General features: G+C 42.2%; 8 protein-coding genes across 14 annotated transcripts in view; 3 read left to right on the top strand and 5 right to left on the bottom strand.

Moving 5' to 3' along the window:
* Positions 1 to 1590: 1590 nt before the first annotated feature.
* Positions 1591 to 4312, bottom strand: LOC139757664 (uncharacterized). The gene is made up of 4 exons (XM_071678405.1): positions 4268 to 4312; positions 3400 to 3636; positions 3099 to 3242; positions 1591 to 2142 (listed from the first exon to the last, which is right to left on the bottom strand). The coding sequence occupies exons 1-4, from the start codon at positions 4277 to 4279 to the stop codon at positions 2083 to 2085; spliced, it is 453 nt and encodes a 150-aa protein (XP_071534506.1). The 5' UTR covers positions 4280 to 4312; the 3' UTR covers positions 1591 to 2082.
* Positions 4313 to 26605: 22293 nt separating this feature from the next.
* LOC139757660 (pancreatic triacylglycerol lipase-like) lies at positions 26606 to 33362 on the bottom strand. 2 transcript variants are annotated; one of them, XM_071678394.1, is made up of 9 exons: positions 33193 to 33362; positions 31963 to 32065; positions 31176 to 31330; positions 30061 to 30158; positions 28834 to 28987; positions 28302 to 28414; positions 27699 to 27810; positions 27083 to 27245; positions 26606 to 26951 (listed from the first exon to the last, which is right to left on the bottom strand). In XM_071678394.1, the coding sequence occupies exons 1-9, from the start codon at positions 33212 to 33214 to the stop codon at positions 26894 to 26896; spliced, it is 978 nt and encodes a 325-aa protein (XP_071534495.1). In that variant the 5' UTR covers positions 33215 to 33362; the 3' UTR covers positions 26606 to 26893. The 2 variants fall into 2 exon arrangements, with proteins under 2 accessions (XP_071534495.1, XP_071534496.1); XM_071678395.1 differs by having other exon boundaries at positions 31963 to 32134; positions 33193 to 33347.
* Positions 33363 to 36220: 2858 nt separating this feature from the next.
* On the top strand, positions 36221 to 64518 carry LOC139757655 (pancreatic triacylglycerol lipase-like). Its single transcript, XM_071678387.1, has 10 exons — positions 36221 to 36342; positions 37799 to 37990; positions 39142 to 39256; positions 43853 to 44007; positions 51721 to 51818; positions 55545 to 55698; positions 57992 to 58104; positions 58845 to 58956; positions 61712 to 61883; positions 64374 to 64518. The coding sequence occupies exons 2-10, from the start codon at positions 37957 to 37959 to the stop codon at positions 64438 to 64440; spliced, it is 1020 nt and encodes a 339-aa protein (XP_071534488.1). The 5' UTR covers positions 36221 to 36342; positions 37799 to 37956; the 3' UTR covers positions 64441 to 64518.
* On the bottom strand, positions 45836 to 49136 carry Polr2J (DNA-directed RNA polymerase II subunit RPB11). The gene is made up of 3 exons (XM_071678392.1): positions 48925 to 49136; positions 46883 to 47032; positions 45836 to 46447 (listed from the first exon to the last, which is right to left on the bottom strand). Exons 1-3 carry the CDS (start codon positions 49000 to 49002, stop codon positions 46319 to 46321), a joined length of 357 nt encoding a protein of 118 aa, XP_071534493.1. The 5' UTR covers positions 49003 to 49136; the 3' UTR covers positions 45836 to 46318.
* An 86-nt stretch (positions 64519 to 64604) lies between the features above and the next one.
* On the bottom strand, positions 64605 to 73034 carry eIF3k (eukaryotic translation initiation factor 3 subunit k). 2 transcript variants are annotated; one of them, XM_071678389.1, is made up of 5 exons: positions 72909 to 73034; positions 71791 to 72010; positions 68827 to 68928; positions 68379 to 68496; positions 64605 to 64819 (listed from the first exon to the last, which is right to left on the bottom strand). In XM_071678389.1, exons 1-5 carry the CDS (start codon positions 72968 to 72970, stop codon positions 64662 to 64664), a joined length of 660 nt encoding a protein of 219 aa, XP_071534490.1. In that variant the 5' UTR covers positions 72971 to 73034; the 3' UTR covers positions 64605 to 64661. The 2 variants fall into 2 exon arrangements, with proteins under 2 accessions (XP_071534490.1, XP_071534491.1); XM_071678390.1 differs by lacking the exon at positions 68827 to 68928 and having other exon boundaries at positions 72909 to 73015.
* Positions 73035 to 73159: 125 nt separating this feature from the next.
* BBS8 (tetratricopeptide repeat protein 8) lies at positions 73160 to 98051 on the top strand. Its single transcript, XM_071678393.1, has 10 exons — positions 73160 to 73768; positions 76031 to 76215; positions 76331 to 76467; positions 76728 to 76885; positions 78928 to 79050; positions 79450 to 79601; positions 85799 to 85948; positions 95343 to 95514; positions 96244 to 96450; positions 97848 to 98051. Exons 1-10 carry the CDS (start codon positions 73667 to 73669, stop codon positions 97962 to 97964), a joined length of 1503 nt encoding a protein of 500 aa, XP_071534494.1. The 5' UTR covers positions 73160 to 73666; the 3' UTR covers positions 97965 to 98051.
* A 504-nt stretch (positions 98052 to 98555) lies between these two features.
* Positions 98556 to 110446, bottom strand: LOC139757656 (proteasome subunit alpha type-6-like). Its single transcript, XM_071678388.1, has 7 exons — positions 110178 to 110446; positions 107040 to 107134; positions 103866 to 103947; positions 102656 to 102811; positions 101634 to 101769; positions 101237 to 101374; positions 98556 to 98841 (listed from the first exon to the last, which is right to left on the bottom strand). Exons 1-7 carry the CDS (start codon positions 110251 to 110253, stop codon positions 98784 to 98786), a joined length of 741 nt encoding a protein of 246 aa, XP_071534489.1. The 5' UTR covers positions 110254 to 110446; the 3' UTR covers positions 98556 to 98783.
* Positions 110447 to 127115: 16669 nt separating this feature from the next.
* Positions 127116 to 140380, top strand: part of LOC139757651 (uncharacterized) — a 200992-nt gene continuing 187727 nt past the window's right edge. For all 5 annotated transcript variants that reach the window (XM_071678375.1, XM_071678377.1, XM_071678374.1 and 2 more), the window contains exon 1: positions 127116 to 127412. In XM_071678375.1, coding sequence (XP_071534476.1) covers positions 127375 to 127412 — 38 coding nt within the window. In that variant the 5' untranslated portion in view covers positions 127116 to 127374. The remainder of the gene's footprint in view (positions 127413 to 140380) is intronic.

Genomic DNA, 140380 nt, shown 5'->3' with positions numbered 1-140380 from the left:
ACATGGCCAGACCTGCAGTCTCACATGGCCAGACCTGCAGTCTCGCATGGCTCGGCGTCCGTCCTGACCTCAGCTGTTGTTCAATCTTCTTCGGCTGATTATGTGTGGCGAATCCAGATCAGGTCAGCTGTTGCTGGCGGTGTTCACACAGCGGGACATGTGTTTGGTCTCGCGTTTGTCTGTCTTTGTGACCGTACGTGCTGATGTCCTCTGGTGCACGAACAATCACATGAGAATTTAGAAACTATACATCATGATGTACTCTGGCATGCACTACTGGACCATCCCTCACGGTAGCATTGTACCCCAGTGCTGCCACCTTGGTAACTGTGTGCTCAAACACGATGTCTGACGTCATGATTAGGTGTGGTGGCAGCGGAAAACACTAAAAGGTAGAGCAGGTTTATAGATCAGTAAGTTCATAATGGGAAACGTTAATAACGGTCGAGGGAATTGTGGGGTTAATCAACGTAGAAGTAGGTGAAGCACCGCAGTAGGTGAAGCACCGCAGTGGGTGAAGTACCGCAGTAGGTGAAGCACCTCAGTGGGTGAAGCACCTCAGTAGGTGAAGCGCCTCAGTAGGTGAAGCACCGCAGTAGGTGAAGCACCGCAGTAGGTGAAGCACCGCAGTAGGTGAAGCACCTCAGAAGGTGAAGTGTCCCTTGGGAGCCGCAGTTGCTGCTGGTATCAGACGTCACTGAATCATGTGCCTGGTCTTGATGTCCAGGTACTGGCAGTCTTCACGCCGACATCTGGTAGTTACTCTTCATTCTTCATTCCTGTCATATAACTTGACACAGTAAAATACTTTCACTCAAGTTAGTACAACGTCTTCCTCCTCTGAGTCATGCTGTTGGTGGCACATCTGTAGCGGGAAGGTGTTACCGTATGTTACGTTAGTGGCACATGTAACATCTACCTTATCCGAGAGTCTGCGCTTCTCTGGAGATCATGTCATATCGACGGATCATTCCTTGTGGGGCTTAAAGACGTAGTTAGTTTTGCTTCTCGTCTTTGAATTTGCTTTCATTTTTCTCGTTTTCAGTCAAGTCCTGGTTTTGTTTGTACATTTATTATTACTCCTTGACGGCCGAGGTGCACCACCTGTAGACCCCATACTGTGGTACTAAACACTCTGGCTAAGGGTTCAAGTTACCGTACGTTGTCCTGAAGGCCGCTTTGAGGCCATCAAAGATCGTCATTTTTTTCTGACCGGCACCAGCTGACCGGGTGCCTCAGCACGAGATGAGGAAGAGTATGAGACCCAGGAAGGGGCTGCGTGTCAGGCATTCCGGCTCTAGACTATTCTGGGAGTAGTTGTGACGTCATGTGATCATGAAGTGTCCGGACCTCCACTGTCAACACAACCAGGAATAAAGAACATCTAACCACAGCTGTGACGTCAGGATCTATGACGGTGGAATACAATGACATCACATCCGGCCATCGCTTATTCTGGCAGCCAAAACAAAATCGTATTCTTGAAGAGAAAACCGTTCTTCATGAAGGCAAAGTGAAATCTATTTCCACAATTTCATCACGAAATTACCAAGTTGATATGAAACGAAGAGTGACAGTGAAAATACCAAGTTGTTGTAAAACTACCAGTTTATTACAAATAATAATAATTTATCTAAGATTTACTTAAAGAAATCCAGTTACAAGAATGTGCATATAAAGAGTGGTGAAGATCTAATGTAAGACATATTCATCAAACAACTTTGTATCACATTTTCATTTACATACGAGTAGGATAAAGCTCACACACGCACACACACACACACACACACACACACACACACACAAGAATAACAGTGGAATAAAACATTATCAACGTGGAACTGACAGATAAGGTGACACTGGAGCCTGCGGGCGAGAGGCGAGTAAGGATGTAAGGGAGGTGTGGCCAGGTGTAGGACGTGGCCAGGTGTAGGACGTGGCCAGGTGGAGGACGTGGGCAGGTGTAGGACGTGGGCAGGTGTAGGACGTGGCCAGGTGTAGGACGTGGGCAGGTGTAGGACGTGGCCAGGTGTAGGGTCGCTCCATCCCTCAGGAGGCCACACCGCACCTCAGCCTGACCCTCTACTTCTCGTAGGAGACCTCGGCGTTGAAACCATTACCGTCGTCGAAGAACTTGACCACCTGTTGGACGAGACATGACCATTAAACCTCTCTCTCTCTCTCTCTCTCTCTCTCTCTCTCTCTCTCTCTCTCTCTCTCTCTCTCTCTCTCTCTCCTTGATTTTTTGAATGATTAATCTTATCTCGTCCTTACCACCACAAACTCCCGGTGTCAACTCGTAGCAGCCTCACTGACCTGTCAATGAGGGTCACGTGTCCTGACCTGCACGCCCCTGGGTCATCTCTAGGTGTCAGCTGGTTAGGTAGGCTCTGCCACAACTTCACTCCAACCAAAGTTGGTACCCATCTACATACCCACCAGAGAAAGGATGAACAGCTGGGTGAGCTGTGCTCCGTCTGCCCGCGCCGGAGATCGATCCCGGATCAGTGGATTATTAGTTGTTCTATATTACTATGATGTAGATCAATACAAACAGGAAAGCTTCCAGTTTATGACTATGCAGGTCATCATCAGGTGTGATCAAGATGATGACACTTGTGTCTCCACGGAAGGTACCAGTCACTGTTACTTCCCTCACCAGGCCAGGACCTGGCGGCCCCACTCACAGGTCAGGCGTAGCTCACGTCATAGTACAGTGATGCCAAAGTTCCCATCATACTCACTGGTGAGTGGGAAAGTTAGGGCTCGTCTTGCAGCAGGACCTGGTACTCACCTGAGTACGACCGTCGGGCAGCAGGACCTGGTACTCACCTGAGTACGACCGTCGGGCAGCAGGACCTGGTACTCACCTGAGTACGACCGTCGGGCAGCAGCACCTGGTACTCACCTGAGTACGACCGTCGGGCAGCAGGACCTGGTACTCACCTGAGTACGACCGTCGGGCAGCAGGACCTGGTACTCACCTGAGTACGACCGTCGGGCAGCAGGACCTGGTACTCACCTGAGTACGACCGTCGGGCAGCAGGACCTGGTACTCACCTGAGTACGACCGTCGGGCAGCAGGACCTGGTACTCACCTGAGTACGACCGTCGGGCAGCAGGACGCGGTACTCGCCCTGGGTGGTACGACCGTCGCTGTTCTCTACGTGGCTGTAGGCGTTGCCGGAGTCCTGGTCCTCCACACCGAACTGGAAGGCGTACGGCATCCCCTCCATCTGTGGCTGTAAACCCACGTCGTGTTAGGTGTGTCTAGTATTGGATTATACCTGTAGACTATCCTGGTATACCGTGTAATGTACAGGTATACCTCCACCATACTGGCTGTACAGGTATACTTCCACCATACTGGCTGTTAAACCTAGACTACGTCAGACTCACGGGCTCAACGATGGCTGGTACCGGCTCCTGCGGCTGGCCCACCAGGTCATTGTCTATGGGCGTCTCGTACAGCTGCACCGGCTCCTGTACCGTCTCGGCCGGCGTCTCGTACAGCTGCACCGGCTCCTGTACCGTCTCGGCCGGCGTCTCGTACAGGGAGGAGGGCTCTGGGGGGGTCTGGTACCCATACTGCGGGGCCCCCAGAGCCAGCCCGATCACCGCTGCCACGAGAGTTGCCTGACAGCAACAACAATAATTTATTATCGGATCTGAGTCAGAAAAGATAAACACATTCATAACAATGGTTCATACGAGTGGACAATCAGGGTTCCTCAACACGTTACAACTGGAGAGCCAGGGTTCCAGGGACAATATAATAGCATTCTACACATTTGAAAATTTTGGAATTACGACCAACGTGAGCAAACCGTTTGTGTGCGAGTGACAAAGAAACATCTTCAATGTAATCACCCCTGAAGTTACCTCACTGTTCTATCTACCCAGCTCCAGCTAGAGTCATTCGTAGTGTGATGATAGCATCTAATTCCAACAGTCAAACAAGCTAATTATACATTTACTATGAGAGGAAGATCCTTTTTAAGATTGTGGCAAGGATCACTATTTACGTTAGCGGTGAAATCTCCAATGGCCCTATCTGTCTTCCTCAGAAATTCTAAGCATCATTTATGACGAAGCAATTCAGCAACCCACATTAAAAAATATCATTTACTGGGGGGAAAAACACACACTGGGTAATTGTTTAAGTTCTTCCTAATTGTTTAAACAATAGAAAACAACCCAGAACTGTTGTTCACTTTTCTCGAGCCTGCGGCAACTGTCCAGTAGGAACGCACACACATACACACACCTTGTAAGCCATGTGGGTAAGCAAGGAGGCTGAAGCCAGACTGATGCCCGCCCAAGGAAGGGACAACCTTATATACCTGGTGATGGTGACAGGAGCCAGCCCTCCAGGGGCGCGGCCCATCCTAACCCTTCCTTCCTACCCACTACCCTCATCCGAGGCCAAGGGGATAATAAGGTCGTGTTTTTCATTACTTAATTATTCAAATCTGACAACATATTTTGCTCTGTGTTTCTTATGTCAGAACGCCATAACGTCATCTCTTTTTTTTAATAAAATTGGAGTGACAGTTGCCATCCCATTAAGCTCAGGTTTGGATCAGTAGCAGAAAAATCTTAAGTTTTCGATATCACGAATTGTGAACTCGAAGTGATCATGTCCGGTCCGCCTCCCATGGATGCATGACTGTAGCAGTCACACGTCTCCCTTCCTGCATGATACGTCTCCCTTCCTGCATGATACGTCTCCCTTCCTGCATGATACGTCTCCCTTCCTGCATGATACGTCTCCTTTCCTGCATGATACGTCTCCCCTCCTGCATGATACGTCTCCCTTCCTGCATGATACGTCTCCCTTCCTGCATGATACGTCTCCCCTCCTGCATGATACGTCTCCCTTCCTGCATGATACGTCTCCCTTCCTGCATGATACGTCTCCCTTCCTGCATGATACGTCTCCCTTCCTGCATGATACGTCTCCCTTCCTGCATGATACGTCTCCCCTCCTGCATGATACGTCTCCCTTCCTGCATGATACGTCTCCCCTCCTGCATGATACGTCTCCCTTCCCGCATGATACGTCTCCCCTCCTGCATGATACGTCTCCCTTCCCGCATGATACGTCTCCCTTCCCGCATGATACGTCTCCCTTCCCGCATGATCCATCATTAAGAATATCCAGTAGCAGGGAGAGGAAGGGTTGCCTAAAACCAGGTAGCTTGCTGTGACGTCATGGCCTGACCCTCCAGACCTTCCCTTCAGCCAATTATTTCCATTCACTTTTCAGCGTTGTCTGCAGCCTGGTCATCCGGGATGTGTGTCTTCTATCAATTTTTCCTTTTTTTTTTTACAGTCGTGTGGAATGTCGTGAGGAATCTCGTTTTCCTTTTTGTGTGTGTTACTGGCGTGTACCATGCTTCCTACGCCGCTGGGAACTTATTCAGTACTTTTAAATAACTGTTGAATGATTCATGTAACATTAAGCTATCGTCACTGTGTGATAATGTTTTGTATGAGTAGCTGTTCAATGTTGACATAAAAGATTTGGGGGACTAACGTTTCATCCTGTACGTCAAGAATCATTTCAATTCATGCTGAAGATCTTGACCACAACAGGCCAATATTTTCCTCATAGTTCCGCTTGTAGACATCACTAATATTGTCATTATGTCTCTAACAGAATCATTAGCCCATCACATCATAGTCTGTGGTCACGCTTACCTAATCTTACAGACGCAATGCAAACTGTCTTCACTTCGTCTCCTGCAGGTAGAGAAAATCATTTCGTCTCCTGCAGGTAGAGAGAATCATTTCGTCTCCTGCAGGTAGAGAGAATCATTTAAATCCTAAACATTCCTACATTTCCTTCCGTTCTTTCTCATTCTCCAGATAAAGTGTGTTTACACCTTGGCGTTCGACTCTATCATTGTCGTCATTCCTCAGATGTAAGGAAGGGTCGACATATACCAGCGACCCCAGACTTGGCCGATCATTTCCGTAGACTGTCTCCAGATGATACAACACACTTGCTCGGTACTTCATGAAGTAACACATGATCAACGGAACCAAGATGGTCCATCAGTGCGATCTTCCTCAACATTTTTCTCTCCAGTTGTCATCCTAAGAACATAAGAACATGATATAGGTAATGATATGTATGCAGAACATCGAAACAACACCCAGACTCTAGATCTCAAAGAGATCAAGGTCAGTAGAAGGGAAGGTTGATGTTCCTGAATGAAATGATACCAAGACTCACCCAAAGAGACATTGCAGTAAAATACCCTCCATAAGAGACCAATAAACTTTCATCCAATTTGCATTTAAGCAAACATTCCAGTCAGCCTACAGCCGAGGTCACCAGTATTCTACTGCAGGTGGGAGTATACATCCCTGGGGATAGGGGAGAAAGAATACTTCCCACGTATTCCCTGCGTGTCGTAGAAGGCGACGAAAAGGGGAGGGAGCGGGGGGCTGGAAATCCTCCCCTGTCGTTTTTACGTTTCCAAATGAAGGAACAGAGAAGGGGGCCAAGGGTGGATTTTTCCCTCTAAGGCTTAACCATCTGTTCTTGAGGCTACTTCGCTGATTCGGGAAATGGGGAATATGCAAAAAATATATCTGTCCTTCTCGTGTTCCTTTCCTTGTGTTCCATTCCTCGTGTTCCTGTCCTTGTGTTCCAGTCCTCGTGTTCCTGTCCTTGTGTTCCATTCCTCGTGTTCCTTTCCTTGTGTTCCAGTCCTCGTGTTCCTGTCCTTGTGTTCCAGTCCTCGTGTTCCTGTCCTTGTGTTCCAGTCCTCGTGTTCCTGTCCTTGTGTTCCAATCCTCGTGTTCCTGTCCTTGTGTTCCAGTCCTCGTGTTCCTGTCCTTGTGTTCCAGTCCTCGTGTTCCTGTCCTTGTGTTCCAGTCCTCGTGTTCCTGTCCTTGTGTTCCAATCCTCGTGTTCCTGTCCTTGTGTTCCAGTCCTCGTGTTCCTGTCCTTGTGTTCCAGTCCTCGTGTTCCTGTCCTTGTGTTCCAGTCCTCGTTCATGGAGGGCGTGTAAATGTTCGCCACGCCCTCCTCCTCGCCCGGGTAATCAAGGTTCTGCTGGTGAAAGTAACCAAGTTAAGGCAGAAGGATATCACAGCTTGTGGCCTGGGGCCTGAGGCAACCTTGTGCTGGAGAGGGAGAGAGAGAGAGAGAGAGAGAGAGAGAGAGAGAGAGAGAGAGAGAGAGAGAGAGAGAGAGAGAGAGAGAGAGAGAGGTACTTTTAGAAGAGATTAACAAGAGGAAAAAATGAAGATAAATGAGACGAGGTAAAGGGAAGAATAATGATGAGGAAGGAAGGAAGGAAGGAAGGAGAGGTTGTGGTGATGGAGGGAGTATTATGGTGGGTATGGTCAGCACGTATGTCTCACGCATCTGGAAGAATGTCACGAACACCACAAGTTAATCTTTTCATCAAACTACAGAAAATTTGTTCACCAAGAACAGATGTAAAATCACATAAGGACCAGATGATGTGCGGACGCTAAATGTCCTTTCTCTTCGAAATATACACGAGTCGTTGACTAACATAACGAAGAAAACGGAGAACGACGCGTTATGAGTGTGAACTGTTCATGAGGATGAGAAGAACACGTCATGTCTTATACATTGTCCAGGTATGAGCGTTGAACAACAACACAAGTGATGTTATTAACCCCACACGACTCCTCCTGATTGCTCTGTTATTAACCTAATATTCTTTTAATCTGTTCTTGTCATATTGTTTCATCTGTTTTCTTAATTCATTCTGTTTATTCTGTGTTGTGCGTGGTCTTGCTGGCGCCCTGACAGATCACCCTGACTGTTCCGCACTGCACCAAGGTCACAAGCAACACCCAGGGAGATACGCAACACGCCAGTGATGGGCAAGTGTCTGGATGTGAGGTAATGTGAGGCCACTTGGTTGAAGCTCCTGCTGAGATAAGAAGACTCGATAACCTAGCGCTCTCCTCCCCCTCCACCATACGTGGATCATTGCCACAAGACAAATATCTCCAACTTTCTATTGGATCTGCATCATGATCCATACTATGTAGGGTGAGACAGCTGGAGCCATGACCCAGTGTCCTGGGCGAGGCAGACACACCACAAGTCTCAAGGTTCTCACATCACTTGATAGTGGCATGTTGACTGGCCCAGTGTGAGGGCGCTTAACTATCTCCGGTGAGAATATGATTTGTATTCATGATCTCTCTCTCTCTCTCTCTCTCTCTCTCTCTCTCTCTCTCTCTCTCTCTCTCTCTCTCTCTCTCTCTCTCTCTCTCTCTCTCTCTCTCTCTCTCAGCATGACCCATGAACAGCCTTGGCCGGATCATAACAACCAGTTGTCTTCCAGTGTTGGAGTCTGTCTTCCTCCCTGTGGACCAGCAGGTCCAGGTCAAGGTTCAGGTCCAGATTTAGGTTCAGGTCCAGTCCAGGTCCAGGACCTGATCTATATCCTCACACTGACACAATCATTTTCCTGTTTGCATCCTCTATATGTTCATGATCATGGATGCCTATATTTCCTCAGATGCCTTGATATATCTATGTATGATTTCATGTATGGATATACAGACAGAAATCCTAGAAATCCATGTTACCGGACTCCGCCTGCACATGGTCACGCCGCGAGAGAGCAGGCAACCTTGCTGAGGATGTATTATCGTCAATGGACGAAAAACAATACAATATCGTCGAGGAGCTTCTCATTCCACCTGAGTCCAGCATTTTCCTGTAGCCTTCAAGCTGCTGCAGCCTAGTTAAACTGGTCATGTAAACAACAGTAAGATATTCCTTCATAAGATTTTCATCTAAGTAATACAGATGTTTTTCCACGTAGCTACATATATACCTGCGTATGTGAGGAACATCTGGTTACCAAGCTGTGATATGTGATCCCGTGAAGCAAGTGTATTGATGGTGGCGGTGATCCACCTCGGTGCTGGAGGTGGCGGTGCTCCACCTCGGTGCTGGAGGTGGCGGTGCCCCACCTCAGTGCTGGAGGTGGCAGTGCTCCACCTCGGTGCTGGAGGTGGCGGTGCTCCACCTCGGTGCTGGAGGTGGCGGTGCCCTACCTCGGTGCTGGAGGTGGCGGTGCCCCACCTCGGTGCTGGAGGTGGCGGTGCTCCACCTCGGTGCTGGAGGTGGCGGTGCCCCACCTCGGTGCTGGAGGTGGCGGTGCCCCACCTCGGTGCTGGAGGTGGCGGTGCTCCATCCATAGAGGAATTATCAGGAAGGATATGAAGGTCAAGGACTCCTGAAGGAGCAGAAGGAATCACCAAGATGGTTTCAGATGGTCGAGAGTTCTGAGAGTGGCACAGGACATCAGGTGGGTGTGAGGAGAGCTATGAGGGCTGACGGTGAGTCAGCGGTGGTGGTGGATGGGTGGGTGACCACAGGTGTGGAGTCGAGAGTCAGTGGTTCTTAGATTAATGATGGAGGTACGGTGATTGTAACAGGGAGCCTAAATAGAGGTCTCCTCCTCTTCTTCCTCTTCCTCCTCCTCCTCCTCTTCTTCTTCTTCTTCTTCTTCTTCTTCTTCTTCTTCTTCTTCTTCTTCTTCTTCTTCTTCTTCCCCTTCCTTCTTCTTCTTCTTCTTCTTCTTCTTCTTCTTCTTCTTCTTCTTCTTCTTCTTCATCATCTTCGTCCTTGTCTCCCTGGACCCTGGCTCTCCAAGTGTCCTTCTGGCCTGGGGTAGTGTGAAAGTCCTGTGGTTGTGGTGTCACGTGACGCTGGGAGTTGACTCTACAACACTGAGGAATTTCTGATGAGCAGTATGTGGTATGTTGATGTTGTGACCATAGATCCTCCTACATTGTGGTGGCCGTGGTGGTAGTGTGAGGACTGCAGTGTGGTAGCGCTAGTGTGACACCTTCGTGTGTCACTCTAGTCTGACATCAATATACATGTACCTCAGTACATAGGAGGAGCTTATGCGGTGATACCATTGGTTAATGTGGTAGTGTGGTGTAACCTTAACATAATGTGACCATACCATTGGTTAGTGTGGTAGAACACATCAAACTAATGAAAAATATTCAACACTTCATCATAATGAAATATATTCAACACCACATCATAATGAAAAACATTCAACACCTCATCATCAGTATATCTACGAACTTTCTCCCTGCGCAAGATAAAAGTGTACCACAGGAAAACAGCCACAAATAGCCCTCTTCATAGACTGTGGTGTTGTCTGGGTTTTGTGGTGGATCTGTGGTAGTCATCCGAGACGGATCTGGTCCCCGGTCTCCCACACACACTACCAACGACGACAACCTGGTATCCACATTCATCCACCAGCACCGCCCAGCTCCACCACCACAGGTCGGGTACCGCCTGCTGCAGCCACTGTGGTACACTGGTGTGGATCTGCCCATGTGTGTGTGTGTGTGTGTGTGTGTGTGTGTGTGTGCAGCACCAGGAGGGAGCCATACAGTCGAGGTGTCTATCTCGTGATCCATCAAACATCTCACCATCAGTCAATATGTAAGCTCTTGTCGCCTGCCAACATCCATCACATGGTCACAGTGTCTCCCACCACGGCACACCAACACTTCCCTCCAGACTCACTACCAAACCTCTGTCTTAGTCTCGTGATCTTTCGTCTTGTAGGTTTGTCGAAGCTCACGAAGGACTGATCGACAGCGACAAACCGATCTGGAAACTTGAAGGCCGTGATCAAGCAGCCCTTTTCTTTTCTCTCCTTCATGGTGGGTAAATCAAAGGTCTTCATCCTCCTTCTGTAGCTCTGATCCCCAAATTCAGACATCATTACTGAACCTCTGGATTAGATCTCTGTGCTTCATTAAGATCTGTGACCAGACAAGATAAACACATTCTAATGGTGAACCTTCACTGCTCTCATACAACACTTGAAGTTTCTGCCTCGTGTAAAATGTGAACAGCTTGCTTAATATTTCCTTGTCCATGAGCTTGGATGCATTTCTGATACTTGCCAGGAGACAGTTGATCTGTGCTGCTCCCCTAAGACGAATCTCTGACGACAGGGTACACACGATGTCAACTCCCAAGTCCTTCTGACACACAGATTCCTGCAGTCTGGCTAATACTTGGATGGGTGACTGCTTGGGAACACCAGATGTTCTTGGTTTATGCGGTGAGCGCTACGCGCTCGCCCTGTCTAATGTTAGATTCTCTTCATAATTCCTCTAGCCTTTCCTCTCCTCTCTTACACTTTCTTCCTCCCAGACGCACCACTGTGGCTGCCTCACACATTACGAAAGAAGAGAAAGGACTTGGCAACCTGAGGATCTCGAATGTCACCAGAGCAGCCGAGACCGACGCTCTTATGTAAACTCCTGAGTCTTGATGCAGGAAGCTCTTGTGGTGGTGAGGAGAGGACCTGCCAGGGGTTCGTCCACACCTTGACTTTCCCTCTGCTGTATATCTTAGTTCAGTGGAGGTACGAGTCTCAAGTTCTCTACCACCTACATCTCACCCTATACACTTACGGTCTACACCCGCTACAACACTCCCGACCTACACTCCGTCCACACTTCACGTAGCTATACCCACTACACTCCATCTTCGCTTACCCTCTGCAGTACCCAATCATAATGTACGAGGAGAAAGGCGGGGTAAGTGTTACACTAGTGGGTCCCCGTCTCTTGAACGATCTCTACTATCATACAACCTCTTAACATTATGTGTGCTGTCTGCATTGACCAAGTCCTCAGTTATCTTTGTCCATTTATCTACCACTCATACCACAAACGTGTGTGTGTGTGTGTGTGTGTGTGAGTGAAGGGTTGTAGACTGAAGTATAGAGCATTTACTTCGGGAAATTGAAAGAGACAAAAATATTGAGAGAGAGAGAGAGAGAGAGAGAGAGAGAGAGAGAGAGAGAGAGAGAGAGAGAGAGAGAGAGAGAGAGAGAGAGCAGTTAATCGGAGGGTGTGGAGAGAGGCAGGTGGGCGTGGAGGGAGGCAGGAGGGTGTGGAAGGAGGCCATTTTGGGTGTAGAGGGAGGCCATTTGGTGTGGAGGGAGGCAGGGGTGTGGAGGGAGGTCGGTGGGCGTGGAGGGAGGCCGAGTGAAAGTTATGTTCCCGAGGAAGGAGGAGGAAGGTTTGTGGAGAGCCGAGTCGCACCCTGTCAAGGTCGACCCAGGGACTCCCCAGGATAATGGATACTCCCTCCCTCCTTCCCTCCCTCATCACTTCACCTCTCTTCTACAGGAGGTGTAGTGACTCGTCAGGAGCTGAGGACGTGAGGGTGTCAACACGGAGGCAGGGGATGGGCGGAGGTGAGGACATGCAAGAGCTCGCCAGGTCAGCTCTCAAGGTCTCATCGTCTGCTCTCCTGAGGAGGAAACACAAGTGATCAGAGGGTCAAGGAAATGTACGGAGGCTGTGACCAGGAGTGACCGCCGGGATGAAGGAAGACGACATGAGGGAAGCCCTCGACCTGCCCACTTCGGAGGAAATGAAGATGAAGGAAGATATGAAGGTCCAAGAAATCCTTAGCGTCTATCAGGTCAACATACGCCACCTCGCTCAAGACGACATTAATCAAAAGTGTTGGATAACAATGTGAGGTCAAGACATGAAGACGCTGGGATGTAAAACTCTCTCCAGAAAACTCAAATTGATGATCATGACATATAATCACGACGGTAAAAAATATATATATATATAAAAAGCTGAGATTCATCCTCATGTACGGTGCCTCACGACGAGCCAGGTATTCAATGTACCTCAAAAAAAATGTGTAAGTACGGCCGAGTGGTGGCCTATGGCGTCCCATAAACCTTTCCCTGGGTCGGGTCTTACTTTCTCCTTACCCTGTGTTCTCCCTACCTACCACCCATCCCACCTACCTACCTACCACCCCACCTACCTTAGCCTGTGTTCTCCCTACCTACCACCCACCCCACCTACCTTAGCCTGTGTTCTCCCTACCTACCACCCATCCCACCTACCTTCATCGTCTTGCCCATAGCCATTCATTTGACCTTCCGTTATGATGCGTTGCACATCGCAGTTACTGCATTCATCTTATCTTCACATCCCTACAACTGAACCCTTATACGAGCGTTCTCTCTACCCGTCGTGTGGCCGCGTTCACTGCCTCGCCTGTGTCCTTACTGTGGTAAAACACCAGCAGGAAGCAGGCTATCCTAGCGAGCTTGAGGAGGACTCACAGTCCCGTGGGTGATATGGAGGTCGCTTCGTGGTCCTGCCCGGGGCCACAAGAAGATACAGTCGTGGGTGGAAGTGAAATGTTCATACCTGGCTGTAGCCTGGGTCGTCCACACACTGTATCCCAATTATCCCAGGAGGGAGTGACCGTCCCAACATGTTCTTGCGTATTCACAATATGTCTCAAGCAGTGAAATATTGAATGATACTTTCACTGGGGCGAGGAAAGATTAAGTGATACTTTTTCAGCGGCAGTGAATAACTAAGTAACTACTTCACTGAGACAGCGGATAACCAAGCATCGTCTGTACAACTCTTTCTAATACAAAGAAATCTTGAGTAACACTTGCAATGAAACGAGGAAAGACAAGTAACGTTTGTAACGCTCGCACTCCTGCAGGCGGTCATCCTGGGTCTCTGGTGTGTGTCTCGCCTGCAGGAGGAAGAGCAGGGCACGCCGCAGCCGCGGGACGCAGGGCACGCCGCAGCCGCGGGACGCAGGGCACGCCGCAGCCGCGGGACGCATGCTAAATGGTTGGTGAAAGAACACTTGAGTTCCACTGTAATGTTCTCTTAATCTGACGGTGTTGTTTACATTTAATTCCTGCTAATTGAATATTCACGTCTGTCGTGACCTTCTGAACCACACACACACACACACACACACACACACACAACCATACATAAATCTAAGAAGCCGTTGGTTGTAGGTTGTTGAGAAAGCTCACGACATGAGACTGCCCGAGTGCACAACTGCCTCACCGTGCAGTTCAAATAGATCATTACAGATAGGTCGCCCTCCCGTACATGTGGACGTTAGTGAATCGTTTGTAAGGTTTTCTCGTGGGAGAGACGTCCATGTAAACGTACAGAGAACGACACTTCCTGGGAGAGTGAAGGAGAGATGAGAGGGTAAGAGAGACAGTAAATGTTTGTGTTCGGTTAAGAAATAAAACCCAGCTTCCGTTAGCAGATTCTGTTAGCAGTTGTCTCGTAATGAACAGATCTCGATCTTAGCGTCTTGGTGTGGTAACGGGAGGCAGTGTTGCATCGGGTGGCTTCTACACAGGAGATCCATTCCCTACCTCCGGTCGAGGTTCCTCACTGCCAGCCGTACTGTACACTGTATGACCCTCCCAGACCGCCTCGTTATCTGGCTGCCGATTACGCCCTCGTTAAATATGTTTACTAACCAGTTTTAGGTCGTGAAATCCCTCCTGCACCAATGGCAGACACCATGGGAAGATTGTATTAAGTTTTACGGTCGGCTCATCATGTGTCGTTTGTGAGAGCTGACGGTGGGTGAATCTGTATATATGGTGATGGCGGACGTCTGGTTAAGTGGTGTTCAGCCAGGGAATGAAAGGTTATGACACACACACACACACACACACACACACACACACACACACACACACACACACACACAAGAAGTTTTCACAATAAGTCTTTTATCATATCTTGTGGACGATTCTCTCTCGTCTCTCGTCCACCAGATCAGAAGTTCATTATGTCGGTATGTCATGTGATCATGTATGTCATGTGATCATGTATGTCATGTGATCATGTATGTCATGTGATCATGTGTGCATCTGCTGATGATGTGTACACGTGGCGGTGTGTGCGCACGCCTGGCTGGGTTAGAGGTAGAAGTAAGTTCCACAACACGTAACAATAGCAGGAAACAAGACTAAATACGTGAAGCTTTATCACAGAACTTTCTGGTTCGAAAGCAACATGTGAACTTCAAGATTCTATTCACCGTGAAAACAGTTATGTATTTTGAGATATCAGAGTAAATCTATGCACTTATTGAAGAAAATATGGCAAAACGTATAGTGTATAACTGAGACTCCCGGGGAAGCTGGACCATTAGGGATGTTGTTTACTCTCTCTCTCTCTCTCTCTCTCTCTCTCTCTCTCTCTCTCTCTCTCTCTCTCTCTCTCTCTCTCTCTCTCTCTCTCTCTGGAACCACCTTGGAGGGGTCACACAGATGGATGTGAAGTGTCCTAAGTAAACTCCGGGCTGGAGGCTCCCACGCCCTCTGCTGCCACCACACATGCTATGTACCGCCACTACCTCGTAGTAGATAGTCGTCGTAAGAGCTCGTAGGTGGGTAAGTAGGTAGATGGGTGGGGCTGGATGGGTGCGTCGGGAGGTAGGTGGTAGATAGGTGGATGGGTGAGTAGGTAGGGAGGTAGAAAGGTAGATAACTGGGTGGGTGGGTAGGTAGGGAAACAGGTAGATGGATATGTACCTGGTAACCTGGTATGTACCCGGTAACCTGGTATGTACCTGGTAACCTGGTATGTACCTGGTAACCTGGTATGTACCTGGTAACATGGTATGTACCCGGTAACCTGGTATGTACCTGGTAACCTGGTATGTACCTGGTAACCTGGTATGTACCTGGTAACCTGGTATGTACCTGGTAACCTGGTATGTACCTGGTAACCTGGTATGTACCTGGTAACCTGGTATGTACCTGGTAACCTGGTATGTACCTGGTAACCTGGTATGTACCTGGTAACCTGGTATGTACCTGGTAACCTGGTATGTACCTGGTAACCTGGTATGTACCTGGTAACCTGGTATGTACCTGGTAACCTGGTATGTACCTGGTAACCTGGTATGTACCTGGTAACCTGGTATGTACCTGGTAACCTGGTATGTACCTGGTAACCTGGTATGTACCTGGTAACCTGGTATGTACCTGGTAACCTGGTATGTACCTGGTAACCTGGTATGTACCTGGTAACCTGGTATGTACCTGGTAACCTGGTATGTACCTGGTAACCTGGTATGTACCTGGTAACCTGGTATGTACCTGGTAACCTGGTATGTACCTGGTAACCTGGTATGTACCTGGTAACCTGGTATGTACCTGGTAACCTGGTATGTACCTGGTAACCTGGTATGTACCTGGTAACCTGGTATGTACCTGGTAACCTGGTATGTACCTGGTAACCTGGTATGTACCTGGTAACCTGGTATGTACCTGGTAACCTGGTATGTACCTGGTAACCTGGTATGTACCTGGTAACCTGGTATGTACCTGGTAACCTGGTATGTACCTGGTAACCTGGTATGTACCTGGTAACCTGGTATGTACCTGGTAACCTGGTATGTACCTGGTAACCTGGTATGTACCTGGTAACCTGGTATGTACCTGGTAACCTGGTATGTACCTGGTAACCTGGTATGTACCTGGTAACCTGGTATGTACCTGGTAACCTGGTATGTACCTGGTAACCTGGTATGTACCTGGTAACCTGGTATGTACCTGGTAACCTGGTATGTACCTGGTAACCTGGTATGTACCTGGTAACCTGGTATGTACCTGGTAACCTGGTATGTACCTGGTAACCTGGTATGTACCTGGTAACCTGGTATGTACCTGGTAACCTGGTATGTACCTGGTAACCTGGTATGTACCTGGTAACCTGGTATGTACCTGGTAACCTGGTATGTACCTGGTAACCTGGTATGTACCTGGTAACCTGGTATGTACCTGGTAACCTGGTATGTACCTGGTAACCTGGTATGTACCTGGTAACCTGGTATGTACCTGGTAACCTGGTATGTACCTGGTAACCTGGTATGTACCTGGTAACCTGGTATGTACCTGGTAACCTGGTATGTACCTGGTAACCTGGTATGTACCTGGTAACCTGGTATGTACCTGGTAACCTGGTATGTACCTGGTAACCTGGTATGTACCTGGTAACCTGGTATGTACCTGGTAACCTGGTATGTACCTGGTAACCTGGTATGTACCTGGTAACCTGGTATGTACCTGGTAACCTGGTATGTACCTGGTAACCTGGTATGTACCTGGTAACCTGGTATGTACCTGGTAACCTGGTATGTACCTGGTAACCTGGTATGTACCTGGTAACCTGGTATGTACCTGGTAACCTGGTATGTACCTGGTAACCTGGTATGTACCTGGTAACCTGGTATGTACCTGGTAACCTGGTATGTACCTGGTAACCTGGTATGTACCTGGTAACCTGGTATGTACCTGGTAACCTGGTATGTACCTGGTAACCTGGTATGTACCTGGTAACCTGGTATGTACCTGGTAACCTGGTATGTACCTGGTAACCTGGTATGTACCTGGTAACCTGGTATGTACCTGGTAACCTGGTATGTACCTGGTAACCTGGTATGTACCTGGTAACCTGGTATGTACCTGGTAACCTGGTATGTACCTGGTAACCTGGTATGTACCTGGTAACCTGGTATGTACCTGGTAACCTGGTATGTACCTGGTAACCTGGTATGTACCTGGTAACCTGGTATGTACCTGGTAACCTGGTATGTACCTGGTAACCTGGTATGTACCTGGTAACCTGGTATGTACCTGGTAACCTGGTATGTACCTGGTAACCTGGTATGTACCTGGTAACCTGGTATGTACCTGGTAACCTGGTATGTACCTGGTAACCTGGTATGTACCTGGTAACCTGGTATGTACCTGGTAACCTGGTATGTACCTGGTAACCTGGTATGTACCTGGTAACCTGGTATGTACCTGGTAACCTGGTATGTACCTGGTAACCTGGTATGTACCTGGTAACCTGGTATGTACCTGGTAACCTGGTATGTACCTGGTAACCTGGTATGTACCTGGTAACCTGGTATGTACCTGGTAACCTGGTATGTACCTGGTAACCTGGTATGTACCTGGTAACCTGGTATGTACCTGGTAACCTGGTATGTACCTGGTAACCTGGTATGTACCTGGTAACCTGGTATGTACCTGGTAACCTGGTATGTACCTGGTAACCTGGTATGTACCTGGTAACCTGGTATGTACCTGGTAACCTGGTATGTACCTGGTAACCTGGTATGTACCTGGTAACCTGGTATGTACCTGGTAACCTGGTATGTACCTGGTAACCTGGTATGTACCTGGTAACCTGGTATGTACCTGGTAACCTGGTATGTACCTGGTAACCTGGTATGTACCTGGTAACCTGGTATGTACCTGGTAACCTGGTATGTACCTGGTAACCTGGTATGTACCTGGTAACCTGGTATGTACCTGGTAACCTGGTATGTACCTGGTAACCTGGTATGTACCTGGTAACCTGGTATGTACCTGGTAACCTGGTATGTACCTGGTAACCTGGTATGTACCTGGTAACCTGGTATGTACCTGGTAACCTGGTATGTACCTGGTAACCTGGTATGTACCTGGTAACCTGGTATGTACCTGGTAACCTGGTATGTACCTGGTAACCTGGTATGTACCTGGTAACCTGGTATGTACCTGGTAACCTGGTATGTACCTGGTAACCTGGTATGTACCTGGTAACCTGGTATGTACCTGGTAACCTGGTATGTACCTGGTAACCTGGTATGTACCTGGTAACCTGGTATGTACCTGGTAACCTGGTATGTACCTGGTAACCTGGTATGTACCTGGTAACCTGGTATGTACCTGGTAACCTGGTATGTACCTGGTAACCTGGTATGTACCTGGTAACCTGGTATGTACCTGGTAACCTGGTATGTACCTGGTAACCTGGTATGTACCTGGTAACCTGGTATGTACCTGGTAACCTGGTATGTACCTGGTAACCTGGTATGTACCTGGTAACCTGGTATGTACCTGGTGACCTCAGTCAGTCAGAGGCAACATCGTGCCTAGCTTCCTGTGGCATCTTCTTGTCCCACATATTTTTGTGTCTGGTCAGGTCAGGTCAGGTCAGGACGACTCCAGGAGGTGTATGTGTATGGTCATGTTGCAGTAGCAACACTGGAATGTCACGTCACATCGCGATAGAAGAAATTGATTTCGATCAGTAAATGTTGTCATCCTAAATAGTGATGTTGTGAGAGAGTTTCCACAATAGCTTATCTTAATATCAACAAAAGAAAAAGATATCATTTTTCTTCCTCTTGCGAGAAATATTCCACATTGCTATGTTGGAAGTGCATACATCTTTAAGATAAAGGACAATCGTGAAGAGACAAAACCAGTAATTGTATCATCTTTATATCGTCTGTAAAACCAAGGTTTGAAATGTGATGGCCACGTCTGCTCGAGCCAACCAACTTTATAGTGGCATAAAAACACGTTAGCCAGTGTTGGAGCTGGTTTTGTGGTGAGCCTGTCATGACACCACCTGTTTGCCTTCATGTTGCGCCACTGAACAAAATGAAACAATCACTAGACACAGATGATGAGTCCTTAAACTGAGACTTAGATAAGCCATGACCTGGGTTTGTATCACTAGACACAGATCATGAGTCCTTAAACTGAGACTTAGATAAGCCATGACCTGGGTTTGTATCTGTAATGACTGGTCACTACAGATCTGTGTTTGTAATAACTGGTCACTACAGGTGCTGGTGGGGTACTCGAGCGGTATGTTTGTAAACAAACATCTTACGTTAGAGCCGACCAAAACACATCAACACAAACAACATATTCTTGTTATGTTACAACTCCCAACATAACAACATTGAATTTATCTTGGACGTGGAAGAAAATGATACTCTGTCCTGTCTTGATATCAGGATAAGTAAATATAAGAATTCCTTCTCACCATCAGTATATAAACAAGCAGTACTTACTGATCTGCATAAGATTTAGTTTTTTAATTCCGATCAAATATAAACACAACTTGGTGGTAACTCTGGCCATACGAGCATTCTATATATATTCTTTTATCTCAAATTCTCTACCGAAGGAGAATCCATAAAATGTATCTTACTTAAGAACGGTTTCCCTTTAAACTTCATTGATTGTTCATATTGGTAAAACACTAAACAAATGATCATGCTCACCAGTAAACCCTCAACTGGACCTAAAGTTGTAATACATTGTCCAATATTGTAGTAAGAAACTATTTTGATACGTGATTTTTAGCCACAAGTTAACATTAGTTCTTACAACAAGTTAACATTAGAGTAGTTCTTACAACAAGTTAACATTAGAGTAGTTCTTACAACAAGTTAACATTAGAGTAGTTCTTACAACAAGTTAACATTAGAGTAGTTCTTACAACAAGTTAACATTAGAGTAGTTCTTACAACAAGTTAACATTAGAGTAGTTCTTACAACAAGTTAACATTAGAGTAGTTCTTACAACAAGTTAACATTAGAGTAGTTCTTACAACAAGTTAACATTAGAGTAGTTCTTACAACAAGTTAACATTAGAGTAGTTCTTACAACAAGAAATACAATTTAGTCATTTTTCACGTTGAAGGATGTTATTGGTAGGGAGGTACAGTGGTCAAGTGTGTAGCAGTATAAGAGCAACAGCTGTAATGCTTTGTATATTGGCAAGATGAAGTAACACTTCAGCACATACAGTCATGACCACTTTGGGCGGTCACTCAGTACGAACGAACTGCCTAATTACCAAACCGCCCTCCTCACCAATACGGACCAACCACGCTCACGACAATGACTAGCCAAGGTGGGCAGCGAGCTTGCCTGTGCTGGCCAGTAGCTCATCAAACTCCGATCTGTTAATACTGGACTCAACAACACCCACTATAAGTAACTATGAGGTAATGAAAGAGTTATTGTGTTTGTACATAAGTCTTATCAGGTTTGCAGTAGAAATGTCTCGTTGTTTTATATGTATATATTAGTATATCTAATCATGAACTGTAGAATTGTAATCTCGACAAGGAAATAATGTTTATGTTGAGTTTGTCACATTTTCATGTATTTTGGATAAGCTGGCATTGTGAGTCTTGACTGATTTTCTTTATTCTTTCTCGATTATTCATTTCTCGTTGGACTATTATGATATATAATTTTCAAGGAGCATATGAGACTTAATGATCTTAATAGAAACACGTGATATATATATTACATGCATCTTATCCTTCCTGATGATGGTATGTGTAATCACTATACCAATAAAACCAAACAAGTTCATGCAAGGCCTAGTGATTGTTTACGAATTATGACTGCCTCTTCCAAGCAGATCTATTGCTGGTGTGTGTGTGTGTGTGTGTGCCATCACGGTTAACAACTGGTCATGTAATTATGTTTTCTTCATTTAGCGTTGTGTATTACCTTTATGAACCCTACATGTACAGGTGTACGTACTACACCTGTACATGTTGTACAATTATCATACTACTCAAGTGTACAGTGTCGGCAGTGCTGCTCGACCTCTGCCACACAGCACAAGATAGATAGATAATCTATCTTGCATACCGTCATAATCATTGCATAGTTTTCATATTTATTTCTTCTGGTTAATAAAATCTCTTGAGCTGATTGGATGAAAATTTCTTTTATATACTCTCATGTTGCGGTCGCTACATTTGTAGAGAACTCGCTGAACGTGATTATGTGTCAGATATTTTAATATGAATCAATATGTGATGATAGCATAACTGTACGTTTCCACGAAGGTATTAACCAAGACATTTAATTCTTCCACCTGATGTAACTACGTCAGAGATGGCAGCAGTGAATCAGCTACACATGGCTGAGAACAGTAAGGCAGAAGTGCTATCAACATGATCATATCTGATGCGAGAGTTCACCTCTGCCTCAGCGGTGGACGAGGGTCAGGTGTGAACGTACATTACAGGTGAATGTTGCGTCCATCAAGTGTCAGATATCATCGTCTGGTGTTGACCAACAGTTGTGCGATCATCAGGAGAGAAAGATATCGCTCAATACGACCAGGTATGACCCAGAGATGATCATCACTCGTAAACACACTTTACCTGTTCTGAGCAAGTCCACACACACACACACACACACACACACAAGGGGCAGCCACGGGTGCACAACCCCTTCACTGTACGGTACCAGTAGATAATGACAGCCTCACACACAACTCGGATCTTAAGAAGGTTAATGACGGCGCCTGACCCACACGTGCCCCAGCACAGCCAACCTAACTGAAATATTGACCAGAAACTTTGTGACCGGCCGCTGGCAACGCTGCTCCACGTCATGATCAAACAGGAAAGTCCACGACCAGGTACAGTGTGCAGCAGCCACGACCAGGTACAGTGTGCAGCAGCCACGACCAGGTACAGTGTGCAGCAGCCACGACCAGGTACAGAGTGCAGCAGCCACGACCAGGTACAGTGTGCAGCAGCCACGACCAGGTACAGTGTGCAGCAGCCACGACCAGGTACAGTGTGCAGCAGCCACGACCAGGTACAGTGTGCAGCAGCCACGACCAGGTACAGTGTGCAGCAGCCACGACCCACTCCTCCCGTGGGCTATGCTCCTCTGTAGTATCAAGACAAAATCAGAATCTATCATGTCGCCCATGTAAGACGCGAGTGCCTCATGAATTTAGATATATCGAGACCGTAAGTGTTTTATTGATGAGATGATCACTATCGATAATATACATTCATAACTACCGAGATGTATACACACGTCATATACACTCAAGAATACAACACACACACACACACACACACACACACACACACACGTGTTGCTGCGTGGTCCTGACGATCGTGTGTAGCTACACATGAGACGTGCGAACACTAGGTCCGGGCCTGCGCCACCACACGTGGGCCTGCACGGCTGTACAAACCATGAAACAACAACAACAACAACAACAACAACCAGACTCAACATGAGTGTGGGACGCTGTCACGTGGGAGACGTGGGGGTGGGGGGTGATGTGAGGCAGAGAGGGAGGTGGTCCTCACGTCCATCTGAGGTCTCTGCTCCTGGCCGGGAGGAGGAGGAGGAGGAGGCCCACACACAACAGATCACCACCCCAGACCTCTCAGGAGGGCGGGAGGTGACACACAGGAGGGCGGGAGGTGACACACAGGAGGGCGGGAGGTGACACACAGGAGGGCGGGAGGTGACACGTAAGGTTAGGTGCGGGTGGGCAGGACTCAGTGTTATCCTCACACGTCAGCCGGTCATGGTCTCCAACACAATTTATCGACCCGGGTTTGGCGCCTTTTATCTGTAGATACTCAGGACATTTTTATCTAAGTTAACCGTATCCACAGATATCCTAGAAACCTTTGTTCACATGACTATAGCCGATGGTTACTGATGATTACTGATGATTACTGATGATTACTGATGGTTACTGATGATTACTGATGGTTACTGATGATTACTGATGATTATTGATGATTATTGATGATTACTGATGGTTACTGATGATTACTGATGATTATTGATGCTTATTAATGATTACTGATGATTACTGATGGTTACTGATGATTACTGATGGTTACTGATGATTACTGATGATTATTGATGATTACTGATGGTTACTGATGATTACTGATGATTATTGATGCTTATTAATGATTACTGATGATTACTGATGGTTACTGATGGTTTCTGATAATTGCTGATGGTTCTTGATGGTTACTGATGGATCGATGGTTAGCCAGGCATACAGAGCTCATAATGATGATGGTGGAATGTTTGGTTTTTTCTTCCATCGGGTCTGCCCCCCCCCCCCCCGGCAGTAGTAGTGGGGCAGTGAAAGTGTGACCTGCTCTGAGCCTGACCAGCGAACGTCATGTAAAGAACGTGTGGAGTGAGGTGTTGGGAGTCGGGCTGCTGGGTGCAGTGTGGTGGGTGTACTGGGCGGGACACACCAGCACTGCACTGACATACGCAGCATGTGTAAGTCCTGACCATGTAGGCTGGAAGGTAAGCTAATACAGTAGGAGAAGTCATAATGTAAGAAGACTCAACACGAACTCCTCGTGTGTTTATCTGTAGACCCGAGCGAGCGAGTGAGTCCTGCAGGTGAAGATGTGGGAAGCAGCAGCCAGAGCCACCACGGGTCCGGGTCACACAGGCTGGCTAGCTGGCTGGGACGGACGAGAGAGAGACACAGGAACCTCACAGTCCTGTGCACGGCGCGACCTTCTTCCTGCTTAACTAACTAGTCTTGAGGAACATGAAATACGATTGGTCGGTCTCCCCTGAAGATGTAATACACGAAAGTGCATCTGGGTCCTATCGTATATCACTTTTCTTCGAGGTATATATATATATATATATATATATATATATATATATATATATATATATATATATAATTGGGAATACAGACTCATCATAGAAGTGTTCATTTCAAAAGGTTACTCTCGGACTCGATCATTCTTACGAATGAGTAATCAAACGAATATAGTTAGATTGATGAATAGGTTGGAAGTGTATGTTTGATTACCTGTGTACATTGTCTGATCATCTATGTACATTGTATGATTATCTATGTACATTGATCATATGTGTACATTGTTTGACCATCTGTGTAGTATATTGTGAGTTCTCGACTTATCCTGTTTATTCTTTTGACAATCTTTGTTTATCAGTTTACATTTCTTCATCATTTTCCTTGTTGTTGTACGTTTGTTGATTTTCTTTGATACTTAGAGAATTGTTTACTACGTGTCCTCCTTCTTCCGATGATGTACTTGCCTGTGTGTAGCTGGATTGTATGGCTGACTGTTATTTTCTTTGTATTGTCAGGTTTCTGTTTTTTGTTTACGTTTATTAGTTGACTGTCTCTAGCTCTGTGTTAAGATTCCCATGAGAGTGTCTGAGTTTTGATCTATTTGTTTCAAAGTATACGTGCACTCGCTTGCTATACATATTCTACAATATCAGTGATCTCAAGACCCCCTCCAGCCCTTCAGCTTGCTATATAATGATAAATACTTTTATATATACACAGCTCTGCAGGATGTGTCACTCTGGCACTGCAGGGTGTCACTCTAGCACTGCAGGGTATCACTCTGGCTCTGCACGAACCTCACTCTCCCGTGATGGTCAGGCTCTGCACGAACCTCTCTCCCGTGATGGTCACACTGTAGCCATGTCCTCCATTTGACTGCGTCAGTCAGCCCTGTCCTCCTGCACCATATGAAAGGTTTCAAAATTCTGGATATAAAAGGTTAAAGAGGCGAGCATCTTGGGTGGAGGAAGACACAGGTCTCGGTGGAACCCCGAGGCGATGCGAGTGAGAAGCGATCACATGTGGGAGGGTCAGTTCGGGTGTGGACAGTAGCAGAGGCATCAGGACCCACTCGTGCATGCCACTGTTACCTTTACCTCCAGTTTTATCAGTGTGGCCTCTCGTCTGCCTCCCTCGCGTCCTTGACTCACTTCCAGGCGTCCTGGAAGGTTCTTAGTGCAGATCACTTTGCTACGACTCCCACGTATAGACGCCGAGAGTGTGGTCTGACCTTGCACCACCAGAACAGCCGCAGCTCTACTCGCGTTGTGTCTTGAGACGTCTCACTTGTACAAAATTCATCAACACTTCAGCAGGAAGTGTGTCTCGACCAACACACACACACACACACACACACACACACACACACACACACACACACACACAGAAGTAGCCATCATCCCTCAGGTCCCCCGATGTGAGGGGTTGCTGGCGGCTGGTCCCCTCAGGAGGAACTCTATCATACATGAAAAATGAAATCTTTTAGGTTCGTTAAATTTGATTTTCCATTTCGGAACTCATGTTGACAAGTGGTTGTTAGTTTATCATTATCCAGATATTGAACAATCTTGTCATGGATCAGTTTGTTACATCTTGCATGACGTCGGAGGAAGACTGATAGCAAGGTAGTTTGACGAACATTTATATCTGCTGTCAATGAAGGCTATTCATGCGGTGCCCACGTCCAAGTCGGGCAATTTCTCTTTTTGCTGCAATTTTTTAAGACTTTTGCTAGGATGACAGTTCTATGAGGCTCGGTATATTATCCTGTGGTCAGCTGGTAAGCATGACCTCTCAGAGATACAGTTCGTCTTGAACCTTTATGAGATTGTTTACTTATGGATCGCCTCTGAGGTAATTTCATGTGTACCAAACAATGCCTTCGCATGTGTCATAAAGATATTCGTGAACCTACAATACTGGAGCAAACATTTTCATATCTTTTCTTAGTTCATGACTCCTGCTCCATTAACACTGGCTACAGGGGGTGACAATGCTCGAATTGGATTAAGTTTAGTTTCACATCAATTATACTCATTCTCTATGAATACTATTCAGAGAAAACGGTATATTTATGGGATACTTAATTATCATGTTTCCTTCCTTTGGATGATATTTGAATCCTTAGTAATTATGTGTATCTTAAGTAATTATTCACATTAATCATTCCTTTAGTATTACTATGTCTACTTTGGACAAGACGTAAAATGTTAGACCCAGATAACGGTCGTTTGTAACTCCGAACTGCAACTTGGTTAAGAGGAATCTCTGATGGTGGTAAGCGAAGATCAGATGAGCATAAAAAAGGAGACTGATTGTGTGCAGTTTTGACCTTTGTGTGTGTATGTCTGTGTGTGTGTGTGTGTGTGTGTGTGTGTGTTAAGACAAAGATGATGACGTGAATATCATTCAATCATGATGTTTATATTATGTAAGGAAATTGAAGAGTATAAGAGATTACGTTGGTAAACAGGAGCTGTAAAAAAACACTTCCTGTTATTTCAAAATCTGTTGTTTATATTCTGTTTCAGATCTGATTTCTATACAAACTGATACCAAACAGTATTTTCTTTAAGAATTTCTCTTGATCATGAATTTATTGCAGCAGTAAATATCTTGCACTAACACTTCCTGCCCAGGTCGTTAGCATTTTCTGGTCAGGTGTCAATGTGTCTAGATGTCCACGTGTCCATGTGTCCAGATTTCCTCTTGGTCAGATGTCCAAATGTAGGACAGTAAAGTGGAGGGCGCGGATGTGGCCCAGCGTCAGGAAGACCAGGGCTGCTACCCCTGAGCGTAAGGCGACTTGGTGTTGGTTCTCAGGTAATACTTCCCTCGCAAACTGGAAGAAAAACAAACATTCGTCTTATAAGACAACAGATCTATGACCTTTGACATTTGATCCAAAAAGTCGATATTTCTTGACCAGAATTCGTAACAAGTTGTGGAAGTCGTCCTCTGTCGGAGACTTACTTCTGGTCGACATGGAAGCCCATCTGGAGACATCCGTGGCCGCAGCTGTTGCAGTCTCCGGCCTGGAAGGTGGACCAGTCCTGGCAGGGGACGGCTGTGAAGGCTGACTGACCGTTGATGCTCTCCACCCAGTAGTCATGTGACCTGCCGTGGCTGCAGCCTCCTGTTGCAACAGAGGGATCGTCAGGACCTTCCTGAAGCAGACCTGCCCACGCTCTCAGCTACGTAACCATGTGTTTCTTTCGACCATCTCTCAGACGTTTTCGAGAAACTCACATCGAATATATATATATATATATATATATATATATATATATATATATATATATATATATATATATATATATATATATATATATATATATATATTCAACGTTACCAGGGCAGTTTTGTAATCTTGACATTAACCAAACTTTTCACATAACACTGATAAGAATGATAACATAGACTATATCTTAGGAGTTTATGTAAACCACTGTGATAGACGGTTTACGTAAAACAGTCAAGACAGGTGTTCGGTGACTTAATGTTACCAGGGCTGTTTACAAAGTCATCATAATCATCATCATCAGTTTTGCCTGAAGGAATCAACGTGTGTGTGTGTGTGTGTGTGTACCTTGCAGGAGATCGGTCCAGTCCTGTCCTCCTACAGCGCAGCCTGGCTGGTGTTCTCCGCCGTTGGGGTAGACGTCGACGTGGCCCAGCGGGTCCCACAGCCCCACACAACTCTGTACGTACACAGGACAATACAGTGTTACCAACAGCTGTGCTTAGAAAACTCGCCTCAATTTACAGCGGATGACGTTTGTAGCAGTCATCATAACGTAGCCTTACCAGGCCTCGTAGTGTGTGATGTGTGTATACCAGTGAGGAGGCGGAGGGTCCTCCCTAAGGCGTCGCCATGAACCATCGTGTACACGTCATCGGCTGTGGTAACTGTGAGCAACTGTCATCTGCATGACCACATCATCCACGAGGTCTTGTCTTCCTGACATCCACCACACACACCCATCATGTTCTGTGTACACCCACCGCAGAGACAAGTGTTTTCCTTACGTCTATCACACAATGCAGTCTGCTACACACTACATCCTCCACCCACAGATTGCCATATGCCACATCCACCCACCCATTCCCTTTACAGACACTCCTGTGCCTTATCTACCCCACCACAGCCATCAGAAAGAGACTCATCCACCTGACATCCACCAGAGGTCACCTGCATGATGCCGCCACCGTTGGTGTGGATGACCTGGACGAAGTGGGCGTCGGATGGGTCGAGGCGGCCGGAGGCTGGCTTGTAGCGGAACTCTGGTCCTGCTGGGTCCATACCTGAGGGCAGTCAGCAGGGTCACCAGTCAGCAGGGCCACCAGGAGGAGGAAATGATCATCACATGAAAAACGTAAATAAGGTATCTGACGTCACCCACACACTCTGACGTCACCCACACACCCTGATGTCACTCGTACATGAGGACTGGATTAAAACACGAGGATATATTTCACAAGTTGACCATCTCCACAACTGGCATAAGATGTCACTCACAACATCTAACTACTTATAACTATATCATCATCATCATTATCAGCCTTGGCTTCTCCGATGTTCCTGTACACAGAAGTCTGACACACTAGTATAGAAAAAATGAAATTGGTTTGTGTCCGGGGATGGGGGCTGCTTTGTGCTGGTCCATGTGTGGGGGACGGACTTGTGATGTATGGGACCACGTATATGTGGGGTGGGGACGCACCTGTGATATGTGGGAGGCTGAAGCTGACGAGGTTGTTTGCGAGGGCTCCAGCGATGTGCGCCCCCAGGGAGTGGCCGGCCACCACGAGCTGCGACACGTCCAGGCCCCCAGCACTCGCTAGCCACTCCAGGAACTCTGCCGCATGAGCACCGACCTGCCACATACACGAACGAAGAGGCTCATGACACGAAGATAATGGTTGAATTACCTTCAGCACGATGGTACGGCCCTACTGCACAATGGTATGGCCCCCACTGCACGACGGTACGGCCCTTAAACACGGCAATACGACCCTTTGGTATGATGGCGCGGTCTTTGACATTACCCTTAAGGATCAGATCAAACACCTGAGCATGACACAAGGGTCGTACTGTAGTGCTCAAGAGCAGCATGGTCGTGCTCGAGGGTCGTACCACAGTGCTCGGCAGGTCAGGTGGTAGACCTTTGTAAGATGATGTGGGTGTATAGGATTCTGAGTGCGGACCATACCTCACCTAGTGGTCTGGCTGCGGACCATACCTCACCTAGTGGTCTGGCTGCGACCATACCTCACCTAGTGGTCTGGCTGCGGACCATACCTCACCCAGTGGTCTGTCTATTGGGACAATTTTTGTAAATCTTTCGTGATAACATATCATTCTACATAGAATCTTGGACTTTTGTTTTCATTATATCTCTTACAGCGCTATATGATGCTTCTCCTGAAGCATTATATGATACTTCTCTTAAAGCATTATTCATTTATTCTTTATCATCATTTATTTGTTTATCGTTATGTATTTATTAAATCTATTCATTACTGATGTTTTTTCTTAGCAAATCAGACGAGCACACACGTGGGTGATGCAGAAGAACATGACCAGGGACTCACTATACTTATATCCTAAAGAAATTCGACTTGTCTGCCGTCGAGAAACATCGTCCAGTACACAGACTTGTCTACCGTCGAGAAACATCGTCCAGTACACAGACTTGTCTACCGTCGAGAAACATCGTCCAGTACACAGACTTGTCTACCGTCGAGAAACATCGTCCAGTACACAGACTTGTCTACCGTCGAGAAACATCGTCCAGTACACAGACTTGTCTACCGTCGAGAAACATCGTCCAGTACACAGACTAAAGCTGATCATAAGTACAGACTGCCTGGCTGAGGGACACTGACCAAACGTGGGTCATACAGTGAGGAGTCATGGTAACAGCGCAGCCAAGGATATCAAGACTGACCTTTGGCACGCTGGCCACTGCGATGGGGTACCAGGGAGCGGCCGCCAGCTTGGCCCAGTCCACAGAGATGACGTTGTAAGAGCCGAGTCTCAGCAGCTCTGGAGGAGGTAACCGTAGGGTTAGGCAAGGGCCAGCAGGGACCTGCAGGGTCGCTGCTGGTGTGGGCCCGGTGTACAGGAACCTGCAGGGTCGCTGCTGTTGTTACTTGCTAATGATAATGTAAACATATATTACTCACTACACAACCAGGGATGGACGTGCTCACCTCAGCCCTGGGATGCCACAACCATCCTCACACGCGGCCCTCAGCCCTGAGCTGCTACAACTCTGGACACACATCCCCTCAGGTCCCCGGGACATCCCACCCACCAGGGACTTGGTCTGTTTGCATCAATATCTCATCATCCTCTCCCAGCATGCACCAGCACCTCACCATCCTCGGCCAGCATGCACCAGCACCTCACCATCCTCGGCCAGCATGCACCAGCACCTCACCATCCTCGGCCAGCATGCACCAGCATCTCACCATCCTCGGCCAGCATGCACCAGCATCTCACCATCCTCGGCCAGCATGCACCAGCACCTCACCATCCTCGGCCAGCATGCACCAGCACCTCACCATCCTCGGCCAGCATGCACCAGCACCTCACCATCCTCGGCCAGCATGCACCAGCACCTCACCATCCTCGGCCAGCATGCACCAGCACCTCACCATCCTCGGCCAGCATGCACCAGCATCTCACCATCCTCGGCCAGCATGCACCAGCACCTCACCATCCTCGGCCAGCATGCACCAGCATCTCACCATCCTCGGCCAGCATGCACCAGCACCTCACCATCCTCGGCCAGCATGCACCAGCATCTCACCATCCTCGGCCAGCATGCACCAGCACCTCACCATCCTCGGCCAGCATGCACCAGCACCTCACCATCCTCGGCCAGCATGCACCAGCACCTCACCATCCTCGGCCAGCATGCACCAGCATCTCACCATCCTCGGCCAGCATGCACCAGCACCTCACCATCCTCGGCCAGCATGCACCAGCATCTCACCATCCTCTCCCAGCATGCACCAGCACCTCACCATCCTCGGCCAGCATGCACCAGCACCTCACCTTCCTTGGCCTTGATGCACCAGCCACTGTCGCCCTTGACGGCAAATCCATGGATGAGGATGACGGTTGGGTCGTCCCTGTTGAGGGGTGACCTGCTGAGGGTGTTAAGGTTGCCCGTCACCAGCTGGTGGTACTCCTCGGCCCCCGGGTTGCTCCTGACCAGGAGGCAAGGGAGGGTTAGCAATGTGTTTGACGCAGACTGACATGTCCTTCGTCAGACTATGTCGTGTCATACTGACATGTCCTTCATCAGACTATGTCGTGTCATACTGACATGTCCTTCGTCAGACTATGTCGTGTCATATTGACATGTCCTTCATCAGACTATGTCGTGTCATACTGACATGTCCTTCGTCAGACTATGTCGTGTCATACTGACATGTCCTTCGTCAGACTATGTCGTGTCATACTGACATGTCCTTCGTCAGACTATGTCGTGTCATACTGACATGTCCTTCGTCAGACTATGTCGTGTCACTTGACATCAAACATTTATGTCATTTCCCTCACAGTATATTCTTCTACACTTGCTCCAGCCTGTCTGACTGCTGAACACGGTTGATTCTGATTATCTGATTCATTCCTCATAACAGTGATGTTCATCAGTGTAAGTCATAGTGACATGATTCATTAACAAGAGACACGCAAGATCTCATAAAGTATCGTTATGATAACAAAATGTGAACCCCATGAAGAACACAGGTTCTCCTCTGCCAGGTGTTCACAAGGTGCACGTATGCCTGCCATACTTCTGACAAGAGATGAACAGGAAGGAGAGGCGACACACCTGGTCCAGAGGAGGAAGCGGACGTTGTTCACGGAGGCTCGGGGTTCCTGGCCCGGTACAGATGGAGCGGCCAGCGCGGCCCGGGCCACCAACAGCACCGCTCCTGTCATGAACCAGACTCCGGGTCACTCAGGGTCATCCTGGCCACTTGCTTATCTGGATCTTGTCTGTTCTGTGTTGTGGGTGTATCATGTCATTTATGTATATATTCACTCATTAACTGTGTCATGTAACCTGCACCAACACCAGAGTCCGCCATGCACAACCAAGGCCCACAGGTCACTCCGCCGTATATCTTCACCACTTGCTATGCCCTGGTTCAGACAGCACGTCGCTCTCCATACACCGCATCCATCTAATTCATTCTATCCAATATGCGCCTCTCGTCCTCCTTAACGCTCAGCCCTCATCCCTTCCTCCCTCCACTTCGGAGACAAATATCCTCTTCGTCATTCTCTACTCATCCTTCCTGCTGCACGCATACAACATGACAGGACGCCGTGATGAGTGTTCTCCTACGGACCACACCTACCACAACACCTCACTCTCTCCTCTGACACTCAGGCCGTCACATCACGTAACGTCCGGAAACATTCATTTCCAAAATGTCCACCATCTGTCTCTCCTTGTTATTCAAGTCCCAAGATTCGTATCCAAACAACATCGTCGGAACAACTATACCCACGGACCACACCTCACCCTCGCTGACCTCTCCCTCCACACGTTCCTTTATACCCGCGGACCACACCTCACCCTCGCTGACCTCTCCCTCCACACGTTCCTTTATACCCGCGGACCACACCTCACCCTCGCTGACCTCTCCCTCCACACGTTCCTTAGTGCGCCTGACCTTACCCCCCCCCCCCCCATCTACCACCTTTGGTCGTACTTCATCATCTATGGTTCTATCAGCTGTCACGTCCACTCACAAGTATCTAAAATTACAATTAAGATTTCCTGTATCTCCCCCATTGTGCCCCAGCAAACTTTACTTTTCTTTATATGAACTCTATAACTTCTCCTCCCTCAAACGCTGACACCAGTTTATACGGTCACTCTCTGTAGTCTGCCACCAGATCCGCGTCATCTACATACAAACAGCAACTGTACGTGCATTTCTTACTGTAATTTATAGAAAACTTTCAGCTAAAACCAGCAATTACAACGCTATGTTAGCAAAGCCTCAGGAAGACCCCTGGCCCGGGGTATGGTGCATGAAGCCAGACTCACCAAAGGTAACAAACTTCACCATCGTTTTCCCTTCTAACAATAGTTGGTAGAGCTCTGACGTCAGCCACTCCAACTCCACTAGCTCTTCTCAGTCTCTGGAAGTCTCTCGGAGTTTCCTGATGACTCCGCAGTCTCCTCCAGTGATCTGCTGCTGTGTGAGACGCAGCTGCACCCTGCGCGATATATAAGGCTCCCTGGACGTTGCCTGAGCTATGTGGTCGTGAGGGCTGGTGGGTGACCCCCGTGCCAGGTCCCAGGCTCAAGCCTTCCTTTATCTTCGTTTCTCAAACTTGAGAACGTGACCAGATGCTCCAAGGTCACCTTGAAGGTCAGGAACGGGGTAAAGGGTGCAGGAGGGAGAGACAAAGGCAAGATGTGAGGGGGATTTGAAGGAAAATGGAACGTGACAGGGAAGAGGCTCAGGGAATATGTATGTGACGTAGCTCAACACAAGCGGGTAGGAATAATGCAACAGGACGTGACCATCATGGACAACCTCACAACACTTCAAGAGAAACAATACTTCCAAGATGAAACCTCTTCCTCCTCCTCCTCCTCGAATTAAACACGCTTCAGCCCTCCATCATTGTTCTAGATGAGGAAGTAACCTTTTATGGGGACGTGCACGCTGATTCCCAGGTTCAGACACACGACTACAAAGAAAATCGAAGAAAATGATCATGGAAGCGTCAGTAATACCTCTAACTGTAGCCCTGAAACAGTTGCGCATCACTGGCCCCAACCAGAGGACAACACCAACTCTCTACATCCAAAACGCAGTGGAAAATATTTTGATGTTATTGTTTATCATCAGATAAGAAAGATAGACCTTGATAAGTTTGTTTATGAATGACAATGTCATATACATGTATTTATTTGTTTACATTGGAACCCTTACACTCCTTGTTGTAGCCCAGAGCATCCAGCGGCTGAAACTGGATTAGGATGTTGTTCACTCGTGCTTCTCTGTTGAATTAACATCGTCAGCATAATCTCGTGTTCTATGTATGGTGTTCCCTCATAGCTGTTCTCCTGGCAGCTGATGTGCCGGAGGAAGTGTTGAGAGCGTCACTCTCCTGGTTGCAGTATACAGGTTGGGAATCTAGAACACCACCACTATACTCCAGCAGGTAACCCAGTCATACAAGTCTTTGGTTATCTAGTTTTCCCACCTGCTCTCACGTACAACCTGTCGTCCAGTTACTCAACCCGAGACAATCGTAAACACTAGGCCTACTGAAGGCCAAGGATAAGCCAACATCTACGTCGACAGCCGTGGAGACGGACAGTCAGCTGTGGAGACGGACAGTCAGCTGTGGAGACGGACAGTAAGCTGTGGAGACGGACAGTAAGCTGTGGAGACGGACAGTCAGTTGTGGAGACGGACGACAGTTCCCCTCTCTCGCAAAGTGAAGTAACTTTGAGTACTGCGTGTAGTGGTCAGTAGGCGTACCTTATGAGGGTCAGATCTCTCTTGAGGCCGACCTCTGGGGTCATAAGGTAATCACACACCCCGCCAACTAATGGGAGTCCTACAGGTGTTCATATAAGTCACCAGTTGACAGATGTTGACAGTCATTCCAAACCTGGATCCTGGGTGAGGGATGACCAGCCTCTGTGTCCTCTTCGTGTTTACATGACATTTGACGTAGCCTGTGGATGTCGCTGGGACGCGGGAGCCACACAGGTGCTACGTCTTGCACGTTATACAAATTCCAGTAGTTAGGAAAAGGAATATGAATCTGTGCTCATGCTGAGAACTGCCTCTCAAGTGGTTTACACGACCAACTGATAACAGAAATGAGTTTTCCCCACACCCGCTACACATCTAAACTCCTTGCCACCTGATTCTAGACTTATGAATAAGGGTTACCTTAAATGATGTAACTAATGAATAACGGTTACCTTAAATAATGTAACTAGCTTATTTACCCAGGACTCTCGAACTTATATCCCTTGTTCGCTCTAGTATTACATCTGGAGGGTAATACCTGTAACAGAAAAAGTACGCAGTTTGATTCTGGTGTTAGAATTCCGCACGGGACCTCAGGAGCGCCTCCTCCCTCCTGCAGCAGTAAAACAAAACGTCGGCAACGCTTTTACCTCCTACAGAGGTCCTACAGGACCTCGGTAACTTCCCTCTCCCTCCCACTGCAGCATTATGGGACCTCAGCAGTTCCTCCTCCAGCAACAGCACCTCAGGACCCCTGCACCACGCCTGCTGCTACTGTCCAATCAGCTTCACGTCCTCGCCCTTGTACACATTATGTTGTGTTGTCTGTACGTCTGTAACCTCTATGATCTCCCTCCACACATCTCTAATGGTAGATGAACACACAAGTTGCAGGTACAACACGTTACTAGTACACCTTTACCACATCTTGCACCAGTAGTTCAGCCTCGATTTAACAACTTTTTTACATGTTTTACGTGTCATCCAATCTTGTCGAGCACCGTCATGCGCGACACACAGGATCTTCCCATCCTGCATGACAGTTGACGATGCATAATTTGATAATTAACAAGTTCATGGAACGACAATAGAAAATGCGCAGTACTGGTCATAATATATTGCTATGTTATTTCAAAGCCACTACAATACCGTAAGACAGTAACTCGAAAGTGGAAAGGACGTTGAAGAAAATCATAGTTAAAATAATGTTTCCAGCAAATGAATAATATGTAAGTATAAACAGAAAAAAGAAAAAAAAAACTTCCCTGCCTTTCCCTGGGGTCGAGAATGAACTTTTACTACATCACGATGTTTACTTCACCAGTATAGTTACTGTCGTCACTTCTCCTACAGAGAGTATCTCCAAGAACAATATGAAGCTATGTACTCTGAAACGACAGGGTGAGAATTGTACATATTTCCAGCCATCATTATTAGTCACAATGACTCCTCTGACACTGTCTTTATGACGTCATGAAGTAACAACATAAAAACCTGAAAAAGTATCGGATTCCATATTCGCATGATCGAATAGACTTACTTTAAAGGTATTGAGTCTCGTCATTTATTGTCACAGTTTAAAGTCCCTATTTTGTCATGACGATACCCACAGTGGCTCAGGTTAGAACAATAACAAACGTATATCATAGAAATAAGTGCCATGTTTCAAGTTCATCTACGTTCCACCAATATCCCAGGTAAGATTTCAACGACTGTGTTGATTTTGAAGGTAGAGAATAATACATGTTAACCAAATCCGCACTTCCTCTTGTCTTAGTGCCTTATCTGCCTCCTAGTTATTTATTCGCTGAAACGGTTAAAATCAGCTCATATTACCACTAGCTGGTGTGTTTTCTCGCAACTCTGCAAACCTGTAAATGATAGTCAATAGCTACGTTGTTAAATGCAAAAAAAATAATCCACGATTTAAACGCATTGGCATTTAGTGTTCTTGATTGACAAGTTTGGCAGGAAAAATCAAATACAAAGACATGCATTGTGTGTCTGTCAGCCTCACACGAGTCATAAGCAAGCGGCCGTGTCTCCGTCAGCTGACTCAGGTAAACAATAGTGCATAAAAGAAAACGTGTGACGCTATAAACTTAATAGGGGATACTTTATTAAATAGTTTTGTTACCCAGTTTGAATCCACCAAAGAGTTTATGTGCAATATATTACAAACTTTTGTTTTCTGGTCATTCTCATTCTCTTGAATGAAACTTTGATAAATGAATAATGGATTACCTGAGATTTTTAAGATACAGAATGATTACTAGACTGGTAACGTTGCGGGAACAGATCGCCTCCAACGAATTCCAAAGGCTGTCTGTCCAGTCAGAGTTTTTGGATTGATCTGACTCGCGTGCGGAGCACAATTTAAAGATCGTATGTAAGATCAAGTGGATTTGAAGTCACGCTGATATATAACTAACTGATATATAACATGCTGATATATAACTAACATACCCTGCCATGAATCAGCCAAGAAAACTAAATAAAATACAGTATGTCCGTCAGCAAGAGTAGCGAGACGCAAGAACAGTGTCAGTTGAGAGAATTAGTGAAATGTGGCAAGTAAATCAAGTAATTAAGTGACCACATTGATCAGGTGATGTCTGTTTGTATGAGTAGCGACCAGTGACCAGTCTTGATAAATACATGATTGGCATTGCCAATGTATGCTTCTTATTTCCTGACTCAAATTTGCATTTGTTTACCTTTATTTGGTATATCTAATATATCTTTTGTTATAAAAGAAATCTTAAGTAAACATCATCCCTGCCAGGATCAATAAGACCACCATCGAAAAATTTTGAACACTTTCCTCAGGTATTCCAGATAATTATCATACAACTTTTAACTTTTTTTTATGTTGTCAAGGATAAGAAAGTCATAACTCAGGTCATCCCAGTCATCCACAACTCTTACGCTATAAAATTATTTCTTAATATTTTGTTCAGTTTCATGTTGTTGCTTCTTTGCATCTTTCGAGTTTTCATACTGGTGTAAGATCTTACAGGCTGTGATCAGGTCAACTCTAACTCATATTTCTACCGTCATGTGTTGTGGGATGTGTATGTGATATGTGTACTTCTTTTCAAAGAATGATATGTCATAATCATGGCAGACTTATTACTGAACGTCATTATATAGACAGAATATGACGGGCAGCGCCACAAACAGCTACCAACAAGCGTACACATAGGTCCTGCATGGCACTGGGACGTCCTGGCCACGACACCGGCTGATAAGATACGGGTTTGAGTACACGATTGGCAAGGGAGCAACCCACAGTGTCAGCTCAACACATAATGACGTCCATCATCTTGACTACGTTTCTTGCGGGTAAGTTGGTTGTATTTCTCCCATTTTCTGTTCATGTTCGTTGAGTATTGTAAGGACAAGCAGTACGTCCCTTCGCTTCCTTAACATTTATGAATGATTTGCTTCTAATTGATAATGTGAATGTTATGTAAGATTAGCAATCTTATGTTTCGGATGAAAAATGGTTTTATTTGAGAATTATATTGGAGAGTTTTTATTTTGTATATCATCGGATTGAAAATAAGTTGATGACGAACTAACAGTACTTACGTAAACATATGACAAACCAAGACCAGCACACAACCCCATAATGTAAGAAAACAAATTCATTAGAGTAGACTGAATTTTTGTGTCATCGTTCGTTAGGAGGAAACAAAAAATATTACCATGTCGGCAATTCCTTTATACCGAAATTTAACGTAATTTAGGTCTGATTGGGTGGTTGGTTAGTTAAGCTTAGGCCTATATAGTACCAGGGTCATTAACCTTTCAGCTTCACCTCTGAGAATGTCTTAAACGATGCCTTGCCCCGCCATATATAATCATATTCTTTCATGGTGTAGCTGACTCAGGTTTTTCTCCCAATAAACTCCAGGTAAGTTTCTTTGTAAATTGTTAACAATCGGAGTGTGTGAGCTCAAAATAAAGTAGCTAGATAAAAAGTATGATATTGATGATAACTATGGTTGTTGACCATGGCTGCTGTCATCCGGCACAGGAGCTATATATGTTTTTGATGACACCAAATACTGCTTGATTCATTGTATTGCATATTATTGTGGCTTCCAAACTCATCACCACAAAGGTTATCTGTGAAAAGAACAGTTGCTGTAAACCTCTTGATCTAACGTTGTAAAATCATATGCGTCATGACCATCTCGCCAGATTTGTGTGGAAACTATCAGTTAAGACCAAAGTTACTGCAGGGAAGCTTTGTCAACTTAACCACCTCCTGACCCCTTATCCAGGAAGATTATTGACAACTTAACCACCTGATGACCACATAACCAGAAAAGTTCATTCCCCATGTTGTGGGATCCATATACCATGATGAACAGCAATACATTATCCGTCTGTGTTGATGATTGTGTCTGAGGATCTCCAGATGCATGCGTCATGATTACCCCCCCCCCCCCCCCCCGTCTGTCTCATGGTGATGCCCTCATCTGCAGTAGTGGTCTGGGCCAGTGTGTCATGCACAGGAGCCGACGAGTCCATCGACAACCAGGTGGTGCCAGAATCACCCCTGGGTGACCTTGAGGACATCCGCTTCCTTCTGTGGACCAGGTCAGTGTACTGCTTCACGTTAACGTAGGGTCAGCTCATGTAGGCTAGAGTGAAGCTGGGGGAAGGAGATATTAACACCTTAAATCATATTATTTGAAGTCACTTTGGATCATATCACCGTGGACTAGATTATAATGCTTCCAGTTAGGAGAGAGGTCACACAAGGTCAAGTCATTAGTCATTTGTGGCCATTGTGCGTCAGGGTGTAGTCATGTAACTGCAGATCTGGGTTGTATAACTTTAGTCAACATTCATCAGAAATAAGGTCAGTTTATACAGGTCATTGCAAGACCAACCATTGCAAAGAGTAATTAACCCAAGCTATTTAGTCGGCACATCACAGGTCACGTTACTGTGAGTGAGTGTGCTGAATAACTTAACAAGTGCCGGGTGTTGGAATACAGCAAACAGTTAAAAGTTTGTATAACCTTTAAATTGTTCACTTTTTGTAAACATCAGATGCTCAGTTTCTTCTTTTCATTGGCGTTCGTTAATTTTAGAATCACATCTAAGAACTACCATAGTATTAATCTTCATTATTCTTACTAATATAGATATTTTGTGATATAAATGTTTCTTTCTATATAGATGCATCATTGTCTTGTGTAATTTTATGTTGATATATTAAGTGATCCGGATCTGTTTGAAATATCTTTCCTTCTATTTAATGTATTCCAGTTATATATATTAGTAGAGGAAATAGATTTTTTAATAATTGTGAGCCATTTCTCACGATTCTGAGGCTTTGCCAGGAACAGATGAGGAAAGACTGTATTCGTTAACATCCAGTCTTGAGCTTTCATGTGTAATGCACCAAAACCACAGCCCCCTAACTATAACCAGGCCCAAAAGACCTTGTCATGGTTTCCGTCGACCACTTCATATGCCCTGGTTCAGCCCATTGACAGCACTTCTCCCTCTGTATACCACACCGTTCTAATTCACTTATCTTGTGCACGTTTTTTTACCCTTCCTTATGTTCAGGACCCAACCAATCACAACTTTTACACTCCATCCTTCCATCTCCAGTCTGGTCTCCGCCTTTCTTCTTGGCACGTAAATCCTCTTTGTCAACCTCTCCTCATTCCAAAACCTCTTCCACTATCTCAGCCACACTCTTACCTTTGTAATATTTTTTGACAATAATGATCAATAACAATTAAGTCTTCTGGTTTGATTTAATGTTATATAAGTATGTTTTCTTTTTTTTCTTTTTTACGGCTCCAGTCACGGACAAAAGTCCACATCAAGGCCGGGCCTTAATTGAAATATATAAGAGGATTATGAAACGGAAAATACACGGGAAAGTATTTATGAAATTTTGAGAAACTGAAAAATTTGTCTTTGAAATGTGCCAGGTCATATTTATTGGTTAAGACATGAAAAGGTAGAAAGTTCCAAAGCTTCGAAGTGTAGGGAAAGAAGCAGGTTTCAAAACAGCCCCCCCTTGAGTTGCTGACAGCTACACAGTAATCGTGTGACGTCGGAGCTTGCCAGGTATTGTGTGATCTGGCTAGTGGTGTAGGCACACAAGTAGCCAGCTCTCAGGAACATAACCAAAGTAATACCTACAGAAGAGAGAAAGTGAACCAACACTGCTGCTGCGTAAGACAAGAGGGTCAAGTTTGGAAGTTAGCTTGGAACAGTTTATATGTCGGATCGCTTTCGACTCACTCTGTCAAGTAATGATGTAGAGTTAGAACCACCCCAGATGTAAGAGCAGCCCTCCATACAAGGACAAATGAGTCCCTTGTATAAACGGAGCAACTGTTCAGAAGAGAAGTTTCAACATCTAAACAGGACACCGGGTTTCTTAGAGGGAGACTTAGTTATTCCTGTAATGTGAGGTTTCTAAGAAAGAGTGGATGTTACAATAATACCAAGTATGTTCCTTGAGTCAAGAAGTGGTATTACAGAACCGCCAAAGAAGAGACGAGAGTTATGAGGAGTTTTCAATAGAGATGGGCATAAACTGGGTCTTGGAGGTGTTAAACTTACAAGATTTTATGTACCCCACTGAGATATCCTGTCCAAGTCTGACTTTATGGAGGAAGATGGAGGAGAGGAAATCGTTGAAAAAAAGGAGAAAAATTGTAGGGGACTGGACGTTCTAGAACCTTGAAGGACACCACCACTGATGGAGAAAAGGGAGTAGGCCGATCTATGAACAACCACAGAGATAGATCAGCCAGAGATGAAGCTAGATATGAAGAAGCAAAGTGAGGAAGGGAAGTTTAGAGATAAGACCTTAATGCCGCACCCTGTCAAAAGCCTCAGATATGTCAAGAGCATCTACACATGACTCGCCAAAATCTTTCAAGGATAATGACCAGACATTGGTAAGATAGGAAAGAATATCATCAGTGGATCTCACCTAACGGAAGCCAGACTGGTGATCAGAGAGAAGACTGTGATTTTCAGTGTTTAAGGATATGAGAGTTGAGGATGGATTCAAAGACTGGAAATGATAGATGTCAAAGCAATATGAAGATAGAAGGGTCAGAACGGTCACCTTTCTGAGGATGGGATGTATCATGCATGCTTCCAAGATGGAAAAATTTTGATTTTAAACAGAAATGGAACAGAGAAGTAAGTACAGTGCAAGATCAGAGGCACACACTTTTAGTGCATGAAGATGGATGCCATTAGGACCAAAAGGCTTGCTTGTGTCCAAAGAAAAAAGCACTCTTCAGACAGTCCGAAGAGATTATGGGAATAGCCAAAGGATTAGTAAGAGGAGCATCAGTGAGTGAAGGAATGTTAGAGTCATCCAAGGTGGAGTTAGAGGAGAAATGGGAACCAAAGAGAGTTGCTTTGTCTATGAGAGAGACAGCTATAGTACCATCAGAACAGAAAGATGATGGAAAGTAAGAGCGACAGAAGTTGTTGATGCCCTTATCTAAGACCAGAAAGACCTATCAGTGGATGAGGAGGAGAGGTTATTGCACTTCCTTTGGACAAAGGAATGCTTCACCTCAAGGATGATGTGCTTGCAGCGATAAAAGCTGAATGGGAGCTAGAGGAAGGAGAGTTTTTCCAAGGTCAATATTCCTGATCCTATGCCTGAATGGCCTCAGAACAGGAACAGTGTAACCATGGATTGGATGAGAAGGTTGTCTTAGAGGAAGAGAGGATGAATGCTTCCATTCCCATAAGAGTAATCTGTGCTATGCATCTGGCAGAGACAGAAGCATCACCACATAAGAGACAGTAATTTACCCAAGGAAAGTCAGAAAAGAATTTACACAAGTTATTCCAGTCATCTTTGTTGAGGTGCCAGTATTGATGCTTAGAAGGGTCTGCTGGAGGGGGAGGATCCATTAGAATGGATACTTTTATGAGAGTGTGTTCTGATGAACCAATTAGGAGTGAGATTGTGTATTTACAGAGAGATGGACTAGAGTTGAAAAACAAATCCAGAATATTAGGAAAGTGGTCACAGCAGTCAGGAATTTGGGTAGGGTGGGAGATAATGTATATAATCGTGAGTCAGTTTGATATCATGTTTCCCAGTTGATGACATTTAGTATTGGAATGCATGGAACAGAATGATTTGGATGAATGTTGTTTGTTGGGAAAGAAGTGTCAGTGGGCTGTACTAAGGTATATAAGCAATTGGTAAAGCATGCCATACTCTGCAAGGCTTGGTTATGGATGGTAGGCTTTGGTGTTGGCATATTATACTGGACAGATACAATGGATGAGTGCAGATGAGGCCATTGTTTAGTTGGTCCTGATGCCACACTGCTTAGGCATTGAAGTAATTAAGTGGAAAATATGAAATAAATGTTTCTGAATTGTTATTTTTGTGTCTGTGTGCATGGTATTTCTTGAGCTTTGTACAGCTGTCATTTAACTTGAGATGTGAAGGACAGACAAACATTATTCTAACCACTTTACCCATATTTCCCATTTGGCTATCAAACTGGTGAACACTGATCACACCAGGCCCATGCCAAACAAAACTGGATTGGCAACTAAGTAAAAATGGAACCTTTTCAACAAGTCATTGTCTTCACTGTCTTTTTTGGCCCATTAGTTCTGTTTGAATTTTGAAATATCAGTAGAATCCCAAATCAGTGTATGATTAATTTTCATTGTTGTTTTCCAATACCCTCCATCTTTTTCCCACAATTTCCACAATCTGACTTTTCTGCTGGCATCCGTAGCACAATTTTCAAACAGTGCTGTGTGCTTTATACATGCTAGAGTATGTGGAAGATGATATTAGTTATCTGCTTTTTCGATCTTTATAAACTATTGTGCAAACTTCAGTATGCTGATCACAAGGTACAAGGTAACAGTAAGTCTGCTATGGTCTTTTTTTTTCTACATATAATGTACTACTACTACTACTACTTGCATTTTCTATTCATTCTTTTTTGTGGATTTTTTTTCTCAGATTTATTCATTGTTTTTATATAGCTGTATTTATTCTAACTGGGTTATGTTTTTCAATATTCAGTTATGTGCATGTCCCCTCAGTTTTACACATCATCCTCTGTAACATGCTAAATAAATGGCCTGAATTTGTTGTTTTATCAATTAGGTAAATTTTTCTTCCCAATAACAAACAGTTTCTTCCATGTTTGTCAGGTCCAACCCAGGAGACAGGGACTACTACCGCCTATTGCCTGAAGATTTAGACAACCTCAACCATTCTCCCTTAAATACCAGCCTCCCAACCTACATCATATACCATGGCTTTAATGACAATGGAGAGAGTGACTGGATTTTGAATTCCAAGACTGGTGAGTTGCCCTAAGAAATTTGTAAGAATATACTCCTTGCTTTCTCTATACAGTACCATAAATATATAGTGCACTAGCATTACCTTTGTCTACATATTGTTTTAGTGATGTATGCATAGTAAAGGCATGTGCTTTTCTATAAATGCATTGGCCCAGCATTTCTTATTTAGTGGGACATGTACCACTGATGAGATGCAGAGGGCATCTGGGTGGGATGCAATTTCAAAAATAATTATGAAATTACTGAAATAAGGGATTGTCTTGCAAAGTCTTTTGTTTTGTTTTCTAACCAGTCTGACATTGCAAGAATATCATTAAAAAGCATGCAAGATGGGGAGAGTATTAGGAAAGAATATGATATTACAGTTAAAAGAGTCGCTGTGAGAGGAAGACCACCTGTGACAGGGAGAAATAGCATGGAGTACTGGAGGGAGAGAAATGGTGGAAGAATGCATGTAATGGTGTATGCAAGGGAGGCATGTAAGGAGAGGGATAAGTGGAGACTGGGAGTTCCCAGAGAGAACAGGCATCAGAGATATATAGATTGCATACTTTAGATACTTTTTGGCTTAAATTTAGTGATGACACAAAATGAACAACACAGCTAAAGCTGTTAAGAAATATTACACTTTTCTTCCATGTATCTTTGCGAGCAATATTTCCCCTATCATGGCAAATATAGAAATGAAGGAGAAAAACTGCCTTAAACTCAACAGCCCTTTTACTTGCCATTTCAGACATTGCCTCAGTAATTTAGGTAATTAATAGAGTGCAGTCACAGTCTAATCACTGATTAATCATTAAAGCATCACATTTTTGCTATATCAGTTTTTCACAAATATAGCATTAAAATTTACATTCAACAAAATAAATGCATTTTATATTGTATTAAATTTTCCATTGATGGTCAATATAATATCAAAATGCATTTAGCTATGATGATTAATTTTTGTCAGGGTGGGACCAGGAATTTTTCAACACAATGGTTGTAGGACATGTTTCAAAATGTTGAGATATGGTGTAATAGACAACTGTATGAACATGAAAACCATAATTTCATTAATGATTTAGGCCATTGATAGTTTAAGCTTTGCATACATATGCAAATCAGCTTACAGACATAGACAGTGATGTACACACACACACATCCCAATTTTGTTGTATTTAAGATCGAGTGTTCAGGATATGAGTGCATCAAATTCCAAATTTTACAGAAATATCACAGCTTATTTGGATATCAGAAAGAATTGGCACTGATGAACGGTACATATTCCAAAAAAGTTAAAAGAAATAAAACTTGTTACTTAAGGAGGAATAATCCATTCATCATATCAAACATCCTCCAATTTTACAGTACAAAAATTGCACAAAGACATTACCGCTAAGGTATGATACCTTTGAAGCTTTCATTCAGTACTTTGCAAATGGCAATCAGTAAGATTTACAGTTATTGTAAAAGACCACATAGTAAACGTGGGAAATGGCGAATACGTATGAAAAAAAAGTAAGGGTGTCTTGTTAGGTCATCACACAGACCTGGTGTTTTATTTTTGAAAAAGTCTTTGAAATGGTTCACTTATCTCTGCAGTTCTTCTCAAACCTTATCACCCCACCAATAAGAGTTATCATGATAAAGAAGTTTATATGTTATGGAACATACACGAAGCATAGCAAGATTTAAATACTTAAGCCCTAGAAAGTCATGTTTACTGGTATTACAGTCAATTGCTTTCTGTGAAACCATAATGGGAAAAATTCAGAAGAGATAAGTGACAGATAATGTCAAAGGTAACCAACTTAAAAAACAATCAGGTGAAGTAAATAACAGTTTATGAAAATAGTTTTATTCAATATAAAATGAAATTCCAGAATGCAGTACCTCCATTTTGACAAGTAATATTATGTTAAAAGAGAACATTACATAAAATCATGCTAACTTTTACCAGAAGAAATACATTACTACAAAATAATTCTTTTTTCATACTACACGCAATTTTCCCAATTAACAAAGAAAGACAAAAAAAATATTTGGACAATCAAAAAATCAAAGAGTATGCTTCCTAAGATTTCATATGTTTTTCTTTTACATTATATGATATTCTTAACTATAGCATGCAACAATTTTCTTGCAAATATTTTTGAACTAAGTGAACTGCATTGATAATCTTAAACTATAGCATGTGACAATTTCCTTGCAAATATTATTTTTGAACTAAGTGAACTGAATTGATAATCTTAATATCAGATTCTTACAAGAACCTCTCTTACAAATACACAACATCTAATCTTAACAGGAAAAGAAGATTCCACCTTAGTCGAAACCCTCCTTCTTCTCTCTAATAGCTTCTCTGAATCGTTCTTCCAGTAGAGAAAGTTCAGATATCAAATCGGTGATGGCGTTCATAAAGGCATCATGAGGTGTATAACTAGCATCTGAAGTCTGAATTAAAACAAAAACATTATTAAAAATTCAGAAAATTGTTTTATATTCAACTTGTCCCTTCCTGACATTACAATTCTGTATATCTAACCTATCATGAAAATGCAAAGACAATTTACAGTGTTGGCTTAGCTGAAAAAGGATACCACATATGTACAAGAAAATTCCCTCTTAGGAGCAACTTGACAAAATCTCAAGAACTCTGCACAACCCAGATCCCTTTGATAAAGTACTGACGAATACTTCCCTTCCTTTCCATCCTGCCAATTAACCTCATTGACTCGCTAATATACACAATCTCTCTACATATATTCCTTCCTTAATGAGTACCCTAATACCTTTTAAAGATACACAGTATTTAGAATTTAATTTTCTGACACTACACATATTCCCTGATTATGACTGTAAATGAAAATGCAGTAAAAAATGAAGTACCTGCACACGTAGCACAACTTTGTGCTCCAGGGGATGAGGGTTCTTGTAGCCAGCAAACATGACATTAGGATCCTTTAGCAGCTGCATACGGATCATGTTACCTAAAGTATGATCCTCCTTGTTGATGGTGTAGATGGCAGCATTGGGTACCTACAGGGTAAGAAAGTAGAAAAGCTTTTAATCAGCACAGATTTTCAGCTTTAATAATGCCACACTCTTTTTGAAATTTGACAAAATTGGCAATACCATAGGATGATCCTAAGCATATAAAGATGAACAGACTATAACATTCACATATTTTTCACAAAACATCAAGAGTAAGGTAAACTTTAGCTGCTAGATAAAAATTGGGGAAGGCTTGTGTAAAAGCCGTTGCTTTCTACAAGCATTTCACCTAATGTTGAATTGATTATTTATATTATATACTTAGTTAAAGTTAACTTAGGTACATAACTGGACTTAGGCTGACATCTGTGTCCAGTTTGGTGGTTTCTGGTTAGTATGTTTACTCATTCACCTTGACTCTGAAGTCTGTTAACACTAGCTGATTACTTTAAAACTTGTCTAGGCAGCACATATTCCTTGACCTTCACAAATTTCACCTGTATCACATTAGCTAAATAATATTGTAGAATAAAAATCCATAGTAATAATCCAGTTTAGCTATGCACTGATATCAGCTTTGTATAATGCTTGACTTTGTTCTGCAAAGATAATGAAGTATTTTTTTTCATACATATTCGCCATTTCCCACATTAGCAAAGTAGTGTTAAGAACAGAGGACTGAGCCGTAGGAGGAATATTCTCACTTGACCCCCTTCTCTGTTGCTTCTGTTGGAAAAATTAAAAACGGGAGGGGAAGATTTCCAGCCCCCCACTCCCTCCCCTTTTAGTCGCCTTCCACGACATGCAGGGAATATGTGGGAAGTATTCTTTCTCCCCTATCCCCAAGGATACATGTAGTATTTAGAAAATATATTACCAGATGCACAGCATGAATTTAAGCATTATATTGGATAGTATTAGATATGATGATACTAAAGAGAGTCATGTACATTGAGCTTATTGTGAGATTAATTAATGCAAAAGCAAGTAAATCAGTTGAAAAAAATTAACCCATTAAAACCTCTACGAGTAACCAAAACAATTGTAGAAATATACTGTCAGCTGTTTGCTGACATCCAGCACCATAAGCATTAGATAATCATGAGTTGGACTGGTATATTTCAGTTAAATATAAAGTAATATTCTACAATAGCACTGCATCATTGCTTTAACTACCGACTGACTTTTCTGTAACACAAGTGTAGCTGCGATACATAAACTGGGGGCATTATATTCTATCAAAAGTTATCAAATAAAGCAATAAAAGTTATGGACATCAGGGAAAATGGATGGATTATGTAAAAGTAGGTAATAAACTTGCAGAATATTAATAGAACCTATAAATTCCCCACCTAGTAGCCGAAATGACAGGAGAAATATGTCATCATTTATCTCCAATTGGGGATTGCATGGGAACCCACTAGCTTGCATGACATCCAGTGCCTTGTTGGTGTGCATTTCCATGAGTGATTTGTATATTTCATTTAGATTATTCAATGTTGAAATGAATCTTGAAAAACAGGGAGCTTAGGTTCTGCTAATGTTTATCTACGTTTATTACTGTTTTACTTTAAATAACCCTATAATATCCATGATATATAACTATCGCATGATTATTATTCAGTGAGAAATATATGGTGGAACGGCCTTCTGCAGGTATTTCAGTAGCCACAAGATTTTATGAAGCATCTGAATCACAAGTAACCATTTCCCAATGCTACTTTCCAAGCATGGCTAAGACAGACTTTTAACCGAATAATAAAGCTAAATCTTTACTGCTAGGAAGGGTGTGAGGTTTTCGTCATTATTTTATTTTATTTTTACCTTTAAAATTACCAACTGGACTTTATACAGCACTAGGAAAAATAAGGTGTAACAAAGCGCAGTTCCTATTAACTACCTCTAGAATGAAGGTCCCTCGGGATTGGTCACCTTACCTTAGTGTCCACCTGCCTCACGATTTTCTTCTCTCCGTCAAAGAGCAGAAATGACTCGAATGTTGGTGGGGCGTTCATGGTAATTAAAACTTTAACTGAACAAAAGAGGAGATAAGGTTACTTTAGCGGCCTATCCTCTGCTCCAGCTGACGTTTGTTTACAAGTTATGATGAGGAAAAGGTGACGGTCTGGCTGCGCCGGTACACACTGCCTCAGTGTTAGTAATGGGACTTTCTTGTATAATAATCATCACTAACTCTCTTGTAACACATTCTATATTTTTTATAAATACCTACAAACTTTTCAGTCTTGTCGTAGAGACCTCATAATTAACCAATCCCGTCGTAGAAAAATAGAATAATCTATATGATACATTTTCTTAATACTTTTCCTCGTATATATCTACAGTATTTCAGAGGTCTAGGTTAACGATAATGTGAGTCTTTCATATATTTCACAAGTAGTTTTTGTGCTCTACAGCCCCGTGAACTCTGTGTTGACAGTTGAAATATAAAAGGAAAAGAAAGAATGCCGTGAGAGGAGTCAGTGCATCTACACACGACAATTAACCCCATGTTGAGAAAATTAATGTAGAAATCATTTTCACCTTGTTCATCCATAATCTAATACTGATTTCCCATTTCAGAGGGTTGAGGAAATTCATTTTCTGTGTCTGTGAGCTTCCCTATGTGAGTATTATATAATATATGCTTTGACGTTAAGCAATATGGGATGATTATATAATTAATCATATCAGTTTATTGTTTTCCAACATTTTCATCTTTTCTGTACAAAATAATCGAGACGGTGATTCATATGACAATATGCACCTGTTAGGTAGCGCTTTAATAGTACTGGGTCCGTAAACTTATGAAATAGTTGTATCAAAGAATTTAGATAAGTCCTAGCTAGAAGTCTAGTATGACGTGCTCTCACAACAGTGGATGGATTTATAAAGAACGGGGTAAATTGAGGCTACGTTTCATCCATTGTGGGAACTTCCTTCGTGGACGACATATGTCGCTCCTCGTGATATAACCAACTTATAAAGATATGAACTATTGCAGATACTACGTTTCTAAACTTCATTGCATAACGATTATGTAAGATGTGTAGCAAGCTGTTCATATCCTTAGTAAGGCTAAAACTTGAATATGCCTCTCAGGTTTGGTCACCGCACCTAAAGAAGCACAGTGAAATAAAGAAGGTTCAGAGGAGAGCATCAGAGATGGTACAAGAATTGAGAGCTAAGCTAGAAGGGAAGGCTGGAGGCTTTAGGTTTACATACATTGGAAGAGAAAAGACTTGGGGCCGACCTGATCACAACCCAAAGTTTTTAAAAGAGATCGTCGACAGTGTATAGTTCTTTGTGGTATACCGGGAAAGACGCCCTGTCATCGGGATGAGCCAGGGCATTTGAAATCGGGGAATTAGCATTATATATATATATATATATATATATATATATATATATATATATATATATATATATATATGTGTGTGTGTGTGTGTGTGTGTGTGTGTGTGTGTTTGTGTGTGTGTGTACAGAGCATCAGATTGGCAGGGGTGTGTGATGTCTCCATGGTTGTTTAATTTGTTTATGGATGGGGTTGTTAGGGAGGTGAATGCAAGAGTTTTGGAAAGAGGGGCAAGTATGAAGTCTGTTGTGGATGAGAGAGCTTGGGAAGTGAGCCAGTTGTTGTTCGCTGATGATACAACGCTGGTGGCTGATTCATGTGAGAACTGCAGAAGCTGGTGACTGAGTTTGGTAAAGTGTGTGAAAGAAGAAAGCTAAGAGTAAATGTGAATAAGAGCAAGGTTATTAGGTACAGTAGGGTTGAGGGTCAAGTCAATTGGGAGGTAAGTTTGAATGTAGAAAAACTGGAGGAAGTAAAGTGTTTTAGATATCTGGGAGTGGATCTGGCAGCGGATGGAACCATGGAAGCGGAAGTGGATCATAGGGTGGGGGAGGGGGCGAAAATCCTGGGAGCCTTGAAGAATGTGTGGAAGTCGAGAACATTATCTCGGAAAGCAAAAATGGGTATGTTTGAAGGAATAGTGGTTCCAACAATGTTGTATGGTTGCGAGGCGTGGGCTATGGATAGAGTTGTGCGCAGGAGGGTGGATGTGCTGGAAATGAGATGTTTGAAGACAATGTGTGGTGTGAGGTGGTTTGATCGAGTAAGTAACGTAAGGGTAAGAGAGATGTGTGGAAATAAAAAGAGCGTGGTTGAGAGAGCAGAAGAGGGTGTTTTGAAATGGTTTGGGCACATGGAGAGAATGAGTGAGGAAAGATTGACCAAGAGGATATATGTGTCGGAGGTGGAGGGAACGAGAAGTGGGAGACCAAATTGGAGGTGGAAAGATGGAGTGAAAAAGATTTTGTGTGATCGGGGCCTGAACATGCAGGAGGGTGAAAGGAGGGCAAGGAATAGAGTGAATTGGATCGATGTGGTATACCGGGGTTGACGTGCTGTCAGTGGATTGAATCAGGGCATGTGAAGCGTCTTGGGTAAACTATGGAAAGCTGTGTAGGTATGTATATTTGCATGTGTGGACGTGTATGTATATACATGTGTATGGGGGTGGGTTGGGCCATTTCTCTCGTCTGTTTCCTTTCGTTACCTCGCAAACGCGGGAGACAGCGACAAAGCAAATATATATATATATATATATATATATATATATATATATATATATATATATATATATATATATATATATATATATTTTTGTTATTATTGTTCACGCTCGAGTGTATCAGGTGATCAAGTAAACAAACATGGTTGCCAACAGAGGTGTTGGGTCAGTCCTCGGCCAACGTGTTGTCGGTGGACTGGCAGACGCTGGTACCCGCCCCCTGGTACGCCTCAGCTGTCCATAACGTCTACAGGGTATGTATCTACTCACCAGGTGCTTTACATACATACCTGTCTGCTCATCTATCTGGCTACTCTGTGTGGCTATTCATATTCAGTCTTCAGACGGAGCTAAGACGCCATCGGTAAACAAGCGTTACCGAACACCACCATACAGTAACGCTTGTTTACTAGTGTTGTCTTTGTACTCTCTTCCTTGTATATCATCTGACTTTTCTACATCGTCTGTCTCATTCTTGTATCTCCCCTGTGAAACGTCTGGGGTAAACCATGGAAAGGTTTATGGGGCCTGGATGTGGATAGGGAGCTGTGGTTTCGGTGCATTCCACAAGACAGCTAGAGACTGCGTGTGAACGACTGTGGTCCTTTAAGTCTGTTGTCTTGGCGCTACCTCGCTGAAGCAGGGGATAACGTTGCTCTTTTCCTGTGAGGTGGGGTAGCGACAGGAATGGATGAAAGCAAGCAAGTATGAACATTCACATGTGTATGTATGCAATGTCAGCGTAGGTGTATGTATATATTGATATGTATATAAGTGGATGGCCATTCTTCGTCTGTTTCCTGGTGCTACTATATATATATATATATATATATATATATATATATATATATATATATATATATATATATATATATATATATATTATTATTATTATTATTATTATACTTTGTCGCTGTCTCCCGCGTTTGCGAGGTAGCGCAAGGAAACAGACGAAAGAAATGGCCCAACCCAGCCCCCCCCCCATACACATGTATATACATACGTCCATACACGCAAATATACATGCCTACACAGCTTTCCATGGTTTACCCCAGACGCTTCACATGCCTTGCTTCAATCCACTGACAGCACGTCAACCCCGGTATACCACATCGCTCCAATTCACTCTATTCCTTGCCCTCCTTTCACCCTCCTGCATGTTCAGGCCCCGATCACACAAAATCTTTTTCACTCCATCTTTCCACCTCCAATTTGGTCTCCCTCTTCTCCTTGTTCCCTCCACCTCCGACACATATATCCTCTTGGTCAATCTTTCCTCACTCATCCTCTCCATGTGCCCAAACCACTTCAAAACACCCTCTTCTGCTCTCTCAACCACGCTCTTTTTATTTCCACACACATCTCTCTTACCCTTACGTTACTCACTCGATCAAACCACCTCACACCACACATTGTCCTCAAACATCTCATTTCCAGCACATCCATCCTCCTGCGCACAACTCTATCCATAGCCCACGCCTCGCAACCATACAACATTGTTGGAACCACTATTCCTTCAAACATACCCATTTTTGCTTTCCGAGATAATGTTCTCGACTTCCACACATTCTTCAAGGCCCCCAGGATTTTCGCCCCCTCCCCCACCCTATGATCCACTTCCGCTTCCATGGTTCCATCCGCTGCCAGATCCACTCCCAGATATCTAAAACACTTCACTTCCTCCAGTTTTTCTCCATTCAAACTCACCTCCCAATTGACTTGACCCTCAACCCTACTGTACCTAATAACCTTGCTCTTATTCACATTTACTCTTAACTTTCTTCTTCCACACACTTTTCCAAACTCAGTCACCAGCTTCTGCAGTTTCTCACATGAATCAGCCACCAGCGTTGTACCATCAGCGAACAGCAACTGACTCACTTCCCAAGCTCTCTCATCCCCAACAGACTTCATACTTGCCCCTCTTTCCAAAACTCTTGCATTTACCTCCCTAACAACCCCATCCATAAACAAATTAAACAACCATGGAGACATCACACACCCCTGCCGCAAACCTACATTCACTGAGAACCAATCACTTTCCTCTCTTCCTACACGTACACATGCCTTACATCCTCGATAAAAACTTTTCACTGCTTCTAACAACTTTCCTCCCACACCATATATTCTTAATACCTTCCACAAAGCATCTCTATCAACTCTATCATATGCCTTCTCCAGATCCATAAATGCTACATACAAATCCATTTGCTTTTCTAAGTATTTCTCACATACATTCTTCAAAGCAAACACCTGATCCACACATCCTCTACCACTTCTGAAACCACACTGCTCTTCCCCAATCTGATGCTCTGTACATGCCTTCACCCTCTCAATCAATACCCTCCCATATAATTTACCAGGAATACTCAACAAACTTATACCTCTGTAATTTGGGCACTCACTCTTATCCCCTTTGCCTTTGTACAATGGCACTATGCACGCATTCCGCCAATCCTCAGGCACCTCACCATGAGTCATACATACATTAAATAACCTTACCAACCAGTCAACAATACAGTCAACCCCTTTTTTAATAAATTCCACTGCAATACCATCCAAACCTGCTGCCTTGCCGGCTTTCATCTTCCGCAAAGCTTTCACTACCTCTTCTCTGTTTACCAAATCATTTTCCCTAACCCTCTCACTTTGCACACCACCTCGACCAAAACACCCTATATCCGCCACTCTATCATCAAACACATTCAACAAACCTTCAAAATACTCACTCCATCTCCTTCTCACATCACCACTACTTGTTATCACCTCCCCATTTGCGCCCTTCACTGAAGTTCCCATTTGCTCCCTTGTCTTACGCACTTTATTTACCTCCTTCCAGAACATCTTTTTATTCTCCCTAAAATTTAATGATACTCTCTCACCCCAACTCTCATTTGCCCTTTTTTTCACCTCTTGCACCTTTCTCTTGACCTCCTCTCTTTCTTTTATACATCTCCCACTCAATTGCATTTTTTCCCTGCAAAAATCGTCCAAATGCCTCTCTCTTCTCTTTCACTAATACTCTTACTTCTTCATCCCACCACTCACTACCCTTTCTAATCAACCCACCTCCCACTCTTCTCATGCCACAAGCATCTTTTGCGCAATCCATCACTGATTCCCTAAATACATCCCATTCCTCCCCCACTCCCCTTGCTTCCATTGTTCTCACCTTTTTCCATTCTGTACTCAGTCTCTCCTGGTACTTCCTCACACAGGTCTCCTTCTCAAGCTCACTTACTCTCACCACCCTCTTCACCCCAACATTCACTCTTCTTTTCTGAAAACCCATACAAATCTTCACCTTAGCCTCCACAAGATAATGATCAGACATCCCTCCAGTTGCACCTCTCAGCACATTAACATCCAAAAGTCTCTCTTTCGCACGCCTGTCAATTAACACGTAATCTAATAACGCTCTCTGGCCATCTCTCCTACTTACATAAGTATACTTATGTATATCTCGCTTTTTAAACCAGGTATTCCCAATCATCAGTCCTTTTTCAGCACATAAATCTACAAGCTCTTCACCATTTCCATTTACAACACTGAACACCCCATGTATACCAATTATTCCCTCAACTGCCACATTACTCACCTTTGCATTCAAATCACCCATCACTATAACCCGGTCTCGTGCATCAAAACCACTAACACACTCATTCAGCTGCTCCCAAAACACTTGCCTCTCTTGATCTTTCTTCTCATGCCCAGGTGCATATGCACCAATAATCACCCACCTCTCTCCATCAACTTTCAGTTTTACCCATATTAATCGAGAATTTACTTTCTTACACTCTATCACATACTCCCACAACTCCTGTTTCAGGAGTATTCAGGAGTATATATATATATATATATATATATATATATATATATATATATATATATATATATATATATTAATGTTTTATACTTGTTCACTGCTCCATCCTCCTAGCTCTCCATCAGTCAGTTTTCCGTGTCTGTTTCCTCGCCAGACTGCCAACTACTCAGCCAGGCTGCTGGACTGGCTGCACGCAGAGCGGGGGCTTCAGGCGACCAGGATCCACATCATAGGTCACTCCCTGGGCGCCCACACAGCCGGCCTCACCGGCAGGTACCTCACCTCCGGCACCATCGCCAGAATTACCGGTAACTTTTGACCTTTAGTATACGGTGGTGTTGGTATATCTTGTCTTCTGTCTTGATACGGTGTCATGTTTTGTGCTGTTCAACTCATGTAAGGATTTTTAAGACCTTTAAGCGGATGTACTAATGACATTTTGAAAGGCTTGTATTTTTTTCTATATAATTGTCCTACGCTAACGTCTTTCATCAGAGAAAATCTTCAAAGGAAAAATGAGATATAATTCCCACGTAAGCAGGACTAGATTTTTTTTATATTGCACTTGTTAAAAGTATTTCCCCTTGACGGTCTCTTCTCTCGCTACACACCACCTATATTTCTCGTGCCCACGTAGCTACGCACCAGTAGCACTGTTGTCACTTATGCGTTCGATCCAGACTGTTGGAGGTTTCTATGTTTATGTATGTATATAAAATGATCTTACATTTCAATGAATGATATTATCTTTCGAATAAGTTTAACATTTTCAGTTCTCAAGAATGCAGTGCTACATGAAGTCTCATATTGCGTAAAATCAAAGTTGTTAACAAATTAGTTATACAAAACAAAGAGTTACCACTGAAACATTCTCTTTGATCCTTGTTTGATCATAGAAAACAGCATATGACAATGCGTAACTTTACTATATTGAGTTTTTCAAGTGATCTATGTTTATAGTCATTTATTCCTTATAATAAAGTACATCATCCATTTATTTGGTTTCTGGAGAAATCCTCTCAGCGACCTCATCAGTGGCCGCTTTTCTTATTTTCCTTTGGTTTTAGAGATGACGTCTAGGTACGGCAGGTTCGCATCTTGGGCCGCCCGACAGGTGAGGCAAACCGTATCAAAGAGCTTCACCGAGATACAAATAAAGTTGATTTTCTTTCATACTTGTTTGCAGTTCCCAGCGATTAGTGAGGTGGCGCCAAGAGCAAAGAAAAAGACCTCATTCACTTAATTCCATTTTCTGTCATGTGTAATGCAGCGAAATTGATTTTAAAATATCTTTTGATCCTTTGCATCTTATTTCCTAGGTATGTATCGGTAACTGAGAGCATTATGATGTATTAACCATCATTATTTTAAGTATAGAAGTGTTTGAATATTTTATCTTTTAGTTTTGAAACAAAAAGTTTTTGGAGCTAAAAATACCCCCAACTACTCAGGGTCGTGTGTAGGGGAAATATCGCCTATGGCAAGCACTGAAATTGTACCCCTGGCATGATTAAAAATGTACATACAGTGGATGTATATAGAATATATTACAGTGTAATTATAAACTGTTGAAGAGTTAGGCCAAACTTAGATTTATATAAACTCTTAAAGACTTCAAGTTAAAGACATTTGAACAAAATTGTAACGTAGAAGTGGTAATGCAACTGATAGTAGCAAAATATTACTATGTCTGCATAGAGACTGTGTGGTGTTAGAAGTATCTTCACTACCTGAAGAAGGTATTAAGATTTTTTGGTTGGTGGATGCAATAACTTGACGTTGACGTCCTTTATTAATGACTGCCAGTTGATAGGCCAAAAACCCAGCCAACCAACCAACCATCTATATACATAACCACCATTCTAGCCAAGCACCTTCTTCGTTCTCTTACGCCATTGATGTAGTCAGTTATTCTCATGTGTTAGTTAATTATTTTGACGTATCCCACACATGCCACGTTATTGTGCCTTTTATGTCTGTTTCGTATTCACTTAGTTCTATTTGATTCATAACAGTTTCATTAGTTTCCGTCATAACTTCGTTGGTAGTTCACATATTCATAACTGCTTCGTTGGCTTACATGTTTCATAATGATTTCAGTTGTTGATATATTTGTTCTGAACCATCTCAGTGGTTCAGGTGCCCGTTCCAGTTTTGATGATTCGCATGTTGTGGTGCAATCTGCTCTGAACCATCTCGGTGGCACTGGTTCATAAGCCTGCTTCAGTTTCAGTGGATTAGGTCTTGGTACACGTCTATTCTAATGCCTCCCATGTCTGTCTTGATGATCTTCACATAATTCATCAGCATTGCAGTGATCCTCATGTATGTTTCAGTGGACCTGGTAGTTTGTTTCATTGGTTTAAGTTGCATGTGGTTGCTTCAAAGAGGGTAGGTTTTACGAGTTTTAACAGCATCAGTGATTTTCAGACCTGATAAATTCACTGTTTTTGCATATTCCTGTGTTTTAAGCAGTGGTGTTGATTGTACGATTGTACGGTTGACAGTACGTGAAGGGTTTTTAACTTTATTTGAGATTTATTTTAATACAGTTTTGTATCACATGTAGCCATTTTATGAGAGTTTTGTTGTTCCCATCAGGCTTGGATCCTGCTGGACCTTTCTTCTATCACCAGCCATCTGACCGTCGCATCGACCCTTCTGATGCGGCCTTTGTAGACATTGTGCACACCAATAGTGGCTCCATCATCGAGGTAAAGCCCGCTATAAAGCACTACATCTGTCTTACTCAAGGAGTTAACCTAGAGGAAAGCACAAAGTCCAGGGGTTTTTGCAATCCAAGTAAGCCATGTATAGTGAGGGTATGCATCAATTGAAGATTTTAGTAATGAATGATTTTAAATTCAGACTTACCTGTCCAATGCAAGTTTGACATTTGACACATTTCTTTAGTGTTAGGCAAAGAATTAGCTATGCTGGGCTGAACTAAATAAACATTTGTGAAGAAATTCATTTTTTCATTGATTTGGTATCATTAACATATAGACTAAGCCACAAGGATATTGGGTCATGAAGTATATACTTCCTTGGGAACAATGTGCCAGAATAGAAAAATTAAGTTAATGAGAAAGAGTGGAGACAGAAAGGCAAGAACAAGAGTTAATGACATATAGGATTTCTGTGTGTTTAATCACATACTATTTCTTGTCTATTTATATGGCAAAAAATCAAGAATATTTGTAACATAGTGTTTACTCCTATATTGGTCATGTCTCCATTGCAAATACTCATTAATGTGCTTCTTGGTTTAACTTTGAGTGATACTGGCTTATGTTTAACACATCTTTCCTAATATCTTTTTTTTTTATTTAATGTCTTTTAAATTTGATTGATAATGATCCTTCTACCAATCATTTCAGGTGGCTAGTTAGGTCTGTCTTCATATTCCTAGAGTGTGTCTTTATCATTATAACCATTATTCCTTCCCCTGTAGGGTTGCAATGGATTGTTTGAGCCAGTGGGTCATGTCGACTTCTACCCAAATGGTGGCATGCACCAACCAGGCTGCTTTGCCACCCATGACAGTGACTGGAGCATCCTCTTTGGTAATTAATGGTGTAACTGTAATGCTGCCTGATCAGGATGAGCAAATGTGCTCTTCCAACTATTTTGGATGGCATTACCCATATTTCTCTTATTTATGTATTAAGCTGGTGACTGAGTTTGGTAAAGTGTGTGGAAGAAGAAAGTTAAGAGTAAATGTGAATAAGAGCAAGGTTATTAGGTACAGTAGGGTTGAGGGTCAAGTCAATTGGGAGGTGAGTTTGAATGGAGAAAAACTGGAGGAAGTGAAGTGTTTTAGATATCTGGAAGTGGATCTGGCAGCGGATGGAACCATGGAAGCGGAAGTGGATCATAGGGAGGGGGCGAAAATTCTGGGGGCCTTGAAGAATGTGTGGAAGTCAAGAACATTATCTCGGAAAGCAAAAATGGGTATGTTTGAAGGAATAGTGGTTCCAACAATGTTGTATGGTTGCGAGGCATGGGCTATGGATAGAGTTGTGCGCAGGAGGATGGATGTGCTGGAAATGAGATGTTTGAGGACAATGTGTGGTGTGAGGTGGTTTGATCGAGTGAGTAACGTAAGGGTAAGAGAGATGTGTGTGGAAATAAAAAGAGCGTGGTTGAGAGAGCAGAAGAGGGTGTTTTGAAGTGGTTTGGGCACATGGAGAGAATGAGTGAGGAAAGATTGACCAAGAGGATATATGTGTCGGAGGTGGAGGGAACGAGGAGAAGAGGGAGACCAAATTGGAGGTGGAAAGATGGAGTGAAAAAGATTTTGTGTGATCGGGGCCTGAACATGCAGGAGGGTGAAAGGAGGGCAAGGAATAGAGTGAATTGGAACGATGTAGTATACCGGGGTTGATGTGCTGTCAGTGGATTGAATCAAGGCATGTGAAGCGTCTGGGGTAAACCATGGAAAGCTGTGTAGGTATGTATATTTGCGTGTGTGGACGTATGTATATACATGTGTATGGGGGGGGTGGGCCATTTCTTTCGTCTGTTTCCTTGCGCTACCTCGCAAACGCAGGAGACAGCGACAAAGTATAATAAAAATAATAAAAAATGTATTAAGCAAAAAATAGACACTTATACTCTTTCAGATGTATATGATTATTAATATCACTAATCTTATTCATTCATTCTTCGTAGGAAACTCCTCCATAGCTGTGATATACTCAGTTCTTTGTAATTTTATATGTAGATGATGAACCTTAAAATCCAATATGCAAAATCCCCTTTAAAAGAATACCACCTACTTCAAAAATTATCATACTTGAGTACTAGCTCGTTATTAGTTTTTCATCCCATTATAATCATTCAAATCATTCAACACCTTTTACTTTCTGGGTGCGTGAATACACTTGTTTTCATTATCGTTAGCCCCTATGGACTCAAACATACCTACGGCATAATTCCTGGGAATTTGTTCATTCTTAGCTACCGTAAAGATTTACAGACAAAATTCCATATTACCTTTCCATCTAAGGATCTTGTAACATAATCCAAAAAAATTTTCACTCCCTGTAAATACTTCTTAATGAGATACCAATTCCTCACTAACAAGGAACATAAATTTACAGTCCTTGTCCAGAGTCAATGCAAAGGATGCATAAGTACTCAGGCAAATTTATGTGTATTTGTGTTTTGAAACTTAATTGGTAAATGAATTTGAATAAATCTATTCCCATCGATTCTGATTGGGGGATAATCACGTTTGAATTATAAAGCTTAGAAAAAACTACTTTCTTTAAGAATGTCTTTCTGATATCTCATGGATACATACATATATATTCTGTTCAACATGGTGTTAACAGACTCTGCACACATCAGGTTACACAGCTAGTAAAAAGTTACTTTCAGCAAGGTTGTACCATCATCAGTAGATGAAAATGTGTACAATTTAGCTGAACTTCTTGCTCAAAAGGTGTCCTTATTTCCTTGCTGCTGATAATAGATCAGCACTGAAGCCAAAGGAGCTCCATAAAGAGATCCTTAAGTTGAATAATTAAATATTGTATAAATACTAATTATTTCTTAAAAAATCAGATATAATGTTTAGATCTTGATTTTGGCAAAATCCTTGCAATAAAGTACATCTCATTTCCTTTTCACTAGTTTTACCACAGAAATATCTGCTCCTTGAACCTTAAATCTGTATACAGATAATCACCAACAAACTTCATAAGTGTACATATAACTCATTTTATAGACATGTATAGCTTAACAAAGTAATACTAACCCAGAAATTTAAGTTAAAATGTTCCCACAGCATACTTGATAACATGAAAATTAAGCATTATACTTTGTGCCAAGATCATCCATCTTAGCGAAACCTTCCCTTATATAAATATTCCATATTTATGTAAAAGAAACTCAATTGTACATGTTATTTCATCATATATTCACATTTTCTTTCTTAGATAAATTCACCTCTGCTCTTCATGTATTTCCTTTTATTTTTCTGCAGGAGCTCCTGCTTTACTGAGGTAACACCAGGGGCAGGTGAATGATCACTTCATTTGCTTACATCCACTCTAATAACTTGTACATGCCTCACTTCTAATTGTTCAGGCCTGATACCTGTAGCCTCAATCACCCCAATCCTTCCATCTACTTTGTGCAAGACAAAGAAAATTCTCAGCTGCACTTTTTAGTCTCAGTCTTGTTTATTTATTGCCCAGGTATAAATGTACTTGAGAAATGTTACAGTGGGACTGATCATTCATTTTGTTTTATTTACTCATTTTTTTTTATTTATATTGACCATGCTTATTCTTGCTTTCTTTTACCATCAAGGTGAATGCAGTCATGCCAGAGCAACTGAGCTGTGGGTAGAGAGCATTGCAGCATTCTCTGCAAATCAAAAATTTACATCGTGGCCATGTTCAGACTGGGACACCTTCTTTACAGGCAACTGCACCACATGTGGAGAGGGTTGCCTTGATATGGGATTTCATGTTGAACAAGGGTGAGTATGAGCTATAGTTAATAACAAGACTCAGATCTGAAATGGCTGCTTATCTTATTTTACATTACATTTGATACTAATGTGTCACACAACAGTGGAGGGTAAATTTAATGTGTAATGTAATATGATTTAATGCCCAAAATAAGTGTGGAATTTCTTATAAAGTTCAAACAAAATAGTCTTAACCCCATGATGCTTCTTTGCTGATGATGAGATTAGGATAAGCTAAAGCAAGATGTATATACAAGAAAAATAGTAATACTGTAAGAAATGTTTTTGATATGAGGGATGTGGTTTCGAAGTTAAAAATTAGTGTAGGCTGGAAGACTAGTTTTCATGTCTGTAATCACTTGATTAATTTTTTTGAGGAAGAATGTAGAGTTTTTGCAGGAAGCAAGAGGACCATATGTATCGTGTCTTTTTTACCTACATTAACTTTGCAGTTCTATTTAAAGCAGCAAGCTTGACAACCATTTCACTGCTATGGGTTGCCAATCTATTGTTTTTAGTTGGGTGCTATAATCACCATTCTTTAAACCTGGTTTTCTGCCACAGAATGAATTCCATGTACATTGTAAGTTCTGTTAACTGACTGTAGATGGCACCAAAGGATTTGAGTGTGGAGAAATGTTGCACTTAGCATTGGTCTATTTCAGGTGATCACAGTACTCCCATTTTTGTATCCAAGTTACACTTTGCTAACCTGGTACACATACCATGTCTTAACTTATAAGTAACTCTTCAGGAACACTTCCCCAGGGATTCCTGTAGCTTCAAGGCTGTGTTGTAATCTGTATCAGGGAAAGGATGTACTCGTTTGGAATGAGTTCTTAGACAAGATCATTCTCTAACGATACAACCTCAATGAAGGCAACTTTTCTCTTGCAGCATAACCACAAGCTGGCAAAGTTCGGTAATGCCTCCCTTGTCTTAACCTTCTTTACATGCATATTTATATAGTAAATTGCTCTATATATACACACACGTATAACACTATCCCTGGGGATGGGGAGAAGGGCTACTACCTATAAATCTCTCATGAGTCATAGGGCTAAAGGATAGGGCTCGAAATCCTTCCCTCATATACAATCACTTTCTAGAATGCGAACAAGAGAAAATTGCATGAAGATTTCTCCATGAAAGTTTACTCCTTTTTTTCTTGTTTCTAAGTTGAGGTGGGAAAAGTGAGAATGTATAGAAAAGAATAGAAAAATATAAGAGATACAGCTTAGGTGTGTGGGCCACATCATGTTATATACTAATGGGGAAAACAATTACTGCATGCAAGAGCATTATGTTTGGCTGTTGTTTTTTAATCAATAATTGCATTAAGAACTGGGATGTGAGTATGTATAGAAAAAAATTGAAGGAAGTAAAGTGTTGTAGATATTGGGAGTGGAAACAGCAGCAAACGGAACCATGGAAGTAGAAGCAAGTCATAGGGTTGGGGAGGTGATGGCCCTAGGAGCACTGAAGAATGTGTAGAAAGAGAGAACATCATCTGAAAGGGCAAAAGTGGGTATGTTGGAAGGGATAGTAGTCCCAACAATGTTGTATGGATACAAGGCATGGACTACAGAAAAGGCTGTGTGGAGTAGGGTAGATGTGTAGGAAATTAAATTTTCAGAAAAGTTTGTGTGTGAGGTGGTTTGATCAAGCAACTAATGACAGGTTAAGAGAGATATGTGGTAATAAAAAGTGTGGTTGAGCACAGAAGAGGGTGTGCTGAAATGGTTTGGATGTATGGAGTTAATTACTGAGGAAAGGTTGACAAAGAGGATATATATGTCAGAGGTGGAGGGATTAAGGAGAATGGAGGAACCAAATTGGAGAGGACAGGATGGAGTGAAAAAGATTTTGAGCAATTGGGGCCTGAACATGCAGGAGGATGAAAGGCGTGCATGGGATAGAGTGAAATGGTATACTGGGGTCGACGTCCTATCAGTGGACTATACTGGAGCATATGAAGCATCTGGGGTAACACATTGAAAGTTCTGTGAGACCCCATTGTGATTTCGGTGCATTATACATGACAAGCAGATGTGGCCTTTCTTTGTCTGTTCCCACCCCTCATGCGTGGGAAATGGTGATCAAGTATAAAGGAAAGAAAAAGGACTATGTCAAACATGAGAACCAAAGGAAAAGGAACAAACCAAGTTTTCTTTGAAAGGTCAGTAATTTGTTCCCACCACTACTCGGCAAAGGCAGGAAATGAAAAAAAAATCCCAACACGACATAGCCAAGGCAGAGAAGAAGAGCAGGTATAATATAAAAATGATTATAATCTGGCCTATTCCATGTCTGGCTCCAGCTTTTGCAGTATTCTTATGGAGAAGACTGATTGACTGCAAGAGCACGTGATGATAAATATATCTGGTGACTATTTTCTTATGAATCACTAATAACAGAAAGCAGTGGTTTCCATTCATATTTTAGACTATAATGACAGCATATAATTCACAGCTAATTATAAAACCTTTTCTTTTTCAGTTTGACAGGGTCTTACTTCTTACGCACAAACCCAGCTGCACCATATGCTCTGGGTGACAACCAGTAAACACATTCATCATTACTACAAAAATATGGCAGAATGATGTCATTAAATCCAGTTTGTAGAATAAAAAATTAAGCAATATCTCTGATGACTGTTATATCCAAGTTTTGCAAAAAAAATCTAACAAGCATGCAATCAACATCTATATAAGGACAAAACACACAGTATCATGTAAATTTTTATTTGTCAATAACAGTACACACCATTGTGTTCCTTTTGCAATTTTATCTGCAAGCAGCCATAATACCAGCTACAGAATCAAACTCAATTTTCTCGGTAATGTTCTTGGTCTTAACAGTTTCTTCCTGATTAGCAATAAACACATAGCCATCCTCATTTTCTTTCCAACCATATTTGTTCATCCATGCTTGCAATGAAGTCTCTGCAAAAGGCAATGTGACATCATTATGCTTGTTGAAAATAATTTTACCATTTGTTGGTTTAATGTATTTATGCAGTTACAACTGTTATAGCAAAATAATGCTCTATTAACCTTTCCACTTAATCTAGGTATACTAAATTCAAGTTCCATTCAATTCACTGCACATATACACACTCCCACTTCTCGTTCCCTCCACCTCTGACACATATCCTCTTTGTCAATCTTTCCTCACTCACTCTTTCCATGTGACCAAACCATTTCAATACACCCTCTTCTGCTCTCTCAACTACACTCTTTTTATTATCACACATCTCTCTTACCCTTTCATTGCTTACTCGACTCTCAAGACATTCCCAAACCACTCTTCCCCTTTACCCTCGAGCTTCGTTTCACTCACAGCCTGAACATCCAGGTTCCTTTCCTCAAATAGACTACCTTATTTATTTTTATCTATTTGCTTTGTCGCTGTCTCCCGCGTTTGCGAGGTAGCGCAAGGAAACAGACGAAAGAAATGGCATAACCCACCCCCATACACAATGTATATACATACACGTCCACACACGCAAATATACATACCTATACATCTCAATGTACACATATATATATATACACACACAGACACATACATATATACCCATGCACACAATTCACACTGTCTGCCTTTATTCATTCCCATCGCCACCTCGCCACACATGGAATACCATCCCCCTCCCCCCTCATGTGTGCGAGGTAGCACTAGGAAAAGACAACAAAGGCCCCATTCGTTCACACTCAGTCTCTAGCTGTCATGCAATAATGCCTGAAACCACAGCTTCCTTTCCACATCCAGGCCCCACACAACTTTCCATGGTTTACCCCAGACGCTTCACATGCCCTGATTCAATCCACTGACAGCACGTCAACCCCGGTATACCACATCGATCCAATTCACTCTATTCCTTGCCCTCCTTTCACCCTCCTGCATGTTCAGGCCCCGATCAAACAAAATCTTTTTCACTCCATCTTTCCACCTCCAATTTGGTCTCCCACTTCTCCTCGTTCCCTCCACCTCCGACACATATATCCTCTTGGTCAATCTTTCCTCACTCGTTCTCTCCATGTGCCCAAACCATTTCAAAACACCCTCTTCTGCTCTCTCAACCATGCTCTTTTTATTTCCACACATCTCTCTTACCCTTACATTACTTACTCAATCAAACCACCTCACACCACACATTGTCCTCAAACATCTCATTTCCAGCACATCCACCCTCCTGCGCACAACTCTATCCATAGCCCACGCCTCGCAACCATACAAAATTGTTGGAACCACTATTCCTTCAAACATACCCATTTTTGCTTTCCGAGATAATGTTCTCGACTTCCACACATTCTTCAAGGCTCCCAGGATTTTCGCCCCCTCCCCCATCCTATGATTTACTTCCACTTCCATGGTTCCATCCGCTGCCAGATCCACTCCCAGATATCTAAAACGCTTTACTTCCTCCAGTTTTTCTCCATTCAAACTTACCTCCCAATTGACTTGACCCTCAACCCTACTGTACCTAATAACCTTGCTCTCATTCACATTTACTCTTAACTTTCTTCTTTCACACACTTTACCAAATAGACTACCTATCTCTCCTTTTTTCTCATCTTGGTTACATCCACACACATTTAGACACCCCAATCTGAGCCTTCAAGGAGGATAAGCATTCCCCACATGACTTCTGTTTCCCCTTTTAGAAAGTTAAAATACAAGGAGGGGAGGGTTTCCAGCCCCTTTGCTCCCGCTCCTTTAGTCACATTCTCCCCTATCCCCAGGGATATATATATATAGATACAACAGATATCATTTGATTTTTACCTCATTTCTCTCTGCTTCAAAATCTCTATTCAGGTACTGTGTTCCAGATATTCATTTCTTTTATTAAAGTACCTGAATGATGCAATTAAAATCCTGTAAAGTACAGAAATCAAAACAGCTAAATCCAAGCTTACTAACTCATAAACAAAAGTGCTCTTACAACACCCTTACTAATCATCCATTGCCATTATCTACACAGAACTGTAACTTAAGAAATTATTTATTATTAATATTTTTTTCATTTTGCTTTGTCGCTGTCTCCCGCATTTGCGAGGTTGCGCAAGGAAGCAGACAAAAGAAATGGCCCAACCCACCCCCATACACAATGTATATACATACATGTCCACACACGCAAATATACATACCTATACATCTCAATGTACACATATATATACACACACAGACATATACATATATACACATGTACATAATTCATACTGTCTGCCTTTATTTATTCCCATCACCACCTCGCCACACATGGAATAACATCCCCCTCCCCCTCATGTGTGCGAGGTAGTGCTAGGAAAAGAAAACAAAGGCCCCATTCGTTCACACTCATGTAATAATGCCTGAAACCACAGCTCCCTTTCCACATCCAGGCCCCACAGAACTTCCCATGGTTTACCCCAGACGCTTCACATGCCCTGATTCAATCCATTGACAGTACGTCAACCCCGGTATACCACATCGATCCAATTCACTCTATTTCTTGCCCGCCTTTCACCCTCCTGCATGTTCAGGCCCCGATCACTCAAAATCTTTTTCACTCCATCTTTCCATCTCCAATTTGGTCTCCCACTTCTCCTCGTTCCCTCCACCTCCGACACATATATCCTCTTGGTCAATCTTTCCTCACTCATTCTCTCCATGTGCCCAAACCATTTCAAAACACCCTCTTCTGCTCTCTCAACCACGCTCTTTTTATTTCCACACATCTCTCTTACCCTTATATTACTTACTCAATCAAACCACTTAAGAAATATATTCTAATATTCCATAACTTTTTATTTTCAAGGTCCAAATGTTTTCCAGAAAGTTAATCAAAAAACAAGAAACAAAGAGTACATAATTCAAGTTTCTTAGCCCAATTCAATAATGCCATATGACCTAACGTGCTCTCTAAAGTTTTAAATGTATCAGTTTCATTACCCTCTAAATCTGTCTTACTAATAAGTTTTATCTTTATGCAAGAAACCTCTCATGAAATGAGCAATCTGCCATGATAGTCTATGATGACTCTGAAATAAAGTCTGACATCTATCATTCTTCCCTTATTTCATTTACTTTTTATACATTTTGAACAAAATAAAAGTAAAAAATCTGCAAATAATATCCAGTGACTGAGATGTGCATTTTCACGTGACTGGAGTAATATATCTACACAAATTTTTGCACTTTTATTTTCCAACAACCATAAATGCTTCATCACTAGTTTTTCCATAATAATTTCAATATACAAGTATCAGAAAAAAGAAGCCCCTATCATTACCATCAGATTAAATACTGTATATCACCATCTGATTTGGAACTTTACACACTATACGACTCATACCTAATTCATGTATCGCATTCATATATCCTATCTCATTCACTTGACATAACTGCATTGATTCTACTTCTCATGTCTCAATTTCAATGCCTCTAATTCCCTTTCACCCACATCATCTTTACTTTCTCTATTTTTCACAACTCAACTTCAAAACACAGACTTACCATCAACATTGCCAAGAAGCTGTGCCAAAACAGGTTTTTCAATATGCTGGTAGGTGATTGTTATCACATGACAAACATATTTACATATGCTGTCACTGAAGTCCTTGATACCAGATATCTGTAAAAACACACATGAATTTGAGGAGGAAAAGATTTGTTGCATAACACAAATAAAATATTGCAACAGCGTAAGCAATGCCTGCATTACTAAAATTAAAAAATTTTAGAGCTAAAAGTAGGAAAGAAATCTTAGCAATGTTTTGTCTACACGTGAAACTTATTCATTTTAATACTACACCTGAAATTTATAAACACTTTTTTCACAACTTAATAAACCCTCTCATGTCCTTTCATATTTCTTGTTTACCCTGACCTGACTTTGTTGCTTAGTAAAATGATATGCACTTTTTTTGTTAATTATTAATAAAATGTTATGAATAAGACTGACCATATCATTATATTTATTCTTTATTTTCCAAAATAAGTGGAACTGGCACATCTCCAAAATGTCGTGTAGGTACATGATCTGTTTTATAACTTCTTCATCCATCTGAAAATAAATCATTGTTAGAACTCTCATGCATAACCAATGAGTAAGAAACAAAAGCACCTTTAAACTACTATTTTCAGCTATGAGATTGTCTTAAAGATCACACAGGACACAATTTGATATGATATTCACCAAGCAACTATCAATGTTAAGCATGTAATGATATGATATTCATCAAGCAACTATCAATGTTAAGCATGTAATTACAATGTCTAAAGTACCCCATATATTCTTTATTTATATTTATTATTTATCATACTTTGTCACTGTCTCCCACATTAGCGAGGTAGAGCAAGGAAACAGACGAAAGAATGGCCCAACCCACCCACATACACATGTATATACATAAATGCCAACAAACGTACACAGACATACCTATACATTTCAACGTATACATACACAGAACATATATTTTTCTTTATACTTTGTTGCTGTCTCCCATGTTAAAGAGGTAGCTTAAAGGAAACAGACAAAAGAATGGCCCAACCCACCCACATACACATGAATATACATACACGCCCACACACGCACATATACATACCTATACATTTCAATGTATACATACATATATACACAAGTACATATTCATACTTGCTGCTCTCAGCCATTCCTGTCGCCACCCTGCCACACATGAAATGGCAACCCCCTCCCCAAGCACACGCACAAGGTAGCGCTAGGAAAGAACAACAAAGGCCACATTCGTTCACACTCAGTCTCTAGCTGTCATGTGTAATGCACCGAAACCACAGCTCCCTTTCCACATCTAGGCCCCACAAAACTTTCCATGGTTTACCCTAGATGCTTCACATGCCCTGATTCAACTTTAGAGTAACAAAATAAATCATTAATTAGTTACACATAAAAATCAATTCTGTACTGGATGTCTATATCTCTGATGCCCGTTCCATTTGGAAACTCCCTCAAGGGGTGGCCATAGCAAGAGTTTCCATAACTGTTGAACTGCATGCTGCTTCTTAGCCTTCAGTGCCTCACCCTTAATAAGCCAATGGCAGAGGGCAGCTCTAGAGCAGTATTTTCAGAGACTTCTACCTAATGTTCCTACTGTATTGTATATCAAACTTAAAAATCAACAAACTAGAGGGGAGGTAAAACAGGTGATAATGAGGCCAAAGGCACCCGAGTGGATGGGATTATGGCTGAAATGCTGAACTATAGAGGAGAAAATGTGGTCGAGTGGGTGTACTTGATACGTAATTTAGCAAGGAAACAGAAGGTTGTGCTTTAGGATTGGGTGAAAGCTTTTATTGCTCCTTAATTTAAAGGGAAAGGTGCTAAGGATGTATGTAGCAATTATTGGGAAGTCTCTTATGTATACCAGGAAAAAAGTATGTGAGGGTGTTGATTGATAGTGATGGGAGTGACTGAATTAAAGAAGTGCAGAATAAGTGAAGAGCAAAGGGATGTTAGGAAAAGTAAAGGGTGTATAGATTAAATTTTTGCTGTGAAAATAACAGGAAAAGTATCTAGTGAAAGGTAAGAAGCTATATGCAGCTTTTATGGATATGGAAAAAGCATATGACAATTTGAGTGGAATGCTTTATGGTATGTGTTAAGGACATATGGGATTATGGAACAATTACTGGATGGTATGAAAGCCTTCTATAAAGTAGCAAATCATGTTTAAAAGTGGATGGAGAGCTGAACAAAAGGTTTGGTGTGAGGTAAGATTGCATGATGTCACTATGGCTTTTTAACACACACACACACATATATATATATATATATATATATATATATATATATATATATATATATATGGAATGATAGGTGAGGTGAAAGCAAAACTAGGGAAAGGAGGTGCAGAAATGAAACGTGGCAGTGAGGTATGGTGGCCGGCGACAAGCCTGTTTGCGAATGATACGTGTTGTTGCTGAGAGAGAAGTTGCAGAAGGTTGTATGTTTGTTTTATGTGTGGTAATTATAGGTGATTAAAGGTAAATGAGAGTAAAAGTAATGGAGTTTAAAAGGAAACAAGAGTGAAAGTATATATTTTGCAAAATCCTATAAAGAACAAACAAAGGGTTAGAGAATTCAAGCATATAGGAGTTACTTATCTTGGGGAAGTTTGGTGATATGGAAGGAGATAGGGGGAAGAGGAGTACATGGCAGAAAAGTCACTGAATCCCTTAATGGAATAATAAAGGATAGAGGTGCAAGTATGGAACTGAAGAAAGGATTAAGAGACAGCATAGTCCTCCCGACCCTGACCCAAGCAGCCAAAACATGGACATGGAATGATCACAGAGGTCAAGAGTCCAGGCTGTGGAAATGGACTATATGAGAGATGCATGTGGTATGACTATATGGAATGAAGAAAGAAATCATGGGGTAGTACGAGAAATGCATTACGACGGAGTGCAAAGGGAATGAATTGTGGAGTGGGAGTGAATGAAACATAATACTTTGAGGTGGTTTGGGCATGTGGAAACAATGCTAAATAGGGAATTTACAGGGTGAGTGTATGATAGTAAGATTAAATGGGTTGGTGTGAGAGGAAGACCACCTGTGACGTGGGAAAATAGAGGGGAAGAAATCTGTATCATAAAAAAAATTCATCCCTGTAAAACTTTTTATGCGAGTTTCTGTTACTTGCTTTTTCAAATAAAGGAAGACACGTGATGTGCACGATTGAAATAAGGAAGTATGTTGGCGCATGTTTCACTTTATCATACTAGGCATGAGTTGTGGATGTGTACAAGCTATTTCATCTACCTTTTGGAAATAGGCATGGATTTAAGAATGGATAAAAAAAAGGAGTTTAAAATCACATACCATTATGGGAAATTGACAATAATTTTCTTAATCTACCAGTATGTAACAGATAAAGTTTTATTTCATTACCTGATCTTGACCCAGGAGACACTTGCAAAGAACAAAGTCAGTGTGTGGTAAGTTAGTGAGTGCCTTCATGAGGATCTGACATGCCACAGTGCTCTGATATGTACCAGGGTTGAACTGATACAGTTTCAGAAGTGCAAGGTTGGCCTCCAAGTCATATGTGTTCTCACGAGCCTGGAGCTCAACATACCTCTCCAGAGTTGATATATTCTCAGGGTTATACCTATAAAGAAAAAGAAAAATTGTACTTCACCTAGCAGCACTGGCACTGCCATTATTTAAGGGAATGGGGGGGATGTGGCTGGAAAAAAATATAGCGACCACACAAATAATGAGGCTCCATGCGTCTATCCAAGATACAAAATATATATGTAGTTGTTTTGAAATATACAAATCTCAAAACAATTATAAAAGAACACAAACCTACCAAAAATGAGTGATATAGACATCATCTTAACCAACTTGAAATTAAACGTGGCGAGAGTTTATAATAATAGTAAACATTACAGTCTGGTGGCGTATCACCAAACGGCACTTAGTTTTTGTATTACCATAACCCCAACTATTAGTGATCTCATTTATAAGTATCCCTGCTATTATTAGCATATCGATTTACTCAACCGGGCCTTTTACAGTATACAGTTGAATGTCGTCGACCAAACTTGTATTTCGTTGGGTATCCTTGTCCACCAATACCACCCTAACAAGGCTACACAAAATTCATCATCCAAAGCTCAAAGCAATGTAGTGCTACATTACACGTGTACCACAACTATATAATCAGCTACAGTGACAGGGTATTCTGAATATTTAGCTAAATATAACCATTCTACTTGTTCTTAAAGATACCCTAAAATGTTTTACAGCAAACATGAACCTACAAAATCAATATCAAAGTAGCCTGTGGCAACTCAACGATAGTACCATAAGGTCCTGACCACACTGTAGCATCACAACAGTTCTCAAAGGAAAATAGACACATTTAAGGCCGCAGATGTCGGCCCTTTCTAGATCAACGTGGCATCTTTTCTAAGCTGAAATACTATTGTGTGATAAAAACGCCAACATGCTGTAAAAACCTACATTACCTTCTGTTAATACATACAATTCTAAACACATACCGTTCGATACCACGAAGCATTGACGCCACAGTGGCCCGCATTGCTTCAGCCTGCTCCGCCATGTTTACCAGACTTTGCTGTCTCGGCCGAGCTGGCAGCAAACATTTCTGGAGAACAACCGTATCTTGAAATCAACATATATGGCGCACAAAGTAAAGAACGAATATAAAATCGGTTAGATTTCTATATAAATCATTAGTAAGAGATGCTGTGTTTCTTGATGGAAGAATGCATTATTTTGGAAATATCATGAAAAATAACAAATGTATTTGAAAGTAATTAATTAGTAAATGTTTGTTAGATCTGTGAACCTGTACAAATTGTCAACTCTTGTAATTAAAGACCACAGTAACTGATGAAAATCAAATATCGAAACAACTTGATTATCTGGATATCATAACGAGTTAATGCAGCGTCCAAACTCTGCAACATACAAGAATATATCCATACTTGGCAAAAATAAAAAATAAAAAGTTTACGAGCTGTTTTCAGTCATAATTACGTCTTCAATAACAAAAGTATTTTTTCACTTCTTGCTAAGCTGAGGAAAACATTTTCCATGTTTTTGATAGATTTACTTGTAGCTTTAGCTATTTATCGTCTTTGTTTAATTTGAAAGCTTTTAAGAATCTTTTTAAAATGAAGTGAAAGTAATGATAAAGTTGTAAACATAAGTTTTAAAAATGAACGCGACTACTACATAGTTGTCATGACAACCACTGTAAACAAAATTCCTCAAGTGTCATATAGTATAAAGAATGGACCCATTATTTTTGGCTTTAAGCAGCTTTAGACGACGCAAGTTTGATAAATGTATAGAAATATGTACGGAACTATTAAACAAGAATCCATACGATCAGGTGAGAAGTTAGACCATGTGTTAGATCAGATATGTGCGGATTATTCCTCTTCAAATAACATAACCACAAATACATCCTCATCCTTATGAGGACTGAGACATACATACCAAAGCATGATTTATTCCGATCTCATATGGGATAAATATGGAAATAATCACCTGCACATACTGCAATTAAGAGCCACATCTTATACCACTTCCATCCCTCACGGTAGATTTTATGCAGACATGAGACCCACACTGAGTCACATACAGAAATTTAGAAATAAGGAAAACGAGGCAATAAGATTAGCAGTAAACAATTACTGCCTTGGGGAAATCATAAATTACCACAAACGTTGAAACATAATACAGAATAGACATCTTATAACTAGATCAAGCACTAAAAATCACCAACAAATATACTGTTGGAGTGGGAATTTGCTAATGCAAATAGAAATTATATCAAGAAGAATCATGACATTTAAAGCTATTTAAACAGAGAGGTAGCTTTTCTCGGTTATATACTCTGTAGCCTCTTTCATACCATAGAAGGTGAGCAATCACTAAAGGAAAGACATTAACAAAATACAAACATTGTGATCATATAACTAGAAATAGAGTACATATCACACTAGAGTTTTTTTTTTCATACCTGATCACCGTTTCAGGCGTTAGCTAGATGTAGCCAGGAACAAAACGAAGAAAAGCCAGGGCTGCTCAGATCCATTCTGTAGCTGTCATGTGAAATGCACCAAAACCACAGCTCTTTGTCTTCTAAAACAACAGTAAATTAGAACCTGTTCACTGTCTCCACAGCCAGAAGCTTAACAATAATTTCATTAAAAAAAATAATATCCTAAAACTTGTAATGAAGACAGAAAATGCTTAACTAACACACCTTAACCTTTCCCAACAATAAGCCCACATCAGCAAGATATGCCTTTCCACATAAGCATCTTGTAAAGGAAATCGAGATTGAGATATGTAGGATATAGCTGAATATGATAGACAGTGAGTGAGAGGATGGTCTTTAAACTATCATTGTTTTCTCTATTGATGACATTAAACATTACATACCTTTCATCATATGTTCATTAGAGTAAGCATAGAACTTTAGGAAATACAATTAAGAATTTGGTCTGATATAAGAATAGTAAAATAATGAAATCCTATTAACCTCAAATACAAATGAGAATTTATTCTGATTTAAGGACAGTGAATTAATGAAATCCTATTAGCTTAGTATCTGCAAGAAAGCTTCAAGTAGTGTATCAATGTTCTGTTCATAGTTTCATCTCACAAAAGAGGGGCTTTGTCAGTGTGAATTAAATTTGACCCCGATTAGTGTATGGATAAGTTAGTAGTGGGTATGAGTTAGATATAGAAATTATAGGAAGACTTGCTCTGTTATGAAGCAAAGAACTGTATTCTTTACTGGACTGATTATAAAGTTTCCACATATAAAACATGCACAACACAAAAGATTATAAGAAATAATATCTTGCTGGATGTCTATATCATGGATGTATTACAACTGTACTATTCATACCCATATCATTTTTACATTAAGAAAAATATTCATTCCTATATTAAATTCATTTCTATGTAATTCATCTGTTTGTACAGTACTGGAAAACAAGTTGACTCCTGAAATATTGATGAGGAATTAGTATCCACCAAAAGCATGTATTTCCAATGGTGAGCACTCACCATATGCTTGATGAGTCAGAGTTGCAATTCACTATGGACTTCCTGTCTTTGTCTGTTTCTCTTTTGCAAGTTGCTAAGTCATTCATGAATCACACAATAACATTAGAAGGACAGAAAGTGTTGGAGAAATTTTAGACAATAATAATAGGAAGGCCAAAAGTAATAGAATAATGGTTACAATGGAATTGAAATGGTTTGGAAAGCTTTCCTAAAAACCCTTGAACCACCTGTGTGTGTCTTCCTGGGGAGTTAGGCTGTTTTATGGAGAGGCATCTTCAAACATATGAATGTATTGTATATTTATGTATACTTCCCCACATGAGTTGCATTATATGTAGTCTCAGTGAACAGTTTAAGGATACTTGATAACCTTTTAATACACAGCAAAGGAAGAAGATATCTCCATATATTAAGTAACATCTGTAAAAATACAAGTTGATATTCAGTGCTTTTGTTGGCTCTTTGGTCATTTGAGGGTGGGTCTGTGTGAACCATACAAAGCACAAGAGGGATCATATTAAATATACTGTATTTTGTTAAGCTGCACATCATTAAAACAAAAAACTTACAGGCAGTATGGAGTCTGAAGACACGGGCTCTAACAGAACAGGTTTGGGTGGATGAATGTGATGGTGAGGAAGAGGGTTTGGCTGATGTCTTAATGGATGACAACACCATAGCCTCAGTTGCTCGACCAGGCACATCCCTCCGTACTGCCCCTCCTTCATCTGCAGGGGGACCCTCACAGACCTTCAGGTATGTACCAAGTTATGATAATTATGCTTGATAAATTACACAATGTATAACTGAACAACAACATTAACTGCATAAGTGACTCTATAATGGGAACTAATTATCTGAAACTCAATAGGCCATCAACACAATCAGGTCGACCACTCAGTGGTGTAGTTCGACCAGGTTCTCAGGGTGGACGACCTGGTACAATGGACCAAGCATTGCGTACTCCTCGTACAGCACAAACAGCACGGCCAGTCTCAGCTACTTCTGGTTTGTTTTTATACTATGATCAAGTTTTACATGAATAAGTAAATTATCTGTGTCTTAAATTATACTGTTTCACCTATATGAAATAGTTACCACCTGTAAATACTATCAGGATTGAAGACTTGCTTGTATCAGATGGATAGATTTAGGTTGTAAGAAGATATTTGATTATATTTGAGCATATCAAAATATACTGTTATATTTGTAAGGCTTAACATGCAGTTCACCAAATCCGGATTCCTATTTTGTTTTTGAAATTGTAGGTCGACATGTACGCCTTGGTACTGCCTCTATGTTGCCATCAGGGGAAGGACCATTTATCAATCTGGCTCGTTTGAATGTTGCAAAGTATGCAAGTCAACAAAATATTGCAAAAGCCTTGTTTGAATATATATACTATCATGAAAATGATGTCAGACATGTAAGTACATTTCCATTTTTTTCTGCATAGGAAAAATATTTTAATAAATATACCATAATACTCACTGAAATTAGAATAATATTTTGATTGTCTATGATGTATGAGTTGGGAATTATGAAGTAAGGATTACAGAGAAAATAATATAGGGAAGAGGAGGTCACTGACATGGTAAAAAGAATCCAAGATTAACGTCACCAAGGAATTAGTGAACATTCTCAGACTGAAAAGGAGACTTACATAAGGGCGAATGAAAGGGTGTAAAGCTGTATGAAAGGTATGATTAAAACATGACAATAAGAGAGGCAAGCATTGTGAAGTGTTAGGGTAAGACACTCATAATGCTTCAGGATGAAATTCCAACGGCTTTTGTGTTTTGTGACTATATTATTATATATGAAGTCTGTTGGGGATGAGAGAGCTTGGGAAGTGAGTCAGTTGTTATTCGCTGATGATACAGCACTGGTGGCTGATTCATGTGAGAAACTGCAGAAGCTGGTGACTGAGTTTGGTAAAGTGTGTGAAAGAAGAAAGTTAAGAGTAAATGTGAATAAGAGCAAGGTTATTAGGTACAGTAGGGTTGAGGGTCAAGTCAATTGGGAGGTGAGTTTGAATGGAGAAAAACTGGAGGAAGTGAAGTGTTTTAGATATCTGGGAGTGGATCTGGCAGCGGATGGAACCATGGAAGCGGAAGTGGATCATAGGGTGGGGGAGGGGGCGAAAATTCTGGGAGCCTTGAAGAATGTGTGGAAGTCGAGAACATTATCTCGGAAAGCAAAAATGAGTATGTTTGAAGGAATAGTGGTTCCAACAATGTTGTATGGTTGCGAGGCATGGGCTATGGATAGAGTTGTGCGCAGGAGGATGGATGTGCTGGAAATGAGATGCTTGAGGACAATGTGTGGTGTGAGGTGGTTTGATCGAGTAAGTAACGTAAGGGTAAGAGAGATGTGTGGAAATAAAAAGAGCGTGCTTGAGAGAGCAGAAGAGGGTGTTTTGAAATGGTTCGGGCACATGGAGAGAATGACTGAGGAAAGATTGACCAAGAGAATATATGTGTCGGAGGTGGAGGGAACGAGGAGAAGAGGGAGACCAAATTGGAGGTGGAAAGATGGAGTGAAAAAGATTTTGTGTGATCGGGGCCTGAGCATGCAGGAGGGTGAAAGGAGGGCAAGGAATAGAGTGAATTGGAGCGATGTGGTATACCGGGGTTGACGTGCTGTCAGATTGAATCAAGGCATGTGAAGCGTCTGGGGTAAACCATGGAAAGCTGTGTAGGTATGTATATTTGCGTGTGTGGACGTATGTATATACATGTGTATGGGGGTGGGTTGGGCCATTTCTTTCGTCTGTTTCCTTGTGCTACCTCGCAAACGCGGGAGACAGCGACAAAGCAAAAAAAAAAAAAAAAAAAAAAATTATTATCCCAAGACAGATTGATTTCAAATTCATGGAGAAGATCCTATACAGGTCACCTTTTTATATAGTAGGTTTTAGCATATAATGCAAAGATATCAGACCTACTACTTGTACATGGGCCGGTTGCCCTCATAAAAGAGATTTCACTCACCTACAAGAATGAAAAAGAGCAATTCACCCGAATGCATGTACATGTATACATTTCTTTGACTCTAGTGAGAAACTTTATCTTTGGAAAGTACAAACAATCGACTAATTATTGCCATGCATATGGTTGGAACTTCATATTGACTCATGTCTAGCTGTAGCATCATCAGTATAAGTGAAGCAGCAAAGGTACTAGATACTGAAAGTTAATGTAGGAATATTACCCATTTGTAAGAAAATATTTCAGCTTTGTAACGAACAGCTTCCATGGCTTTCATGACCATATAAGCATTAACAAGTACATTTGATTTCATTTGTGTCAGATGCAAATACAAAATTATTTTCTCACAAGGCCTGATCGAAATCATTACTAATGATTACATGGAACACATAAGAATACCATATTGTGAAACAGAGTCTGTCATTTATTTTCACTAAATAGAAAAACAATTATTTCAAATGTATTCACAAACTTTCAGGCATTGGACTTAGCTGCACAAGCCACCCAAGCACAAGAATTCAAAGACTGGTGGTGGAAGGTACAGCTTGGAAGATGCTACTACCGACTTGGATTGTTTAGGGACGCTGAAAAGCAATTCAAGGTAAGTATCTCCACTGAAAGTACATGTAAATGGACTGAAATCTCAGGATACAGTGATAATTATGATAATGTTTTCCTGTTTGCTACTAAAAGAGCAGTTTGTTTATTTTAAGAGAACATTTTTAAGTGTTTAAAAAGGTTATAATCTTGATAATTTTGAATAACATTGAGTTTTATTTTTTCTGTGTAGAACGTGTTATTTTCTTTTATGTATATCATTATTTGTTAGGCTGTCAGACATAAATGATAATGGTTAAAAAACTGATAAAAATGTCAGTTGGACTTTTTGATTGAAAAAATAATATATGTAAAAAAGTAATAATACAGTTATTAATATTAAAGTTTTACCTCCCTCTAAAGTGGATCACTATAAATTCTGCTTAAAAATGATATGTTACAGTCAGCACTAAAGCAGCAAGATAATATCAACACCTTTCTGTTGCTGGGCCGAGTGTATATTCGCTTAGATCAGCCGATGGCTGCCCTTGAAGTATATAAGGATGGACTTGACAAATTCCCTGGAGAGGTCACATTACTTACTGCAATAGCAAGGTATGCCATTAAGCCAGAAGCAGTTTTACTTTAAGGTTTGTGTGGCTTATTACCCTACAGTATTTCAAGACAATAATTATGTTTTTAAATAAACACATATACAGTAAAAAGAGAGGTATATCTTTCATACTTGTTTACCATTTCCTGGATTAGTGCCAGGAACAGACAAAGAAAGACCTCATTTGCTCACATCCATCCTCTCGCTGTTACTGAAACCACAACCAGTCCCCACAGTACTTTCCATGGTTTTCCTAGTTGCTTCATATGCCTTGGTTCAGTTCATTGACAATATGTCGCCTGTGTGCCACATTGCTCAACTTGACTCCATCCCTTGCACACCTTAATGGTGAAAGATAAACACAAGATAGATTGGATTGGACCAGGGCATACACAGCATCCAGGTAAACCATTAAAGGGTCTGTGGGACCTGGTTGTGGTTATAATACATTCCAGATAACAGCAAGAGAATGGATGTGGGTAAATGAGGCCTTTTTTCATCTGTTCCTGAACACTACCTCACTAATGTGGGAAATGGCAAACAAGTATGAAAAACATATCTCTCTTTTTATTGTATATATATATATATATATATATATATATATATATATATATATATATATATATATATATATATATATATATGTTGAATGTGTTTGATGATAGGGTGGCAGATATAGGGTGTTTTGATCGAGGTGGTGTGCAAAGTGAGAGGGTTAGGGAAAATGATTTGGTAAACAGAGAAGAGGTAGTGAAAGCTTTGCGGAAGATGAAAGCCGGCAAGGCAGCAGGTTTGGATGGTATTGCAGTGGAATTTATTAAAAAAGGGGGTGACTGTATTGTTGACTGGTTGGTAAGGTTATTTAATGTATGTATGACTCATGGTGAGGTGCCTGAGGATTGGCGGAATGCGTGCATAGTGCCATTGTACAAAGGCAAAGGGGATAAGAGTGAGTGCTCAAATTACAGAGGTATAAGTTTGTTGAGTATTCCTGGTAAATTATATGGGAGGGTATTGATTGAGAGGGTGAAGGCATGTACAGAGCATCAGATTGGGGAAGAGCAGTGTGGTTTCAGAAGTGGTAGAGGATGTGTGGATCAGGTGTTTGCTTTGAAGAATGTATGTGAGAAATACTTAGAAAAGCAAATGGATTTGTATGTAGCATTTATGGATCTGGAGAAGGCATATGATAGAGTTGATAGAGATGCTCTGTGGAAGGTATTAAGAATATATGGTGTGGGAGGAAAGTTGTTAGAAGCAGTGAAAAGTTTTTATCGAGGATGTAAGGCATGTGTACGTGTAGGAAGAGAGGAAAGTGATTGGTTCTCAGTGAATGTAGGTTTGCGGCAGGGGTGTGTGATGTCTCCATGGTTGTTTAATTTGTTTATGGATGGGGTTGTTAGGGAGGTAAATGCAAGAGTTTTGGAAAGAGGGGCAAGTATGAAGTCTGTTGGGGATGAGAGAGCTTGGGAAGTGAGTCAGTCGTTGTTCGCTGATGATACAGCGCTGGTGGCTGATTCATGTGAGAAACTGCAGAAGCTGGTGACTGAGTTTGGTAAAGTGTGTGGAAGAAGAAAGTTAAGAGTAAATGTGAATAAGAGCAAGGTTATTAGGTACAGTAGGGTTGAGGGTCAAGTCAATTGGGAGGTGAGTTTGAATGGAGAAAAACTGGAGGAAATGAAGTGTTTTAGATATCTGGGAGTGGATCTGGCAGCGGATGGAACCATGGAAGCGGAAGTGGATCATAGGGTGGGGGAGGGGGCGAAAATTCTGGGGGCCTTGAAGAATGTGTGGAAGTCGAGAACATTATCTCGGAAAGCAAAAATGGGTATGTATGAAGGAATAGTTGTTCCAACAATGTTGTATGGTTGCGAGGCGTGGGCTATGGATAGAGTTGTGCGCAGGAGGATGGATGTGCTGGAAATGAGATGTTTGAGGACAATGTGTGGTGTGAGGTGGCTTGATCGAGTGAGTAACGTAAGGGTAAGAGAGATGTGTGGAAATAAAAAGAGCGTGGTTGAGAGAGCAGAAGAGGGTGTTTTGAAGTGGTTTGGGCACATGGAGAGGATGAGTGAGGAAAGATTGACCAAGAGGATATATGAGTTGGAGGTGGAGGGAACAAGGAGAAGAGGGAGACCAAATTGGAGGTGGAAAGATGGAGTGAAAAAGATTTTGTGTGATCGGGGCCTGAACATGCAGGAGGGTGAAAGGAGGGCAAGGAATAGAGTGAATTGGAGCGATGTGGTATACCGGGGTTGACGTGCTGTCAGTGGATTGAATCAAGGCATGTGAAGCGTCTGGGGTAAGCCATGGAAAGCTGTGTAGGTATGTATATTTGCGTGTGTGGACGTATGTATATACATGTGTATGGGGGGGGTTGGGCCATTTCTTTCGTCTGTTTCCTTGCGCTACCTCGCAAACGCGGGAGACAGCGACAAAGTATAATAAATAAAACCCATTTTTAAGGTTTAAAAAAGGTTATAATTTTGGGGAATTTAATTTTGAATAACATTGGGGTTTTATTTTTTTTGTGGAAAGAACCCCCGGTGTTTATTTTCTTTTATGAAAAATTACCCCAAAATTTTTTTAGGCTTTTCAGAAAAATAAATGATAATGGTTAAAAAATGAAAAAAATTTTTAAAATTTTTGGGGATTTTTTTAAAATTGAAAAAATAAAAATATGGAAAAAAATTTAATTTAATACAGTTATTAAAATATTAAAGTTTTACCCCCCTTTCTAAAGTTGGATCATTATAAATTTGTTAAAAATGATATGTTACAGTCAGCACTAAAGCAGCAAGTAATATCAACCCCTTTCTGTTGCGGGGGGCCGAGTGTATTTTCGCTTAGATCAGCCGAGGGTGGCCCTTGAAGTATTTTTAAGGTTGGACTTGAAAAATTCCCTGGAAAAAGGGGTCCCCTTACTTACGGGAAATAGAAAGGGTTTATCCATTAACCCCAGAAGCAGTTTTATTTTAAAGGTTTGTGTGGTTTTTTAAACCCTCCCGTATTTCAAGAAAATAATTAATGTTTTTAAATAAACACCATATAAAAGTAAAAAGAGAGGAATATCTTTAAATATTTTGTTTACCATTTCCTGGATTGGGTTGCCAGGAACAGACAAAGAAAGACCTATTTGCTCACTTTTCCATCCTTTTCGCTTTTTACTGAAACCCCCCAACCAGTCCCCACAGTACTTTCCAGGGTTTTTCCAAATTTTGGGTTCATTTTGCCTTGGTTCGTTTCTTTGGGACAATTTGTCGCCTGTGTGCCACGGGGGAAACTTGACTCCACCCCTTTGGCAACCTTAATGGTGAAAGAAAAAACACAAGGGTTTAGATTGGTTTTGGACCGGGAAATACACAGCTTCCAGGTAAACCATTAAAGGGTCTGTGGGACCGGGGTTTGGGGTTTTAAAAATTTTTTCCCAGATAACAGCAAAAAAGAAAAATGGATGTGGGTAAATGGGGCCTTTTTTTCATCTGTTCCTGAACACTCCCTCACAAATTTTGGGAAATGGCAAACAAGTATAAAAAAACATATCTTTTCTTTTTATTGTATATATATATATATAATATATATATATATATATTATATAATATAATATATATATATATATATATTTATATTTTGTTAATTTGTTTTTTTGATGTTTAGGGGGCAGATATAGGGTGTTTTGATCGAGGGTGGTGTGCAAAGTAAAAGAGGGTTAGGGAAAATGTTTTGGGTAAACAGAGAAGGGGTTTTAGTGAAAGCTTTGGGGAAAAGATAAAAGCCGGAAAAGGGCGGGCGGGTTTGGATGGTATTGCAGGGGAAAATTTTATTAAAAAAAGGGGGGTAAACTGTATTTTTGGACTGGTTGGTAAGGTTTTTTAAGTATGTATAAACTCATGGTGGGGTTTGCCTGAGGATTGGGGAAAGGGTTTTGCATAGTGCCTTTGTACAAAGGCAAAGGGGATAAGAGTGAGTGCTCAAATTACGAGGTAAAATTTTTGTTGAGTATTCCTGGAAAAAATTATATGGGGGGGTATTGTTTGGGAGAGGGTAAAGGATGTCCCCAAGCATCAGTTTTGGGGGAAGAGCAGTGGGGTTTCAGAAGGGGTTTAGAGGATGTGGGGATCAGGTGTTTGTTTTTTGAAGAATGTATGTGAGAAAAATTAAAAAAGCAAATGGATTTGTTTTGTAGCATTTATGGATCGGGGAAAAAGGGCATTGTTTAGAGTTGTAGGGTCCCTTCTGTGGGGGTTTAATTAAGAATATAGGGGTGTGGGAAAAAAAGTTTTTTAGAAAGCAGGGGAAAAGTTTTTTCGAGGTTTGAAAGGGGCCTGTGTACGTGTAGGAAGAGAGGAAAGTGATTGGTTCTCAGTAAATGTAGGTTTGCGGCAGGGGTGTGTGATGTCTCCATGGTTGTTTAATTTGTTTATGGATGGGGTTGTTAGGGAGGTAAATGCAAGAGTTTTGGAAAGAGGGGCAAGTATGAAGTCTGTTGGGGATGAGAGAGCTTGGGAAGTGAGTCAGTCGTTGTTCGCTGATGATACAGCGCTGGTGGCTGATTCATGTGAGAAACTGCAGAAGCTGGTGACTGAGTTTGGTAAAGTGTGTGGAAGAAGAAAGTTAAGAGTAAATGTGAATAAGAGCAAGGTTATTAGGTACAGTAGGGTTGAGGGTTCAAAAAACAATAGGTCAATTGGGAGGTGAGTTTGAATGGAGAAAAACTGGAGGAAATGAAGTGTTTTAGATATCTGGGAGTGGATCTGGCAGCGGATGGAACCATGGAAGCGGAAGTGGATCATAGGGTGGGGGAGGGGGCGAAAATTCTGGGGGCCTTGAAGAATGTGTGGAAGTCGAGAACATTATCTCGGAAAGCAAAAATGGGTATGTATGAAGGAATAGTTGTTCCAACAATGTTGTATGGTTGCGAGGCGTGGGCTATGGATAGAGTTGTGCGCAGGAGGATGGATGTGCTGAAATGAGATGTTTGAGGACAATGTGTGGTGTGAGGTGGCTTGATCGAGTGAGTAACGTAAGGGTAAGAGAGATGTGTGGAAATAAAAAGAGCGTGGTTGAGAGAGCAGAAGAGGGTGTTTTGAAGTGGTTTGGGCACATGGAGAGAATGAGTGAGGAAAGATTGACCAAGAGGATATATGAGTTGGAGGTGGAGGGAACAAGGAGAAGAGGGAGAACCAAATTGGAGGTGGAAAGATGGAGTGAAAAAGATTTTGTGTGATCGGGGCCTGAACATGCAGGAGGGTGAAAGGAGGGCAAGGAATAGAGTGAATTGGAGCGATGTGGTATACCGGGGTTGACGTGCTGTCAGTGGATTGAATCAAGGCATGTGAAGCGTCTGGGGTAAGCCATGGAAAGCTGTGTAGGTATGTATATTTGCGTGTGTGGACGTATGTATATACATGTGTATGGGGGGGGTTGGGCCATTTCTTTCGTCTGTTTCCTTGCGCTACCTCGCAAACGCGGGAGACAGCGACAAAGTATAATAAATAAATAATATATATATATATATTATATATATATATATGTTAAAAATTGATTGCCTTGAAATCAGAGAGACAGATGATAACTGTACGAGATAAAGGGATGAGAAAGGAGTCATTGGCAAGGTGAAAAGATTCCCAGGATATTGTAGCTATGGAGATAGTAAAAAGTAAAATTCAAATGAGGCAAATGAAGGGAAGGTGTTAGGGTTTATGAGGAGTACAATTAAGGTAGTGATAATGAGAGAGCAAAGTGTAGGAAATTGTTGGGAAAAGACAGTCAAAAACTTCAAGATAAAACTTTATCACCCGCTTTGTTTTATGATTGCAGTATTGTCTCAGTGCAAATTAATATTTATTCAATAAAGAGCTTCCACAGAAGCCTCCCTATTGTATAGAAGGTTGTGGCATATTAAATATACATGTTATAACATAGATGCACCTTTCTAAAAGAAGAAACAGAGGAAGGAACCAAGTGAAGATTTTCTTCACAGACTCAGTTACCTGTTCATGGGGATACTTTAATAAGGCAGGAAAACTGATCATGTGTGAATGAATAAATATGTACAGCATATACTCTATATGATTTCATTAATGAAACATTTTGTATAAACTATTAGGGCAAAATCATATTTATACCTATCAGCTTAATTCAAAGATGTCCATGTAATTTAGTTTATCCTAAATACACAGTGTATCGAATTTTTCAGGATCTATGAAGGTCTTCATGATTTAACAAAGGCTGTCAAGTTTTATAAGGACGTACTGCACAATGATTCTACACATGTTGAAGCAATAGCTTGTATTGGAACCCATCATTTTTACACTGACCAACCAGAGGTGGCTTTAAGGTTTTACAGGTAAAATTATATATCTCTAGAAATAGATAATGAATATGGTAATCCATATTTTTTATGCAATTGAGTGGGAGATGTATAGAGAAAGAGACAGGAGGTCAAGAGAAAGGTGCAAGAGGTGAAAAAGAGGGCAAAGGAGAGTTGGGGTGATAGAGTATCATTAAATTTTAGGGAGAATAAAAAGATGTTCTGGAAGGAGGTAAATAAAGTGCGTAGGCAAGGGAGCAAATGGGAACTTCAGTGAAGGGCGCAAATGGGGAGGTGATAACAAGTAGTGGTGATGTGAGAAGGAGATGGAGTGAGTATTTTGAAGGTTTGTTGAATGTGTTTGATGATAGAGTGGCAGATATAGGGTGTTTTGATCGAGGTGGTGTGCAAAGTGAGAGGGTTAGGGAAAATGATTTGGTAAACAGAGAAGAGGTAGTAAAAGCTTTGCAGAAGATGAAAGCCAGCAAGGCAGCAGGTTTGGATGGTACTGCAGTGGAATTTATTAAAAAAGGGGGTGACTGTATTATTGACTGGTTGGTAAGGTTATTTAATGTATGTATGACTCATGGTGAGGTGCCTGAGGATTGGCAGAATGCGTGCATAGTGCCATTGTACAAAGGCAAAGGGGATAAGAGTGAGTGCTCAAATTACAGAGGTATAAGTTTGTTGAGTATTCCTGGTAAATTATATGGGAGGGTATTGATTGAGAGGGTGAAGGCATGTACAGAGCATCAGATTGGGGAAGAGCAGTGTGGTTTCAGAAGTGGTAGAGGAGGTGTGGATCAGGTGTTTGCTTTGAAGAATGTATGTGAGAAATACTTAGAAAAGCAAATGGATTTGTATGTAGCATTTATGGATCTGGAGAAGGCATATGATAGAGTTGATAGAGATGCTCTGTGGAAGGTATTAAGAATATATGGTGTGGGAGGCAAGTTGTTAGAATCAGTGAAAAGTTTTTATCGAGGATGTAAGGCATGTGTACGTGTAGGAAGAGAGGAAAGTGATTGGTTCTCAGTGAATGTAGGATTGCGGCAGGGGTGTGTGATGTCTCCATGGTTTTTTAATTTGTTTATGGATGGGGTTGTTAGGGAGGTGAATGCAAGAGTTTTGGAAAGAGGGGCAAGTATGAAGTCTGTTGGGGATGAGAGAGCTTGGGAAGTGAGTCAGTTGTTATTCGCTGATGATACAGCACTGGTGGCTGATTCATGTGAGAAACTGCAGAAGCTGGTGACTGAGTTTGGTAAAGTGTGTGAAAGAAGAAAGTTAAGAGTAAATGTGAATAAGAGCAAGGTTATTAGGTACAGTAGGGTTGAGGGTCAAGTCAATTGGGAGGTGAGTTTGAATGGAGAAAAACTGGAGGAAGTGAAGTGTTTTAGATATCTGGGAGTGGATCTGGCAGCGGATGGAACCATGGAAGCGGAAGTGGATCATAGGGTGGGGGAGGGGGCGAAAATTCTGGGAGCCTTGAAGAATGTGTGGAAGTCGAGAACATTATCTCGGAAAGCAAAAATGAGTATGTTTGAAGGAATAGTGGTTCCAACAATGTTGTATGGTTGCGAGGCATGGGCTATGGATAGAGTTGTGCGCAGGAGGATGGATGTGCTGGAAATGAGATGCTTGAGGACAATGTGTGGTGTGAGGTGGTTTGATCGAGTAAGTAACGTAAGGGTAAGAGAGATGTGTGGAAATAAAAAGAGCGTGCTTGAGAGAGCAGAAGAGGGTGTTTTGAAATGGTTCGGGCACATGGAGAGAATGACTGAGGAAAGATTGACCAAGAGAATATATGTGTCGGAGGTGGAGGGAACGAGGAGAAGAGGGAGACCAAATTGGAGGTGGAAAGATGGAGTGAAAAAGATTTTGTGTGATCGGGGCCTGAGCATGCAGGAGGGTGAAAGGAGGGCAAGGAATAGAGTGAATTGGAGCGATGTGGTATACCGGGGTTGACGTGCTGTCAGATTGAATCAAGGCATGTGAAGCGTCTGGGGTAAACCATGGAAAGCTGTGTAGGTATGTATATTTGCGTGTGTGGACGTATGTATATACATGTGTATGGGGGTGGGTTGGGCCATTTCTTTCGTCTGTTTCCTTGTGCTACCTCGCAAACGCGGGAGACAGCGACAAAGCAAAAAAAAAAAAAAAAAAAAAAATTATTATCCCAAGACAGATTGATTTCAAATTCATGGAGAAGATCCTATACAGGTCACCTTTTTATATAGTAGGTTTTAGCATATAATGCAAAGATATCAGACCTACTACTTGTACATGGGCCGGTTGCCCTCATAAAAGAGATTTCACTCACCTACAAGAATGAAAAAGAGCAATTCACCCGAATGCATGTACATGTATACATTTCTTTGACTCTAGTGAGAAACTTTATCTTTGGAAAGTACAAACAATCGACTAATTATTGCCATGCATATGGTTGGAACTTCATATTGACTCATGTCTAGCTGTAGCATCATCAGTATAAGTGAAGCAGCAAAGGTACTAGATACTGAAAGTTAATGTAGGAATATTACCCATTTGTAAGAAAATATTTCAGCTTTGTAACGAACAGCTTCCATGGCTTTCATGACCATATAAGCATTAACAAGTACATTTGATTTCATTTGTGTCAGATGCAAATACAAAATTATTTTCTCACAAGGCCTGATCGAAATCATTACTAATGATTACATGGAACACATAAGAATACCATATTGTGAAACAGAGTCTGTCATTTATTTTCACTAAATAGAAAAACAATTATTTCAAATGTATTCACAAACTTTCAGGCATTGGACTTAGCTGCACAAGCCACCCAAGCACAAGAATTCAAAGACTGGTGGTGGAAGGTACAGCTTGGAAGATGCTACTACCGACTTGGATTGTTTAGGGACGCTGAAAAGCAATTCAAGGTAAGTATCTCCACTGAAAGTACATGTAAATGGACTGAAATCTCAGGATACAGTGATAATTATGATAATGTTTTCCTGTTTGCTACTAAAAGAGCAGTTTGTTTATTTTAAGAGAACATTTTTAAGTGTTTAAAAAGGTTATAATCTTGATAATTTTGAATAACATTGAGTTTTATTTTTTCTGTGTAGAACGTGTTATTTTCTTTTATGTATATCATTATTTGTTAGGCTGTCAGACATAAATGATAATGGTTAAAAAACTGATAAAAATGTCAGTTGGACTTTTTGATTGAAAAAATAATATATGTAAAAAAGTAATAATACAGTTATTAATATTAAAGTTTTACCTCCCTCTAAAGTGGATCACTATAAATTCTGCTTAAAAATGATATGTTACAGTCAGCACTAAAGCAGCAAGATAATATCAACACCTTTCTGTTGCTGGGCCGAGTGTATATTCGCTTAGATCAGCCGATGGCTGCCCTTGAAGTATATAAGGATGGACTTGACAAATTCCCTGGAGAGGTCACATTACTTACTGCAATAGCAAGGTATGCCATTAAGCCAGAAGCAGTTTTACTTTAAGGTTTGTGTGGCTTATTACCCTACAGTATTTCAAGACAATAATTATGTTTTTAAATAAACACATATACAGTAAAAAGAGAGGTATATCTTTCATACTTGTTTACCATTTCCTGGATTAGTGCCAGGAACAGACAAAGAAAGACCTCATTTGCTCACATCCATCCTCTCGCTGTTACTGAAACCACAACCAGTCCCCACAGTACTTTCCATGGTTTTCCTAGTTGCTTCATATGCCTTGGTTCAGTTCATTGACAATATGTCGCCTGTGTGCCACATTGCTCAACTTGACTCCATCCCTTGCACACCTTAATGGTGAAAGATAAACACAAGATAGATTGGATTGGACCAGGGCATACACAGCATCCAGGTAAACCATTAAAGGGTCTGTGGGACCTGGTTGTGGTTATAATACATTCCAGATAACAGCAAGAGAATGGATGTGGGTAAATGAGGCCTTTTTTCATCTGTTCCTGAACACTACCTCACTAATGTGGGAAATGGCAAACAAGTATGAAAAACATATCTCTCTTTTTATTGTATATATATATATATATATATATATATATATATATATATATATATATATATATATATATATATATATATGTTGAATGTGTTTGATGATAGGGTGGCAGATATAGGGTGTTTTGATCGAGGTGGTGTGCAAAGTGAGAGGGTTAGGGAAAATGATTTGGTAAACAGAGAAGAGGTAGTGAAAGCTTTGCGGAAGATGAAAGCCGGCAAGGCAGCAGGTTTGGATGGTATTGCAGTGGAATTTATTAAAAAAGGGGGTGACTGTATTGTTGACTGGTTGGTAAGGTTATTTAATGTATGTATGACTCATGGTGAGGTGCCTGAGGATTGGCGGAATGCGTGCATAGTGCCATTGTACAAAGGCAAAGGGGATAAGAGTGAGTGCTCAAATTACAGAGGTATAAGTTTGTTGAGTATTCCTGGTAAATTATATGGGAGGGTATTGATTGAGAGGGTGAAGGCATGTACAGAGCATCAGATTGGGGAAGAGCAGTGTGGTTTCAGAAGTGGTAGAGGATGTGTGGATCAGGTGTTTGCTTTGAAGAATGTATGTGAGAAATACTTAGAAAAGCAAATGGATTTGTATGTAGCATTTATGGATCTGGAGAAGGCATATGATAGAGTTGATAGAGATGCTCTGTGGAAGGTATTAAGAATATATGGTGTGGGAGGAAAGTTGTTAGAAGCAGTGAAAAGTTTTTATCGAGGATGTAAGGCATGTGTACGTGTAGGAAGAGAGGAAAGTGATTGGTTCTCAGTGAATGTAGGTTTGCGGCAGGGGTGTGTGATGTCTCCATGGTTGTTTAATTTGTTTATGGATGGGGTTGTTAGGGAGGTAAATGCAAGAGTTTTGGAAAGAGGGGCAAGTATGAAGTCTGTTGGGGATGAGAGAGCTTGGGAAGTGAGTCAGTCGTTGTTCGCTGATGATACAGCGCTGGTGGCTGATTCATGTGAGAAACTGCAGAAGCTGGTGACTGAGTTTGGTAAAGTGTGTGGAAGAAGAAAGTTAAGAGTAAATGTGAATAAGAGCAAGGTTATTAGGTACAGTAGGGTTGAGGGTCAAGTCAATTGGGAGGTGAGTTTGAATGGAGAAAAACTGGAGGAAATGAAGTGTTTTAGATATCTGGGAGTGGATCTGGCAGCGGATGGAACCATGGAAGCGGAAGTGGATCATAGGGTGGGGGAGGGGGCGAAAATTCTGGGGGCCTTGAAGAATGTGTGGAAGTCGAGAACATTATCTCGGAAAGCAAAAATGGGTATGTATGAAGGAATAGTTGTTCCAACAATGTTGTATGGTTGCGAGGCGTGGGCTATGGATAGAGTTGTGCGCAGGAGGATGGATGTGCTGGAAATGAGATGTTTGAGGACAATGTGTGGTGTGAGGTGGCTTGATCGAGTGAGTAACGTAAGGGTAAGAGAGATGTGTGGAAATAAAAAGAGCGTGGTTGAGAGAGCAGAAGAGGGTGTTTTGAAGTGGTTTGGGCACATGGAGAGGATGAGTGAGGAAAGATTGACCAAGAGGATATATGAGTTGGAGGTGGAGGGAACAAGGAGAAGAGGGAGACCAAATTGGAGGTGGAAAGATGGAGTGAAAAAGATTTTGTGTGATCGGGGCCTGAACATGCAGGAGGGTGAAAGGAGGGCAAGGAATAGAGTGAATTGGAGCGATGTGGTATACCGGGGTTGACGTGCTGTCAGTGGATTGAATCAAGGCATGTGAAGCGTCTGGGGTAAGCCATGGAAAGCTGTGTAGGTATGTATATTTGCGTGTGTGGACGTATGTATATACATGTGTATGGGGGGGGTTGGGCCATTTCTTTCGTCTGTTTCCTTGCGCTACCTCGCAAACGCGGGAGACAGCGACAAAGTATAATAAATAAATAATATATATATATATATATATATATGTTAAAAATTGATTGCCTTGAAATCAGAGAGACAGATGATAACTGTACGAGATAAAGGGATGAGAAAGGAGTCATTGGCAAGGTGAAAAGATTCCCAGGATATTGTAGCTATGGAGATAGTAAAAAGTAAAATTCAAATGAGGCAAATGAAGGGAAGGTGTTAGGGTTTATGAGGAGTACAATTAAGGTAGTGATAATGAGAGAGCAAAGTGTAGGAAATTGTTGGGAAAAGACAGTCAAAAACTTCAAGATAAAACTTTATCACCCGCTTTGTTTTATGATTGCAGTATTGTCTCAGTGCAAATTAATATTTATTCAATAAAGAGCTTCCACAGAAGCCTCCCTATTGTATAGAAGGTTGTGGCATATTAAATATACATGTTATAACATAGATGCACCTTTCTAAAAGAAGAAACAGAGGAAGGAACCAAGTGAAGATTTTCTTCACAGACTCAGTTACCTGTTCATGGGGATACTTTAATAAGGCAGGAAAACTGATCATGTGTGAATGAATAAATATGTACAGCATATACTCTATATGATTTCATTAATGAAACATTTTGTATAAACTATTAGGGCAAAATCATATTTATACCTATCAGCTTAATTCAAAGATGTCCATGTAATTTAGTTTATCCTAAATACACAGTGTATCGAATTTTTCAGGATCTATGAAGGTCTTCATGATTTAACAAAGGCTGTCAAGTTTTATAAGGACGTACTGCACAATGATTCTACACATGTTGAAGCAATAGCTTGTATTGGAACCCATCATTTTTACACTGACCAACCAGAGGTGGCTTTAAGGTTTTACAGGTAAAATTATATATCTCTAGAAATAGATAATGAATATGGTAATCCATATTTTTTATGCAATTGAGTGGGAGATGTATAAGAGAAAGAGACAGGAGGTCAAGAGAAAGGTGCAAGAGGTGAAAAAGAGGGCAAAGGAGAGTTGGGGTGATAGAGTATCATTAAATTTTAGGGAGAATAAAAAGATGTTCTGGAAGGAGGTAAATAAAGTGCGTAAGGCAAGGGAGCAAATGGGAACTTCAGTGAAGGGCGCAAATGGGGAGGTGATAACAAGTAGTGGTGATGTGAGAAGGAGATGGAGTGAGTATTTTGAAGGTTTGTTGAATGTGTTTGATGATAGAGTGGCAGATATAGGGTGTTTTGGTCGAGGTGGTGTGCAAAGTGAGAGGGTTAGGGAAAATGATTTGGTAAACAGAGAAGAGGTAGTAAAAGCTTTGCAGAAGATGAAAGCCAGCAAGGCAGCAGGTTTGGATGGTACTGCAGTGGAATTTATTAAAAAAGGGGGTGACTGTATTATTGACTGGTTGGTAAGGTTATTTAATGTATGTATGACTCATGGTGAGGTGCCTGAGGATTGGCAGAATGCGTGCATAGTGCCATTGTACAAAGGCAAAGGGGATAAGAGTGAGTGCTCAAATTACAGAGGTATAAGTTTGTTGAGTATTCCTGGTAAATTATATGGGAGGGTATTGATTGAGAGGGTGAAGGCATGTACAGAGCATCAGATTGGGGAAGAGCAGTGTGATTTCAGAAGTGGTAGAGGAGGTGTGGATCAGGTGTTTGCTTTGAAGAATGTATGTGAGAAATACTTAGAAAAGCAAATGGATTTGTATGTAGCATTTTATGGATCTGGAGAAGGCATATGATAGAGTTGATAGAGATGCTCTGTGGAAGGTATTAAGAATATATGGTGTGGGAGGCAAGTTGTTAGAATCAGTGAAAAGTTTTTATCGAGGATGTAAGGCATGTGTACGTGTAGGAAGAGAGGAAAGTGATTGGTTCTCAGTGAATGTAGGATTGCGGCAGGGGTGTGTGATGTCTCCATGGTTTTTTAATTTGTTTATGGATGGGGTTGTTAGGGAGGTGAATGCAAGAGTTTTGGAAAGAGGGGCAAGTATGAAGTCTGTTGGGGATGAAAGAGCTTGGGAAGTGAGTCAGTTGTTGTTCGCTGATGATACAGCACTGGTGGCTGATTCATGTGAGAAACTGCAGAAGCTGGTGACTGAGTTTGGTAAAGTGTGTGAAAGAAGAAAGTTAAGAGTAAATGTGAATAAGAGCAAGGTAATTAGGTACAGTAGGGTTGAGGGTCAAGTCAATTGGGAGGTAAGTTTGAATGGAGATAAACTGGAGGAAGTAAAAGTGTTTTAGATATCTGGGAGTGGATCTGGCAGCGGATGGAACCATGGAAGCGGAAGTGGATCATAGGGTGGGGGAGGGGGCGAAAATCCTGGGAGCCTTGAAGAATGTGTGGAAGTTGAGAACATTATCTCGGAAAGCAAAAATGGGTATGTTTGAAGGAATAATGGTTCCAACAATGTTGTATGGTTGCGAAGTGTGGGCTATGGATAGAGTTTTGCGCAGGAGGATGGATGTGCTGGAAATGAGATGTTTGAGGACAATGTGTGGTGTGAGGTGGTTTGATCGAGTAAGTAATGTAAGAGTAAGAGAGATGTGTGGAAATAAAAAGAGCGTGGTTGAGAGAGCAGAAGAGGGTGTTTTGAAATGGTTTGGGCACATGGAGAGAATGAGTGAGGAAAGATTGACCAAGAGGATATATGTGTCGGAGGTGGAGGGAACGAGGAGAAGTGGGAGACCAAATTGGAGGTGGAAAGATGGAATGAAAAAGATTTTGTGTGATCGGGGCCTGAACATGCAGGAGGGTGAAAGGAGGGCAAGGAATAAGAGTGAATTGGATTGATGTGGTATACCGGGGTTGACTTGCTGTCAGTGGATTGAATCAGGGCATGTGAAGCGTCTGGGGTAAACCATGGAAAGCTGTGTAGGTATGTATATTTGCGTGTGTGGACGTATGTATATACATGTGTATGGGGGTGGATTGGGCCATTTCTTTCGTCTGTTTCCTTGCGCTACCTCGCAAACGCGGGAGACAGCGACAAAGCTAAAAAAAAAAAAAAAAAAAAAAAAAATTTTATGACTACACTTGTCCATAGAAACTAGGTAAGTGGATAGGTCACATTACCTTTGACTCAGTTCCAATAACTAAGTACAGAAAGGGGAACCCACCCCAGATCTGAATGTAATACTCCATACAAAGATAAAACAAACTTCTGTGAATTTGGAGTAAATGTTCAAAAAAAATCTGAAGTATTTGAACAAAATCACAAGTTTTTTGTGGAATACATAACTACAGTATGTGTCTAGATGGGATTCCCAGAACAGGTTGGTCATCAAAGTGATACTTTTATTTTAGTGGTAAAATTTCACATCAAATTCTCGATCTGAACATGCCACTTGAATAATCCAACCAGACCTATATATTTCTGACATACATAAGATTGGTATGCAGCATTCCTCATGATTAATCTCTCCATACCTGGAGTCTCAAATTTTTTGCTTCATTTATAAAATTTTTTGTATCATACTGCAGATTCAAACATTATCAATTTAAAGAAGGTTGTACTAGAGAATGATAAGATAATAATTCTGTTTCAGACGGTTACTGCAAATGGGCATCTATAACTGTGAGATATTCAATAATTTGGGTCTATGTTGCTTTTACGCCCAACAGTATGACATGACCCTTACATGCTTTGAGAGAGCACTCAGCCTTGCTACAGATCAAAGTGTTGCTGACGTGTGGTACAACCTAGGACACATTGCTTTGGTTAGTATGAATGTTATTACTATCATTTTTCATAAGCAATTTAGTGAGCACTAAACTTTTTTATATTCAAGCAAAATAATGGAGCAATTCCAAAAACTACTGCGTTCCAGTTTATCCAGTTTCCTAAAAGTTTTAACAACATGGCACACTTAGCAGTTTTCTGATAACTTTTAGTTAAATCACAGAGTAATAAAGCTTCATACAGTATATACAGCAGTAGATCAGTAATACTATTCTACATTCACACAAGATATAGGTAAATGTTCTGATGGGAAGACCATTTCTTCTGAAATTTCTTTAAAAAGATTGAGGATGCACATAATTAAAGTGCATCTTTAACATGATAGAATGAAATTAATTAAGACAGACTAGGAATCTGGAATTTGGAAATAATGCAAAATAAATGCATACATGTAAAATGCAACTTGGAGCTTTGATATAGCTAATTTGTAAAATTCTGCAAGGAATGTACCCTAAATCATAATGAAGACAAGTATGAACATGATTAGAGTGAACCTTCATTGAGGGCAAGTAAGAAATTGATTTTACCATTTTTCTTTATATTCCCTTTTCTTAATTATATTTCTTTGATCATTAAAAACAGCTCTAGTTACTTCAATTTGTATTAAAACATATCAAAAAGTTTCATGAATGTCTTCATTCATGATGAGCACATAATTTGTAAGTTGAGGTGCTGTACTGTTAACAACATACTACCTTCCTCTCCAGGGTATTGGTGACATAAACCTAGCCTACCAATGCTATCGTCTGGCTCTTGTTGCCAATAATGACCATGGGGAGTCATACAACAATCTGGGAGTATTGGAGTATCGTCGTGGGAATCTTGACACAGCCCGTGCTTTCTTCATGACTGCAGCCAGCTTGGCTCCACACATGTTCCAACCTCATTATAACCATTCCAAACTGGCTCATAAGGTAATGCACAGAGAAATGTATCTTTTTAGTTTTTATCTACACCATTTACAACCTCATCTACCATATTGAATGTTGCCTTATTCATTTTTTCTTCCCCACATTGAGATCTCTGCACTTTTTAGCTAATTACTGTCAAAACATTCACCCCATTACACACTTTCTCATTCTGTTCTTTTCCTGTACCTTGTTTAACTTTATATCAGTTCACATTTACCTCAGGCACATGTGCTTTGAGTAATTCTGTCCTCCCCTCTCACTTTTTTTTTTTTTTTTAATTTTCCAAAAGAGAAGGGGAACAGAGAAGGGGCCCAGGTGAGGATATTCCCTCAAGGGCCCAGTCCTCTGTTCTCAACGCTACCTCGCTAATGCGGGAAATGGCGAATAGTATGAAAGAAAGAAAAGATGTCCTTAATGCCTCCATATCCCGCTTGTAAGACAACAGAATGACATGATCCCATTCCTTGCCACAAATGATACAAAATGTGATTCAGACTGTAATTGTGATATGTACAATTATAGTTGTATGCACTGTCACACTAATTTTAGTACTAAGTTCAAAGTTTGCTCATCGTAGCTCTACCATATCATGTATTAACATAAATTCTAAACTACAAACAAAGCAGGAAAAGTACTTTTGTCATGGAAAACATTATTCCTTGAGGTTGGGTATCTCAAGTACATGTCCCGCCTAAAGAAGATACTCCTATTCTTCCTTTCACAAAAGTACTTTTTCTACATTGGTCTTAGTTAAGAAAAGCAGGTATAAAAGAGAAGGATAACAGAATGAGAAAGATGTAAATGTGAAATATGGAAAAGTTGGAGAATACAGCTGCATGCAACAAAAGCAAATATAAGCTTTTGTAGAGGAAGAAAAGTTTAGATAGCAATTTTGGTAGCATCAGAGATAAGGATAGATGGAACGCTTCATATTTCACAAATACAAAATGAATAGACAAAAGACATCTCATCTATTTTTTACCTTTGTTTTCTTCCTATTGTTCTGGATGGTCCAGATTTTTTAACACCAATGATTGCCACACTATTTAGTATTGAATATTTTGCTAAAAGATTATTTTTCATCTGTAAAACATGAATGTTGCTTGTCATAATTGATGAAATCAGACCAGTATATATAGTAAGAACTCCATAGTGCGAGTTAAATAATTTGGGCTAGAACTTTAGTAAATAGCCAGCTATAACTGAACTTAATGTTGCTAAATTGATTCTAATATGTACTCAGTAACACTTGGAAATATTTTCTTTAAATCCAGTATCTTATTGTAATCAAAAGAATACTAGCACTATGGTACACAAATCATTGTGCACATATTATCGTGTTTGCAAGAATCTTGAGTTGCCTAGTTTCAAAATCTTCAATAATTTTTATTTCATTTCAGGTTGGAGACCTACAAACTAGCTACATCATAGTGCAGAAAGCACTCTCGCTGTTTCCTGTACATGTGGATTCAAAGGAGCTCTTGAAATCCCTGGAAACACAATTTCAGACCCTCTAAATCTCATGCACTTCAGGCATCACTTTTCAGACTTTGTATGTGATATCTAATCAAAAACAAAGAACATTATCAAGTAGTTTCAAAATACGTGCTATTTCATTCTCCTTCATACTTTATCGCCATTTCCAATGCCAGAAACAGACAAAGAAAAATTATTTTCACTCACATCTTCTCTAGTTGCCATGTTCAGTGCGCTGGAAGCACAGCTTATCCACGACTGTGACAACAGTTTATACTTTTCTCTATGAGACTTTGACAACAGTCATCTGACTGTTACTTGCACACAAACATGCAAGATAAGTTAGTTGATAAGACAACCAACAGGGCAAAATAACCAGACATTCATCAAGCAGCAAATAGTCCAAATAATTATCAGCAGAGGACTGTCACCCAACCGCACAGGTATCTTTCAGCCATCTAAGCACCAAATTCTCACTCAAAAATCAACAGGGCCAGGCAAAAGGTATAACTTCAATAATTAAGGGGTTTAACTACATTTTCATTTTTTCCTCTATATTTACTCCTGTCTCAGAATCAATATACAGTAAAAGATAAATATGAAATTATGTATGGCATTCCAAAACTATTACACATTTATCAAACACTTTATTAGCTAAATTTCAAATACAAATTCATGTACCAACTTTTTTGTGTATGTTGTGATACATTCTCATTTCTAGAGTAAGTATTTCATGAAAACAGGGAATACAAGCCAAAAGTTCATGCCTTCATGCTCATCATCTTATCATGTTCATCCATTTGCTGTTGCTGTAATTAAGAGTATTTTGCAATGGTGAAGAATGGGGAAATATAAACTTCCTAGTCTCTCTCAGCAATGGCACTCAGATGGAAGTCAATCTCTTGTTCTGTCAAGGTCCTGAAATGAGAATTAGTATAATATACAGAAGCGATTTTAAAGATTCATCATTTATCCTGTAAACACTGTGATAAAAAAATCTATATTGGAGTTAAAAGGATTTATTCATTGTGTGATATATTCAAGTTTAGAATAGCTTTTGTACAGGACATCTTACAATACCAGGCAACTAAGATGGGCAGGAGTGGGGGCTGGAAATCCTTCAGTCTTGTATTAATTTCTACAAGAGAGAAATTGAGGATTTTTTTTTTATTAAAGGCTCACTTCTTTATTAACATGGGAGAAGACTGGCAGGTAATGTTCTACATCTGAAGACAGAACGGCTATGATGTATGTGATATTCATGCTGGAATATTACATGGAAGCCAAAATACTTGAAGTAGCCAAATCTTTCCTAAACAGTAAGATCCTGATGGTAAAATTTTTCAAGTTGGTCAGTGTTCCTGGGTAGAAAAAGAATAAAGAGGCAAAGTGGTGATGAAAGTGGAATAAAAATGCTAACATCCTTCTAGAACTGCCATACAGCATCAGCATCTTCATCCAACTAAGTAATGTGCATCTCATGAAGGAACTCTTACACAAAGAGCAATTGAACTAGGTCATAATACCCTTTTCCATGGGTTAGGGTACTAAAGTGGTGTTGGCAGGCAGTAGATCTCCATCAAACAGCTTTGGCAAATTTAATCTTTGAGGGGGGCTGCCTACCTTGGGGTACTGTCAATAAAAGAATGAAACTTTTTTCTCAGTTCTTCCTGCATAGGTAAGGGAAGACCGTGAAAGTAAAGACTTAAGATGACAAAGAGAGATAATGACAGCCAGTCATCTAAGCTTTGGGACAATTCTGCAAAGCCACAAGGTGAACTCCTTTCAGTGAATGGATTCTCTACATGATGGACAAGCATGGGCTTCAGTTGGAAGTCAAATGTGTTGGAGTAAAAGAGCAAGGTCATGTAATCCTACTTATATTTGAATCCTGGCACTGTGGTCTACTCCTCTGTCAAGCTTTCACAGTTCTTATACTTATGCTGAGACCTCTTGCACTGCTGACCAAACATTTCCTGTTTTTGTTGCATTTGATAATGTCCAGCACCTATTCAACGGTGAAAAAACATCTCTTTGCAAATGGCTTCCCAAATGAGATGCCTGACTGCTTGGTTGACATACTAAGTATACAGAAAACTTGCCAGGAGGCAGCAATGCTCGTGTTTTTGCTGCGAGATATCTGGAGCAGGTAAAGCCTGCTTGGGAGTTGGCTTTGGCCAACAGTGTCAGTTCCTTGCCTCATGAGGTTCCACAGAATTTTGACAGTCATCAATCAGACAGAACAGTCAATTTATGTTGATGATAGTGTCTGCATTCAAAAAGTAAAAGAATTGCTCAAATATGCAAGTTTTCATTGACTGCTGCTTTACAACACATAAAATCAAATTCAGTTCCTTTGGTTATGGTGAACAATATGAGTTACGACAGTATCAATGGCATCACATAAGATACTAAGTTTTGAAGGCGTATGACTGGCTCTTAATAAATGATGAGTTATGTACTCATTTGCTATGCTTATGACAAGTGTAAGACTATTTACAAGTTTTATAAAGCTTCCAATAACTACACTGCAAAGCAATCTAAAACACTTATCATTTGGTTCCCCATGTCAAATGATCATCAGAAACCACATACATTATCTCCAGGCATGCTAGGAATGAGCCTACTGCTCACAGACAGCTCAGCAAATAAGCTAGCCAAGTTTTCTGACAAATAAAAGGTCTTAATTTTTTCCTTTAAACAGTCTCTCAATTAAGAACATTCATAATGCAACCACATAATATGTTTTGAGTACAGTGATTAAATTCTCCTTTCTGAGAGACGCTCAAAGGATATACTGTAAGAACTTCTTTATGACAGCTGGTCCCTAACACAAAAAGCTTATTTCCCAAAATCACACTGCTTCTGAGGAAATATCACTAATCATGGACTTTCCTGAATAGACAATTCAAATATTAGTGATAAAGAAATATTCAATTTTCTTATGATACATAATAGCCTCATCAACATTAGTCAGGTAGCTTCATGAATGTGTGAACAGCAGCTGTTATGAATAATGTACCAAAACAAGACCTTTTATCATACACAGCAAAGCCCCATAGAGTACTCCATGGTTTCAAATTAAGTGAAAATCATTCATATGTGGCTATAATCCCAGTCAACAGACCACTGCTCACTCTTCTCACATTCAGTAAAAATATCTTCAATGTGTAATGATACCCAATACAGATACAGTAACCATCAGATAAAACATACATAGTGTACATATTTAATTTCATCTTAAGAAGGGAAAGGGACAAATTGATCATTAATTATATGAAACAAGGATATAATACTTGATGGAAGTCCTTACCTAAACTTAGGATTATCCTTTGAAACAACTGCCACCTCAACCTCTGTTGGCTTAAAGTCTGCAGAGAGGACTGTCATGAGGCATGTAATAGCCAGCTGGATGGTCTCATCATGCGTGTAATTTGTCTTCTTCCTATACCTGTAACATAATTCACTGTCAAGAAAAGTTTGCACACAAAATCACTACTTTCCTTGAAAAAATTACTGTACAATAACCTAGCCAATAAATCAAGAAACATCAAAACCAAACTACGCTCAGTGAATCTAATCTAACTACTCTCAGTGAATTTTGTCAATGTTAATTGGGTATATTCAGTTGTTTTCATCTGCAGTTGGAAAAATTACTTAAATATGAATATGGCATTAATCTTTACACATAAGCAATACAATCAACCAACTTTTTCTCCAGGAAGCTGTTTGCTTCGGTCTGTTTGACACCAGCAGAGCAGGCACGATTGCCACAATAGTAGCCTGCTGGGTCAGTCTTGTAAACACATGGACCTAATTCATCATCAAATCCAATCAAAATCATGCCTGAAACAGAACAAAAGATAAATTTTCTCAAATGAAGCACAAATTATATTAAGAGCTTTTTGACTAATAAGTAAATGGCAAACTATTCGAAAATTCTGTTGCATTGAACATACCCATTACACTAATTCCTTATTTACCAACAAAACTGTTCAAATCACATATTAAGTACAATGACATGCTTTCAAGAGGTGGGACTAAAACTGACTTCCTTCAAGTTTCTCACAAAGTGCCAAATCAACTGAAAAGCTATTATAATTCTGTTATAATACTGTACAGTTCTATGAGTATCAACATAATCAAATCTTGGTATATTTTCAAACCAACACTACTGTCTAATAAAAGGTTTGTATGAAAAGAAAAGCTCATGATATGCAGGCAATTAAAATGAGTTTTCTCAAAACTGAATATGGAATACAGAATATGCCCCATCTTGGAAGAGAGACATGTGAGAGGTGAGTTGCTAACAATTCTTAAGTATTCAAAACAGATCAATGATGTGGACAGTGAACAGTTCTTTGAGAGATGTAGGGAGAGAACAACCAGACAACATAATATGAAATTAAGAAAGAAGTTTATTAAAAAAGCTGTAAAAGATGCATTTTCATTGTTCAAGAGAACTGAATGAATGGAAGCAAATATCTGACTATGGACATGATTACTCCAGCTAGCATGCATAAATTAAAAAGCCGAATGAGAGCAAAGTATGTCACATACGAACAGAAATTTGTAAGGAAAGTGCATAAAATGTTATGATTAGATGCATAAAGTCTATGAGATTATCTTAATCAGTTAAAACAAAGGTGGCAAAACCTCAATATCAAGAGGGTTACAGTCTGGTCTCCTAAACTACTACTAATACTATTGAATGACGTAACAAATAACTCACTGCATCCTAAGGGGCGCATTTCAGCATTCTGTGTGTACACTTGGTTAATGTCTGCTATGCGTCTGCACAGAACATTAATAGGCATGTCATATCCATACTGGTACTTGAAGTTATTAGCTTCACTCTGGGCTACCATCACTTGGTACCTACTGTCAGCTAAAAGACAAATGTTTCAGTATTATATGATCTATTTTTTCTCTCTTATCTACAGATTATATTTCTCTTCAAAAACATAAACTTTGGTGTTGCTCACTCTTACTTTCAATTTCCCTTTCACATCATAAATAACATCATTTTATTATTCAACTAACATATGCATCATTTGAATACAGTAACTTGTAATTTTCATTATATTAAATCATGATCTAGTTATAAACCACAATCTTCCCACCTCACTTTTATGTCATGTAATGCCACATTCATGAGAACTCTGAACATCCATGGTGACATTACTCACTTGAAACACTCCAATACTTACATACTACCATCAACATAAAAAAAGACTTCTTTCAATTTAAAAGCTCTGCAGCATCTAAGTTTTCCATGTGCACTGAAGAGTTTGAAATTCCACAATTCCTTTCCTAAGGATGAACAAAAATACTAGCAGAAACTACAACAGTTTTTCTTTCCCATACTAATGAGGAAGTGCTTTAATATATGAAGAATGGCCTCATTTGCTCACATCTATTCTCTAACTGTCATGAGAAACAATAAAACCAGAGCAAGCATCCACAGCCACTCCATGGTTTCCACTGACCATTTCATATCCCCTAATCAGCACAATGACAGCATATCATCCCAGGTATACTAAATAATTCAAATTCCCTATATCCCATGTGCACCTCTAATCCTCCTGAACATTCAAGCTCAGAGGACTCAGAGCCGGTTCCATTCCCTCCTTCCATCTCCTTGGTCTAACTTTCTCCTCTGCTCCTTCCACTTCTGACACATATGAAGCATCCTCTTTATTAGTCTCTCTTCATTCATCCACTCCATATGTCTAAAACATTTCAGCACACCCTTTTCAGCTCTCAATCATAACAAAATTTCCCACCATGTATGCGGTCATACCTTCCACAACCAACCCTGCTTGCACCACATATCTTCAGGCATTTAATTTCTAACAAGTCCAACCTCTTCTACTCTTCTGTATTCAGGGCCAAAGACTTGCACTCGAACAACTATTGCAATATGGACAGTAAAAACTTACGCTGCATGCCAGTCATTACACAACCAACATTCTGGGTGAGCTGATGCACATGTGTCACTGTAATAGGGTCCAGCAGCTTGTCCTGGAAGGATAACCAAAATCTTTCCTACAGCGATAAGTTTAAGATTTGCTATTATCCTTAAATCATTAACTGGCTAAGTATGTTATGCTGAACATATGTTTAAAATTCTGAAAAATCAGTGATGAGGCTCAAGCATTTTACTTGAAATACATATTTTTGTCTACCTGATTCCTAAAACACAAAAACCTATAAAAAAAAGTCAAAACAAGCAAAAATAATGTAGGAAACAATGACTTTACACTAGTATTCAAAGAAAACCTGCTTTAATACAAAACTATTATATGGCTGAAAGGAGAGCCACTCAGTAGACTGCTACACCACCAGGAACTGACAGACCATATTTCCTACACATCAAAATATTACCAGTAAACTAAAAGTAAATATTTTTACCCAAAAGTACTTAACCAAAGTACTGTTTCTACTGTATTCAAGCTTTTCTTACTATCAACACATTTTCAGTTTCAAAAACAAATAGACTTTAGATCCTATGTAATATTAACAAAGCTTACCACAAATTCTTAAATATAAAAGAGGAACACCAATTACGTTAATGCTTGTCAGTATGTTAACTAAAACATCACTGACTACGGTCAACAAAATAATGAGTAAATCAATCAATCTTGCAACTATGGAAGGAAGGCAAAATCTGTGGTCACATTCATCTTTATTTACTGGATATCCCAGAATTGCTCATAACTATTCTTAACTAAAAATAGAAGAGATACTCCAATAGCTGTAAACAACTTGTCAAATGCAATAACACTGGTGTGCTGAGTTAAGAGTCTAGTGGCTGCTGCTGCCTCAGAAACTTTAAGATTGTTGCCATAAGACATGGAAACATGAAACATCTAGCAATTAAGCTAAGAAATTAAGCTTCCTTCACAATAAAATTCTTTCTTTTTTGGCTGGAATTTATAAATTTTCCAAATCTTTAAATCCTTTGGTACAGAATTCAGAAACAGCCACACGCTCCAATTTTTTCCACTAAGCTTGTTATGATTCAAATTTTCACATGCTTTAACTCCTTTGAATTAGAATTTCATAAATTTTGCCCATTCTTCATTTCACAAGTTCTCATCTGTTAGACTTAATAGTTCATTACAGATAAGATCATGATATTAAATATGTAAATGAATTATTGGCTTGAATTATGATTCTTCATCTTCTCTTAGACAACTACACTGTGTTTACAGTTGTTACTCACCATAGACATGATAAGTAGGCTTCTGTTCTTTAATATGCCTACTAAATCTAACGGCATCAAACCACAAGTTTTTTTATGATAATACAACAAAAAATTGGACTAGCTTTGAATACCACTGATGACTAATCAACTAATTCTTTTTGTGTACAATAAACTTCCTTGCTTTTAACACACTGTATTTCCTACACCTGCTTCAAGATGGTTGCCTCTTACTTCTCTTAGAAGAAAGCACCAAATTATTGTTTGGAAGCAAGAAAATGCAGGTACACACGAGAATTCTTGATAAACTTGGTGCTCAAAACACATGACCAGGCAGCTGCTTCCTGCAACACCTCGTCAGTCCCTTGCTTCATTTATGTGATCAAGACCCTATGGACCTAGAATACTTTAGAAATTTTACCAATTTCATGCCTAAACATCTGCAGGTGGTAAATCAAGGCCCAAGAGATGACGACTAAGTACTAAAATGTAAATGTGATATCTTTGAAATGTATGGAGAGGCAGACAAGGTTTTTTGCGGACACTGTAACTCCAAGTCAACTCCCTTTTATTCACCAAACACCTTTAGTGAATGAAAAATGGCTTCTGTTCTTAAATCCCCTTACTTTTAGACTTGCATAATGCTGTCAAGAATTTCTTTAAGAAAAGATATTTCTTTTTGTCGCTAACTTTCAATAATCTTGTTGAATATGTCTATGCTTATAACGATGGCTGACAGTAATACAACTGCTTGTGCTTCTCTCTGGTGTTGAGCAACGTCTGCAAATAATGAAGTGCTTTTTCTTTATACTGAATTCATTCTGTTTGAAATGCCTTTTCTTCATTAGGCTACCCTTTTCTCTTTCAAACTAACATATAAATTAACATAGCTGAGATCTAAACATCAATGAACCTGTAAATAGTTGGTACTGATACAGCAAACTGGGTAATTTCCTATTGAAGTTCTGTTCTGTTACAACACTTAGTAATACAGTCAGCAATATGCAGGAATCTCTACCAACCCTCATATCAAGCCTAAAAAATGAAAACAGATGATGGAACTTGTTCAAGCAAACTTTATTTTTTTTCTTTATCTATTGCCCTCAGACCTCTTGCAGTATGCTCCCTATTAAACAGTGAAATTCAATTTGTAATTCACTGTTACTTCACAGTATGTGTATTAACCAAATACTTCAACTTTTCAATTATATCTATCATCAGTCAACTAATTCAATGTACTGATTTTTTATGGTACTTTTAGTTCAAATTCCTTCAATTTTTGTTAGCATCTCCTATAAACTTCTCCCACTTAAAAGACATATCATCAGGAACAAATGACTGAGCCTTTGAGAAAGATATCCTCAACTGGCTACTTCTGTACCTACTTTTATAAAGTTACTATAAAAGAAGACAGAAATAATAGCTCCTCAGTCTCATCACTCTTCATTACCTTCTCAGACATGCAGGATATGCATGGGTAGTAATCTCCCTCCTTCCTATTCTCATCTTAGAAAACATTTGCTGCACTCTACAATTTAACCACTCTAAAATTTCTCCTAAAGTCCCCATTGTAATAGTGTCTAACATACCTTTCACATATTCTAAAGTTCTTGTTTTGATAAAACCTTCACTAATCTAATGATACTGCATTGAAAGAACCAAACCATAGATGATCCCTTGTCTCTTCCCATCATCATATGGCATTTCCATCACACACTTCTGCTACTTGTGAAACAAAATCTAAATCATTCTTCAATTTTTTCACAATCTTTAGTTAAAAAGTATAAACTCAAAATATTTTCTGTCAACAATATTCATATAACATGGGTCACTGTAATCGATAGAAAACACAAAAGAAATTACTATGGTACATTATATAAAATAATACTCAGTATAATGCAGCACTCACTGGAACTTTCTTCTGCGTGACACAAACTGCTGTATCTTCCCCCTTACATGCCACTGATGTTAGACCTCCTTGGTTGATTGCCTTAAATGCATACTCTGAAAAATATAAACCCCAGAGAAATGTATGACAACAAATACATTCTACCTACTTAAACAGATATATGATATCTAAATAAAAATTTAGAGATCCTTCCTACTCCAGGAAAGAAAAAACTTCATATTCTCCAAAATTATTCATAATCCATCAAAAACTGTAGTAATCATGATTCTTAAGTGAGTGAAACTACCATGTAACTGAAAAACAGTCTGGGTTAAGTGATGAGGTCAAAGTATGAAAGCTGTAACAAATCGAGCAATTTGTTTAAACAAAGTATCCATCTGTTCACAATACTCTCAATTACTGAAAAAAATTAAAGTATTGGCAGATAACAAAGGGGGCGAAAATTCTGGGAGCCTTGAAGAATGTTTGGAAGTCGAGAACATTATCTCGGAAAGCAAAAATGGGTATGTTTGAAGGAATAGTGGTTCCAACAATGTTGTATGGCTGCGAGGCGTGGGCTATGGATAGAGTTGTGCGTAGGAGGGTGGATGTGCTGGAAATGAAATATTTGAGGACAATATGTGGTGTGAGGTGGTTTGATCGAGTAAGTAATGTAAGGGTAAGAGAGATGTGTGGAAATAAAAAGAGTGTGGTTCAGAGAGCAGAAGAGGGTGTTTTGAAATGGTTTGGTCACATGGAGAGAATGAGTGAGGAAAGATTGACCAAGAGGATATATGTGTCAGAGGTGGAGGGAACGAGGAGAAGTGGGAGACCATATTGGAGGTGGAAAGATGGAGTGAAAAAGATTTTGAGTGATCAGGGCCTGAACATGCAGGAGGGTGAAAGGCGTGCAAGGAATAGAGTGAATTGGAACAATGTGGTATACCAGGGTCGACGTGCTGTCAATGGATTGAACCAGGGCATGTGAAGCATCTGGGGTAAACCATGGAAAGTTCTGTGGGGCCTGGATGTGGAAAGGGAGCTGTGGTTTCGGTGCATTATTACATGACAGCTAGAGACTGAGTGTGAACGAATGGGGCCTTTGTTGTCTTTTCCTAGCGTTACCTCGCACACAAGGGGGGAGGGGGTTGTTATTCCATGTGTGGCGAGGTGGCGATGGGAATAAATAAAGGCAGAAAGTATGAATTATGTACATGTGTATATATGTATATGTCTGTGTGTGTATATATATGTGTACATTGAGATGTATAGGTATGTATATTTGCGTGTGTGGACATGTATGTATATACATGTGTATGTGGGTGGGTTGGGCCATTATTTAGTCTGTTTCCTTGCGCTACCTCGAAAAAGCGGCAGACAGCGACAAAGCAAAATAATAATAATAATAATAATAATAATAATAATAATATATATATATATATATATATATATATATATATATATATATATATATATATATATATATATATATATATCCCTGGGGATAGGGGAGAAAGAATACTTCCCACGTATTCCCTGCGTGTCGTAGAAGGCGACTAAAAGGGGAGGGAGCGGGTGGCTGGAAATCCTCCCCTCTCGTTTTTTTTTTTAATTTTCCAAAAGAAGGAACAGAGAAGGGGGTCAGGTGAGGATATTCCCTCTAAGGCCTAGTTCTCTGTTCTTAACGCTACCTCGCTAACGCAGGAAATGGCAAATAGTATGAAAAAAAAAAAAAATATATATATATATATATATATATATATATATATATATATATATATATATGTACCTTAGCCTGAACCAGGTACTTATCAATCAAGCTCTAGGGGTGGATGAACTGCTAGTCTGACGTAGACCGACTGCAGGAACCAGGATTCAAACCTTTGCACCCAACCCTAGGTGGCCTGTGAATGCATCACGGACAGGAATGCTAACAGATATCCTGTCTTTTTCAGAGTTTTACAAACATAATCATTTATGAGATTAGCCTGTAATTTGGCATGATTTCCTTTTAACCTTTCTTAAATACAAGAATAACATCTCTACCACATCCTTGTGGGCAGGTGTATTATTGTCAACAAACAGAAAGGATACAGTCTCAACAAGAAACTTTCTTGCTCCAACAGAATCCATCAATTCTCAGCTCGTGTGTGAATCACAGCCTCAGAACTACTGGAATCCCATAAAGGAGGTTCTAGGAATGGATACGAATATTACAATTTGTCTTTTCATGCATCATCACATACGATTATCAACAGTCTGCAAGTGATTTGTAATTTCTACATACATCTAAGATCACAGTGGTCGGCAGAATATAATCATCTCATGACCTTTAAATACAATGTATAATTTTCTCTTTAGGTAAAACACAATCTAAAATCAATTAGATTCTAAGTGTTGCCATGCTCTTCCTACACATGAAAATAGCAAGTTAAAATCTCCTTTGGCAAAGGTGTATGGACAAAAATGAACACATTTTTATTGAGTAACTTCTCCCTCCAAAGGAAACCTTTATTTCCTTGCTATTCAATGAAGCAAAGCCTTGAAGCTGAAGGGAGTCCATGTAAAGGTTCCTGGAGTTACATAATTAAAATGAAATAACACTAACACCTAACACCCAGAGACATGTTCACACGTACATATAAACATGTGTCCTGCAGGCATAATTATGCTGTGTTCATCACAATAAATGAACACCAGGCTCTAGAAAACATTTCCTTTTATCATACAAATACTCACATAGCCTCTATCATTATAACAGTCATTAACATATAAGGTCATATAAGAGTTACAGATAACTAAATTTAGATAGATTACATAGCTAGGTTCTTTTGTGTGCCAATATATTTCCATATACTAAACCTAAATAAATCAATGTCTCATAGTTAAAGATGCATCAGACTTCTTTCTATGACGTATATTCAACGGTACGATTGTTTTCGTTGCTAAGTAATCTAGATGCACCCTTACGTTAAAGTATGCTTATAATAGAAGGTAAAAATCAGCAACATCTATTTTTGATATCCAAACTAACTAGCCACTCGTTATTGTAGGGCCACTGACAAGTGGATAAACTCATGCACAAAATTCACCAAAACTAACTGTCTAATCAAAATATGGTTATACTGTACATAAATCTTCAAATTTCCATCAACTTACCAACTTGATAAAGTCTTCCCTCCGGAGAAAATATTGTAATATGACGGTCAAAGCCAGCACTTGTTCCTCGAGCCATCCTCAATGTTTTCCAATGACGGTCGACTGTTTACCTCCCGGCGCCTCGACCCTCGACTTGCTGCATTATATTAAGATATCTCTCACAAAATCTTCATCCCAGCAAAATCTATTTATAGATATATTAACCCTGGCTAGATGATCATACCAAAGTATGGATAAAACTAAATTGAAGGTCTAAGATAGTCGATGGTCCACAGTTAGCAATACCTTTCCGCGGGGGTAATGTATTAATTTAACAGAGGATGCTGGATATTATATATATATATATATATATATATATATATATATATATATATATATATATATATATATATATATATATATATATATACTTGATGGTCGCGTTAGCAAAGCAGCGCCAAGAACAGACGAAGAAAGACCACATCCGTTCACATTCGTTTTTTAGCTGTCATGTTTATTGCACGGAAAACACAGTTCCCCATCCACAACCAGGCTCCAGAGAACTTTCCATGGTTTACCCCGGACGCTTCACATGTCCTGCTTTAGTTCGTTGACAGCACGTCAACCCCACTCTACTGCATCGCTCCAATTCATTCTATTACATGCCCGTATTTCACCCTCCTGTTATGTTCATGCCCCGATCAGTCAAAATGAATTTCACTCCATCCTTCTATCTCTAATCTGTTCTCCCATTCACCTTGATCCCTTCACTTCTAGCATATGTATCCTCTTTGTCAACCTTTCTTCACTCATTTTCTCCATATGTCCATACCATTTCAGCACCCCTTAATATGCTCTCTACCACATTCTTTTTATTACCACACATCTATCCTACCCTTTCATTACTTACTCGATCCAACCACCCCACACCATATATTGTCCTCAAACATTCCATTTTCAACACATCCACTCTCTTCTGCACAGCCTTACCTACAGCCCATGCCTCATATCCATATAATATTGTTGGAACTAATATTTCTTCAAACACCCAATTTTGCCTTCCCAGATAACGCTCTATTCACACATTCTTCAGCACTGTCAGAACCTTCACCCCCTTCCCCACCCCATGACTCACTTCAGCTTCCATGGTTCCATTTGCTGTCATGTCCTCTCCCAGATATCTAAAGCACTTCACTTTCTTCACTTTTTCTCCATTCAAAAACTCACACCTCAAAAGACCTGTCCCTCAACCCTGCTGAAACTAACAAACTGATTTTAGTCACACTCATTCTCAATTTTCTCCTTTAACGTGCTCTTTCAAAGTCAGTCACCAACTTTTGCAGTTTCTCACTCGAATCTGCCACCAGTGTGTATCATCAGTAAACAACTGACTAACTTCCCATGCTAAACGTTATTTTAACATCAGATTTTGTATTCAGCATGAAAAATACTTCTTATAATGAGTTTTTAAAGGAAATCTATTTTTTTCTGAGAAAAATACAAAAAATTGAAGGTAATAGTTCAGGGTATTTTTGGGCTCTAAAAACTTTTTGTTTCAAAATTGAAAGATAAGATATTCAAACACTTCTATACTTGAATTAATCTTGGAAAACATATCATAATGCTCTCAGTCACCAATACATACTCAAAAAATACGCTGCAAAAAAACAAAAAATATTTAAAACGACTTCATTTAACAGGTGAATTAGGTGTCATTAAGAGGGCTAAACGTTAACACCCAATTTATATTCAGCGTGAAAAATACTTCTTATAATGAGTTTTTAAAGGAAATCTTATTTTCTGAGAAAATACCAAAAATTGAAAGTAATAGTTCGGTAACCGGAGTTAACTCCGTGGCTCACCTGCCCTAGGCATGTTCTGCTGTAACTGTGGACAGATGCGATTTTGACCTCTCCTGGCTACCTCCCTTCCACACAGCTGCGATTATTTCACGCTCATCCTCGTTTAACATCTTGAGTCACAGATATGAAACGTTAGCTGGCAAAGCTAACTTGTAAATTACCATGAATAAGCTGTTCTTGAACCAAAGAAATATGTTAATAATAAGGCAGAAATGTACTGATGCACTGTTAGTATTGGCAATCTTGTTATGAATCATTTTATATAGAGTAATCATTGTTAAATGTCTAAAAAAAAAACCAGTGTCAACTCTAATGCTATAGCTCAAACAACTTATCATGTCGAATAATTCTAAATTCACACAGGTAACCATTGTGAGATGGTGCTGACAGATTTGTCTGAGCATATTAGGTTGATCGTAATTAAATAATCAGTTTCATGATATTATGTTCCCTGAGCTTTATCCCTTTCTACCAATACTGAGGTGATAATGTTGCTATGTAATTTGGTTTGAGAAAGTGTGTGTGTATGTGTGCCCCCAAACAGACCATGGTACCCCTGCATTTACCATGTCAACATGGGTAGCTTCTGGGGACCGAGTCAGCTAAACACAACAGTTAGCTAGGCTTCAGAGGTCACCGTTACCATTCTCTTATTACTCTCAACTTTTTATTAAATTGGCGATCCGCTATTTCATTGTTCCCTCTTCGCTTCTGTCCCATTTTCTCATCTTCCTCTTTCTTCAACATCACCATTCTCCACACCTGTCCTGCTTCCCACTGCGAAATTACAAAAATGTTACCTGATGTAGCGAACTCGGGTTCAGGTCATCTCACAATCAACATTTCGTCAAGTAAGAAACATCCTTAACCGTTGTCTTCGTTCAACATCAACTCAAGCTTTCTCATGAATCTTTGTATGGACTCATCGATATTCGCACGAAACAAAACTCGGCGATGAAATCTGTACTTCTCGTGTACACGACGATGATTAAACACATCAGAAGTGGCACAGGCTGTCAAGGCCATGGGAAATGTAAAGTTTAACGAGACAAATTAAATACTTAAGAAAAACAACAAAGTTAACCAACCTTATTCTAAACGTTATTATTTCGTCGCAAATTAAAAGACATGCTATAAATTTCGTGGTTTTATCGCTGGATCCTGGCTCTCCGCTTCCAATGTTTATTTACATAATTTAAATGAATGTATAAATGCTCTCATCTCTAGTTGTTACCTGTGGGCTTTAAAAGAACACGTACACGTTATTTCTGTTTGTTTTTTTGTTGTATCTGCAGTTTTGAAGTAATGAATTATGAGCTAACAAGAATTCATTTTCTCTGACCAAGAAATTAGAATTTGCGTTTATATTTCACTATCATATATTTGTCAAGAATAATGAGGCTATGAAATATTTGTGGAACTAAGGCGACAGGCAAAGCTTTGAGAACTTATGTTGGGTCGATGGTTTTTATCCAAATATATCGGACTTACTCTCCCACTACAAGAGGTAAGAATGAAGTGCATCATTATTTGATTAGACTTAGAATTGAAGTGATTCCTTTATGATGATTCTTTTCACGTGTTTCATCCATTTTATCTTGATTTTGTTGCACACGCTTCTCCCAAGTTTATCTGATGGTCGCTGAGATACGCATTTTATTCTCATTCTCTTGTAATCACGTGATTATCAACAGTAAGGGCACGCCTCGAAATTGGACCTTTACCATGAACTTTCGTGTAGGAAGAATCAGGGTTAGTTCTTAATTAGAATAGAATATTGGAGTGAACAGCGACACATTAGGCAACATTATACGCTCGTCAAGCATGAAGTAGCAGGCCTCCTGCGTCCACATCGTTATCAGGGACAAGGCTGACTGGGCGCAAAATCAGTGTGCAAGCATGACTGGGTGCTTATGTCTACAGGGGGATCTCTTTCCGCCTTGGTGTTATGTTTGTACGTAATGTGAGAGCGGAGTCTGTGTTGACAACGTAATTACAATATAACCAGAGCCTCAGGAAGTCCTAAACATTGGTAAGTGGTGGCAAGTTAGAAGGCAGTAATTATCAGCGACTGTGTTTAGTTCTAATGTTTTTAGAGCTGATGTGAACGAGGCTAAGCAGAACATTATATGGCACGTCTGGGATAATCATATGTCGGTCTCTTACTTCACGATCACAAATGATAATGTAATTAATGTTAATAATGAATAGTAATGGCAATCATAAAGATTTGTGTTCATGTTGGAACTTGTTGATGCACGATCATATATGATGTGGTGACTCGAATTAATGTTTGCTATATGAATCGTTTTCATTTATGATTCGATTTGAAAATTAAGACCTTCATAGTCTAGTTATAGCGGTACTTTGATATAAGAAATTACAAAGGGCAGTGATAACTTTTTCTTTTAACAGATATGAATTGCGTGCGATAATGTAGTAATCCACTTTCATAAAAGCATAATACCTCTCATAATATAAATATCAGACTTTCTTGATATGAAAATATATTCCTTGCATGGAATATATATATATATATATATATATATATATATATATATATATATATATATATATATATATATATATATATATATATATATATATTCTTTCTTTCTTACAAACTATTCGCCATTTCCCGCATTAGCGAGGTAGCGTTAAGAACAGTGGACTGGGCCTTTGAGGGAATACCCTCACCTGGCCCAATTCTCTGTTCCTTCTTTTGGAAAATTAAAAAAAAAACGAGAGGGGAGGATTTCCAGCCCCCCGCTCCCTCCCCTTTTAGTCGCCTTCTACGACACGCAGGGAATTCGTGGGAAGTATTCTTTCTCCCCTATCCCCAGGGATATATATATATATATATATATATATATATATATATATATATATATATATATATATATATATATATATATATATATATTTGTACTTACCTAGATTTGCAACCAGGTCCTGCCATTCCCCCACATGAAGCATCTTGCACGGTGGTACATTACCATCATTTCCATGATGTTTTTCTCGGGCATAAAGGATGTAGACCACAACACGCTAATTTGGCTGCTTAACTCCCACACATGACACATCATACTGCAGAGAGAACCATCTTCTCCAGAGAAAGGTCTAAAAGGAGTGGGGTAAAGTAGTGGATATGTAAATGTTGACAATATTTAAGATTTTATAATGTATGGCGGTCCAGAAAGTCCTGACGGGTACACGTGTGTATATCTCGTCAGCATCCCCGGACGGCGATAGTAAGTAATTACAAGAAGGTAATGATCACGGTCCTTCCATGTGTACCAAACATCAGCAGATGATCAAAGGCGTCAGTCACTGAGCACCTGGTGCATGCAGTGTTCTCACGTGGGCACTGAGCACCCTCGTGGACTGCTCTTACTTAGGCATGAGCAGCAGTCGTAGTCAGACACACCCTACAACACTTGGGCATTGAGCACCTCACTTAATCCCTGAGTGTCGTCATACAGACTCAGTCCTCACTTGATCCCTGAACATTATCAAGTAGAAGCAGCCTTCACTTGGTTCTTGAACATCATCAAGTAGAAGCAGTCCTCACTTGATCCTTGAGGATCGTTAGGTAGACGCAGCCATCATCTGAGCCCTGAGGATCATTATGTAGACGCTGCCCTTTGAGCCCCAGGGTTTCGTCAGGTAGATACATCCCTCTGAACTTTGGACATCGTCAGGGTGCCTTGAGTCTCCTTGATCCCTGAACATCATCAGTCAAGCTCAGCCCTTACTTGATCACTGAAGAAAACGGAGGAAGTCAATATTCAGTGGTTCTCTCATTTCGACCTGTCGTGTCCTGCAGTTCTACAACTTTTATAAGTAAATAACAGTTTTGATAACGAATTGCCTCGTGAAGTAAATAACGTATTGGGTATGTAGTTAGTGAACTGGTAGTGAGTGAACTAGCCGTAGTACGAAATAACTGACAGACCGTAGGATGTGCACTCTAAACACATCAGTTGAGAGTTAGCGGTGAGCGGCACCAGATGGATATGATCTCACGGTTTTGGCGCCATATACACGTAAGTCCCATTATATAGCACAGTGGGAGGCGAGACTGGCTTGACAGTACCCACCCAATTCTTCATCGTAAGTCGTTGAGAGTTAGACCAAGGCCTTCCATTATGTTATCTCGACGGTGATATATCCCTGTCAGTTGGTTGACTGGCTGGGTATATACATGAGCAGCCCTCACCATAACTGTTGGACTGGACATTCATCGTGTAAGGATATATTCACGGAAGCAGCAAACTTAAATTTTCATCTCTTGTTGTTGTTTCATCCGGGTTGTAACTGGCACACAACTCCTACAGTGATGGTCTACAGGGAGTTAAGAATCACTTTGCTTGACGTATATTTCAGCAGAAAATATTGTGTGTTTGTTTATCAGTCATCTTGAACTCGGATCTCAGGGACATACCCCAGCTGACCCTCATTCCTGACCTCATGATCAGGGACATACCTCAGGTGACCCTCATTCCTGACCTCATAATCAGGGACATACCCCAGCTGACCCTCATTCCTGACCTCATGAGGTAAACACGTAGACTGCTGGGTCACACACCCGTGTCCGGCCAGCCAGCGTGTTGTTAGGTAAGCCAGGCCTTCCTCGCTCACTGCCCTTCCGTCTGGCTTTCTGGTGGCTGGCTAGTGTCACAAGGTGCACGTGCGTGTGACTTCATCCATACCTGCATCCTCTCGTGATTTATCCTCTCGTTTTAAATCCATGGTAAATATGTGATGTAATCCATGGTGAATATGTAATCCATGGTAAATATGTGATGTAATCCATGGTGAATATGTAATCCATGGTAAATATGTGATTTAATGTATAGTAAACAACATTATGTGATCGCTAGTATTACGTTTATTCTTCATGATTATTAACACAACGATGGTTCATCTTTGGAACTTTTACAACTTAGGTGATGAAGGCAATGCTTTGCTCGTAACAGCTGGTGTGAGATATGATAATTCTGGATATATATGAGCATGTTCTCCCACACACTCTGCTTCTGATGTCTTGATAGAACTTGGCGACAAACTGAGCGCTCACGTGCACACAACGCTGGGTGAAGGATGAATGACGAGAAATGAATAAACAGATAAAGAAAGCAGCAAGGCGGGTGGGGGAAGTATGTTGTTACTGCGTTATTGAGCGCTTGTTGCTGCTACGTGCCAACACCAGACACACACACACACACACACACACACACGTCACCGGCCGTTGGTGCCGGTGTTACTAGTATAGGAGTACGACTCTCTCTCTCTCTCTCTCTCTCTCTCTCTCTCTCTCTCTCTCTCTCTCTCTCTCTCTCTCTCTCCAGAAGGGCCCCTTGAGAAGTGGACATCCTCAGGAGGCACTTGGTACATAATGAAGTGGGACACGCGCGCGCGTGTGTGTGTGTGTGTGTGTGTGTGTGTGTGTGTGTGGTTCTAGATTATCTCTAACACTTGGTGTTGAGGGACGTCCGGCGGGTGGGGGAAACATGACCTTTGAGATCTTTCCTGACCCTGATGGTTAAGAGGCCAAATACCAGCTGATCAACCAGCTTGTCTTGTGCTATGGATGTTGACCCAGTCATTATTACCACCTCAAACCCATTATACCCAACTCCATACATAAACACATACATACATACATACATACATACATACATACATACATACATACATACATACAGCAGGTGGATCGCTGGGTAGCGAAGCCATCTGGGGTTGCCCTGCTTCACAAGGCGAAAATTCACACGCTGGCTGGTTTGAGAACATGGCGTGAGAACATGGCGAGTGCCCCGAGCTGGGAGGACGAGGAGGAGAACAACATTGAGAACGAGAAAATCAAGAAGGTGAGGAAGTCAGGCAGTTCTCATGGAGGTGGGTGGACTCCACGCTGGAGGTGACACCCAGTGATCCATCGCCGCGTTTCCATGTTCTGGAAATGATTATAAAACCTAGTGACCACCTTAGAAAGGCGTAGTGTACGTGGCACACTGAGCTACACATGTGAACATCGCCAGAGTTTATATGTGCCTTCAGCTGGGGTACCAATCAGGTCCAGCATGAGCCAGACCTGCAGGTACCATGTGATCGCTCAGCAGGTCAGGTCCGCCCGAGTGGGCCATCAGCCAAACCGGTTTGTTGTTTTTCAAAATGTAAACAGGTGAGCAGCCGAGGAAGGTGAACTCTGGGTCATATTGCATAAGCACTTTTTTATGACACGTTGCCGACGGACGGACGGACGGTATAAGGTGGATCGCTTAGGATTGTTCAGTGACTCACATGTGTGTTGACTTACTGTATGTAGTGATATCAGAGTGAGTGTTGTCATTGTAATGCATTCCCACAGCCTACCTTGCCTCGAGCGTCGGCATATAAGGTCTGTAATGTACATGATTGTGACTGACTACCGTTGTTGTGGAGTCTGTGAAGCCACGTACAACTGACGTCATAAATATGTGGATAAAAGCTTTGTGAGTTACGTCATGTATATCTTGGCTATCCAGGCAAACTGTCTCGCAAATGTGGACGCAGGTGGAATTATTCCCCGCTGGAGAGGAGAAGGATGTGAGGGGAAGATTAAGAGCTTCTCCAGCGATGTAGATCAGGTATTTAGATTCATTGTGTACACATGATGTGGTTCTACTTGGAGAAGATGTGACAACAAACGTGAGAGACAATAATGCGTGGCAGGAGGAGCGGAACTCCCTGGGCAGCAGCAGGAGCCTTCCAGGCATGCACACGTACTACATTAACAGTACAGGAATGCAACAACAACAACAACAACAACAACAATAACAACATAACTGTGGAAGAAAGAAAAACGGTTGAAATATTAACAACAACAGAACAACTGTGAACCAGGCCAGCAGAACGAATGTAGGGAAGCACATCTCTCGTGTTGTGCCTCACCTGGCCTACCTCGAGAGCGGCTCACAACATGACCGACCCATCCCCCATACTTCCTTTTGTCGCACTTATCGTGGCGAACAAGTGAACCAGTTGAAAAAAAAAAAAGTGTTAATGGTGTTTACGTTCTCCTTGAGCAGCTGTTGAGAATGTCAAAGGTTGGAGAGGGATGGGTGTCCGGCCTAACCCCACCCACCCAGCACACAAGCCTAATCACATTCTTTATGCAAAACGAAAAAAAAAAAATGAAAAACCCCAAGATTGGTTGAGTGTGTATGTGAGGTCTCGAATCATTAATAACGACTGGTGTAGCAAAATGTGTCCCGGGAGATATTAGTGTTATGGTATCATAAGCTGAGTGGAAACTGATTATAAAGAAAATACGAGGAGGCGCGTTGGAGGAGGCGTGTGGGCGCTGTGTGAGCACTGTTACCCGTTTACAAAGCTGGAGTTTCTGTGGTGGAGGCCACTTTACCTGGTGTTGGGCCGCCATGCACAACAGTTCGTGTGGTGATCACCAGTACACATGACCACGGTAGTAAGGTATTACTGGTGACGCAGGAAGTAGCAAGCGCCGTTGTTGGCGGGAGGGTCGACCATGGAATGAATTATTGGCGCTGTCCTTGTATCTTGCAGCAGCCGTCAGCCTTGGCCAGCTTACCTGCACATCACACACACACACACACACACACACACGCGCGCGCGCGCGCGCGCGCACTTATTATCCCTCATTTTGCAAGAAAGATAACGGTAAACAAAGGCATATTTGCATACTGCCTCTCCTGAAGAAGTGTACGCTGGGCGATGACGGTAGTGAACAAGGGTGATCGTCGTTGTGTTCGAGGTGGTGGAACTGTGCTGGTAGTGTGGTGCAGAACCCTGGCTGATCATAGCTACACGTGGTGCACCTCACCCTGCAAACGTGACACATTCTCGGAGCCTTTGGTCCAAAACAAAAAAAATGTTGAAAAGTCACAGCGTTCCAGAACGTAAATAAAAGTTATGTGGGGGTCCAGATGTATCAGTCGTTATGTGGGGGTCCAGATGTATCAGTCGTTATGTGGGGGTCCAGATGTATCAGTCGTTATGTGGGGGTCCAGATGTATCAGTCGTTATGTGGGGGTCCAGATGTATCAGTCGTTATGTGGGGGTCCAGATGTATCAGTCGTTATGTGGGGGTCTAGATGTATCAGTCGTTATGTGGGGGTCCAGATGTATCAGTCGTTATGTGGGGGTCCAGATGTATCAGTCGTTATGTGGGGGTCCAGATGTATCAGTCGTTATGCAGGGTTTACATTTATACCAGTCATTGTGTAGGGGGTACGTGTGTAACAGCCGTTGTGTGGGGGTGGGGGTCAAATGTATTAGTCATTCATGTGAGTGGAAGCCTGAGGCCACGTTCAGGTGTGTGTTGTGTGATGGTTAGGTCAGATCCCGTGGTACATACATAGCAGAGCGGAACATGTAGTTAACGTGGTAATGTTGGCAGCAGTCGCTCTTAATGAAGGCTTGTGGTGGTTACGTTCTTACGTAAGGCTTCCTGATTGATGGATCCCAGGGACCTGACGCTGGATCACATGATCCCAGGGACCTGACGCTGGATCGCATGATCCCAGGGACCTGACGCTGGATCACATGATCCCAGGGACCTGACGCTGGATCACATGATCCCAGGGACCTGACGCTGGATCACATGATCCCAGGGACCTGTCACTGGATCACATGATCCCAGGGACCTGTCACTGGATCACATGATCCCAGGGACCTGTCACTGGATCACATGATCCCAGGGACCTGTCATTGGATCACATGATCCCAGGGACCTGTCACTGGATCACATGATCCCAGGGACCTGTCACTGGATCACATGATCCCAGGGACCTGTCACGGGATCACATGAAGCCAGGGACCTGTCACTGGATCACATGATCCCAGGGACCTGTCACTGGATCACATGATCCCAGGGACCTGTCATTGGATCACATGATCCCAGGGACCTGTCACTGGATCAGGTCATGTGTGTACGGTAGCAGTGTTGATCAGGTAAGAGGTTGGTCAACTGCTGGTAACATGTGCGTCACCAGGAAAAGGATCTTGATCATGTACGTATTCTACTGTCTGGTTCAGCACTTATGAGTAGGCCTCATCGTGAGGAGGCTTCAACATAAGGGGGCGTCATCATGATGAGGCTTCATAATGAGGAGGCGTCATAATGATGGGGTGCCATCATGATGGGGTGTCATCATGAGGGGGTGCCATCATGATGGGGTGTCATCATGAGGGGGTGTCATCATGAGGGGGTGTCATCATGAGGGGGTGTCATCATGAGGGGGTGTCATCATGAGGGGGTGTCATCATAAGGGGGTGTCATCATGATGGGGTGTCATCATGAGGGGGTGTCATCATGAGAGGGTGTCATCATGAGGGGGTGTCATCATGAGGGGGTGTCATCATGAGGGGGTGTCATCATGAGGGGGTGTCATCATAAGGGGGTGTCATCATGAGGGGGTGTCATCATGAGGGGGTGTCATCATGAGGGGGTGTCATCATGAGGGGGTGTCATCATAAGGGGATGCCATCATGATGGGGTGTCATCATGAGAGGGTGTCATCGTCAGGGGGTGTCATCATGATGGGGTGTCATCATGACGGGGTGTCATCATGATGGGGTGTCATCATGATGGGGTGTCATTATTAGCAGTTCGTGTGTTGCAGTTAACCAGGTATTTAACTTGCAGACCTTGGTGGACGGGTGCCACCTGACACTAGTGTCACCCTTACGGCGCCTCACACTTGTGTTCACACTAGTGTGCTCCAGCGTGGCGTGCCATACTTCTCTCCTCATACTTCCCAGCCAGTGTCGAGCTTCTGCCAGGTTTGATCATTTCAATCTCACTATTACTTCAAACATAGCCATTTTTGATCTCCCGAGATAACGTTCTCGCCTTCCAAATCCACTCCCAGATATCTAAAACCACTTCCTCCAGTTTTCTCCATTCAAACTTACCTCCCAGTTTACTTGTCCCTCAACCCTACTGAACCTAATAACCTTGCTCTTATTCACATTTACTCTCAGCTTTCTTCTTTCACACAGTTTACCAAACTCAGTCACCAACTTCTAAAGTTTCTCACCCGAATCAGCCACCAGCGCTGTATCATCAGCGAACAACAACTGACTCACTTCCTGAGCCCTCTCATCCACAACAGACTGCATACTTGCAGATAGAGAGAGAGAGAGAGAGAGAGAGAGAGAGAGAGAGAGAGAGAGAGAGAGAGAGAGAGAGAGAGAGAGAGACAGACAGACAGACAGACAGACAGAGAGACAGAAGTAATTTTTTGAGATACACGACGCCAAAGTAGAATAGATATACCTTAGATTATGACAGATTACTGTTGACACAACATTGATTATATCAGAAGCGACCAGCGACTAATTGGCCGCACACATAACTCGCTTGTGTCCGGCATTTAACAATATCTACACTCGTAAATACGTGAGGATGTATGTGCCAGGGCAGGGGGGCAAATGGTTCACAACGTAGTATTTACTAGTGATACTCTCTCTCTCTCTCTCTCTCTCTCTCTCTCTCTCTCTCTCTCTCTCTCTCTCTCTCTCTCTCTCTCTCTCTCTCTCTCTCTCTCTCTCTCTCTCTCTCAGTATGGCTGCCTTACAACCCGCGAAGCAAGGAAGAAGTCAAGGTAATGACACACGTCACAGAAACTACCCGTAGCCTGACAGCGGCACACTGGAGCAGGGGGTCAGTATGATGATAACCTCAGTGTGCAACACGGAACCTGCTACATGGTTCATCACGGTTCCACATGAACTCACGGCTCATCATTATGTGAGCAGCGCAGACAAACGCTACTTTCATCAAGCCAGATGTGTGGTAAGCACGACGCGTCAGACCTGCTATGGTGTGGCAATGGGAAGAATTACATTCATATATATATATATATATATATATATATATATATATATATATATATATATATATATATATATATATATATATATATATGGCTAGTTATGGTGGGATTGTATCGTCAGGACCGAAATTATTTTTCAGAAAGGAAAATGTTCTTCCCCGTACCGTCTTCCTCACCATTTGTTGAGGAAGAACACAGAGCACTGGACGTGTGGTGCAGGTCCTGGGGATGATCACGTGATGTCATATGTCCTCCATGATCCCCCCCCCCCCCCCCCACACACACACACACACACACACACACACACACACAAATGCGTAGGCGCTGAGGTAGAAAGTTGGCTGCTCCCTCTAGGTCTACCGTGTGAGCCGGGAGCCAACCAAGGTCATCAAGACACTGAGGAATACTTGGTGGGTAGCAGCCCACTGGAACTGAACTGAGGCAAGACAGAGATTGTGGATCCGTGGACCCGCGTCTTGTAACATTTTTTCCTGTAGTCTGCTGCATCTCCTTGATTTTCTCCCGTCCATATATGTACGAGGCGAGGTGGACGAACACGAGCAGTCTGCCTCTCCTCCAGGTACGATGTTAACCCCATCAGGCCACTTGCCTCCTCCAGCAGACCTGAGGAGCTGGTGTCTTCCATCCACGTGGGAGTTGGCGGAAGCAAGACTGCCCGAGGCAGTGTCGCTAACCTCCCCGTGCCTCCTGTACGACCATTTGCAACAACTCTCAATATTGTCCGGGGCCACGCGCGCTGGTGACCCTGCCTCAGGTGCACTGGTATTCAGGGTAGGTAGGGACGGCGAGGTGGCGTGCACCCACCACTACCACATGCGTCTGGGTCAAGGTGAGTGGTCAGCCACCATCAGCCTGGCATTTAAACTAGGTGGGCCTCCACCAGCCGGAAAACATTCATAACTTATAAATCTATCTCTTTCTTTCTTTCATATATATATATATATATATATATATATATATATATATATATATATATATATATATATATATATATATATATATATATATATATATATATATATATATATATATATATATATATAAGATTACGTATGTGTATATATAATGTGATATACATGGAGGATTACCCATAGGTATATAGAGGATGGAGGTGATAATACGGGTACTATGGGATATTCCCGCTGCTGATGCCTAACCCATTTGCATTTTTATTATGGTTGACTGTAAAACACTGGGACATTTAGGCTCTGCTGGCATATAATTAAATTATATATGCAGATTCTATGACCAATAATTTATCACTCAAATCACGATGAAGCTGGCCTTTTGTGACACCCCGACTGGTACACTGGTGTACACTTCACTCATGCTGGTAGACTGGTGTACACTTCACCCATGCTGGTAGACTGGTGTACACTTCACCCATGCTGGTAGACTGGTGTACACTTCACCAATGGTGGTAGACTGTTATATTGGGTTACGTTCAGTAACCACCAATTGCTTATTTCACAGTTTCTGTGAGCACAAGAAGATTAACACAAACATTGCACCGAAATGAATATACAAAGTGCTGGATAAACCCGTGTGTGTGTGTGTGTGTGGGTTTATTGCGCTCCTCTCTGGACCTCCTACATTATGTCTTTCATTCTTGTGCTTGTGGTGATCAAGTTTTTGTCTTATGTAGGATGTAAATATATTTCCGAATATTTCTTTATTCATTAATTTGAACGCTATTATTATTATTATTATTATTATTATTATTATTATTATTATTATTATTATTATTATCATTATATGTTCGCGGAAGATTTGTTTCAGTTGTCCTCTTTTGTTGGGATCTAATGGCACGTTAGGGACGATCTCAACCCACATGCCTCTCTTCAACACCTTTTTGTGTATATAACAAGGGCGTTTGTCGCTCGGTTACGTGTGTTTCTTTGTACGGGAGTGTATGTAGCGCATGTTTGTGTGTGTGTGTGTGTGTGTGTGTGTGTGTGTGTATGTGTATGTATGAGAGCACACACACACACACACGAGAGAAGGCTCTTGTGGTTTTCTGTCATTCGGTCAAGACAGACACAGAGCAGATATATACTGATAACATTCAGTACACAATGCATTTAGATTTGGTTAACATTCTCATAAATATAAATCTTCTGGAATGTAGTAATATCTCACAGTTTGTTTAAAACACGTGAATGATTGACGCTGTCACACACTTTGTGTGTTTTGTATATGTTCGCGAGACTGATGCCCTCACTCTGTGTGTGTGTGTGTGTGTGTATATATATATATATATATATATATATATATATATATATATATATATATATATATATATATATATATATATATTTATTTATTTATTCTATTTTGCTTTGTCGCTGTCTCCCGCGTTAGCGAGGTAGCGCAAGGAAACAGACGAAAGAATGGCCCAACCCACCCACATACACGCTTTGTGTATGCTATATATATATATATATATATATATATATATATATATATATATATATATATATATATATATATATATATATATATCATCGCGATATGTATTTAGTATGTCTTTACTAGAGATTGACGCTACCACACAGTTATGTATTTCGTATATTCTGATGAGAGAATGACACCGCCAGTTTTGTTTATAGTGTAGTTTATCTTCGGGAGAGACTGACGAGGTCACAGTTTGTATATTTTGCACACCTTTATGAGTGCTTGACATCATTACACAATATGTATTAAGATCATCATGAGTGATATAAGAAAGAGGCAAGGTTAAAGTTAAAGGTTTGACAGCGTGATTATATTTTCCAGTGTCGTATCCTAGTGTCAACAGTGTGTGTGGCATAACGTAATAACTGTATTGTGTGATGTACAGTACTCTCAGCCGAGGCCTAACGTGATCTCATCACCAAGTGTTGCACACTTCTCTTTCAGCCGTAACTTGAATATGTGACGACGCCACACGGCGCTCATAACCAGTCTCTCTCATCGTCATTTACTGAGACACGCGTCATTCCCACATAGGTCACAATGAGTGAACACAGCCTCACACATCGTTACATTCCTCCTCAGTCTCGCACGCTCCCTCATATACTGTAACTGAAATGTCACACACACACACACACACACACACACACACACACACACACACACACACACGAATATCATACTTCGTCCATGTATTGCTCAAATAGATAATGAATTTGCCATCATGTAAAGTCGTCTGCGCATACATGGGTACATGCATGTATATTTACTGGGGAGTCCAGTAAGACACAGGCAGAGCGGCCAAACATGTCTTTCGTCATTGTTAGCGGCAGCCTCCCTGCCTCATGGTTGGGATGGCCGCGTTGGGTGAGCGTGGGTGCAGCCAGCACCACTTCGTCATCCTACTTATTTTGCCCCGTCTGTATATACTCCAGTCAGTGTCGGTCTGTTGATGTGGACAAGACACCTCATCACAATATACTGTACGCTGACCAGTCTTGTCAGTCGGTTGTCTGCACTGGCCGGGGGAACAGTTACTGGTCACCACACAAAGACGTATCCAGGGCATCAGCCAGACATGACAGTTAAATGGTCCAGGGGAATTTTTAATGATCGTTTTCTGAGAAAGATGGTTTGAGATTCGAGGATGAAGGGTTGCTGCGTTAAGGGCGAGAGCATTAAGCAGAAACACAATCGTTGTAATTTAAAGTTTATGGAAAGAATTCTGTGAAATCTGGTGGAATATATGTGATGGGGGATGACTGGTGGTGTAGCGGGCAAGGGAGATGAGGAGGCATCCTCCTCGTGTGAGTGCCAGCAGCGGCCTCACGTTTGTATCCGGAGTAAGAGCGGCGGGAGGTCGGTCGTTGGCATCCTCGAGTAACGTTGTCCACGGTAGAAAAAATTTGGTAAAGGAAGGGAGGTTGTGGGTGGGAGGGAAGGTGTAGACGTTTACGGTGCGAGCGGCGGCGTGTCATTGTTCCCGACCTCGTGCCGCCTCTCCTGCCGCTCACCGCCACCACCATCATCATCAGCCACACAACACTGAGGAAAGTTCTCCATCTCCCCCCATTATGTATACACCTCTCGCTGCCCGCCTCTATGGTAGATGGAATCGTTATTCATCGTGGTTATATAAGGAAACTTGTATCACAACTTGTGACCAGTTATTCCATTCATGAGGTAGAACGGCTGGGGACGAGAGCAAGATCGATATGCATGAGAGAAGCTTGGGTCGAGACATGTTTGTATTGAGGAGAGCAGTATCGTGAGTGTCCGGGCAGAGGGTTGACGCTGCGCGGCTGTGCTAGTGTTTGGTGCTTTGTCATGACTCATGTGTAAATACTCAGTGACACTTCCCTTGTTTACCCGTTACTCAGAAACTAGCAAAGTGTGGAGGTGTGCAGGGGGCCTCAGACGAGAGTGGAGTACACCCTGGCTAAGCAGGGGCAGACGTGGTGGGGCCCAAGAAGAAGGAGGTAGCGGCAGTTGAGGCGAAGGGCCACCGTCACCCATGTCAGCAACATGTTCAAGGGCATAAAGAAACGATTCAACTCCTCCAGGTAAGTGTTTGCTCGAGTGGCACTTGTGTTTAGGATGGGGGGGTGGGGTGTGCTGGTGCCAGGCCGGGCACATCACCATCCCTCCGCGGACCACTCGCCCCCATACACTATCATTACAGCCTTGGTCCGCTCCTTTAAACAATTGATTTTCCTGTCCAACACTGTCTTGCATCCTCTCCCGTTACTTGCAAGCTTTGTGAGAAGAGGTTGGCGGCGTGTCAGGTGGTGGGGAGGCGGGAGGAGAGCGACACAAGAAACGCCAGGCCTACCGGACTGGTGCCAGCGCTGGGGTTGCTAAGATGGTTGCGACGGCCCTCAACAACTGTGACTCACCCCTCACGTATATAAACACACACACACACACACACACACCTGCTACACACCGTCCACACGACGCTTGCAGTGACTTACCGTAGGCCAGTCGGGTCAGTGTTGTCAGAGGTCCGTCCGCAACAACACAAGTGTAGTAAGTTTAGTGAAGAGTTTGATGTGGCGGATGGTATCCTCGTGCCACACACCGTGTGTGTGACCCAGCCTGACGCTCTCTCGTTCCTCAGCACGAGTCTCCGGCCCTCCCCACCTTCCTCATCAAGGGGTTCAACTTACCCTGCAGCCTTGGAAGTGGTCTGTCACTATGTATAACTTGGTAACACCTGTTATGTTTGATCGTGACAGCTTCTAAGATAAGCAGTCATTGTGTTCCAGACTTGCAGACAGATCTGTCACAGGGTTGCCAGCAACATGTATCTTGGTAACAGTGTTACGAAGGCTGCTAAACTTAACCTGTATTGCTGCCAGAATTACATGTGACCATATACGATTATACGTCTCGTTTCAGGATGTTACACAAGGATTGTCATATGAAAGAGTGTGACACTGTGCAACATGGCTCGTGAAAGTCTGTGACATTGTTAGAGCGTTAAGTGATTTGTTTCAGTCTGTTAGCGTCAGGAAATGTCGCAGCTGTGACCATCCCTGACACCTTGTGAAAACTGGCCTGTAACATTGTGTTTAATGACAGACGAGAATGTGACGGTTTGTCTGCTTCTGTCATAGTCTGAAATTCCAACACCATGTGATGTGTTTTATGTTTCTGTTGTATCATAATATGGCTGCATAATGTTAGCATTAGTAAACAATTTATATTGTTTGCTTGTTGAAGTAAATGTGACATTTTTGTTATCTGTAATTGTTTAGGAAATAGCCTGTGAGGCTGTCAGTGAAGGTGGAATGGTCTGTGAAACAGCCTGACTTTGTAGGATAGTATGTAGGGCAGTTTTGAAAGTAACAGAAGGTAAGGTAGTCTTAGATGGCCTCGTAATTACACAGGATGGGATAGTCTGCGAGATGGCCTGGTCAAGGTAGGATAGTGTGTATAATGACCTCGACATGGTGGGTATAGGATGGCTGTGGTAGGCGGTAAGGGTGAGTGTGTACACAGAGAGTGCTGGGATGGTGCGAGGCAGGCAGGCAGGCAGTGGTCGTGTTGGATGAGCTGTGTTGCAAGAATGCATTGGTGCTGAGCTCGGCCAAGGTTCCTGCTGTGTTGCACCTGTAGATAGAGATGCCCACTACACCTCGTAGACTCTGTAGAGCGGCTACACTGCATTTTTGTCTCTGTGGAGAGGCGGCTGTGCCTCGTGTGTGGCAGAGACCATCCTGCTGCCATGGCGGACCCGCTGCAGCCACCAGCTTCCTCGTTGGTCGCGGTCTTCAGCACGACTCCCGCCCTTACCTCCCTCTTGTTATCCTTAATCTCCCGAGTACGACGACTTAACCCCCGGAGTACGACGACTTAACCCCCGGAGTACGACGACTTAACTCCTGGTCGTGGATAAAGGGATAAAGTCGTCTTACGCGAAGGATTAAATCGTCCTAATGAAGGACTGTGGTCACTCTGAAGGAGATGAGTGGTCACACCGAAGGAGATAAGTGGTCACACCGAAGGAGATAAGTGGTCACACCGAAGGAGATAAGTGGTCACACCGAAGGAGATAAGTGGTCACATTGAAGGAGTTCGGTGGTCACACCGGAGATAAGTGGTCACATTGAAGGAGTTAAGTGGTCACGCTGAAGGAATTAATTGGTCAAACTGAACGAGTTAATTGGTCACACTGAAGGGGTTAGTGTAGTGTAGTGACGGGGTTAGCTGGTCACACTAAAGGGGTTGAGTGTATTTAGCAGTCGTGGTGTACACATTCTGGGTGTACATGTTGCTGTACCTGCTGTAGGGGAGAATAATGTACACCTTGTTGTGCATACTGTCTGTTAGTATGGAGGACTGTAATGACCCCAGCACATACGCCACACACCTGGCATCCCTCACACACACACACACACACACACACACACACACACACACACTTAACATGCAAGACACTTGCCCAGCGAGTGCGTGGAGGCACTGTCGCCTCAAGGTTCTCTTGCTTGTTCTGTTAGATCTTCATTTTGTTCAGGAGGTAAGGTGCGTGGTGAGGGAAGCCAGCCCCATGTGTACTGGGGCCTGGGGGTGACGGCTCAGCAAGTAGCGGCACACCTATACCGTTGACACACATATTATTAATGTTGCCATTGCCTAGTGTGTGTGTGTGTGTGTGTGTGTGTGTGTGTGTGTGTGTGTGTGTGTGTGTGTGTGTGTGTGTCTTGGTTTATTGATTCAGGCCGCCTCTTTGCCCGGCCGTGTGTGTGCTTACTGATGAGCTACACCGCCGTAGCGTGAGTGGTACACCGTAGGTTAGGGTAAGGTGGGTAACGTTCGATGGTGCCATTCGCCCGTGTTACCAGGCTGGTGCCGAGCAGAATGCCTTCGTGAAGCAAAGTATAAGAATTCCCGGTAGTGACTGACCTGCCGTAACGTGTGCAGTGTCTAGTGCGGGAAGATGCCAGGTATCGGATCATGCGACGTAAATGCCCCACCCACCCACCCATATGTCCTCGTTGTATGCTTAATGAGGACTCAGACTGTAATGTTATTGGCTGATGATGATGTGCGCTAGCATTGTCGGTGCCTGCTGTACCTACATCATTCGCGAGGGACGTAGCTCTTCATGTAACTACCTTTTTCCATTTTGAAAGTCGTTTGTAAGCCACCAGATGAGTCTTGTGTTTTGAACATAGATATCCCACACTAACAACATGAGACAACAAGACAAAAAGCTGAACTACTCAGTATTATATATCACCCACCCAGAACCCACTGAGCTGCTAGCGGTCACCTTGTGAGAAATGTGACTTGCTGGGCCACTAGTGCACAGCCCTTGCGCCTGCTCGCCTGCTCACTTATTTCGCTCGACACTAGGAACATTATCCACGACCTGTTTACATATGTTGTAAGTTTATAGATGTCTTCATCTTGTGTTTTGTTTTGTTAATTTACTAGTCTCTTGTTTACGTTAGAATAGTTATTGAGAACATACTAGATAATATGGTTATTGCGAACATACTGGTTGATATTGTTACTGAGAACATACTGGTTGATATTGTTATTGAGAACATACTGGTTAATAAAGAGTAGATTAGGTTTGAGAATATTTACTCCGTGCTGACCCATGTCATGGTGTATGGCGGACTGACCCAACTTTTCATTGTAACATAAGTAAGTAATCTGGAAGGACGCTTATCTCTCCGTAGTGTTGCTGAAGGTTCTTACATTCTCACTTGGTCAAGGGTCACACTAGTAGTGTGAGACACACTGAATCGCACTTGTAGGATGAAGGCCCCCGTAGATGTATTCCTGTAGCTTCAACGTTGCACTCCGCTCAGGAGCGGGGAAGTAATGGACTCTTGAAGCGAGAAGGTCCTAGTCTGACAGTGCTCCTTTTCCTCCATGAAAAGTCACACACACACACACACACACACACACACACACACACACACACACACACACACACACACACACACACACCCAAACACAGAGCAGTGAGGGAGGGAGGCAGGTGTGGCTGGTGGGGTCCTGGGGTGCCCACAGTTGCTGCCCCAAACATAAGAGAAAGACTGAGTGACATGAGATATCATACTGTAATGTTGTTGGTCTGTACTATACTGTATTGTCTCATGGAATGGCTTGACTTTCTTGTTATATATATTTAAGAGAAATCTTTTTCTTTTTGTGTGATGGATTTGTTTTGATCGTCTGTGTTTGGTGTATCAGATGTTTGTGTTGGATCACAGTTGTAATTAGGTTATTAGATCAAGTTCTCGATGAAACATTATGAGAAATTATCTTGAGGGAAGTTCCTCATAGTTTATAGTGTGTGTGTGTGTGTGTGTGTGTGTGTGTGTGTGTGTGTGTGTGTGTGTGGTGGAGAGCGGGAGGTGTGTCGTGGGCAGGTATGGTGATGGACTGGCCAACTGAGGCAACGAGGTGAACGCTACTTTCTCCCGGCCCGCCCGCCCGCCCACCGCCATACATGTCTGGCCCGGATCCTTGCTGGCCAGGCGGCCCACCTGTGATGAATGGCCGGGCCAGCGGCCAGACCCACACACTAACCAAGGTTAGGCCACCTGCCGGGCACCCAGTGCCAGGCCGCGTGGCACCCCCTCTCCTCAGCTACACACATCATACCGTGTCTGGTGGTGTCAGCACTAGCCTGGTGCCCAGGTCTCACACTCTCCTGCCACCGAGATGTCTCTCTGTCCGCCACCCACTTCCTTCCATCCTCTCTCTCTCCCCTCCCGTCCTGCCTGGCTACCTCTCCCTCCCGTCTCTCAACAGCTGCCACCCACCCCCTCCTGTGTCCCCACAGCTGCCACCTACCCCCCCCCCCCTCCCGTCTCCCCACAGCTGCCATCCTCCCCCTCCTGCCCGTGAGTGCCAGGTGGGTGACGGTGACGGTGGTGGGATAGAGAGAGGGAGGACCATCCCTCCACCCTGCCCTGCCTGCTGTGTCACAGTTCCTCCCACCACCACCATACAGCCCTCAGTCCTGCCCTCCTGCCCACCACCACACAGCCCTTCCCCTTGCCCACCACTACACAGCCCTTCCCCCTGCCTACCACCACACAGCCTTTCCCCCTGCCCACCACCACACAGCCCTTCCCCCTGCCCACCACCACCACAGGTCTCTCTCTCTCTCTCTCTCTCTCTCTCTCTCTCTCTCTCTCTCTCTCTCTCTCTCTCTCTCTCTCTCTCTCTCTCTCTCTCTCTCTCTCTGGGGAGGGTGCCAGATCAACTGACCCTCAACCCGGGAGATGCCATGGTCTCCGGTGCAACACCCTCCCCCTCCCCCACTGTACACTCCTGCTATCGACCCTTCCCACTACATATTCATCCACCTTCCCACTACATATTCATCCACCTTCCCACTACATATTCATCCACCTTCCCACTACATATTCATCCACCTTCCCACTACATATTCATCCACCTTCCCACTACATATTCATCCACCTTCCCACTACATATTCATCCACCTTCCCACTACATATTCATCCACCTTCCCACTACATATTCATCCACCTTCCTACTACATATTCATCCACCTTCCCCCTAAATATTCATCCACCTTCCCACTACATATTCATCCATCTTCCCACTACATATTCATCCATCTTCCCATTACATATTCATCCTTCTTCCCTCTTCATATTCATTCACCTTCCCATTACATATTCATCCACCTTCCCACTACATACATATTCATCCATCTTCCTACTACAGATTCATTCATCATCTTACTACATATTCATCCACCTTTCCACTACATATTTATCCACTTTCCCTCTACATATTCATTCATCTTCCTTTACATATTCATCCACCATCCCACTACATACATCCATCTTCCCACTACATATTCATCCAACACATTACCTTTCCCTTCCCCACTACGTGCCCCCACCTCGCTCCTCCGCCACACTGTGGCAGATATTCCCACACACTCCCCCCACTACCGCTGCCTCCTGCCTCTGCTGTCTCGTGTCTGCGTCTACATGAATGCGGAATGTGGAACACTGCTGCTCTCCTCCACATCAAGGCCGGGCCTTGAAATATAGAGAGAATTATGAAACGGAAAAATAAAAGACATGGGAAAGTATTTACGAATTTTGGAGGACATGAAGGACCTGTTTTTCGAAACGTGCCAGGTCATAGGTAGCGGGAAAGATATTTGAAGGTAGAGTGTAGCAAAGCTTTGACGTGTAGGGGAATGAACAGCTTATAATGTAGTTTGATGAGGTCCACGATGCATGACTCTCCTCCCGAGTGCTGGTACGTCATCCTTGCCGTGGGCAGCCACGAACATGTCTGGTGTTGACATCCCTCAACCCGAGTGAGGCGGGTACACGTGTGGCTCAGCTCTCCTCACACCTGCTGTCCCTACCCTGCCCACGACACTGGCTCTCCTTCACCTCCGCGGGAACTCTATCCTCTCCGGGGCGGGTCGTGGACCGCATCCCCTGCGGCGTGTCTTGTGTTTCAACTCACTCCTGCCTGCCTGACTGACTGTACCGGTCACGGGCCATGAGCCTTCCGCCGGATCACCTTCCCCCTCACCTTCCTCAGCTCTCACGCCACTGTTTACCAGGGCACACACACCCCGGCCAGCCCAGTATGTACGTGCGTGCGTGCACGTGCGCAGACGTCTGTGTTCACCAGTCTGTGCGACCGTGTTAACACCCGTGACAAGAACAGACGCAAATATAAACATAAAGCTATGCAACACCTGACCAAACTTACAACGATGAACATAAATATTCCCTGGTTCCTCCTAGGTAAACACGAAGCTTATGGTGCGCACCTGAGGCCCGCCACACTCTTGCTACACCTGCGGAGTGGTGTACACGTACACAGGCCAGGTTTATAACGAAGTCTGGGTGCCGTGGGTGGTGGCTGGCCCTGAGGGAGCACCTACTGTGGTGGAGGAAAATCACATGACAGCACGAGACAAGGACAGACGACAGACCTTATGGTCAGTCACTATGGTGGAGGAGAGCAGTAGTGTGCTACATTCCTCATTCATGTAGACGGAGAGATAAGACACCAGAGGCAGGAGACAGTGGTGGTGATGAAGGCAGATGTCCAGGCAAGTGTCAGGGTGAGGCTATGCTGATATATGTGTCAGACAGGGAGGGAGAGCGGCCGTCAAGCAAGCCTAGCCAGGCCTCGGCTCCCCCAGGTGTCAGTGTTGGTACTGTTATGTTATCATATAGACGACCTCCCAGAGGATATCAGATGAGACTTGAACATGACTGACGACGCTGCCAAGATGATGACTGGGATGCTTTGTTATAAAGAGCGAAATATATTGCAGACACCTTGGCGATATAAGGCAGTTTGTTGACGAATTCGAAATCAGGTGGATAAAGTTACAAGAAATGGTATATGAGAAGGATAAACAGTGCTGGCCTCAAGCCAAGCGTGTGTCCAGAGCTCACTCATGAGGATCGTGATAGAAGCAAACTGTATATTACGTGTCAAGGATGTCGTGCTGGTGCATGGACGGCCACGTGTCATAATAACTGTTGTACACGAAGTGTCCTCAGCTCCAGGTTGTAGGTATATACGTCAGCAGTTGGGTCGGGGTGAGGGAAGGCTCAGGTGGTGGTGGTGCGGCAGTTGAGGAAAGCCACTGGTCAGTACACTCGGCCGGAGACAAGGTGCAGGGGTGACGCAATGTAGGTTGGAGATGTTGGTCATGATGTACACAGGGAGGAGCAGTCCTCTGACACGTGAGGAACAGTAGCGGCGGGGCGGGGCGGGGCGAGGCGGGGCGGGGCAGGAGTCCCTCGCCAACAGTAGCGGCGAGGCGGGGCGGGGCAGGAGTCCCTCACCAACAGAGTACAGCTGTGGACACTTGAGGCTAAACGTAAAAACATGATGTAAATGTAGATGGTCCTGGGAAGTCCAGATGTCTGATGATAGATGTTTGGCGTTGTGGAGATCGTCACTCTCCCCTCCCCTTGTGTGGATAACACACACACACACACACACACACACACACACACACACACCTGGATATCGATAGACCGTATGAGATACGGTGCCCTTAACAACACGTCCAGTCCTGATACATGATACGTATATCAGATCCACACACGATGGAGTGAAAACCGCAGACATGGTTCTGTGCATACTTTACCTTGCCTTGTCTTACTTTACCTTGCCTTACCTTACCTTCCTGCACCAGGGGTCTCTTCTATTTTTTGGAAGCTCTTGCAGCACTCTGGTAGCTGGCCACGTCTATCCGTCAGGACCACAGGTCTACAGTGTGTGTTGTGTGTGTGTGTGTGTGTGTGTGTGTGTGTGTGTGTGTGTGTGTGTGTGTGTGTTTGTTTCCAAATGCAGAAAGTGCTGGACATTTGAGTAAAAAGTGTTCTGTGTCTTCGATATGCATCGTGGTCTTGAAGGGTCATGTGATGTGTTGAACGATATTTGTAGTGTTGTGGTGAGGGGTGTTGTCCAGTGTTGTGGTGAGGGGTGTTGTCCAGTGTTGTGGTGAGGGGTGTTGTCCAGTGTTGTGGTGAGGGGTGTTGTCCAGTGTTGTGGTGAGGGGTGTTGTCCAGTGTTGTGGTGAGGGGTGTTGTCCAGTGTTGTGGTGAGGGGTGTTGTCCAGTGTTGTGGTGAGGGGTGTTGTCCAGTGTTGTGGTGAGGGGTGTTGTCCCTAGTGTAGACGGGAGTGTTCATATAAACTTCAGAGCAGGCATGAACACATTAGTGAAGCGCTGTGTGTTTTGAGAGACGGGCCAGTTTGGGAGAGATGGCAAGTCTTGAGGCTGCCATGTTGTGTGCTGAGTATGAGTGAGCTGAGTAGCGAGAACTGATGTATTTATTCATGATAATTGTGAATGGAAGGCGAGGCTGGGCCTTGGGTGAGGAGGATTCCTTTTGTGCAGCCAGTACAGGGGGTGAGGGGAGACGTGGTTCCCAGGAAGGAAATCATGACGGTGTGAGGAGGGTGCGGTCTGAACTGGTGTACTGATTCCTCCCTCACACACACACACACACACACACACACACACACACACACACACACACACACACACACACACACACACACACACACACACTCAGCCGTACTTACTTAAGAAGATAACGTTACTGTTTTCTCACTTAACGGAATAATAAGCCCAATGCGCTCTTACTGTAAAGGCTGTTATTGCTGGTGTTGCCACACTCCGGGGGTAGCTGAGTGAGGGGTACGGTTTTATGGGGGTGAGTGCAGGTGTGGGGCAGATGTGGGTAACAGATGTGTGTGTCTGGCCGCATATATGACACTTGTTAAGGCCAGGACGGGGCGTGTGCAGGTCAGAGGGAGGAACTCTGACGTTAGAAGTGTGGTATGGCTGTGAGGGGAGGAGCAGGGGCAGTGGGGAGAGGGAGGAGTTAGTTAGTCGTGTTGGGGAGACAAGGGGAGGGGATGAGAGAGGGTCGTCAGAGTGACACTAGGGAGGGGAAGCGGCAGCTGGAGGTTGAGGCAACATAACACGACGCGGGGTGGCCAGCCTGGTGCTCCTGTACCTAGGCAGGCAGCCCAGCCACTACCCCAGCATCCCTCACCCTCTACACTCTCTCATGAACACCCGCCCGCACGCGCCTCCCTACACTCACACACACACACACACACACACACACACACACACACACACACACACACACACACACACACACACACAGCCGTACTCTCGCCTACCGTCACCCATACCATATACATTAACCTTCATTCCAAACCCGTCTCACTAGGCCCCTCCTACACTGCTGTCTCACTAGACCCCTCCTACTACTACTACTGTCTCACTAGGCCCCAGTCCCCTTCAGGCTGTTCAGTGCGCTAAGGTTCTTGATGTTACTCTGGATGATGAACTACAGCGGAAGGAACACCTCAGCATCATATTATCCAGCTCTCGTGTGTACATTCTGCATAGACTGAGGCCACTTGGACTCCATGAACCTGAACTGAACAACATGTACACAACTTTTATTTTTGCTGAACACCTCGGTGGTTGCCATACCTGGTGTTCCTACCTCTCCGCCTCGGTGGTTGCCATGCCTGGTGTTCCTACCTCTCCGCCAGGTTCACATGTAGATAAAGACAAGCAAGATCAGCTATCCTCTGCCCCTCGTGCACCACCTGTCAAGAGTAGCTGAACACACTGGTCCTCTAGACTGTGTAATATCACCTGGACCTCCTCCTCCTCCTCCTCCTCCAGCGGTCAGGAAGGAGCATCCTCCCTGCCATCAGAGGTCCCTCGTCCCAGAGCTGCAGTTTGGACACGTATGGAGACTGTCCGAGCTGGTCCAGCCCGTTACAAGAACCTCCCCGTCCCAACCACTGTGAACATCATCATCATCATCATCAATAATCAATAGACTGCCACCCCCAGTGTTGGTGTCAAGACTGTCTGTCTGAACCCCACACCCACACCCCACGCCATTATCAGTCTTGCGGTGCCCGGATTCGAGTCCTGCACAGGGCAGCCGGCTCGCAGCCCATCCAGTCGTCCATGCTCCATGTTGTACCATGTCTGTAATACCTCTGCTGTTTAGTGTCATCCAGATGGCTGCCTATGTCCAGTAATGTGGTATTTACTTATTTATTCATTTACTTTTACATACGCGTTCCTTTGGACACAAACACACACGTCTGCACACGTGGCCTTGCAATCCCACGCACGCATACACACACACACTACATGTTAACATGTTATTAGTCTGGTTTCAGGTAATTCAGTCGAGCGGTAATTATTATGATAGTGTGAGGGACTTGGTTGTGCAGTGTTAACCCTGCGCTCCCTACATCACACCTACAGGGTGGATATGTGAGGCAAACAGCAGCTCGTTTGTTCCTGAGAGTGGAAGGGAGAGTAGGTCAGTTTGGAAGAGTAAGGGAGTGCGAGTGCTTAGGGAGAGTGGGGCTTCTTCAGGAAGCGGTGAGCCTGGGTAGGGAGAATCTGGAAGACTCAGTGGCCATCTTGTGGGGCGAAATATAAGAGTAATGTTGGGTTGTGGTGGACCTGCAACACACCTGAGGTAGCTACAACCATGGTTTGTGGTAGATGGTTAGATACTGTAGTGGGTAGATGGCGATGATTTGTGGGGATAGATAGATACTCTCTTGAGTAGATGAGTACATAAATTACTTGTGTCGTGGTAGATGAATAGAGTCGTGTAGTGGGAAGTGTGGGGATTGTGGTTAAAGATGTGGTCATGTGATGTGGTAACAGAGTGGCTGGTCGGGTTTACTTGTAGATATGGAAATGATGTGTGTAGTGGTTAGCTAGTGACCTGATTATTACGTGCAGGGTTTAACCACTGGTGGGGCTGGGGAGTGGCCACTGAGAGAGAGAGAGAGAGAGAGAGGGAGAGAGAGAGAGAGAGAGAGAGAGAGAGAGAGAGAGAGAGAGAGAGAGAGAGAGAGAGAGAGAGAGAGAGAGAGAGAGCATCTATAATTACAAAACCTCTGGTAATATCGTGTTAGGGTGGAGCCAGGGTAATTGTGGACAAATGTCTCGTAAAGGATTACGGGCCAGGGTAGGGAAGATGTGTGGGAGAGAGAGGCTTAGCAAAATGGCGGAGGAAGGGAGACGAGGGAGATCTGCCGAAGGAAGGGAGCAGATGTTGGAGATATGGTGGAGAGAGGGAGAAGATAGGCAAGATGGGGAGGAGTTTCAATCAACCAGGAAGGAGATTGTGGTAATGGTGATTGGCCATGTTGGTTGTGGTCTGGGATTGTGTCAGGGGCAGGTGTGGCCGTGTTGGTTGTGGCCTGGGCCTGTAAGGGCCAGGTGTGGCCATGTTTGTTATGTTGGTATGTGAGTGGGTGTCTGTGTTTTTTATGTGTGTACATTTTTTGTGGGTGTGTACGAGGAGAAAGTTTTACACTTGTGGAATCCCATCACCAGTCATCTTTCTACCTTTCCACAGTTTCTTGTTTCAGCCTATTGACAGTACGTCACTTTCACTATATCATGTTACACCAGTTTGGTCGATCCCGTGCACGTCTTGCACCCTACTGCAGGTTGAGGGCCTGAAGACTCAAAGCATCTACCATTTCATCTTTCCCTCTCGGTAACAGCCCCTCCCCCCCCCCCCACCTTACTTCCTGCACTCCTAATCCATATATATCCTCCTCGTGAGTCTCTCTCTTCACTCATCCTCTCCATATGTCCACGCCATCTCATCACAGCTTGTTCGTTTCTCAACCATACTCAGCTGACGACCATATCTCCCTCGTACACTCTCCTTCCATACATGATCATCCCTCCTCACGCCCCATGCTGTACTCAGGCTTTCGATTTCCGACTCTTTTCCGTTCTTTTACACAGCTTCTCCTAAAGCACTCACCTCTCTTCCTCACTCCTCTCACTACCAGGAGCATAAGAAGTAACAGTCACCTACCTCTCGTCGTCCAGTATCATCCACGCCCATCATTAGTCTGAAACTTACTCCCTTACTCTCATAAACATTCCCACATCTCCCTCAGAAGTGCCACCCGCTCACTCCTTTGCGCTCACCCTCACAGCCACCCCAGACCACCCCTCGGACATTCATCCCCCTTCCCCTTAAGTGTCGTCGTACCCACTAGTTTTAATCGCCCCTCTCGACACACAGGAGGAACGAGCGTAGTGTTCTTTCTCCGTCCTTCCTGCGATGATAATGAAAATGATAATGTGCCTTTCCTCGTCTATTTCCTGACGCTGCCTCGCTGACGCGGGAAACGGCGATCATGTATGAAAGAAAAATGATAATGATAATGATGATGATGATAATGATAGTGATTTTGATAATCATAACTGTAAGAACAATCGTCAAAGGCTGATAATACACAGAAATGATACGTCGAACATACGCACACACTGTAACTATGGAAAGGGGAGGGGAGAGGAGGGGGAGGCTTCAACGTCCAGTATGGTGGAAGGTAACATGCAGTGTACTGATCAGTGATGGTGTTCGTGTTGTAGTAGTGTCTACGGTTGTGGTGCTTTACATGCAACCTGGGGACGAGGGATCTCTGATGGCAGGAGGTGAGGGT

This window comes from Panulirus ornatus, chromosome 27, assembly GCF_036320965.1.
Source record: "Panulirus ornatus isolate Po-2019 chromosome 27, ASM3632096v1, whole genome shotgun sequence".
Taxonomy (NCBI): Eukaryota; Metazoa; Arthropoda; class Malacostraca; order Decapoda; family Palinuridae; genus Panulirus; species Panulirus ornatus.
Note: the sequence above shows the minus strand (reverse complement) of the source record. Positions and strands in the feature narration are given on the sequence as shown.

What these genes read in the sequence shown, in the direction of transcription:
- LOC139757664 (XM_071678405.1), bottom strand. An exon ending in TACCAGCCATCGTTGAGCCC is followed by an intron (nt 3,243 to 3,399) that starts GTGAGTCTGACG and finishes GTGGGTTTACAG; the next exon opens with CCACAGATGGAGGGGATGCC. An exon ending in TGCCCGACGGTCGTACTCAG is followed by an intron (nt 2,143 to 3,098) that starts GTGAGTACCAGG and finishes CTCGTCCAACAG; the next exon opens with GTGGTCAAGTTCTTCGACGA.
- BBS8 (XM_071678393.1), top strand. Translation starts at nt 73,667, where the DNA reads ATGGACCCATTATTTTTGGCTTTAAGCAGCTTTAGACGACGCAAGTTT. An exon ending in GCCAGTCTCAGCTACTTCTG is followed by an intron (nt 76,468 to 76,727) that starts GTTTGTTTTTAT and finishes TTGAAATTGTAG; the next exon opens with GTCGACATGTACGCCTTGGT. An exon ending in TTACTTACTGCAATAGCAAG is followed by an intron (nt 79,602 to 85,798) that starts GTATGCCATTAA and finishes CGAATTTTTCAG; the next exon opens with GATCTATGAAGGTCTTCATG.
- Polr2J (XM_071678392.1), bottom strand. Translation starts at nt 49,002, where the DNA reads ATGAACGCCCCACCAACATTCGAGTCATTTCTGCTCTTTGACGGAGAG. An exon ending in TGAGGCAGGTGGACACTAAG is followed by an intron (nt 47,033 to 48,924) that starts GTAAGGTGACCA and finishes CTTACCCTGTAG; the next exon opens with GTACCCAATGCTGCCATCTA. An exon ending in AAGTTGTGCTACGTGTGCAG is followed by an intron (nt 46,448 to 46,882) that starts GTACTTCATTTT and finishes GTTTTAATTCAG; the next exon opens with ACTTCAGATGCTAGTTATAC.
- LOC139757655 (XM_071678387.1), top strand. Translation starts at nt 37,957, where the DNA reads ATGACGTCCATCATCTTGACTACGTTTCTTGCGG. An exon ending in CTGTCCATAACGTCTACAGG is followed by an intron (nt 51,819 to 55,544) that starts GTATGTATCTAC and finishes TTTCCTCGCCAG; the next exon opens with ACTGCCAACTACTCAGCCAG. An exon ending in CACCATCGCCAGAATTACCG is followed by an intron (nt 55,699 to 57,991) that starts GTAACTTTTGAC and finishes TGTTCCCATCAG; the next exon opens with GCTTGGATCCTGCTGGACCT.
- LOC139757656 (XM_071678388.1), bottom strand. Translation starts at nt 110,253, where the DNA reads ATGGCTCGAGGAACAAGTGCTGGCTTTGACCGTCATATTACAATATTT. An exon ending in AATGCGCCCCTTAGGATGCA is followed by an intron (nt 101,770 to 102,655) that starts GTGAGTTATTTG and finishes GTTCTGTTTCAG; the next exon opens with GCATGATTTTGATTGGATTT. An exon ending in AAGGATAATCCTAAGTTTAG is followed by an intron (nt 98,842 to 101,236) that starts GTAAGGACTTCC and finishes TTCTCATTTCAG; the next exon opens with GACCTTGACAGAACAAGAGA.
- eIF3k (XM_071678389.1), bottom strand. Translation starts at nt 72,970, where the DNA reads ATGGCGGAGCAGGCTGAAGCAATGCGGGCCACTGTGGCGTCAATGCTT. An exon ending in GTCTCCTGGGTCAAGATCAG is followed by an intron (nt 68,929 to 71,790) that starts GTAATGAAATAA and finishes ATTTATTTTCAG; the next exon opens with ATGGATGAAGAAGTTATAAA. An exon ending in AGAATAAATATAATGATATG is followed by an intron (nt 68,497 to 68,826) that starts GTCAGTCTTATT and finishes GTGTTTTTACAG; the next exon opens with ATATCTGGTATCAAGGACTT.
- LOC139757660 (XM_071678394.1), bottom strand. Translation starts at nt 33,214, where the DNA reads ATGGTGAAGTTTGTTACCTTTG. An exon ending in CAGTGGCCAGCGTGCCAAAG is followed by an intron (nt 28,988 to 30,060) that starts GTCAGTCTTGAT and finishes TGTATGTGGCAG; the next exon opens with GTCGGTGCTCATGCGGCAGA. An exon ending in ACGGTGGCGGCATCATGCAG is followed by an intron (nt 27,811 to 28,301) that starts GTGACCTCTGGT and finishes GTGTACGTACAG; the next exon opens with AGTTGTGTGGGGCTGTGGGA.